Source organism: Lethenteron reissneri, chromosome 56, assembly GCF_015708825.2.
Source record: "Lethenteron reissneri isolate LAM-NWPU_2019-01 chromosome 56, ASM1570882v1, whole genome shotgun sequence".
NCBI lineage: Eukaryota > Metazoa > Chordata > Hyperoartia > Petromyzontiformes > Petromyzontidae > Lethenteron > Lethenteron reissneri.
Window position 1 is genome coordinate 2,584,849 of NC_083834.1, and position 131,475 is coordinate 2,716,323.

The window sequence follows — 131,475 nt, forward strand, 5'->3', positions numbered from 1 at the left end:
ACCCACGCTGTCTCTCCCTCTCCTCCTCCTCCTTGTGCTCAACCCACGCTGTCTCTCTCCCTCTCCTCCTCCTTGTGCTCAACCCACGCTGTCTCTCTCCTCTCCTCCTCCTTGTGCTCAACCCACGCCGTCTCTCTTCCTCTCCTCCTCCTTGTGCTCAACCCACGCTGTCTCTTCCTCCCTCTCCTCCTCCTTGTGCTCAACCCACGCTGTCTCTCGTCCTCTCCTCCTCCTTGTGCTCAACCCACGCTGTCTCCCTCTCCTCCTCCTTGTGCTCAACCCACGCCGTCTCTCTTCCTCTCCTCCTCCTTGTGCTCAACCCACGCTGTCTCTCGTCCTCTCCTCCTCCTTGTGCTCAACCCACGCTGTCTCCCTCTCCTCCTCCTTGTGCTCAACCCACGCCGTCTCTCTCCCTCTCCTCCTCCTCCTTGTGCTCAACCCACGCTGTCTCTCTCCCTCTCCTCCTCCTTGTGCTCAACCCACGTTGTCTCTCTCTCCTCCTCCTCCTTGTGCTCAACCCACGCTGTCTCTCTTCCTCTCCTCCTCCTTGTGCTCAACCCACGCTGTCTCTCCCTCTCCTCCTCCTTGTGCTCAACCCACGCTGTCTCTCTCTCCTCCTCCTCCTTGTGCTCAACCCACGCTGTCTCTCTCCCTCTCCTCCTCCTTGTGCTCAACCCACGCTCTCTCGAAGCTGCTGCGGGACGTGCTCCACGCCATGAAGGAGCTGCGCCTGAAGCTGGAGGCACCGGGGGATGGTGGCGCCCCCCACCTCCTCCTCTTTCCTGGAGTTGTGCTTCTCCTGCGCGCAGCCCCCCGGCCACAGCGACTCCGGCAAGCTACTCAAGCCCTGAGGCTGCAGGAACGTGCCCCTCATGAGTGCCCCAAACACGGCACTCTACACGTGCTGCGTAAAGGCGCTACATTCCCGGGACCTGGCCGACCTACCGGACACAAAATGGAGAGACCATTTCTCTCCCCTCATTGCGACCGCCCCTCAGTGGAAACACACGTACAAGTCTCCCCCGTAGCCAAACGCTGTGGTGGCCTCCAGTGGAGGTTGGCACACTGCACGTTGCAATCGGCCGTGTGGCTCAGCCGAATCTCGCCAGGGGTAACAGATTTGTGCATTTCCTGCGGTTACTCTTTGGTTCTTTCGGTAAAGTCTGCCCCACCGGTACTTACACTGCCAGCGGCTCAAACCAATGTTCCGCCTTTTAGGGGACATCTTCAGGAAACTGGTGGTACCCTTCTACAACAGCAGCTTCGTATATGGGGCGGTGCCTTACCTGGCTAACAAGCGCCATGACCTCGCCAACTTCGCCTATGCTCAGGCGAAGATGGCGGTGTACAGAACGAGAAAAAAGATGCTGGAGGGTGACACTGACGGCTGCTCTGAACTTCCAGTGTTCAGGGGCCTGCTCAAGGCGCGGCTCTGGCTGGAGCACGCCATGTTCCACACACATGTCGGTGATGTGTCTCTGTCTCTCTCTGTGTCTCTGTCTGTCTCTGCTCAAGGCGCGGCTCCGGCTGGAGCACGCCACGTGACACACACGTGTCGGTGATGTGTCTCTGTCTCTCTCTCTGTGTCTCTGTCTCTCTCTGTGTGTCTCTGTCTCTCTCTGTGTGTCTCTGTCTCTCTCTGCTCAAGGCGCGGCTCCGGCTGGAGCACGCCACGTGACACACACGTGTCGGTGATGTGTCTCTGTCTCTCTCTGTGTGTCTCTGTCTCTCTCTGCTCAAGGCGCGGCTCCGGCTGGAGCACGCCACGTGACACACACGTGCCGGTGATGTGCAGCGCGTCTTCTTCGAGCGCTGGGGAGCCGGACAAGCCCCTCTCTGCACCAGCGTGGACGGCACCCTCGTGGTGTTCACCTTCTGAAGCGCTCGCTCGTCACCGTGGCGTCCGCGATGACCACCACCACAACCACGTGACTTTTCTTTTGTGTTGTGCGCGGTGCTTTTAGCGACACAGCGCGTGGATTTGAAACGTTTATTTTTCATTTGTTTGGCTGGTGACTTTGTGTGTTTCATATCGAAATCGCCTCCAGTGCTTTTGCTGCTGGCGGCAATAAAAGTTGTTTAAAAAGTCAAAGTCTCTCCCTCTCCTCCTCCTCATATGAAGCGGTCACCATCGCTCACTGAGTGTCTGCTCCTCACTCACAACTCGCTGGATGTTACCCCGAGCTCACCCCCACGACTTCCCCACCCCCCCCCCCTTAATCTCCCCCCTCATAACCACCACCACCGCTCCTATTCCCTCTGCACATTCCCATTGCATGACTATTACTCATTTACCCCATTTATTTAATTCGTTCATCGTCATTTACTTTCAGAATAATAATTATTCTCACTCATTCACCCCCATTTATTGAATCCGTTTGTAGTGTTGTAAAGGACGGACTAATAACTTCCTTATGGCACACACAGTTTATTGTCTTAATTACACAGTCCCTAACACACAAGGGGTATACGGTCCCCTTACCCGTTAACCTGAGGAGGTACAACCTCCGACTCTGCACAGCTCACACTCACACTTCGCTCCTATTCTAGCGTCCTCCGGCTGGGACCTAGGGGAGGCACACTGACCCACCGCTGGCCCGGCGGGTCCCCGACCTCTGGTCGCTCAGGACCTTCGCCCTTACAAGGGCGGGAAGGCTGGGAACCAGGGCCCTATCCAGGACCTATCTCCCCTGACCACTGGTTACACTGAGCCCCAGCCCTGACAAGGGCTGGAAGGCTTGGTCCAGGGTCCTAGCTGTCTTCAGCCGACTTGGGTCTTCGTGTAGCAGAACTCCAAGAGCTCTCAACGCTCCGGCTTTAGTACCGGTTCGTGGCCGGGTTGACCAATCCCCGGCCACCTCGTGGACCCCTCCGATTGGTCCTTCCCAATCTGGCGTTTGGATCCTACCTCACCCCATTTGACCCTAACCGTTTGATTGAGCGGGAAAACCTTGTTTATTAACTGCTCTCTCACAGCTTGCGAACAGCGAGTAGTTATCACCACTACACGTTCATCGTCATTTACTTTCAGAATAATAATTATTCTCATGATATGACTATCACTCATTCACCCCCATTCATTCAATCCACTCATCATCATTTGCTGTCAGAATAGTAACACCATGTAACACAATTTTTGTTCATGGGTCGTGTTATTTCGTAATTGTTTATGCCTAAAAAGTATAGAAAATTGCTATCATTCCCCACAAACTTTGCTTTTGTGACCAGGACAGTGATATTTAGAATTTTACCAATTTTCAATGAGAAAACGGGCGAATTTGTGTCTTTTCGTTCACATAAAGTCAGAAAAAAACATACAGATCAAAATTAACATGTATTTATATTATTATTTTATTGTTATTCTTTTTTTGTCTATCTACGTGAATTAATAACAATAAAATAATAAAAGTGAAAATAAAGTGAATAAAAAGTAATAAAAATATCACGTTTCGATCGCAACACAAGCAATCGACGATTGAATTTTGATTTAAAGCTTTCGTGACTGCAGGGATTCATCTTCTTGGTTCTTTCGGTAAAGTCACGTAAAAGGGAGATAATAAAATCATAAAAATAAAACATCATTTGTATTTTATTATGTTTTATCTTTATTATTTTATTATTCTATTATTTCCCTTCTATGTGACTTTACCGAAAGAACCAAGAAGATTAATCGACGATTGCTTGTGTTGATTGCTTGTGTTGCGATCAAATATTTTTTAATCACTTTATTTTAATTTTTATTAATTATTATTTTATTGTTATTATTTTTCTTTTATCTACATGACTTTACCGAAAGAACCATAGAATATCATTCCTGCAGTCACGAAAGTTTTAAGTCAAAATTGACACTGAAGGTTTGGCATTTTTTGCGGCCCTGTCAGGATCACGAAGACTTGCCTCCTGAAGGACATCACATGCCTCAGCTCTGGGGCCTTGCATCCCAGGGGAATCATTCTCAACTCAGAGATGATTTTTCTGGAACGAGATAAATATTTTACTACGTCCTCATCCTTGATAAAGGTTACTACACTGGAGTCAAGAGCCAAATGTCTCACAGAGCTATACCTAATAAATGAACTGAACTAAACTGACAAGATGACCGACCTTCACAGCTGGAGGAGACAGAGGCAAGGCAAACACCATTGAGCCATTGAGCTCAAAGCCCTGCTCCACCACAGTGTTGACTAAAGCCTCACAACTCAAAAAGACAACAATGAATTTGTTCATGCGGGATGCTGATTTAACATTCTCAAATTAACTGATTACTAACGTAGCATATAATTACAATAACACACATTACAATTGATTACTCATCTACAACTCACATCGTAACAATTGCCTGATTACTAATCTATATATATAAAATCGCAAATCTGTCTGTCTGTCAGTCTGTCTGTCTGTCTGTGTGTGTGTCTGTTTGTCTGTGTGTCGCCGGACCATACGCAGTTTCATTGGACGAAATGTGAGGGATTTGCGAGACGCGATTGGTCCGTTTGGTTTTCCACGGCGGTTGCCCCTGGCAACGGTTAGCGACGCATTCGCTGCGGGGTGGACGCCATTTTTAATTCCCGTTAAAAATATGCGCACGCATTCACACGCGACTCTGAGGTAAATTCATCAAAGTTTCACGTCCTCTTCACTCACCCCCCACCCCAATGTGTGCAATTACTATTATAGGCAGTGGCGGCTCCTGCAAAATCTCTCAGGGGGGGCAAATATCTGGATGATTGATAAGGATAAGGTCCACCCATGCCATGGATAAATTAACAGCTTAAGCATGTAAAGGCAACTTCACTTCTTTAATATTAATGAAAAATAAAGTGACTCTTACAATACATCTTGTTTGTTTCTATACTCACTATTAAAACAAACCACTCAAGTTTATTTTATTAAAGATTCCACTAGGTAGCGATAAATTATATTGTTGGATGAAACGTGCTTACGTATGATGACGTAAGCACGTATGATGACGTAAGCACGTTAGGGCTCGCCCTCCCGGAAGCCATAGAGAATGCATGGGAGCGCCCCCGTTCGAAAAAAAACATCTTTGAATGTAAGTCTATGGGGCCACTCGGGGCGATTCTCAGCCGGAGTGAAATCGCCCAAAAAGAGGCGGTACTCCACAGAACGTGACATGACGCTGATTGGACTATATCGAGAGGCTGACAGTGACGGCTAGCGTGACTCTGTGGTTCAATGACATTGGTGGTGCGTCGCCCAATCGCCCTAATGAAGAAACCGCCCCTGATTATAGGGTCGCTAGATAATAAAATTATAGCGATTAGACAGTATTATTGTAGCGCGGGGGGGGGGGGGTAACGGCCCCATTACCCAGCCTCAGCCGGGTGGGCAATTTAGGCGAGGCCGGAGGCTCTGCACGGTACTAGGCCTCGACACCCCACCCATGTCAAGCGACGACTTTGTGGTATAAACTCGATATACCCGGCGTTGCCCGGGGGGAAAATACATTTAAAATCTTCTGAAAACTTTAAAACATTACATACCAATGAAAAAACAACTGAGTAATTACTTTTAAACCCGACGCGCCAAGAATCGATTCTTTAAATGTTGACTGTACAAATAGTCATTAAGCTGGGTGAGCGTACTGGCAGTCTATAATGTAGACTGTTGCCTGGTTATTAAGCTGGGTGGGTGTACTGGCAGTCTATAATGTAGACTGTAGCCTGCTTATTAAGTAAAGTGAGTCAATTTGTAACACGTAGGCTTTCGCGACCATTATTCATAAACAACGTTATTGGGTTTAGATCGCCTTATTTATTAATGTGTTGTAACCCTCCACCACAGTAACTGGTGTGGCGTATGAACATCGCCACTGGGGAGACAAAGGCGGCCGGGCGTGGTGGATCCAAGTCCCGGGTGAAGCCGGGTAGTACAGCTAGTCTATCTAGTATATAATTACAATAACCCCCCCCCTCCGCCTCAAATCGTTGCACCTGATGAGTTAAATGATGACGTCACCCTGCTGCTGCTCTATTTAAGACCGGGAGCAAGATCAGAGCCTCACCATTCTGGCGAATTGCCCGATGATGCTGGATGCAATAACCAGCGAAACGGCGAACTAAAAAAAAATTTGTAAATGTTGTGGTTTCACGCTTCAACACACCGGTGGGCTAAAGCACTGAACTATTTGTCTTTTGTCAACGTGACACTTTTTTGCTGATTGGCCGTGTCGGGTGGTGGAGGGTTACTACACATTTATAAATAACGCGATCTAACCAAAAAACGTTGATTAATAATAACATTCTCAAAACCAACAACTTTCCCAATTGGCAACATGAAGCTCTCCACGGGGACACTATGGTCTCGGCAACCACCTGCAGGCAATGACACCTGCTGAGGCCCACAAAGTCTGTGTTGGCCATACTTAAACAGGCGTGCCCAGACGGGCACGTAAACAAAACAAAATGAGGTTAAATAAATAAAAACAATATTGTAGTTTCTTGTTGTGGTTTTCCCACCTGATGATGATAGCTTGTGTTGCGATCGAAACGTCGTGATTTAATGTATTTTATATTTTGATTTTTATACCTACGTGACTTTACCGAAAGAACCAAAGAGTATGTATCCGTGCAGTCACGAAAACTTCAAATCTGGATTGAATATTGTAGCGAAGAATAGACAAGAAAAAAACCAAGATGTAGAAAGGTAATGAGGAAAGAAACGAGTTTGAAGAGAGAAAAACGAAGAATTATCTGAACTCACACTCGCAACCACGCTCAGTTCTTTCACTCCCAGCATGCACCAGCAGAGAGATAGAGAGACGCAAACTCCAAATATACAGCAGGTGTCAGGGTCTATGAGTCTCTGTGTATCTCTATGCGAGTCTTGAGACTCTGTGAGCCATTCCTGGCCCTTGAGTCTCAAGACTCAGTGAGCCATTCCTGACTCTTGAATCTCAAGAAATGGGTCACTGAGTCTTGAAACTCACGAGACAGGAATGGCTCACCGAGTCCTGAGGCTCAACAGCCAGCAAAGGCTCAGCCTCGGTGAGGTTTTATTGAGTCAATATTTGTTGATAATTAAAACCTCCATGCCTCTGCCCCGAGTTCGATTCCCGCTCACAACCAACACCAGTTAAGTTCGCGTGCATGTTCGTTGGACTTCTTTCGCACCCTACATAGCCAAAGGTGCTCATCAGAGGTACGATCATGCGAACCGGTCGTCCCCTAGGTCGACGCAGCCTCAAATGGGGACACCTGGTGTGTAGTAAACATCGCCACTGGGGGGGCGTGGTGCTGGCCACCCACCCCCTCGTGCTCGCTAACAGCACTTGTTCCAACAATCTGTTAAGGCTATACGGGTGGGGGTCTTTGTCTTTGTGTTCGTCCATTAAAGAAGGCAGGTAACGTCTCAGGCGGTAATCCGACGCCTCCTCGTGACCTCTTGGTAAACATTTCACTTGAGACTCAAATATCACACCTGGTGGCTTGACACACCTGGTGGCTTGACATCCCTCCCACTCATCGCAAAGACATCGGTAGAACCATCAATTTACTCACCTGCTCACACACCTACTCACCCACCCCCTCACCCAGCCATTCACTCATTCACTCACTCACTCACCCACCTACTCACCCACCTGCTCACCCACCTGCTCACCCACCCGCTCACCCACGAGCTCACCCGTCCCCTAACTCCAGGTAAGGCCCCACTGGGCTGCTATGTAGCTATTTTTAAGAAGCGACCTGGCCATCACAAATGATAGCTCAACGAAGTTGGCGTATCATCATCATCATCGTCGTATGGGAATTCATAGCAGCAGTCAAATACTCCAAATGCGTGATGTTGATTCTAAATGTGGAGGAGAAACCGGAGGACCCCAAGAAAAATCCACGCGACCACGGAGAGAGAGACACGCAGACTCCAAATATACAGTCGGGATCGAACCCACGACCTCCTGCGTATCAGGCGAGGTAGTTAACATCTCATAGCCACCGCGGCGCCACCCTATGGGCACGTGCGAGGCAGTGAAGGGTTTGGGTTACTGTTGGTGTCGAGTCCACACCTGAGAATCTCCTTCTCCTCTGTTGATGTTTACAGACGTATCACGATCCACTCACCCGCGAGCACTGCGGCTCCTCTCTGTCAGTGCGTTGCGTCTGATCGAACTCGCTCACCTACAAAGACAAAGATCCCCCCCCCACCCTCCCCACTGTATAGCCTTAACAGACTGTTTGTGCAAGTTCTGTCTGCGAGTAGCAACCACGAAGGCCGGCTCGGTGCACGAGGGGGCGGGTGGCCGCCTTTGTCTCCCCAGTGGCGATGTTTACACACCGCACCAGGAACTCATTTGAGGCTGAGTCGACTTAGCGGAGGCCCTGGACCGGTTCAGATAATCGTCACCGGTGTTGCCGTGAGCGGGAATCGAACCCGGGTCGCCAGGTTCGTAGTGCAGCATGCTAATCGCTGCACTACTGCTGACCACACTCACCCACTCACTCACCTACACACTCATTTACCCATCCTCTAAATTACTCGCCTACTCACTCACCTACTCACTCACCTACTCACTCGCCAACTCATTCACCAACCCACTTATTGACCTACTCACTCAGCAACTTACCTACTCTTTGACCCACCCACTCACCTTCTCACTCACCAACTCATTCACCTACTCATTTACCCACCCACTCAACTATTCACTCACCCACTCACCTCCTCACTCACTAACTCACCCACTCACCTACTCATTCTTATTCTACAACGACTCCAGTACTTATGAACAGTCGACTTACAAATGTTATAAGATACAAACAAACCTGTCCCCTTATGTTCAGTTGCAGCTGTTGTTATCTGTTACAAGTTGATTTGTGAAGAAAAGACGAGAACGACTGGGCAGACATCTCTTGGTAAGTTTTTTCAAGACAGTAGGGAGGACACACGAGCACCAAAGGGATCTAGCATTTACATCGACAAAACATGAAGAAATAGTGGCTTCTACATCTGCAGAACGTAAAGAACCAGTGGCATCTACATCTACATGAATAACCAGGGGCATCTACATCTGAAAAACGTGAAGAAACAGTGGAATCTACATCTGCAGAACGTGAAGAACCAGTGGCATCTACATCTGCAGAACATGAAGAACCGTTGGCATCTGCATCTGCAGAACATGAAGAACCAGTGGCATCTACATCTGCAGAACAAGATGAACCAGTGGCATCTACATCTCCAGAACATGAAGAACCAGTGGCATCTACATCTACAGAATATAAAGAACCAGTGCATCTACATCTGCAGAACGTGAAGAAATAGTGGCATCTACATCTGCACAATGTGAAAAAGCAGTGGCATCTACACCTAGAGAACATGAAGAGCCAGTGGTTTCAACGTCTGCAGAACGTAAAGAATTAGTGGCATTTATATCTGCAGAACGTGAAGAATCAGTGGCATCTACATCTGCAGAACGTGAAGAACCAGTGGCATCTACATCTGCAGAACGCGAAGAATCAGTGGCATCTACATCTGCAGAACGTGAAGAACCAGTGGCATCTACATCTGCAGAACATGAAGAACCAGTGGCATCTACATCTGCAGAACGTGAAGAACCAGTGGCATCTACATCTGCAGAACATGAAAAAAAGTGGCATCTACATATGCAGAACGTGACGAACCAGTGGCATCTACATCTACAGCACATGAATAAGCAGTGGCATCTACACCTGCAGAACGTGAAGAACCGTTGGCATCTGCATCTGCAGAACATGAAGAACCAGTGGCATCTACATCTGCAGAACAAGATGAACCAGTGGCATCTACATCTCCAGAACATGAAGAACCAGTGGCATCTACATCTACAGAATATAAAGAACCAGTGCATCTACATCTGCAGAACGTGAAGAAATAGTGGCATCTACATCTGCACAATGTGAAAAAGCAGTGGCATCTACACCTAGAGAACATGAAGAGCCAGTGGTTTCAACGTCTGCAGAACGTAAAGAATTAGTGGCATTTATATCTGCAGAACGTGAAGAATCAGTGGCATCTACATCTGCAGAACGTGAAGAACCAGTGGCATCTACATCTGCAGAACGTGAAGAACCAGTGGCATCTACATCTGCAGAACATGAAGAACCAGTGGCATCTACATCTGCAGAACGTGAAGAACCAGTGGCATCTACATCTGCAGAACATGAAAAAAGTGGCATCTACATCTTCAGAACGTGAAAAACCAGTAGCATATACATCTGCAGAACGTGAAGAACCAATGGCACCTACATCTACGGAAAGTGAAGAACCAGTGGCATTTTCATATACAGAACATACAGAACCAGTGGCATCTACATCTGCAGAACGTGAAAAACCAGTGGCATCTACAAAACATGAAGAACTAGTGACATCCCCATCTGCTGAAAGTGAAGAACCAGTGGCATCTACATCTGCAGAGCATGAAAAACAAATGGCATCTACATATGAAAAACGTGACGAACCAGTGACATCTACACCTACAACACATTAAGAACCAGTGTCTTCTACATCTGCAGAACATGAAGAACCAGTGGCATTTACATGCAGAACCAGTGATATCTACATCTACATGAAGAACCAGTGGCATCTACATGTAAAAAATATGAATAACTAGTGACTTTTACATCGGCAGAACGTGACGAACCAGTGGCATCTAAATCTACAAAACATGAAGAACCAGTGACATCTAGATCTACGGAACATGAAGAACCAGTGGCATCTAGATCTCCAGAACATGAATAACCAGTGGCATCTACATTTACAGTAGATTATGCGACTTTTAAAGCCATTCCCCGTGTCTAGTGTACACGCCGTACATCACGTTTGGAATCGACAGGAGCAAAATTGAACTTACGAACAAATCGGCTTACCAACACTAACTCTGGCACCTAACTCGTTCGTAAGTAGCGTAGTCCCTCTATATGTATAACACTGGTCAACACGCTTTTCCTGGCATAAGGTATTCCAATGGTTTAAAGGTAATTTTGGGGTGCTGATTCCAAATCTGGCATCAGTTTTTGTCTATCACATCAGGTTTTTGAGATATCAAATATTGCATTTTTTATAAAAACTGCAGAAGAAAAATATTAAGTAAATGTAGATATCTACATAAAATAATATTATAAACACACTAAATACAGCACCATATTTTAACACTAAAAAAGTCACTGACTCGCAACAACTTGCAATCATAAGAGTTAATTTCGGGTAAAATCAATGAAAATGGGGTATGCCAATAGCATACAAATTATGTGATAGAGCAAATCTGAGATCAGATTTGGAATCAGCACCCTGAAATTAGTCTAAACAGCTGCAAAAGTCCAGGCCAGATTTTTTTTTTTGTTGACCAGTGTAATCGGTGACCTTTCAGACCATAGTCCTTTCCTCCCGAAGAAGGCCAATCGTTAGACACGTGTTCCCTTATATATTTATTTATATTTTCCTTTGAAGAGGTCCCCGGCGTTGTTGCCTAATGGGTTCAAAGGAAAATTAACGACACGGCGGTTTTTTTTGTTGTTGCTTTATTCCGAATAAACACGCCTCTACTGATAACAATGCAGCAACAGGTGTGTGTAGGTGTGTGTAGGTGTGTGCTCGCGAACAGCACTTGCCCCAACAGCCTGGTAAGGCTATACAGAGAATATTTATTTGGGGTGGAGGGCGATTGTGCAATGGAGATAGGAGATGTTAGCTCCCTCGCCTGGTATGCATGAAGTCGTGGGTTCGATTCAAACCCTGATGCCTGCTACTGTATATTTGGAGTTTGCGTGTCTCTCTCTCACACTCATCGTCATCACGGTGGCTAGGAGATGTTAACTACCTCGCCTGGTGCACAGGAGGTCGTGGGTTCGATCCAGACCCCGATGCCTGCTGCTGTATATTCGGAGGTTTCGTGTCTCTCTCTCTCCTTGCGGTGGTCATGTGGATTTTTCTCCGGCTCCTCCGGTTTTCCCTCTATATTTATAATGAACGACGCGCGTTTAGACCACGTGGCTGCCGCTTTATATTCCCACAGGATGATGACGATGATGATAAGTCAACTTTCGTTCAGCTATCATTTGTGGCCAGGTCACGTCTGAAAAAATAGCTACGTAGCTTCGTAAGGCGTGGTAAAAAATAAAAAAAGTTTTGGTTTATGAATGGGTAGCGCTACGCTGCACTACGAACCCGCCGACACGATGTCGATTCCCGCTCACGGCCAACACCAGTGACGATTATCTGAACCAGTCCTGGGCCTCCTCTAGGTCGACTCAGCCTCAAATGAGTGCCTGGTGCGGTGTGTAGTCAACATCGCCACTAGGGAGACAAAGGCGGCCGGGCGTGATGCTGGCCACCCCACACCCTCATTTACCGTTCAGGCCTTCATAGATGTCCGCTAACAGCACTTGCCCCAACAGTCTGTTAAGTCTATACGTGCGATCTTTGTCTTTGTTTTTGGAGCGGTGGTGCAGTGATTAGCGTGCTGCCACTACGATCCCGATTCCCGCTCAGGGCCAACTTTCCGTGATCGCGAATATCTCAACTGGTCCTGGGTTTCTCCTAGGTCGACTCAGCCTCAAATGGGTAACCGCTGCGGTGTGTAGTAAACATCGTCACTGGGGAGACAAAGGTGGCCGAGCTTGGGGTCGACCGCCCACCCCCTCGCGTGCCGTGCCGGCCTTCACAGGTGCTACTCGCAGACAGCACTTGCCCCAAAAGTCTGCTAAGGCTATACGGGGGTGGGGTTATCTTTGTCTTTGTAATGCCAAGTAAGATTGCATCGTTGCACAATGTGTTCCGTTGTAACAACTGGACTCGTCCTGCTCTAGAGGAGCAAAGCGTTGGGGTCACCACTGCACACGTCACACGACCCCGATTGACATGATTGGCTACGTACAGAGGCGACAAAAGTTTAACACACAGTACATACGTACTCCACCATACACTGCTATACACTACATGCTACACTACTTTGCACTACTATACACTACACTACTATGCATTACACGACTATACACTACTATACACCACACTATACACGACAATATACTACACTACACTATACACTACACTATACATTACACTATACACTACACTATACACTCAACTATACACTATACTATACACTACTATACAATACTATACACTACACTCTACACTACTATACACTCTACACTACTATACACCACACTATACACTACACTCTACACTACTATACATCACACTATACACTACTATAGACTACTATACATTATACTAACAAAAACAACCGTCATTCGCCACTAAGTGGTGGTGACGTCACCACGACGCTTGTGCCAGGCTATGTGCACGTTGAGGCCACGTGAAGCGTCGAACGCCCGCTGGCAGGAGGTCACAGGGCAGACCCAGGTGCCACGGGTCGACTGACTGAGATGACTGGCTGATGCACCACCTGTGCCCCTACTGTGCCAACTTGTTGTGTTTTTATATTGATTTGAAGCTTTCGTGACTGCAGAAATCCATACTCTTTTGGTCTTTCGGTAAAGTCACGTAGCCACCCGGTACTCATCTCGTTATTGTGAGCATCGCTCCTCTGCACTCCCTTGTTGTTGGAGGGCGACTGCCTCCAACTGCCCGGTAGCGTCCTTCACGAGCCTCCTCCACAGAGGCCGATCTTGACACCACTGGTACAAGTCATCGGCAAGTCCACTCAGCTCCACGTCCTCCTGTACCACATAATCTCTTCTCCAGCCCGTGCTTCGCCCATTTAGCCCCCTCTATCTGGCAGGCAAGGCTATGTTGGCCTTGCCTGCCAAAGGAGCTCACCGATGGGACTTTGTCCAGATCTTTAGATGATTTGTGAGCTCCTCACACAATCCAGCCTGGTTAAACCCAAGATGGATCGTAGGCAGGCCAGCCTAAATGTTTCTAACAGGCAAAGATGTTCCATTAGGGGGGGTCCACGTGTCGCAAGCATAGAGAAGGGAGGGAATGACCGTGGCCGAGAAGACCTGAAGCTTCGTGTGTAGCAACAGACCAGGTAGCTTCCACACAGCGTTATGCAACCGATGAAAAAATAATGCCGCTCGACTGATTCGGAGTGAGACCTCTGCTGTCAAACCGGAACTAGTCATGAGCACACTGCCCAGGTATTGGAAACTTTTCACTCTCTCCGCAACTGCCCTATCACCGATTGCAAGTTATAAGGGTGGAGTGTCCGATGGTACAAAATACCCAGGCAAGTGCTTAGTTTTGGTGGGGCTGATGGTAAGGCCCCACATCTTAGTGTCAATCTCCAGGTTCTGCAGCAGTGCCTCCAACTCCTCCTCTGAGTGGGCAGCAAATACCAGATCATCGGCATATATAACATGGTTGAGCAATAGGGAGCCATCCTTGACCGCACCCGGGCATCGATCAGCCTCCCATTATATCTGTACCAAATGGAAATTCCCTCGGTACAGCTATTGAAGGCTTCACGAACTACGTGGTCAAAATAGATGTTAAATAATGTGGGAGCCAGAGGACATCCCTGTCGCACCCCAAGATGTACAGGGAATAGCTCTGACTCCCAGCCACATAGTTTTACCCGGGTCCGCTCACCATCATGAAGGTCCTTAATGATCGTGAGCAGAGGGTCAGGGACTCCGAAAGCACGAAGAACAACCCAGAGCCCAAGCCTACTGATGGTATCATAGGCCTTCACCAGGTCAATAAAGCAGAGATGTAGGTCTTGTTGGAATTTCCTACACCTCTGCTGTAGCAGACGGACACAAAATATGGCATCTGTGCAGGAGCTCCCTGTCCTGTAACTGCATTGGGGCTCCGCAAGCCTCTCCTCAGCGTGCCTAGCAAGGCGATGTTGAATAATCCTTGCCAAGGACGTTCCCGGCACACTGAGGATTGAGATGCCCCTGTACATGTTACAGTTTTTGCGGTCCACCTTCTTAAAGAGGAGGACAACTAGGGCATCCTTCCAATCCTGCGGAACCCGTCCAGTGGTCCAGACTGTTGTTATGATGTCATGTAGGGCAGTCTGTGCACAAATGCCACCCTCCATCTGCATTTCGCTTAGGAGATAATCTCTGGCCGGTGCCATTCCTGGTCTCAGACTCCGGATCGCCGTCAGTACTTACTCATCAGATAGCACCTCAGCCAGCCACTCACAGGGGGTGACTTCTTCTTCCAATATTTGAGGCACCGCAGCCTCAGCAGGGTTATCCCCACTTTGTCCCATGATGTTTTCCAGGCTGAGGGATTTCCCCTCCCCCAGGACCTCACAGAAATACTCAGCAAATCTGCAAACCTCTTCCTGGGGGTCGGAGATTGGATCACCGTTCTTTCTCCTAATGAAGGCAATAGGTGTTGCGCTGCAGGTTACTTATGTGGTGGAGTTAAAGAGTGATTTGTGATCACGGGCCATTGAGGCAGACTCCATCTCACGGCTCTCTGAACCTCCGAGCAAAGGCTGCGGTAAGCCTCCTCATTTTCTGACGTGGGATACTGTAGACGAGACTGGGCCTGTCGCTTTATCTTCACCAGCCTGAACACCCCCTGTGTCAGCCAGGATCTCTTGGGAGGTCTGAACCGTGTACCCAAAGCAGCCATTGCAGCTGCATGAACCACAGTCCTAAATCTCACGTAATTCCCCTCGACATCAGGAGGAGTGGGGGACGATGCCCACCCCAGCCGCAAGCGATGATTAAATTATAGCTTGCAACTTTCATCAGCTGGCTGAGACCATGCCACTATGGGTTTGAATGGGGTTCTGGGTGTACACCCACCACCGGAGTGGAAAAATGGCAGACGCATCTTACAGATGACAAGTCGATGGTCAGTGGGCAGATCAGCTCCACGGTAGGTCCTGGTATCAAGGACATGGGCCCGCATCTGCTGTTCCGTCACTAAGTAGTCCAGCAGATGTTCTTGCTTGGACCCGGTATGCATCCATGATGTTGTGTGGATTCGCCGATGCCGGTACAGCGTGTTGGTAATTACAAGCCCATGGGCTGGACACAAATCTAGCAGCCTCCTACCGTTGTTATTGAGCTGATCTGGCCCATGCCTTCCAATCACTCCAGACCACGTGCCAGCATCATGACCAACTCGGGCATTGAAGTCACCCAACAAGATGACTCTTTCCCGAAGGACCACTTTAGCTAACACCTGTGACAGGAGGTCATAGAAGGCATCTGACTCATAGGCCTTGCCTGCATCCTGCGGCAGCACTGGAGAGGTCAGCTGCAGGGGGGGGGGGGAAGAGAAGGGGGGGTGAGGCAGGGCAAAAGTAGCACCCAGGTGCTACTTCGGGGTCTAATGCGAGGTCAACTTTCTGCCCTGCCTCCTTCCCCCCCCCCACGTTCTCTCTCCCCCCTACTGCCGAGGCCTATATAACCTCGTGCCACAGCATCTCGCCTACTTCAGCAGTTTTCTCTTGCTGTGGTTGTCCCACCTAATGACGATTGCTTGTGTTGTGATCGAAACGTCGTTATCTATTATTTTCTTCCTACGTGACTTTACCGAAAGAACCTAAGAGTATAACAGTGTATAGTATAGGGCAGCGCGCTAACTGCTGCGCCACCGCTCCGCACTACCAACGCCACACTCTCACTCACACTCACTTAAGGCACTAGTCGAGGATCGAACACAGGCTTCGTTTGCTTTGACCCAACTAGCTTCGAGTCCCACTCTGCCGCCCTATTAGTAAACATATTAGTGGCGATGACGTTGGGGTGTGTATTTGTGTAAACATGCGGGGAGCGGTGGCGCAGTGGTTAGCGCACTGCGCTACGAACCCGCTCACACCCGTGTTCGATTCTTGTGAATATGTGAACCGGGTGTGGGCTTTCTCTGGGTCAACTCAGCCTCAAATCAGCACTAGAGATACAAAGGCGGTCGGGCGTGGTGCTGACCACCGGCCCTCCCCTAAACTCGTGTACCGTTCTACATATGTGGAACTCGCTAACACCTGCCCTAACAGTGTTATTAAAGACTATGAACTACCTACTATAGTATTTTTATTGTACCAGGTAAAGCCCCACTGAGCGATGTGGCTTTTTCAGAAGCGACCTGGCTATCACAAATGATAGCTCAACGAAGTGGGCTCATCAATAACGTGTAGAAATTTATAGCAGCAGCCAAATACTCTAAACACGTGATGTTGATTCTAAACTGGAGAAAAATCCACGCGACCACGGAGAGACATGATAACTCCAAATATACAGCAGAACCTCCTGTGATTATGATGATGAAAGAGAGAGATACGCAAACTCCAAATATACAGCAGGCGTCAGGGTTGGGATCGAACCAGCGCACCTCCTGTATACCAGGCGAGGGAGTTAACATCTCCTCGCCATCGTGGCGCCCTATAGGGGGGTGTTTGTCTCTGTGCGAGTCTTCATATTTATGTAGTGACATTGATTGAGTCACTGTAGCACGTACGCTGGGAGATTGGTCGACAATGGGATTCGGGGTAGCAGCCCGTTCTACCAGTTGGACCTGTGGGCCAAGCCTGGAGCCTTCTGGAGGATCCAGAAGGGTGCGTGTCCGAGGGCGGAGCCTGGCCACGTTGGGGAGAATAAAAGGCGCGCTCCGACTCCCAGTCGCGGCTGTTGACATCGGGAAAGGAACTTGGCATGCTGCTGTCGTCGTGGTCTTCGCCTCTTCAAGCTATGGTTCTGGAAGCATGTTGACCGTCCCGACGTGGTACTGAGTTATCCCCTATGGCTGTGAGAGCCGGAATAAACAAGAGGGATAACGCTTCCTACTCGTGTCTCTGAATTAGTACACTACATTTGGTGTCAGGAGTGTTAGCGAAAAATTTCCCTTTTGTCGGGTTGTTAGGAATCAGCTGCGTGCTGATTTGTTGAAGTTTTTCACGGCTTTGCCGTCCTCCGCCCTACCGGCCTCTACTCCTCTGGACCCAACACATCCACCTCATACATCTCCATTGCTGTCGGTTTCGAGTGCATACGCCATCGTCCTCCATAGAGATACGGGGTGCAAAGATGGTGGTTCGATGCATGATTGTTGGCCACGGGGGTCAGGGCAAATAACCGCATTGTTACTTCGTGTTATTGCAGCAGGAGCAGGATCATCCAGAGTAAGTGGATTTGTGCAGGGTGCTGAGGTGCGGGTGCTCATAGATACGGGAACATCCACCACCATTGTTTCGGAGTTTATTTACAGGACTTTGCCGTCGACAGTGGGTTGCCTTGGTCCTGTGAGTAGTCCTTGTGTTGCCGCTAATGGTGGGAGCTTAGGTATTGTGGGCCAAATTGTGGCATCGATACTGATTGGAGATATTGAATGCACGGGCCTGGTATTAGTTTCAAGTTCATTGGCGGTGCTGTGTTTATTGGGGACCGAGAATGTTTCTCCAGATTTGGATTGACCAGGGTTGTGTTGAGTTACTGTCGGGACTTCGGTTGAGATTTTGGAGTCCCCTACTGAGTTATGTATGGCTAACGCTGTGGTTCGGGCCCTGGTGCGTGAAACTGTTAGGGTTTCCCCGGGTGCACAGATGCTCGTACCCTTGAGGCTACGGAAGCGGCTCGACCAGGAAATCACTGAGGGTGGGGTTATTTTAACCCCTTTGACTAGAGCGGTTCGTGGTCTCACTTTGATAGGGGCCCAGGCGATAGTGAGGGGGGATCAGGAGCCCTTCCTGCAAGTATTAAATACTGGGCTGGGTACCGTGGTCATATAGGCAGGTACGGTGTTGGCGGCGTGTTGTGAAGAAACGAATGATGCAACCACTCGGGTCGTTGCTGCCGTTGAACAACAAGTGGTGTCGGATGACTCGTAGATGGATCCGTTGTGTGCGGGTAATCCGGATTTGTCGTGTGAGCAAAGGGGTAAGTTGCGGGCATTGCTTCAGGAATTCTCTGATGTATTTAGTAAGGGTAAATTCGATGTGGGCCACATGTCCCTGATGCGCCACCATTTGATACGGGTGGCGCCACTCCCTTTCGTTAGAACTCATTTCGGTTTAGTCCGAAGGAGAAGGACTACGTTTGTCAGGCGGTCGACGTGATGTTGGCCGCCAATATAATCTCCCCATCAACCAGTCCATGGGGTGCTCCCATTGTCCTGGTTATAAAAGAAAGACAGGAGTTTGCGATTTTGTGTGGATTTTCGGAAATTATTGTCGTGGTTTTGGCAGTTGCCCCTGGATGAAAGTTAAAAACCTAAAACCGTGTTCCGGACACCGCAAGGGCTGTTTCAATTTAACGTACTTCCGATGGGGCTTCACTCAGCTCCAGCCACATTCCAGCGACCCATGTATTACGTAATTGTCTTTGGTTGCACGTTCCGGGAACATCTACAGTGGTTGCGTGCAGTATTTGTTAAAATGCGGGCGGTTAATATGAAATTCAAGCTGCAAAAATGTTACCTCCTGCAGAAGTCAGTTCGGTACCTGGATCACTTTGTTAATACAATCACGTCCACTTCAAAAGGCCCCTACACAATACAGGCAGTAGGCGTCACGAGACATATATAATTAAAACAATTCAGCTCCCTTAATACCATGATTAAAAGTTAAAAAATTGGCAACAGGGAAAGCAAACAGATGGGTTTTGAGCCATATTAGTTAAACAAAGGTACAAACTTAGCGACAAAGATTAAGCAAACGTTATCTATTCTCACCCTCACTCCAATTAAAAACCAGACTACAGTCTGCACCAGGGGGTCATGAATCCTCATTTGTTAATTCAATACCGATGTTCTGGTTGCCTTTGGTGGTTCTCTACGCGACCTGATAAAAGGAAAATAATGATAATAATTATGGCAGTCAGGATCGTTCCTAAGCCAAAGCGAATTACCTAATCCCGGCACATCAGATAATAGTAATGACTCGAGAACGGGCAGCGCAGGCCCAGGATGCAGGCAGTGAAACAAAGGTTAATAGACCCTATGAAAACACGTAGTAATAATAATTCTAAACAAACCAAAAACTAATTTAAAAATTATTATTACGAATAGTATACAAGGGTCATCTAGAGGAGTTAAGGGCGAAATAAGTCAGTTATACCTAACCAAGATGTAACATACTCCATAGGAAGGGAGCCTCACAGCCGTCTTTGTCTTCCCGAAGCAACGGGACAGCGCAGCGGGCACACCAGAGCAGGGAAATTGCCCTCATAAAAGGTTTTATTGCAAGTTGGGAATCTGTGTCCACACACAAGCGAACCAAAAAAAATTAACCCGTAAAACAAAGTTTTTCACTATAAATCCTTTATATGCGTGTTCAATGGGCCACAACCCAGCCCACATTGGTCTTTGAAACGGGCGGCTAGAGTCCTCTCGTCCTCTGGCTTGAGATGGCTGCCACCTATGGGTCAGATGATTGCCTGCCACCATTAAGCAATTGGTAATTAAATATAATCTTTTTTTTTCCTAAAATGTTGAAAATTTTGGAGAGAAAAAATTCACGAAAATAAATTGTCACGCACAACGAGTCTGTGTGCAAAACGTTTCTTGTAGTTGGCCACCAGGTTTGCACACATCTCAGGAGGGATTTTGTCCCACTCCTCTTTGCAGATCTTCTCCAAGTCATTAAGGTTTCGAGGCTGACGTTTGGCAACTCGAACCTTCAGCTCCCTCCACAGATTTTCTATGGGATTAAGGTCTGAAGACTGGCTAGGCCACTCCAGGACCTTAATGTGCTTCTTCTTGAGCCACTCCTTTGTTGCCTTGGCCGTGTGTTTTGGGTCATTGTCATGCTGAAATATCCCTCCACGACCCATTTTCAATGCCCTGGCTGAGGGAAGGAGGTTCTCACCCAAGATTTGACGGTACATGGCCTCGTCCACCGTCCCTTTGATGCGGTGAAGTTGTCCTGTCCCCTTATCAGAAAAACACACCCAAAGCATAATGTTTCCACCTCCATGTTTGACGGTAGGGATGGTGTTCTTGGGATCATAGGCAGCATTCCTCCTCCTCCAAACACGGCGAGTTGAGTTGATGCCAAAGAGCTCCATTTTGGTCTCATCTGACCACAACACTTTCACCCAGTTGTCCTCCTTCACGGCGTAGTGTGTTATCAACTGTTTTCTTGGTGACTATGGTCCCAGCTGCCTTGAGATCATTGACAAGATCCTCCCGTGTAGTTCTGGGCTGATTCCTCACCGTTCTCATGATCATTGCAACTCCACGAGGTGAGATCTTGCATGGAGCCCCAGGCCGAGGGAGATTGACAGTTATTTTGTGTTTTTTTCCATTTGTGAATAATCGCACCAACTGTTGTCACCTTCTCACCAAGCTGCTTGGCGATGGTCTTGTAGCCCATTCCAGCCTTGTGTAGGTCTACAATCTTGTCCCTGACATCCTTGGAGAGCTCTTTGGTCTTGGCCATGGTGGAGAGTTTGTAATCTGAGTGATTGATTGCTTCTGTGAACAGGTGTCTTTTATACAGGTAACGAGCTGAGATTAGGAGCACACTCTTAAAGGGAGTGCTCCTAATCTCAGCTTGTTACCTGTGTAGGACTTGGGTTATAGCGCGCCACGCATTCTCTTCCACTGTTGCTATGCCAGCGAGCAGAGTACAGTGGGGTGTAGGTGAAGACACAGTTGTTGTTGTGGCATTAGGTGAGAGGGTCGTTAAGTGTTGAGACAGGTGTTCGGGGTAGCCGGGGGGACACAGGCCAGCGATTGGCTAAGAGGGTAATTGGCAGAGGTGGGACAAAGTCATTGTTATGCAAGTCCAAGTCGAGTCTGAAGTCATCATATTCATGACTCGAGTCTGACTCGAGTCCAAGTCACATGACTCGAGTCCACACCTCTGGTAATTGGTTATTAGCTGGCGTCGCTCTGGCGGCAATAACAAGGTCACGTGAGACCGGGGGCCAGGGGGCGAGTAATAAGGGGGTGGTTGAGATAATTAATGGTGATTAATTGGTGTGGGGATATAAGCCACAGCGCGACGGAGAGAGGGGCTTCTTGTCTTGGTCGGCGTCTTGGGTGGAGCTGCAGCGACGGTGCCCGGGGAATCGCAGAGCAGGTGGTGATGGTAGTAGAGCAGAGATAGAGTGGGTTAGCGGCGACAGATGGAGTAGAGTATAGAAAGACAGTGATAGCGAGAACGCAGTGTGCGAACAGGGGTAGCCATGCATCTGAAGGATGCAGTGTAGAATAGCAGGGGAGTCGACAGACCTGGAGAGATAGAGAGGGAGACGCGGAGTGACGCGGAGCGGAGTGAGGGCATGGAGAGACGCGGAGCGGTGGCGCTGCAGAGATAGACGAGGAGCGGTGGCGCGGCGGAGGTGGACTGTTGAGCGGAAAATAAAGAGAACATAAAGACAACCGAGTGCGAGTCCTACACCTGTATAAAAGACAACTGGGAGCCTAGACATCTTTCTAATTGAGAGGGGGTCAAATACTTATTTCCCTCATTAAAATGCAAATCAATTTATAACATTTTTGACATGCGTTTTTCTGGATTTTGTTGTTGTTATTCTGTCTCTCACTGTTCAAATACACCTACCATTAAAATTATAGACTGATGATTTCTTTGTCAGTGGGCAAACGTACAAAATCAGCAGGGGATCAAATACTTTTTTCCCTCACTGTAAGTGCTTTTATTGCCCTTCATATGAATATCGTTGCATGCCTGTTTTTAAGACTCTACCTGTTGCCGGATGTGCTCGTTATGCTGTGGAATTAATGATATGTGCGGTTGAAAAAGAAAAAAAACAGTGATGGTTAAATATGCTGCTCACTGAGAGAAATCTCCCCGATGGTACCGTGGATAATTCCGAGTATGCGAGTTCGCATATTAGAGTGTCATATTTTTGTTTAGAATTAAAATTGCTTAACACAGAAGTATTTTGAGTGTTTCTTTCCAAGTCCATGCATAACTCTTATTGATAAGAACTGTATCCTGCGTTGATATATGAATTTGGAGACCTAACATAACATAAACACACTAAGATAATCAATAAATGTTAATCAAAGATAATTGTTTCATCCCGATTGATACAACTCTGGATAACGAAGCTAAGCCTAATTATCATAACTGCCCACATTAACATAATCGCAAGCATTTTTCCAATCTTCATTTAATTTTTATTATTTTCATAAAAATTTTATAACCCGACATATACAACAGTTATCACCGAAGAGCCAGTGCGTGTGTTTTATGGGCGCCAGCCGTTGTAAGCAGGTGGAGGCGGGGGGAGCCGGTCACCGTTGTAGCGTCGGTAGATGCTCTGTCGCCCGTAGCGGAGGTGGCACGTGATAACACCATTGGTCTTGCGCACAAAGAATGGGAGCACCTCCAAGTGGAGGACGCCTCCTTACGGAAAATATGGCACTGCGTTGGTGCACCAAGCGATACAAAGGGTCCAGGGGGTATGTCCCCCATGGTACTCTGAGATGGGCTACTAATGCGCTGAGATACAGAGGTACAGCGGTACTGTATCGTTGTACCAACTGCTCTGTGGGGTAGGGTAACGAGAGCTGCCCATGTGCGGCTGATGCACCTAGGGGTGCAGAAAACATTATCGATGTTGAAGCGTGACTTCTTTTGGCCCGGGATGTCAGAAGACGTCCACAACGTGCTTAAAGGTTGAGTGGAATGTGCTCGCCGGAAGCCCCTGCCGAGGCTAGCCCGACCACCGTTGCAATCTATCAGGGTGTCCCGTGTAAATAAGTTCGTTGCCCCCGACATCGTTGGGCCATTTCCCACCACTTCGAAGGGAAATAAATTATTTATGGTCGGGGTCGAGTACCTGTCGCGGTGGCCGGTGGCCGGTGGCATGGCCCCTGCCGGATCAGTCGGTGGCATCCATTACGGACGCGTTCCTGCATGGTCACGTGTTGGATAAAGGGGTCCTGGAACGTCTCCTTACGGACCAAGGTCGAAATTTTTCTTCGAAATTGTTACAAGAGGTATGTGATTTGTTGGGTACAAAGAAAATTCGAACTTCGCCCTACCATCCCCAGACTGACGGAATGGTAGAGCGTTTACATAAAACTCTTACGTCCATGTTGTGCCAACAAGTCAATGAGGCATAGTCTGATTGGGACCTACACGTTCCGGGGGTTCTTGTGGACTATAGGATGGCCCCTTATGCCTCTACCGGGTTCTCCCCGGTTGTTTTATGTATGGAGAGAGTGTGACCCCCACCCATGGAAGCCCAGTTAAATATTGAACCGAGCAAGAAGAGAGCCACTGTGCCGGGACTTGTGAGCCTCACCCTTAAGTGGTTCACTGAAGCACAGGAGGCGTCTCGTGGCAATTCGGCCAAGCGGCAGGCTGAGAATGAAAAACTGGCTGGGCTTAAGGAGTCCGGAAACCCGTGTAAGCCTGAAGACAGGGCATGGCTGCATTGCCCCCAAGTGCCTCTAGGCACGTCTCCTAAATTACATAGACCATGGCAGGGCCCGGTGCAGGTAATTGAGGTGAGGAGGCCGCAGTGTGTGCAGATTTATGTTGGTCGCAGGCGTTGGTATGTGCACCTGTCACGACTTGAAGCCCTATTTACTACCTTATGAGGGCGTTTCATCTCCACAATCTGATGTCCGGGTGTTTGATGTGTCCAATGGAGCCGGACGTATGGTTATGGATGATGCGCCTCGGCGAAGCTCTGTTCCTCCATTTGCAGGATCCCAGGGCCTAACGCCCGTGGAACTGCCGGCGGCGCCACCCGCAGGCGGATCAGGGTGTACGGGACGACCTCCACCCACTTCTTCTCTTCCTCCATCTTCGTCCCGGGAAGGACCGTGCCCATTGGGCCATCCTCGGATTATCCCCAGGGTTCCCAGAGGACCCGTGCTGGGCCCATTTGAGGTGCGGGCGACATGTACCATTCCAAGACAGTTCGGTTCAGATGACCACCCCGAATCGTCGTTCGGTTGCTGTTATTTTGGGGGCTGGATTGTTGCCATGCATTGCGAATGTTGCGTGGATATTGTTGCTTCATCGTCCCACTGCACTGCATGATGTGTAAAGGTCAGCCAGCACGGCTGTTTTTTTCACGGGGGAGGGGGTGATGTAGTGACATTGAATGAGTCACTGTAGCGGCTGGCGCTGGGAGATTGGTCGACAATGGAATTAGGGGTAGCATCCCCTTCTACCAGTTGGACCCGTGGGCCAAGCCCGGAGGCTTCTGGGGGATCCAGAAGGGTGCGTGGCCGAGGGCGGAGCCCGGTCACGCTGGAGAGAATAAAAGGCGAGCTCCGACTCACAGTCGGGGCTGCTACCATCGGGAATGGAACTCGACATGCTGATGTCATCGTGATCTTCGCCTCTTCAAGCTGTGGGTCTGGATGCATGTTGGTTGTCTCTGAATTAGAACACTCCACCTGTATAGCCTTAACAGACTGTTGGAGCAAGTGCTGCGAGCGAGCACCTATGAAGGCCGGCATGGCACACGAGGGGATGGGTGGTCAGCACCATGTCTGACCGCCTTTATTTCCCCAGTGGTGATGTTAACACACCGCACCAGGTAACTATGGGAGGCCCAGGACCAGATTCGAACTCGGGTCGCCGGGTTCGTAGCACCAGCAACGTGCCACAGCCACTCACCCTCCCCATCACAGCCACTCACCCTCCCCATCACAGCCACTCACCCTCCCCATCACAAAAACTCACCCTCCCCACTACAGCCACTCACCCTCCCCACTACAGCCACTCACCCTCCCCATCACAACCACTCACCCTCCCCATCACAGACACTCACCCTCCCCATCACAGACACTCACCCTCCCCATCACACTCACCCTCCCCATCACATCCACTCACCCTCCCCATCACAGACACTCACCCTCCCCATCACAGACACTCACCCTCCCCATCACAGACACTCACCCTCCCCATCACAGACACTCACCCTCCCCATCACACTCACCCTCCCCATCACAGTCACTCACCCTCCCCATCACAGCCACTCACCCTCCCCATCACACTCAACCTCCCCATTACAGTCACTCACCCTCCCCATCACAGCAACTCACCATCCCCATCACAGCCACTCACCCTCCCCATCACAGTCACTCACCCTCCCCATCACACTCACCCTCCCAATCGCAGCCACTCACCCTCCCCATCACACTCACCCTCCCCATCACAGACACTCACCCTCCCCATCACAGACACTCACCCTCCCCATCACAGTCACTCACCCTCCCTATCACAGCCACTAACCCTCCCCACCACAGCCACTCACCCTCCCCACCACAGCCACTCACCCTCCCCATCACAGCCACTCACCCTCCCCACCAGAACCCCTCACCCTCCCCACCACAGCCACTCACCCTCCCCATCACACTCACCCTCCCCACCACAGACACTCACCCTCCCCATCACAGCCACTCACCCTCCCCATCACAGTCACTCACCCTCCCCATCACAGCCACTCACCCTCCCCATCACAGCCACTCACCCTCCCCATCACAGTCACTCACCCTCCCCATCACAGCCACTCACCCTCCCCATCACAGTCACTCACCCTCCCCACCACAGCCACTCACCCTCCCCATCACAACCACTCACCCTCTCCATCACAGCCACTCACCCTCCCCATCACAGTCACTCACCCTCCCCATCACAGCCACTCACCCTCCCCACCACAGACACTCACCCTCCCCGTCACACTCACCCTCCCCATCACAGACACTCACCCTCCCCATCACAACCACTCACCCTCCCCATCACAGCCACTCACCCTCCCCATCACAACCACTCACCCTCCCGATCACAGCCACTCACCCTCCCCATCACAGTCACTCACCCTCCCCATCACAGCCACTCACCCTCCCCATCACAGACACTCCCCCTCCCCATCACAGACACTCACCCTCCCCATCACAGACACTCACCCTCCCCATCACAGACACTCACCCTCCCCATCACAATCACTCACCCTACCCATCACAGACACTCACCCTCCCCATCACAGACACTCACCCTCCCCATCACAGACACTCACCCTCCCCCATCACAGACACTCACCCTCCCCATCACAACCACTCACCCTCCCCATCACAGTCACTCACCCTCCCCATCACACTCACCCTCCCCATCACAGACACTCACCCTCCCATCACAGCCACTCACCCTCCCCATCACAATCACTCACCCTACCCATCACAGCCACTCACCCTCCCCATCACAGTCACTCACCCTCCCCATCACACTCACCCTCCCCATCACAGCCACTCACCCTCCCCATCACAGCCACTCACCCTCCCCATCACACTCACCCTCCCCATCACAGCCACTCACCCTCCCCATCACAGCCACTCACCCTCCCCATCACAATCACTCACCCTACCCATCACAGTCACTCACCCTCCCCATCACAGTCACTCACCCTCCCCATCACAGACACTCACCCTCCCCATCACAGCCACTCACCCTCCCCATCACAGCCACTCACCCTCCCCATCACAGCCACTCACCCTCCCCATCACAACCACTCACCCTCCCCATCACAACCACTCACCCTCCCCATCACAGTCACTCACCTTCCCCATCACAACCACTCACCCTCCCCATCACAACCACTCACCCTCCCCATCACAACCACTCACCCTCCCCATCACAGACACTCACCCTCTCCACCACAGCCACTCACCCTCCCCATCACAGCCACTCACCCTCCCCATCACAGCCACTCACCCTCCCCATCACAGTCACTCACCGTCCCCATCACAGTCACTCACCCTCCCCATCACAGCCACTCACCCTCCCCATCACAGTCACTCACCGTCCCCATCACAGTCACTCACCCTCCCCATCACAACCACTCACCCTCCCCATCACAGTCACTCACCCTCCCCATCACAACCACTCACCCTCCCCATCACAGTCACTCACCGTCCCCATCACAGTCACTCACCCTCCCCATCACAGCCACTCACCCTCCCCATCACAACCACTCACCCTCCCCATCACAGCCACTCACCCTCCCCATCACAGACACTCACCCTCCCCATCACAGACACTCACCCTCCCCATCACAGTCACTCACCCTCCCCATCACAGACACTCACCCTCCCCATCACAGCCACTCACCCTCCCCATCACAGCCACTCACCCTCCCCATCACAGCCACTCACCCTCCCCATCACAACCACTCACCCTCCCCATCACAACCACTCACCCTCCCCATCACAGTCACTCACCTTCCCCATCACAACCACTCACCCTCCCCATCACAGCCACTCACCCTCCCCATCACAACCACTCACCCTCCCCATCACAGACACTCACCCTCTCCACCACAGCCACTCACCCTCCCCATCACAACCATTCACCCTCCCCATCACAGCCACTCACCCTCCCCATCACAACCACTCACCCTCCCCATCACAGCCACTCACCCTCCCCATCACAGTCACTCACCGTCCCCATCACAGTCACTCACCCTCCCCATCACAGTCACTCACCGTCCCCATCACAGTCACTCACCCTCCCCATCACAACCACTCACCCTCCCCATCACAGCCACTCACCCTCCCCATCACAGTCACTCACCCTCCCCATCACAGACACTCACCCTCCCCATCACAGTCACTCACCCTCCCCATCACAGTCACTCACCCTCCCCATCACAGCCACTCACCCTCCCCATCACAGTCACTCACCCTCCCCATCACAGTCACTCACCCTCCCCATCACAGTCACTCACCCTCCCCATCACAGTCACTCACCCTCCCCATCACAGCCACTCACCCTCCCCATCACAACCACTCACCCTCCCCATCACAGCCACTCACCCTCCCCATCACAACCACTCACCTTCCCCATCACAGACACTCACCCTCCCCATCACAGCCACTCACCCTCCCCATCACTGCCACTCACCCTCCCCATCACAACCACTCACCAACCCCTCCCACCCAAATCAATCCCACCCCCCTCCGCAACTGCTCAGGCACCCACTCCCCTCCCCACCACCACCACCACCCCCACCACACTCCCTCCACAACTTCACTCTTCTCTCCGACCTCACAGCGACACCCAACTCCCCACAACTCCCCCCCGCTCACCGCTCACTCACGCGGGGTGACGACGCTCCCGAGGTGACCAAGAGAGACAGAGAGAGACAAGGAGTAGCATTCCCCGGGGACCTCGTCCACGCGACGCCATGCTGACGACTCGATCTCCCGTACTCTTCATCTTCGCCGTGTTCCTGTCCCTGGGGATCTGCTACGTCTACTACAAGTCTCCGACTCTCCAATGCGGGTGAAGCGAGCGAGCGATCCAGCGAACTCCGCGACATTTCGCCTATCACCAATTCGCCAGTACTGCCCTTGGTCACGCAGAACGCTCCTGTCATTTGTTACGCTCTTATCTAGGACTCTCTTATCCAGAAAATGTCTGTCCTTCGCGATTAGCACTGTTGGCTTCGTGAGGTGCGAAATAAGTTCAACACGCATGCTTACAACTTCGCTCCCTCGCTTATAGTCGTAACCAGCGTGTACTCTCTGCCTCTCTCTCTCCCATACTCAGCTCGTGCACGACCTCTGTGGGAGTTGATTGTTGTTGAGATTATGACTCGGCATGTGATGCACATGAGTTTACACCACACACTTACTCACTTACTCGTCCACCCACCCACAAGCTCACCCACTCACTCACCCACTCACCCACCCACTCACTCACACAAGCACACACTCACTAACTCACCCACCCAGTCACCCACTCACACACTTACACAGTCACTCACTCCCTCACCAACCCACCCACCGACTCACTCACCCAATCACTCACCCGCTCACTCACACACCAACTCACTCACTCACCCACTCACACTCACACACCCACTCACTCACTCACCCACTCACACTCACACACCCGCTCACTCACCCACTCACTCACCCACTCACCCAATCACTCACCCACTCACACTCACCCACTCACACACCCACTCACTCACCGACTCACTCAATCACTCACCCACTCACGCCCCCACTCACTCAGCCACTCACCGATTCACTCAATCACTCAATCACTCACCCAATCACGCACCCACCCACTCACTCACCCACTCACTCAGCCACTCACTCACTCACACTCACCCACCCGCTCACACACCCGCTCACTCACCCACTCACTCACTCATTCACCCAATCACTCACCCACTCACACTCACCCAATCACACTCACTCACCCACTCACCCACTCACTCACCGACTCACTCAATCACTCACCCACTCAAGCACCCACTCACTCAGCCACTCACTCACCGACTCACTCAATCACTCACTCAATCACTCACCCACTCACACACCCACCCACTCACTCACCCACTCACCCACTCACTCAGCCACTCACTCACGCACTCACTCACTCAGCCACTCACTCACCCACTCACTCACCCATTCAGCCACTCACTCAGCCACTCAACTCACCCAGTCACTCAGCCACTCACTCACTCACCGACTCACCCACTCACGCACCCACTCACCCACCCACTCACGCAGCCACTCACTCATGCAGCCACTCACTCACTCACCCACTCACTCACTCACTCACCCACTCACGCAGCCACTCACTCACTCACCCACTCACCCACCCACTCACCCACTTACACACACTGACATCTCATGAGGAATTGGCGCGTGTGTGTTTGATCGTCTTAGATTAGCGGGAGCGGAAGTGTAGCGGTTAGCGACATGAATTCGATTCCTGCTAAACCGGTCCTGGGTCCAGGTCGACTCGGCCTAAAATGAGTACCTGGTGCGGTGTGTAAACTTCGCCACTTTGGAGACAAAATCGGCCCGGTGTGGTGCGGCCACTCACTCCCTTGTGTGCCAAAGGTGCTCGCGAACAGCACTTTCCCCAACAGTCTGTGAAGGCTATGCGGGGGACCTGTGTCTTTGTTAGTTAATAATTTTTTTTGAGCAAGCTGGCCAAGATTGGGCAATACTGAGCCCACTTTTAACCCAGTCTCAAGGTATATGTACGTGTCTGTATGAGTCTCTATGCATCTCTTTGAGTCTATATATCGAAGCGCATCTCTACATATCTCTACGAGTCTATGCATATCTATGGGTCTCTATGTATATCTGTGAGTCTGTATGAGTCTCTATACATCGCTATGTGTCTCTATGTGTCTCTATGTATCTCTATTGGTCTTTATATATCTTTATGTATCTCGATGAGTCTCGATGTATCTCTATGATGCTCTATGCATCTCTATGAGTCTCTATGTATTTCTATGTATTTATACTGGTAGAAACCTCCATGTTACACCAGCCCACAGGGGATTATTGTGTCCGTCCGTCCGTCGTGCAGGGAGGGGCTGGGTGGGGAGAGAGGGAGGGGCTGGATGGGGAGAGGAGGGTGGGGATGGGTGGGAGGTGGGAGGGGTGGGGCTGGGTGGGGAGGGGAGGGGCTGGTCACCCCGTGGTGCCCTTATAAAACTCAACGTTTAACCTGCTCACGCCGGCTTGTGCCCGCCCTCACAGTAGGCCATATTTGCGGAATACACCACGCCGCCGTTGACCCTGGCCATTGACCGAGCAACCCAACGTTCATACCAGCTCCCTCTGCAGGAATGTGTTAAGTGTGAATCGTCTTCTTGGGTCTTTCGGTAAAGTCACGTATTTAGGTTCAAATAAAATTACAAAAGACTGCCTCAGCAGCTGTCCCATCTTTTTTTTTTCTTCCTGATGATGAACGCTTGTGTTGCGAGCGAAACGTCGTAGTTTTTGTTATTTTTTTGTTATTTTCTTTGAATTCCTGCAGTCACGAAAGCTTTAAGTCAAGATTTAAGTGTGAATTGCTAACAGCACTTGCTCCTACAGTATGTTAAAGCTATACGGGGGGGTCTTTGTTAGTTAATTACGTTCTTGAGTCAGCTGGATTGGGCAATAACTAGCCCACGTTTAACCGAGTCTCCATGTATCTCCTATGTATCTCTATGAGTATCTATGCGTCTATGTTGTTGAGATTATGACTCGGCGTGTGATGAAAACGAGTCATGGGCTCATACTCTTTGGTTCTTTCGGTAAGGTCACGTAGGTATAACGTAAAATGAATCACGACGTTTCGATCGCAACACAAGCGGTCGTCCTCAGGCGGAAAAAAAATTAATCCAGCAGTGGAACATCTGAACCAGCGAGAGAGCAGTTACAACAAGGTTATATATAATAATAATAGGGGTTTTCCCCTTTTTTGGCAACAAAACTGAAACCTTTTTACAAGGAATCATACCTGCATTAACCACAATACTTGTGGTCAAAATGCAAAAAAACCACACTGATAATTTTTGCATTGTCCATGAAACTGATTGGTCCACACCAGAGACGGCTTTCTTTTGAGCCTCGTCTCAATTGGTGCTAGACCAGAGGACGCCAAAAGGCGCACAGCTCAAAGACAATGCACTATCAGAGTAACGAGGGCTCGGGGCTAAGCAAGTACATCATTAGACCTCCTTTGCCAGTACCAAAATATGATAATAAATATAATAATAGGGTTCTGTGACGTTGTTCTGCGTTGTACTTACGGCCCTGTTCTGGATGACGCACAGACCTCACACTGCCAGAGAGTGTTCTTTTTAAATCCTTTATGTTAAGTTCGCTTGCTTGCTTGCTTGCGTGCTTGCTTAGGACCGTGCAAATCTTTCGGTCGTTTTTAACCCACTTCCCGTGATCCAATCGAGCTGACATTTTGCACACAGACTCGTTGTGCGAGACAATTAATGTTTGTGAAAAAAAAATTCCACAATGTTACACTGTTTAGGGAAAACAAATTGAATATTTAATTACCAATTGATTAATACTGGCAGACAATCATCTGACCCATAGGTGGCAGCCATCTCAAGCCAGAAGACGAGAGGACTCTAGCCGCCACGCATATAAAGGATTTATAGTGAAAAACTTTGTTTTTACGGGTTATACTTATTTAACGGTCCATTTGTGGCATCGGCTATCCGCTGCTGCCGCTGCCATTGGCTGTGTGCAGTGGACGATGCGGTTTGGAGGTTGGAACTCGCGAGCAGCTTTCGTGGAAAATCAAACCACCCCCCCCCCCCGTGGGTTTTGATCTTCTGCGTTGGGGCGTCCACAACAAGGAGGCGCGTGCCCGCGAACTTCATCGGGGAGGGGTGGGTGGGTTAGGGGTGGGTGGGTGAACTCGCGTTGCCGAATCGAACTCGGGTCGCCGCGGGTTTCGGAGCGCCGCGCCAACCAACGCATCCACCGCTCCCATCCAATGCCAACGGGCGCCATTCGCCACCACGTGACGGTGACGTCACCGCGGAGCAGCCTCGCGGCCACGTGGAAGGCGTCGACGGCTCGCTGCCGGCAGGAGGTCACGGGGACAGAGCCAGGGTGCCCTGGGTTGACTCACCGAGATGGCTGGAAGACGCACCACCTGTGCCGCTCTCATCCCAAACACGCAGAACAAAGATTCCCCGTATAGCCTGAACAGACTGTTGGGGCAAGTGCTGTTCGCGAGCATCTATGAAGGCCGGCACAGCACACGAGGGGGTGGGTGGCCAACACCACGGCTGGCCGCCTTTGTCTCTCCAGTGACGATGTTTACACACCGCACCAGGTGCTCATTTGAGGCCGAGTCGACCTAGGAGAGGCCCGGGACGGGTTCAGATAATCGTCACTGATGTTGGCCGTGAGCGGGTATCGAACCCGGGTGGCCAGGTTCGTAGCGCAGCGCGCTAACCGCTACACTACCGCTCCTCACACACACGTACACACGCACAAAGACAAAGATCCCCCGTGTAGCCTTGACAGACTGTTGGGGAAAGTGCTGCTAGCGAGCGCCCCATGAAGGCCGGCACGGCACACGAGGGGGTGGGTGGCCAGCACCACGCCCGGCCGCCTTTGTCTCCCCAGTGGCGATATTTATACACCACACCGGGCACTCATTTAAGGCTGAGTAGACCTAGGTGAGGCCCAGAACCGTTTCAAATAATCGTCACCGGTGTTGGCCGTGAGCAGGGCCGGGTCTCGTAACGCAGTCGCGCCAACCGCTAGCCCACCGCTCCCTTTGCACACACTCGGACACAAAGACAAAGATCCCCCGTGTAGCCTTAGAAGACTGTTGGGGCAAGTGCCGTTAGCGACGGGGTCCAAAAGGGCGGCGTCGTCACGCTCTGGGTGGGATCGTTGATTGCGTAACGGTGTCGCGGTGAAGGGGTGGCCGGAGGTTGCTGACGGAGTAATCGAAGGAGGTTAACGGGGTGACCAGGGGCGGCTGACGAGGTGACAGGAGGTGGCTGATTGGGGTGACTGACAGGGTGACCGGAGTTCAGCTGACATGTTGACCGGGGGTGACTACTACTATTCTCACTAAAATAATTCCCACTAATACAATTCCCACTAATACATTTCCTAATCCTATTACGATTCTTACCACTACAATTCCTACCACTACAATTCCTACTACTACAATTCCTAATCCTATTACGATTCTTACCACTACAATTCGTACCACTACAATTCCTACCACTACAATTCCTACCACTACAATTCCTACCACTACAATTCCTAATCCTATTACGATTCTTACCACTACAATTCCTACCACTACAATTCCTACCACTACAATTCCTACCACTACAATTCCTAATCCTATTACGATTCTTACCACTACAATTCCTACCACTACAATTCCTACCACTACAATTCCTACCACTACAATTCCTAATCCTATTACGATTCTTACCACTACAATTCCTACCACTACAATTCCTACCACTACAATTCCTAATCCTATTACGATTCTTACCACTACAATTCCTACCACTACAATTCCTACTACTACAATTCCTACCACTACAATTCCTACTACTACAATTCCTAATCCTATTACGATTCTTACCACTACAATTCCTACTACTACAATTCCTAATCCTATTACGATTCTTACCACTACAATTCCTACTACTACAATTCCTAATCCTATTACGATTCTTACCACTACAATTCCTACCACTACAATTCCTACCACTACAATTCCTACCACTACAATTCCTAATCTTATTACGATTCTTACCACTACAATTCCTACTACTACAATTCCTAATCCTATTACCATTCTTACCACTACAATTCCTACCACTACAATTCATACCACTACAATTCCTACTACTACAATTCCTAATCCTATTACGATTCTTACCACTACAATTCCTACTACTACAATTCCTAATCCTATTACGATTCCTACCACTACAATTCCTACCACTACAACTCCTACCACTACAATTCCTACTACTACAATTCCTAATCCTATTACGATTCTTACCACTACAATTCCTACCACTACAATTCCTACCACTACAATTCCTAATCTTATTACGATTCTTACCACTACAATTCCTACTACTACAATTCCTAATCCTATTACGATTCCTACCACTATAATTCCTACCACTACAATTCCTACCACTACAATTCCTACTACTACAATTCCTAATTCTATTACGATTCCTACCACTACAATTCCTACCAGTCCAATTCCTACTACTACAATTCTTAATCCGACAACGATTCCGACTACTCCGGCTCGTACTACGCGTTAAACGGACTTTAGGTCAGTGGCCGCGACTCGAGTTATTACACCTCGTCTTGCGATAACCACTTCTTCTGAACTTTTCTCACGCTCGCGTGACGTCCTGTGACACCTCTAACTTCCGTTGTGGGGGGTGGGGGAGGAGAGGGAGAGGGGGAGAGGGGTGCCGAAAGGTAGTTCGGTGTTATAGCAGCGATAGAAGATAAATACAGAGTGAATGAATAGAGCGAGCGAGTCACTGGAGTGAATGAATGGAGCGAGCGGGTGATTGGAATGAATGAATGGAGCGAGCGAACGAGTGGCTGGAGTGAATGAGTGCAGCAAGTGACTGGAGTGAATTAATGGAGTGAGCGAGCCACTGGAGCGAATGAATGGAGCGAACGAGTGAATGGATGGAGTGAATGAATGGAATGAATGAATGGAGCGAGCGAGTCACTGAAGCGAATGAATGGAGCAAACGAGTGAATGGAGTGAATGAATGTAGCGAGCAAACGAGAAGCTGGAGTGATTTAATGCAGCAAGTGACTGGAGTGAATGAATGGAGCGAGCGAATGGAGTGAGTAAATGAATGAATGGAGCCAGTGGTGGACCATCAATCGGTGAATCGACAATAGTTGGGCAGTTGCTTCACTCCCGAAATCCTGACGGTGCCGGTCCAAGCGGTTCATGGGTGGCGCCGTTCCCCTCCCGGTTGGCTTAGAAAGAAGATTTTTTTTTTGTCAATTAAAAAAAAAAAAATTATTCATTCCCCAGCGTGTAAGGGCCTCGCTACTGAACTTCTCCGTTGCTCATTTTGTTCCAGAAGCGACCTTGGCTATCAACCAATGATTTCTCCAACGAAACTCGGCATGTTATCGTCGTCGTCATCGATGTGTTGAAATTAATAGCGGCAGCCAAATTGTTGCTCAACGCGTGGCGTTCATTCTACAGTAAATGTTGGAGGGGGGAGAATACCCCGGAGGAATCCGGAGAAAAATATACTCCAAAAAAACAGCAGCAAGCGTCATGGTTGAGATTGAACCCACGACCTCCTGTACACCAGGCGAGGCAGTTAACATCTCCTAGCCACCGTGATGACGATGATGATGAGAGAGAGAGAGACACGCTAACTCCAAATACACAGCAGCAGGCGTCAGGGTCGGGACCGAACCCACGACCTCCTGTATACCAGGCGAGGTAGTTAAAATCTCCTAGCCACCGTGATGATGATGACAGAGAGAGAGACACGCAAACTCCAAATATACAGCAGCAGGCGTCATGGTTGAGATCGAACCCACGAACTCCTGTATACCAGGCGAGGTAGTTAACATCTCATAGCCACCGTGATGATGATGAGAGAGAAAGAGACACGCAAACTCCAAATATACAGCAGCAGGCGTCATGGTTGAGATCGAGCCCACTACATCCTGTATACCAGGCGAGGTAGTTAACATCTCATAGCCACCGTGATGATGATGAGAGAGAGGGACACGCAAACTCCAAATATACAGCAGCAGGTGTCAGGGTCGGGACCGAACCCAAAACCTCCTGTATACCAGGCGAGGTAGTTAACATCTTATAGCCACCGTGATGATGATGAGAGAGAGAGAGACACGCAAACTCCAAATATACAGCAGCAGGCGTCAGGGTCGGGATCGAGCCCACTACATCCTGTGCACCAGGCGAGGTAGTTAACATCTCCCTCGGGAGCGTCTGTGCAAGAGGAGTGGAAGAGGCGATGTGGGGGGTGTGGGGTGGGGCAGCGTTGAGCCTCGCCCTGCCCCTTAGCTCCAGGTGTCCCATTCCCATCCGCCGCTTGTTTTGTGGTCGTGGTGTAACATTCCTCTCCTGTCGATAGCCCTGAAGCCCCTAAACCCTGACCGCCACGATGGCGACAGCGCGCAGTGCCATTGGGCCACACACTAGTTGTTGACTACACACACGAGTTCACTACACACACGAGTTCACTACACAAGAGTTGTTCACTACACACACGAGTTCACTACACACACGAGTTCACTACACAAGATTTGTTCACTACACACGAGTTGTTCACTACACACACGAGTTCACTACACACACGAGTTGTTCACTACACAAGAGTTGTTCACTACACACACGAGTTCACTACACACAAGATTTGTTGACTACACACACGAGTTCACTACACAAGATTTGTTCACTACACACACGAGTTCACTACACAAGAGTTGTTCACTACACACACGAGTTCACTACACAAGAGTTGTTGACTACACACACGAGTTCACTACACAAGAGTTGTTGACTACACACACGAGTTCACTACACACACGAGTTCACTACACAAGAGTTGTTCACTACACACACGAGTTCACTACACAAGAGTTGTTCACTACACACACGAGTTCACTACACAAGAGTTGTTCACTACACACACGAGTTCACTACACAAGAGTTGTTGACTACACACACGAGTTCACTACACAAGAGTTGTTGACTACACACACGAGTTCACTACACACACGAGTTCACTACACAAGAGTTGTTCACTACACACACGAGTTCACTACACAAGAGTTGTTCACTACACACACGAGTTCACTACACAAGAGTTGTTCACTACACACACGAGTTCACTACACAAGAGTTGTTGACTACACACACGAGTTCACTACACAAGAGTTGTTCACTACACACACAAGTTGTTCACTACACAAGAGTTGTTCACTACACACACGAGTTCACTACACAAGAGTTCAATCTTGATTTGAAGTTTTCGTGACTGCAGGAATCCATACTCTTTGGTTCTTTCGGTAAAGTCACGTAGATAGAAAGTAAAATGAATCACGACGTTTCGGGCGTAACACTAGCTCATCGGATTCCTCCAGTACTAATAAAGACTCTGACTTGGATTTTTTCTCATTCCCTCTATCCCCAATTCCAATCCGGGGTTCGCCCTCTCCGTTCCACCTAAACGAAGAACACAAGCGTCCGTCATCAGGTGAACGCTTGTGTTGCGCCCGAAACGTCGTGTTTCATTTTGTTTTATACCTACGTGACTTTACCGAGTGAACCAAAGAGTGCACAAGAGTTGTTCACTACACACACGAGTTCACTTACACAAGAGTTGTTCACTACACACACGAGTTCACTACACACACGAGTTCACTACACACACGAGTTCACTGCACACAAGAGTTGTTCACTACACACACGAGTTCACTGCACACACGAGTGTCATCACAGCCTCCGACACAAGAGTGGATTTCCACTCAGATTCGTGCGTCAAGTCAACGCGTGCGTTCGCCTGTCGAACTTCCTTCGCACCGTGCGCCGTGTCACTTCCGATCCCTTCCCCCGCGCCTCCATATCAGCAACGGCTGTCCACGTGCCGTGCGAAAGATGTACAACCACAACGTGCACTACAGCCAGCCCCAGCCAGCCCCAGCCAGCCCCAGCCAGCCCCAGCCAGCCCCAGCCAGCCCCAGCCAGCTAAGTGGAGGAATTCATTGAGTGATCGCATCACAGGCAAAGGTCAGCTGTGTCTGCGTGCTGAGACGAGGAAGTTGCAATGTCCCCACTCAGGATTTACCCGTCCGGGCGACTGCGGCGAGCGAGCACGCGTAGCCAGCACCGCTCCAAGCCGCCTTTGTCTCCCCCACCACCCCCCCCCCCCCCCAAGGCTGATAACGTTTCCACCACCGCACCGGGTGCTCATTTAAGGCTGAGTCGACCTACGGGGGGAAGGGGGTGGGGAAGGCCGGCATGGGACACGACAGGTGTGTTGTTGGCAGCATCACGCCCGGCCGCCTTTGTATCTCCCTAGGGGCAATGTTTGCACAGCGCACCAGGTACAGTGTTCATTTGAGGCTGAGTCGACCTAGGGGTGGGAGGGCCGGGGTGGGGGGGGGGGGAGACTCCAGGACCGGTTCAAATATTTACCACTGATGTTGGCTGTGAGCATTGCGGCGGAGGGAGCGGTGGGGGGGGGGGGGGTTTGATCAAACTTCACCGCGCTGATCAGGCAGTGAGTGTGAGTGAGATGCGGTCTGCAGGTGCGGTTCGGGTATACCTGCCGCCCTGGTCAATACCGCGCTGGGTGATGAATCTGGCGATGTGCTCCCAACAGTTGTGACCCCCCCTCCCCCCGATCCATCTCTTTATAACGAAGCGTGCTTTGCTTTGCTGCGTGTTTTTGTTTTTACAAATAAAGAATTAGTGTAACTCTTAAATAAACGCGTGTGGAATTATTCGAGCCTTCCCAGCGAGGAGGTGTGTCGCCCGAAACGACGGACGTGGTCGGATGGCAGCGAGGAGCCCAGCCAACGCGCTACCTAGAACCAGAACCCACGAGTGGCGGTAGGGGGTAGGGGGTGGGGATGTGGGGAGCGGTGGTGCAGCGGTTAGCGCTACGCTGCGCTACGAACCCGGCGACCAGAGTTCGATTCCCGCTCACGGCCACCAACGCCAAGTGACGATTATCTGAACCGGTCCTGGGCCTGCCCCCCCCCTAGATCGACTCAGCCTCAAATGAGTGCCTGGTGCGGTGTGTAATTATCGTCACTGGGGAGACATAGACGGCCGGGCGTGGTGTTGGCCACCCACTCCCTCGTGTGCCGTGCCGACCTTCATAGGTGCTTGCAAACAGCACTTGCCCCAACAGTCTGTGCAGGCTATACGGGGGAACTTTATCTTTGTGGGGGTGGGGGGTCGGGGTTTGTTTACAAATTGTGCCGCAGGTAGCCACAGGTGAGTCGAGGGGGCAGATCGCGGACAAAGAGATTCCCGAGATAGTCGGGCGCTGGGAGATCCACGAAGGCTCACAATGGGCACGTCTACATCACGGCGTCGATAAGGGTTTCTGGGGAAAAAAAATTCTTGTTTTTCTTGTTTTTCTTGTTTTTCTTCTTCTTGTTATGTTTGCTGTTCTTGTTGTTCTTGTTGTTCTTCTTGTTGTTGTTCTTCTTCTCGTTCTTCATATTATAGTTGTTCTTGTTTGTTTTACTTCTCCTTGTTATGTTTGCTGTTCTTGTTCTTCTTCTTCTGCTTCTTCTTGTTCTTGTTGTTGTTCTTCTTCTTGTTCTTCTTGTTATTGTGGTTCTTGTTTGTTATTCTTCTTGTTATGTTTGCTGTTTGTGTTCTTGTTGTTGTTGTCGTTGTTCTTCTTCTTGTTCGTTTTCTTCTTGTTCTTGTTCTTCTTCTCGTTCTTCTTATTATTGTTGTTCTTTTTTGTTATTCTTCTCCTTGCTATGTTTGCTGTTCTTGTTCTTGTTGTTGTTGTTCTTCTTCTTCTCGTTCTTCGTATTCTGTTTTTTCTTTTTTGTTATTCTTCTTGTTATGTTTGCTGTTCTTGTTCTTCTTATTATTGTTGTTCTTTTTTGTTATACTTCTCCTTGTTATGTTTGCTGTTCTTGTTCTTGTTCTTCTTCTGCTTCTTCTTGTTCTTCTTGTTGTTCTTCTTGTTATTGTTGTTCTTGTTTGTTATTCTTCTTGTTATGTTTGCTGTTCTTGTTCTTGTTGTTGTTGTCGTTGTTCTTCTTCTTGTTCTTGTTCTTCTTCTCGTTCTTCTTGTTATTGTTGTTCTTTTTTGTTATTCTTCTCCTTGTTGTGTTTGCTGTTCTTGTTGTTGTTGTTGTTGTTGTTCTTCTTGTTGTTCTTCTTCTTGTTGTTGTTGTCCTTCTTCTTTTCGTTCTTCTTATTCTGGTTGTTCTTGTTTGTTATTCTTCTTCTTGTTATGTTTGCTGTTCTTGTTCTTCTTGTTTTTGTTGTTGTTGTCGTTGTTCTTCTTGTTGTTGTTGTTCTTGTTGTTGTTGTTCTTCTTCTTCTAGTTCTTCTTATTATTGGGGTTCTTGTTTGTTATTCTTCTTGTTATGTTTGCTGTTTGTGTTCTTCTTGTTCTTCTTCTTGTTCGTTTTCTTGTTGTTCTTGTTTTTGTTGTTCTTCTTGTTCTTGTTGTTGTTGTTTTTCTTCTCGTTCTTATTATTGTTCTTCTTTTTGTTCTTCGTCTTCTTCGGTGAAGGGGGCTGACACGGCCGTTGTCGGTGCACGTTCTGCTCTCAATTCGTGGCGTTGTCCTCTTCACTTCGCTGTCTCGTGGTGTGTGCCGGTCTGTGGGGATCTTTCCATTCGGCAGAATTTGTGCGGCGGTGTCGTTGTGGGACACCGTTGACAGTCTTTTTCCTGCTGGTGGTGTCGCTCCCTCGGTGTCTAAGGAGGCACCAGGAGCTTTTAATGCCCTGAGTTGAGTGAAATCTGATGACTCCGTCGCTTCTGGCGACCACCTTTGTTTTCTGGATTCATTTAGGGTAGTGCCTCCTAACCTGTTACTGCAGCCTTGCACCCCTTTGAATCCATTATGGAACACGATTTTTGTTCCTGGGTAGTAAGTGTTATCTTCTAATTGCTTATGCCTCAAAAGTATAGAAAATGGCTATTATTCCCCACAAACTTTGCTTTTGTGACCAGGACTTCACGTGAAAGAATGACACAAACGCACACGTTTTCTCATAAAAAATAGGTACATTGCAAAACATCACTGTCCTGGTCACAAATGCAAAGTTTGTTGGTACTAATAGCCATTTTCTGTACTTTTGAAGCATAAGCAATTAGAAAATAACACTTACTCCCCAGAAACAAAAACACATTTGTATTTGTTACACAGTGTTCTCAATTATTAACAAACAATGTAATAATGCGTTTCAATGCATTACCTTCAAAACTAAAGTCTGGCCATGTCTCGCTACCCCCCCCCCCCCCCACAAAGGCCATCTGGCACCCCCAGAGACGGTGCGTGCACCCCAGGTTAAGAACTACTGATTTAGGGAGCCCAGAAGAGCATTCCCACATTCTGGCCTTCCTGACTGTTTATTTCGGGAGCAGGGACTCGCTTCGTTCGCTCCGGCATGTCAGTGCATCCCCGCCCGGTAACCCCCGAGGGATGTGTGAGTGGGACGCTTTGAGCAGAAGCTTGGTGAAACGTGCCCATAGTTTTCTGACTTTGGTGGGGATCCGGGAGACGATTTCTTAAGTTTTACCGTGGCGCAGAGGGTGTGGGGCGTGATCGTCGAGATTTAGAACCCCGATATTGCACTGAGACCAGTTCGGGAAGTAGCCCAGAACGCTTCTGGAAGCACACACACACACGGCGGTTCACCCGAACTGGCAAACGCGATGACAAAGCCACTGGGGTCGGGCTTTTGATTCGTTCCTCCGTCGTGCCGAATGAAAGGGGCCTTCCATTCTTTAGCCATAGGAGCAGGAGGTGACGGGTTTACCAGCTTGCTGCCCAGTCGACGAACTACCCTTCTCCGCAGGTTTCAATTCGGTCGCATAGCCCCAGGCCGTGTTGATGGCTGTTGGAGTCGCCGGTGGCATGCTTGGGGCTCCGCGCCGCGCTTGGAGGTTTGTAGACATTTCTCACAGAAGTACATCCTCGATTTCCCGATGACGATGAGGGCGACAAAGGTGGTGGTGGTGGTGGCTGTAGGTTAGTTGTTGTTTCTTTCAGGCTCGTTGTGGCAGGATCCTTAAGATGAGATTCCTTGCCGGTCCGTGTCTGCGATGGTTGGTGGCTGTGGCAGCTAAAGCAGAAATCCAGGAGTGGTGGGGTGGGGGGATTTTCACTTTTGAGGCTCTTCCGTTGTCTCCGTTGTCGTCGTCGGCTGGACTTGGAGCTTCTCGGAGCCAGGAGGATGTCGAGCCGTGTGGACTCCGAGCAAACATCCCACAAAGGTCGCACCTGGGCCTCGATAGCCCCCCCCTTCCTCCCTGCTCTACATTTAGACGACACAGAAGTAGCAACGCCCCCCCACCCACCTGACCCCACGCTGTGATAAGTTTGGCCCTGACAAAGGACCGCTTTGGCATTGCTGCAAATCCTGATTGGGGAGGGGCCTTTTCGGGCGTTTGATCGCCGGGGACGACGACATTAGTTTGTGACGAGCGCGTCACACACGGGAAAGTCGTCATCTTCTCCAGCAACGCTCTATAGACACGACTCCATAGACAATGCCCCATTGATAGCATTTCATTGATAGCGCTCCATTTATAACGCGCCATTGATAACGCGCCATAGGCCCCACCCCGTAGAGACAATTCCATTGATAACACTCCATCGGCCCCACCCCATAGACACCTTTCCATTGATAACGCTCCATTGATAACGCTAACGCTCTATAGGCCCCACCCCATAGACACCATTCCATTGATAATGCTCCATTGATAACGCTCCATTGATAACGCTCTATCCCTTAGACACCATTCCATTGATAACGCTCCATTGACAACGCTCTGAAGTTCTACACTCCATTCATAACGCTTCATCGACACCGCTCCATAGACAACGCTCCATAGGCACCGCTCCATCGTTAACGCTCCGTCGATAACGCTCCATTTAAAAACGCTCGGAATTTCAACGCTCCGTTGTAAGACATCTCGCTCAATGAGCCTCCACATTCCGCGTGCCCAATGGCGCCCCAGGCTGCTCGTCCAGCCGAACTGGGGGCCCAGCGGCTCGGAGGCGGGTGGGCGGTGAGCGTGTCGATGCACGCTCCAGCCCGAATCGCGCTTGTGAGGTTTGAGTGGATGATGATTTATGCCGTTTCGTGACGGGCTGTGTGTGTGGCTGTGTGTGTGGCTGTGTGTGTGTGTGGCTGTGTGTGTGTGGCTGTGTGTGTGTGTGTGGCTGTGTGTGTGTGTGGCTGTGTGTGTGTGTGGCTGTGTGTGTGTGTGGCTGTGTGTGTGGGTGTGTGTGTGTGTGGCTGTGTGTGTGTGTGTGTGTGGCTGTGTGTGTGTGGCTGTGTGTGTGTGGCTGTGTGTGTGTGGCTGTGTGTGTGTATGTGTGGCTGTGTCTGTGTGGCTGTGTGTGTGTGGCTGTGTGTGTGTGGCTGTGTGTGTGTGTGGCTGTGTGTGTGTGTGGCTGTGTGTGTGGGTGTGTGTGTGTGTGTGTGTGGCTGTGTGTGTGGCTGTGTGTGTGTGTGGCTGTGTGTGTGGGTGTGTGTGTGTGGCTGTGTGTGTGTGTGGCTGTGTGTGTGTGGCTGTGTGTGTGGGTGTGTGTGTGTGTGGCTGTGTGTGTGTGTGGCTGTGTGTGTGTGTGTGGCTGTGTGTGTGTGTGGCTGTGTGTGTGTGTGGCTGTGTGTGTGTGTGGCTGTGTGTGTGTGGCTGTGTGTGTGTGTGGCTGTGTGTGTGTGGCTGTGTGTGTGTGGCTGTGTGTGTGTGGCTGTGTGTGTGTGTGGCTGTGTGTGTGGCTGTGTGTGTGTGTGGCTGTGTGTGTGTGGCTGTGTGTGTGTGTGTGGCTGTGTGTGTGTGTGGCTGTGTGTGTGTGTGGCTGTGTGTGTGTGTGGCTGTGTGTGTGGGTGGACGCGGTGTTGGCCACCCACCCCCTCGTGTGCCGTTCTGGCCTTAGGTAGGTGCTTACTCGCTAACAGCACTTGCCTCAACAGTCTGTTAAGGCTACACGGGGGAACTTTGTCGTTGACTACGGTAGTGGTAGCGCTACGAACCCGGCCACCCGAGTTCGATTCCCACTCACGGCCAACACCGGTGACGATTATCTGAACCGGTCGTGGGCCTCCACCTAGGTCGACTCAGCCTCAAATGAGTACCTGGTGCCTCCCCACTGGGAAGACAAAGGCGGCCGAGCGTGACGCTGGCCACCCACTCCCTCGTGTGCCACAATGCCAGCCTTCATAGGTGCTACTCCCTAATGGCACTTGCCCCAACAGTCTGTTATAGGCTGCACGGGGGATCTTTGTCTTTGTGTGTAATGGTGAGGGAGTGGTAGTGTAGCGGTCAGCAGGCTGCTAAGCGGAGGTGAAGGTATGGGTGGATGGGTGGGTGGGGGCGGAGGGTTTGGCCGGAGGGGTGGGTGGAGGTGCATGTGGGGAGCGGTGGTGCAGCGGTTAGCGCTATGCTGCGCTACGAACCCCGGCGACCCGAGTTCGATTCCCGCTCACGGCCATCACCGGTGACGATTATCTGAACCGGTCATGGGCCTCCCTTAGGTCGACTCGGCCTCAAATGAGTACATCTGGTGCGGCGTTCAAATAATCGCTACTGGGGAGACAAAGGCGGCTGTGTGTGGTGTTGGCCACCCACTCACTCGTGTGGCGTGCCGGCCTTGATAGGTGCTCGCTAACAGCACTTGCCCCACCAGTGTGTCCAGGCTATACGGGGGATCTTTGTCTTTGTTTCGGGTGTGTGTGGAGAGCGGGGTTATTGCGGTCAGCTCGCTGCACTACGAACCCCGGCGACTCGGGTTCGATTCCCGCTCACGTCCAACACCGATTATCTGAACCGGTCATGGGCCTCCCTTAGTTCGACTCGGCCTCAAATGAGTACATCTGGTGCGGCGCTTAAACATCGCCACTGTGGGAGACAAAGGCGGCCGGGCGTGGCTGCTGGGCCACCCACCCCATCGTTGTGCCGTGCCGGCCTTCATAGGTGCTACTCGCAAACAGCACCTTGCTCCAACAGTTACAGGCTAAAACATTAAAATTAATCAAAGTCAAATAAAATAAAAATCACGACGTTTCGGAGGCAACACAAGCTTCCGTCTTCAGGTGGAACCGTCACAGCCACGACAGCTGTATCAAGTAAATGAGAGATTGCAGGAGCTACCACTCCGTTTATTTAATGGTTGGAGAAATATAAACGGAGTGGTATCTCTTGTAATCTCTCATTTACTTGATACAGCTGTCGTGGCTGTGACGGTTCCACCTGAAGACAGAAGCTTGTGTTGCCTCCGAAACGTCGTGATTTTTATTTTACTTTTATTAATTTTAATGTTTTACCTACGTGACTTTACCGAAAAAACTTAAGAATATGAATCATTGCAGTCACGAAAACTTCAAATCTAGAGTGACAGGCTATACAGGGGACGATGGGGGTTAAAAATGTTGTCTTGGGGGTGTCAGTAAAATGCACCTGCAAATAACTCTCAATGCAGCGACGATCATCCATCCAGGGCCCCACTCGGAACCGCGAACGGCCTGGACTCAAACCGGGAATTTTACACTTCCTATTGGGTTGCTTTAACATATTTTGCCATGCCCATTGAAAGGGTGAAAACCTAATCTTACTTGTTTTTTTCCACGCGGAAATGTTATCATCGCTCGCGCCTGTGATTTGCATCGCCGCCCCACCATCTTCCTCATAACACCGACATGGGGGAGGAGAGGGGTGATTGTCCAGATAGTCCACGCATGCTGCTGCTACGGCTGCTGCATTTGGCACGCAGTTCAAAGGGACGGCCTCCACAGAGCCGGAAGGATGCCCTGGTGGTCCCAACCTTTTAACTTGCGGGGGGGGGAGGGTATCTCCCCCCTCCTCCTCCTTCTCCTCCTCAGTGTGCCGGGTAATGCCCTGGCAGGAATGAGTCAACATCGCCTCGCCAGACACACCGAGGATTGTTATTGTGTTGTACGCACGTAGCCAACCATAATGATCAGAGGATGCGGTGACTGTGTGGGTGGGTGACTATGTGAGTGAGCATGTTCAAGTTCATGTTCATGTATTAGGTATAGCCCTGTGAGCCATTCGGCTCTTGAATCGGGTGCAACCGCAACAAACAAAAACATGAACAAGAAAACATCTTAAAGTGAATATGTGACTAAGTGCAAACAGAAAATCCAAGAAAAGACAGCAAAATATTGCAGAAAAAACACCGTACACCAACAACCACAAGACAACTAAGATTAAGGCCATCAGTCTTACTCCGTACTGCAACAAACAAACGTGGCCAAACCAGTAAACTTTTCGAAATCATCAAAATAAAGCAATGATACAGTGATCATAGGAACTGTGACGGAATTTTCACAATAAACGACAAACAACATGTACCACCAAACCCTGCAGCCATAGCTGGCAGCATGAGTCTCTCCACAACAGCAGGAGCATCAGTCGGAGTATTGCACCCAACAGTTCGTGCTCACTGATCATGATCACGTGGCACCGCGTGCAAACCACGTGGTGTGGCACGAGCACGCGGCACCGCGCGCACGTGGCACCTCGTGCAACCACGTGGTTTGCACGTGTAATGAGCAACTTCCACGATACGTCGTGTAAAGAGTACTTCTTTATTTCTCACACTGGGCACAACACAGGCCAATACTTATTCCTCCTCACAGTACAACACGAGGTATTAACGTCTATACTGGCTACACACTCGGCGTGGTCCCATCGCCCTCACTCGGCTACGCCGCTGGCTGGCGGCGTGGCGATGACGACGATGGAAGCCACGCAGGAGATCTTCCACGTGGCTGGACGACGGAGAGAGATGTCGGCGAGCAGCAACGCAGCCGGGACCCAAGACCTCACACACGAGCCCCGAGCCCCGGGTCCGCTCCTCCTTATATCCCCCCAGGCCCTCTCGTGGAACCTTCGAGCAGGTTCCCGAAGTTTCTCGGCGAACCCCAGATGCACCTCCTTCTCTGATTGGTTGTTACTTAACCGTGCCCGTACCTGTGATTCCCCTTCCAGGCCAGCAGGTGTCACACTGTCATTACACACGTGTAGTGATGACTTGACAGACTTCTCTTGAGGTGGCACTTTATTGAAGACACGTTCACTTGACATCAGGCAGAGATCCCCGACTGTAACAGCCCCGAGTGTCCCTCGCATCTTCCTTATATACCAACCCAGGTCACGCCCCCCTTCTCGATCCGTCTCGTTGACTGGACGCTCGCTCCACCGGCAAACTCTACCGTCCTCTTCCATCACCTGACCACGCTCCCTTCTCGAATAATCCCGTAACGACCAGTCCCTTCGCACTCACAACTGACTCCCCTGTCATTACCTCCCGTAGCCACCGGTCCCTTCACACTCACAACTGACTCCCCTGTCATTACCTCCCGTAGCCACCAGTCCCTTCACACTCACAACTGTTACCCCTGGCATTACCTCCTGTGGCTGCCAGTCCATTCGCACTCACAGCTGTTACCCCTGTCATTACCTCCCGTGGCTACTAGTGCATTTGGACTGCAGGCTGACTCCCGTGTCATTACCTCCCGTGGCCACTAGTCCATTCGCACTGCAGGCTGACTCCCCTGCCATTACCTCCCGTGGCTTCTAGTGCATTTAGACTGCAGGCTGACTCCCCTGCCATTACCTCTCGTGGCCACTAGTCCATTCACACTGCAGGCTGACTCCCCTGCCATTACCTCCCGTGGCTACTAGTGCATTTAGACTGCAGGCTGACTCCCCTGCCATTACCTCCCGTGGCCACTAGTCCATTAACACTGCAGGCTGACTCCCCTGCCATTACCTCCCGTGGCTACTAGTCCATTAACACTGCAGGCTGACTCCCCTGCCATTACCTCCCGTGGCCACTAGTCCATTAACACTGCAGGCTGACTCCCCTGCCATTACCTCCCGTGGCCACTAGTCCATTAACACTGCAGGCTGACTCCCCTGTCATTACCTCCCGTGGCCACTAGTCCCCTCACGCCGCATGCAGGCTCTTGTATCATACATATGTATGTTTAACTTCTTTCACAACGTACGTAGACAACCCTGCTAATATGGTGAGTGAGTGATTGGGTGAGTGAGTGATTGGGTGAGTGAGTGAGTGAGTGAAACCACTGTGGTTTCGACCAGGATGGTTTTGCACGCACAGCAATTCATCTGTTCGCATGTTACAGCAGAGGTGTAGGGCATTCCAAAAGGCCTTCCATCGTGGATTTGTTGACCTGGCGAAGGCCTATGATATCATCAATAGGCCAAAGTTCTGGGTTATTCTTCGTGTTTTTGGGGTCCAGACCGTCTGCTCACAACCTATAAACTAAACTTAGATATTATTCTAACCAGGTAAAGGCCACTGAGCTCTGTAACTCTTTTGCAAAAGCGACCTGGCTATGACAAATAAGAGCTCGACGAAATGGGATTATCGTGTGGCCATTTCTATCAGCCGCATACTTCAAACACGTGACGTTGATACTAAATGTAGAAGGATAAATCGGAGGACCCGGAGAAAATTTCACGCGACCAAGGGGAGAGAGACACGTACATTCTTAAATATACAGCAGCAGGCGTTAGGGTCGGGATCGAACCCACGACCTCATGTTTACCAGGCGAGGTAGTTAACATCTCCTAGCCACCGTGATGATGATGAGAGAGAGAGACACGCAAACTCCAAATATACAGCATCAGGCGTTAGGGTCGGGATCGAACCCACGACCTCCTGCAAGCCAGGCGAGGTCGTTAACATCTCCTAGTCACCGTGGTGATGATGATGAGAGAGAGAAACACGCAAACTCCAAATATACAGCAGCAGGCGTCAGGGTCGGGATCGAAACCCCTTCGTGTGCCACAGTTTGCCGGCCTTCATCGGGTGCTGCTGCTACTCACAGCACTTGCCCCAATACGTCTCTCAAAGCTACACCTGTGGCGGGGGGTCTTTATCTTTATGGGTGCGTGCGTGGAGGGTAGTAAAAATTCGATTTGCGAAATCTGTTTGTGTTCTGTTAAAATGTCAATCGCATCGCTGTGGGGTGGGGTGGGCGTCTGAACGCGTCGTCGTCTGCGCACAGGTAATTTGGTTAGGAAATCGAGTGGGTGGGTGGGTGAGTGGGTTGGTGGTGGGTGGGTTAGTGACTGCGTGAGCGCGTGAGAAAGTGAGTGAGTGGGTGGGTGGGTTGGTGAGTTAGTGGGTGGGTGAGTGAGTGAGTGGGTGGGTGGGTTGGTGAGTTGGTGGGGGGGTGAGTGAGTGAGTGGGTGGGTGGGTTGGTGGGTGGGTGGGGGGGTGGGTGAGTGGGTGGGTGAGTGGGTGGGTTAGAGGCTGGGTGAGCGCGTGAGAAAGTGAGTGAGTGGGTGGGTTGGTGAGTTGGTGGGTGGGTGAGTGAGTGAGTGGTTGGATTGGTGAGTTGGTGGGTGGGTGAGTGAGTGAGTGAGTGGGTGAATGGGTGGGTAGGTTGGTGGGTGGGTGGGGGGTGGGTTGGTGAGTGGGTGGGTGGGTGGGTGAGTGGGTGGGTGGGTGGGTTAGTGACTGGGTGAGCGCGTGAGAAAGTGAGTGAGTGGGTGGGTGGGTTGGTGAGTTGGTGGGTGAGTGAGTGAGTGGGTGAGTGGGTGGGTTGGTGAGTTAGTGGGTGGGTGAGTGAGTGAGTGGGTGAGTGGGTGGGTGGGTTGGTGGGTGGGTGGGGGGGTGGGTGAGTGGGTGGGTGAGTGGGTGGGTGAGTGGGTGGGTGGGTGGGTTAATGACTGGGTGAGCGCGTGAGAAAGTGAGTGAGTGGGTGGGTGGGTTGGTGAGTTGGTGGGTGGGTGGGTGGGTGAGTGAGTGAGTGAGTGGGTGAGTGCATGAGAAAGTGAGCAGGTGGGTGAGTGGGTTGGTGGGTTGGTGGGTGAGTGGGTGAGTGAGTGGATGAGAAAGTGAGTGGGTTGGTGGGTGGGTGAGTGAGTGGCTGGGTGAGTGCATGAGAAAGTGAGTAGGTGGGTGGGTGAGTGGGTTGGTTGGTTGGTGGGTGAGTGCGTGAGAAAGTGAGTGGATGGGTGAGTGGGTTGGTGAGTTGGTGGGTGGGTGGGTGAGTGAGTGGATGAGAAAGTGAGTGGGTGGGTGAGTGGGTTAGTGGGTTGGTGGGTGGGTGAGTGAATGGGTGAGTACATGAGAAAGTGTGCAGTGGGTGGGTGGGTAAGTGGGTTGGGGAGTTGGTGGTTGGGTGAGTGCGTGAGTAGGTGAGTGCGTGAGAAAGTGAGTGGATGAGTGGGTGAGTGGGTTGGTGGGTTGGTGGGTGGGTGAGTGAGTGGATGAGAAAGTGAGTGGGTGGGTGAGTGGGTTAGTGAGTTGGTGGGTGGGTTAGTGAATGGGTGAGTGCATGAGAAAGTGAGCAGGTGGGTGGGTGGGTAAATGGGTTGGGGAGTTGGTGGGTGAGTGAGTGAGTAGGTGAGTGCGTGAGAAAGTGAGTGGATGAGTGGGTGAGTGGGTTGGTGGGTTGGTGGGTTGGTGGGTGGGTGAGTGAGTGAGCGGATGAGAAAGTGAGTGGGTGGGTGAGTGGGTTGGTGAGTTTGTGGGTGGGTGAGTGAGTGAGTGGGTGAGTGCATGAGAAAGTGAGCAGGTGGGTGGGTGAGTGGGTTGGTTGGTTGGTTGGTTGTTGGGTGAGTGAGTGAGAAAGTGAGTGGATGGGTGAGTGGGTTGGTGGGTTGGTGAGTTGGTGGGTGGGTGAGTGAGTGGGTGAGTACATGAGAAAGTGAGCAGTGGGTGGGTGGGTAAGTGGGTTGGTGAGTGGGTGGGTGGGTGAGTGAGTGGGTGAGTGCGTGATAAAGTAAGTGGATGAGTGGGTGAGTTGGTTGGTGAGTTGGTGGTTGATTGGGCGATTGCCACTATGGAACAACACATTTTGCCTTTGGTTGTTGGAGTTGTTAGCGTCATTTAAGTCTGTCGGGGGAACTAACGACACTCAGGGGACTAACGGCGCTCTGGTTTGCTTTGTCATTGCAGAGCGCTTTCCAGCATGCCACGTGACGTCTTCCAGCACCACCAGGTTCGTCCACTAGCCCACCCCCAGCCACTTCCCACAAGTTTTGCGAGTGAATGAGTGAGCACGTGAGTGAAGCGTGTGAGTGCGCGAGTAAGTGGGTATGTGAGTGCGTGAGTGTGCGAGTGAGTGCGCGAGCGGGTGAGTGAGCGTGTGAGTATCCGAGTAAGTGGGTATGTGAGTGCGTGAGTGTGCGAGTGAGTGAGTGTGCGAGCGAGTGAGTATGCGAGCGAGCGACTGAGGGAGTGTGTGAATGTCCGAGCGAGTGAGTATGTGAGTGAGTGTGCGAGCGAGCGAGTGAGTGTGTGAGTGTGCGGGCGAGTGCGTGAGTGAGTGAGCACGTGAATGAGTGAGTGTGTGAATGTGCGAGTGAGTGTGTGAATGTGCGAGCTAGTGAGTGTGGGAGTGAGTGAGTGTGTGAATTTGCGAGTGAGTGTGTGAGTGAGTGTGCAAGGGAGCGAGTGAGCATGTGAGTGAGCGTGTGACCATGTGAGTGAGTGTGTGAGGCAGTAATTGAGTGAGTGAGCGAGTGAGTGTGTGAGTGAGTGGGGAGCTGTCGTGTAGCAGTTATCGCGCTGCGCTACGAACCCGGCGACTCGAGTTCGATTCCCGCTCACGGCCAACACCGGTGACGATTATCTGAACCGGTCCTGGACCTCCCCTCGGTCGACTCAGCCACAAATGGGTACCTGGTGCGGTGAATAACATCGGCACTTGGGGAGACAAAGGCCGCGGTGCGCGGTGTCGGCCACCCACCCCCTCGTGTGCCGTTCCGGCCTTCGAAAGTGCTCTCTTACAGCACTTGCCCCAACAGTCTGTTAAAGGCAATACGGGGGGGGGGTGTCTTTGTCTTTTTGTAATTTTTTTCGAGCGCCGAGTGAGCTCACGACAGCCTGCGCTTGGTCGACAGCTCGCAAAGCCACGCACGCCGAGTTTCCAGCTCATGGCAGAGTGAGTGCTAAAAAAAGTCGAGATGTCATCCCTGGGGGGGGGGGGGGGGTTTGGGGGGGGGGGGTTGGTGGGGGGTTTATTGCGGACGGGTGTGTTGCGTCGAACGAACAGCGCAGCAGAGCCTCGGCATGCCCCCCACCCCCTCCCCACCCCCTCCCCACCCTCAAGCCTCTGCAGGGTTTACGGGCGAAGTGGCGTCACCGTGAACGACTCCGATGCCATTCGACAACTCGGGTCGCGCGCACGAGAGCGCCTCGAAAGCGGATGGGGGAAACGTGGCGGGGGGGGGGGGTGAAAAGGTGTGGGGGAGGTGGTAGTGGTGGGGGGGGTGAGGTGGGTGGTAGTGGTGGGTGGGGGGGTGGTGGGGGGTGGTGTGGGTGGTAGTGGTAGGGGGGTGGGGGGGGTGGTGAAGGGGTGTGGGGGAGGTGGTAGTGGTGGGGGGGGTGAGGTGGGTGGTAGTGGTGGGTGGGGGGTGGTGTGGGTGGTAGTGGTAGGGGGGTGGGGTGGGGGGGGGGTCAAGGGGTGTGGGGGAGGTGGTGGGTGGGGGGGTCGTAGTGGTGGGGGTTGGGGGTGGTGGGGGGTGGTGTGGGTGGTAGTGGTGGGGGGGAGGGTTAGGGCGGGGGGTGGTGGGGGGGCGTGGTGGGGTGGTGTTGTGGGTGGTAGTGGTGGGAGGGTGGTGGTGGGGGGTGGTGTGGGTGGTAGTGGTGGGGGGGGAGGGTGGGGGGGAGGGTGGGGGTGGGGGGGTGAGGGTGGGGGGGTGGTAGTGGTAGGGGGGTGGGGTGGGGGGGTGGTGGTGGGGTGGTGGGGTGGTGGTGTGGGTGGTGGTGTGGGTGTTGTGTGGGTGGTGGTGGGGTGGTGGTGTGGGTGGTGGTGGAGGGTGGTGGTGGGGGGGTGGGGGTAAGAGTAGCGAACCGCGTCGCACACAGAATCATCGAGGGTTATCTCGCCAAACCCTCTGTCAAAGTGTCGTTCACCACCACCACGTGTGTGTGTGTGTTGGTGTGACCATCACCACCACCACGTGTGTGTGTGTTGGTGTCACCACCACCACCACGTGTGTGTGTGTTGGGGTGACCACCACCACCACGTGTGTGTGTGTTGGTGTGACCACCACCACCACGTGTGTGTGTGTTGGTGTGACCACCACCACCACCACGTGTGTGTGTGTGTTGGTGTGACCACCACCACCACCACGTGTGTGTGTGTGTTGGTGTGACCACCATCACCACCACCAGGTGTGTGTGTGTGTGTTGGTGTGACCACCACCACCACGTGTGTGTGTGTTGGGGTGACCATCACCACCACGTGTGTGTGTGTGTGTGTTGGTGTGACCACCACCACCACCACCACGTGTGTGTGTGTGTGTTGGTGTGACCACCACCACCACCACGTGTGTGTGTGTGTTGGTGTGACCACCACCACCACCACCACGTGTGTGTGTGTGTGTTGGTGTGACCACCACCACCACCACCACGTGTGTGTGTGTGTGTTGGTGTGACCACCATCACCACCACGTGTGTGTGTGTGTTGGGGCCTCCACGGGTGCCTCTGGCTGGGTGCGTCTCCGCGGTGGCTGTGGTCGAGAACTCCGATTTCGGACGACGCCCTCGACGCTCATCGACGTTCACAGTTGTCGTCTCGGACGCCAATTGTCACGTCGCTATTTTTGTTGTTTGCTCGCGATTGTTTAACTACAAAAAGTAAACTGCGGTGCAACTACCCTGATTCAATGCCACCCCTCCCACCCAATACCCCCTCTCCAAACAAAAACCCTATATATTTGCATGATGAAGACATGTTCCGGTATAATCTGGGATTTGTGTGTTCGTTGAACTTGTTTGCGCTGTAGCGCCCATTCAGAGGTGCATGGGAAGGACAACAAACTAAAGTTTAATGCAGTTTTAAGGAAATGGATTGACCCTGACTAGTTGATAATGGAGATGGAGGAGGCTTGGGCAGGAGGCCTCAATCCAGCAGTGGATTTAACCTGGCTGGTTGATGATGATGATGATGGAGGTGAAGGAGGCTTGGGCAGGAAGCCTCCATCCAGCAATGGATTTAACCTGGCTGGTTGATGATGATGGAGGTGAAGGAGGCTTGGGCAGGAGGCCTCAATCCAGCAGTGGATTGACCCTGGCTAGTTGATGACGACGACTGTGTAATCCCACGACCGCCGCACTCAGCAGCTGACCCCAGTGCCCCGTGTGTTTCTCCCCTCGCACGCAGCAGGAGAGGAGGCGAGGCGAGGCGACGGCGGTCGATGGTGAACCCCAGAGCACTGGGTGAGTCCACAGGGCAACAGACAAAGGTCCCCCGTGTAGCCTGCAACGGCCTCTGGGGCAAGTGCTGTTCGCGAGCACCTACGAAGGCCGGCAAGGCACACGAGGGGGTGGGGTGGCCAATACCGCGCCCGGCCGCCTTTGTCTTCCCGGTGGCGATGTTTTTACACACCGCACCAGGTACTCATTTCAGGCTGGGTCGACCTAAGGGAGGCCCAGTACCGGTTCAGATAATCGTTACCGGGATTGGCCGTGAGCGGGGATTGAACTCGGGTCGCCAGGTTCGTAGCAAAGAGCGCTAACCGCTACACTACCGCTCCCCACACACACGCACACACACATGCACACAGTCATACGCACACACACACACGCAGACACGCACACGCACACACACATGCACACACCACACACAGTCAAACGCACACACACACACGCAGACACGCAAACACACATAATGCACACACCACACACACAGTCACACGCACACACACACGCACACACACGCACACACATGCACACACACGCGCACACACACAGTCACACGCACACACACACACGCAGACACGCACACGCACACACACATGCACACACCACACACAGTCAAACGCACACACACACACGCAGACACGCAAACACACATAATGCACACACCACACAAACAGTCACACGCACACACACACGCACATACACATGCACACACACATGCACACACACACAGTCACCCGCACACACACACACGCAGTCACGCACACACACAGGCACACGCAAATACGCGCGCCAGCGACGTTTTACGCGAGCACTTTTAAAATTCCGAATTGAATTACTGCCGTCTCCCACACGCCCATCATGTGACCCCCTGTTTGTGTGTGAGAGACAGAGAGAGACAGGAGAGACACCCAGACCCAGGGCTCAAACTCCCAAGATTTCAGCTGTGCTTGTTCAGAGTCTCCGACATGGCCATTATGAACCGTGCATTAGAGAGAGAGAGACGCCCAGACCCAGGGCTCAAACCCACAAGATTTCAGCTGTGCTGGTTCAGAGTCTCTGACATGGCCATTATGAACCGTGTATTAGAGAGAGAGACACCCAGACCCAGGGCTCAAACCCCCAAGATTTCAGCTGTGTTTGTTCAGAGTCTCTGATATGGCCATTATGAACCGTGTATTAGAGAGAGAGACACCCAGACCCAGATCTCAAACCCCCAAGATTTCAGCTGTGCTTGTTCAGAGTCTCTGACATGGCCATTATGAACCGTGTATTAGAGAGAGAGACGCCCAGACCCAGGGCTCAAACCCCCAAGATTTCAGCTGTGCTGGTTCAGAGTCTCTGACATGGCCATTATGAACCGTGCATTAGAGAGAGAGACACCCAGACCCAGATCTCAAACCCCCAAGATCTCAGCTGTGCTTGTTCAGAGTCTCTGACATGGCCATTATGAACCGTGTATTAGAGAGAGAACCACCCAGACCCAGATCTCAAACCTCCCAAGATCTCAGCTGTGCTTGTTCAGAGTCTATCTGACATGGCCATTATGAACCATGTATTAGAGAGAGAGACGCCCAGACCCAGATCTCAAACCCCCCAAGATCTCAGCTGTGCTTGTTCAGAGTCTCTGACTTGGCCATTATGAACCGTGTATTAGAGAGAGAGACACCCAGACCCAGGGCTCAAACCGCAAAGATCTCAGCTGTATTTGTTCAGAGTCTCTGACTTGGCCATTATGAACCATGTTTTAGAGAGAGAGACGCCCAGACCCAGAGCTCAAACCCCCATTATTTCAACGATGCTGGCTTCATGTCTCCGACATGGCCATTTATGAATTCCGCTGAGCGGGAGAGACACACCCAGACCCTGGGACAAGACCCAGGACCCAGTTCGCCAACCCAGCTGAAGCAGCATTCCAAGCGGCTTAAATCTTCACCACCGCCGCAGCCGCCAACTCAGTCCACCCAGCAGTGTTCACGGATTCCATCACCACCAGTTCGTTTGCAATTGACTGGTCGCGTAGCCGCGGTGGGGTTAAACACGTGGGTAACTCTCACCATTTCCCCAATCCACGGTGGCTAGGAGATGTTAACTCCCTCGCCTGGTACACAGAATGGTCGTGGGTTCGAACCCGACCCTGACGCCTGCTGTTGTATATTTGGAGTTTGCGTGTCTCTCTCTCTCATCATCATCACGGTGGCTAGGAGATGTTAACTCCCTCGCCTGGTATACAGGAGGTCGTGGGTTCGATCCCGACCCTGACGCCTGCTGTATATTTGGCGTTTGCATGTCTCTCTCTCATCATCATCACGGTGGCTCGGAGATGTTAACTACCTCGCCTGGTATACAGGAGGTCGTGGGTTCGATCCCGACCCTGACGCCTGCTGCTGTATATTTGGAGTTTGCGTGTCTCTCTCTCGCATCATCATCACAGTGGCTAGGAGATGTTAACTACCTCGCCTGGTATACAGGAGGTCGTGGGTTCGATCCCGACCCTGACTCCTGCTGCTGCTGTATATTTGGAGTTTGCGTGTCTCTCTCTCTCATCATCATCACGGTGGCTAGGATATGTTAACTACCTCGCCTGGTATACAGGATATTCGTGGGTTCGATCCCGACCCTGATGCCTGCTGCTGTATATTTGGAGTTTGCGTGTCTCTCTCTCATCATCATCACGGTGGCTAGGAGATGTTAACTACCTCGCCTGGTATACAGGAGGTCGTGGGTTCGATCCCGACCCTGACTCCTGCTGCTGCTGTTTATTTGGAGTTTGCGTGTCTCTCTCTCTCATCATCATCACGGTGGCTAGGAGATGTTAACTACCTCGCCTGGTATACAGGATATTCGTGGGTTCGATCCCGACCCTGATGCCTGCTGCTGTATATTTGGAGTTTGTGTGTCTCTCTCTCATCATCATCACGGTGGCTAGGAGATGTTAACTACCTCGCTTGGTGTATAGGAGGTCCTGGGTTCGATCCCGACCCTGACGCCTGCTGCTGTATATTTTAAGTTTGCGTGTCTCTCTCTCTCTCTCAGTGGTCGCGTGGATTCTTCTCCGGAACCTCCGTTTTTTCCCCTCCTAATTTAGAATCGACGTCACGCGTTCAGAGTCTTTGGCTGTTGCTGCAAGTGACCGCACTGTGATGATGATGATGACGACACGCCCACGTGGTTGAAGCTATAATTTGCGATCTCCATGTCACTTTTGAAAAATAACCATTAGGGGCCGTCCATAAATGACGTCACACGATTTCGGACGATTTTTGAACCCCCCCCCCCCCCCGCTCGTCACACATCGTCACAAATATCTGACTCCCCCCCCCCCCCCGCTAGGTGCGTGACGTCATGTATGGGCGGCCCCTAACAGTGGGGGCTTCACCTCATATAATACAAAGTCTAGTTCGTAGGTAACCAAACAAAAAAATACTCATATTCTTGGTTCTTTCGGTAAAGTCACCGAAAGAACCAAGAATATGAATCCCTGCAGTCACGAAAGCTTTAAATCAAAATTTAAAACCTTCACAGTTTAGTTTATTTGTTGGTTTCAACTTGACCAGCCGTGGACGAGGTAGTCCAAGCAAAACCTCTCCACTCGTAGAAGCGAAGAGGCCCTATCCGCCAGCAAGTTGCCGTCGATCGAGCGAGCGAGCGATTACAATGGCTGGGCTTGCGCGTAGGAACATCTTTTGTTTTGGTTCGGTTTGCGTGGCGACGTGGGTGGGTGGGTGGGTCAGGTGGGCCCGGAGCGCCCGGGGGTGGGGGGGGTGGGGGTTCGTCTGTGACGTCAGAGGCTGCGGGGCGGTGCAGGATGCGCTAAGCTCGACTGTGTGGAATTCTTTCGGGGCGCGACCGGGAGATCAGGAAACTCGAGACGTGGGTTGGTGGGTGGGTGGGTGGGTGGGAGGGTGGGTGGGTGGGTTTGTGGGTCGGTGGATGGGTCGGTGGGTGGGTTGGTGGTGGGTGGGTGGGTTGGTGGTGGGTGGGTGGGTGGGAGGGTGGGTGGGTAGGTCGGTGGATGGGTCGGTGGGTGGGTTGGTGGTGGGTGGGTGGGTTGGTGGTGGGTGGGTGGGTGGGTTGGTGGGTGGGAGGGTGGGTGGGTGGGTGGATGGGTCGGTGGGTTGGTGGTGGGTGGGTGGGTCGGTGGGTGGGTGGGTGGGTGGGTTGGTGGTGGGTGGGTGGGTTGGTGGGTGGGTGGATGGGTCGGTGGGTGGGTTGGTGGTGGGTGGGTGGGTGGGTTGGTGGGTGGGTGGGTGGGTGGGTTGGTGGGTTGGTGATGGGTGGGTGGGTGGGTTGGTGGGTGGGTTGGTGGTGGGTGGGTGGGTTGGTGGGTGGGTGGGTTGGTGGGTGGGAGGGTGGGTGGGTGGGTGGATGGGTCGGTGGGTTGGTGGTGGGTGGGTGGGTTGGTGGGTGGGTGGGTGGGTTGGTGGTGGGTGGGTGGGTTGGTGGGTGGGTGGATGGGTCGGTGGGTGGGTTGGTGGTGGGTGGGTGGGTGGGTTGGTGGGTGGGAGGGTGGGTGGGTGGGTGGATGGGTCGGTGGGTTGGTGGTGGGTGGGTGGGTTGGTGGGTGGGTGGGTGGGTTGGTGGTGGGTGGGTGGGTTGGTGGGTGGGTGGATGGGTCGGTGGGTGGGTTGGTGGTGGGTGGGTGGGTGGGTGGGTTGGTGGGTGGGTGGGTGGGTGGGTTGGTGGGTTGGTGATGGGTGGGTGGGTTGGTGGGTGGGTTGGTGGTGGGTGGGTGGGTGGGTTGGTGGGTGGGTTGGTGGGTGGGTTGGTGATGGGTGCGTTTGTTCGTTGGTGGATGGATAGTGGGTGGGTTGGTGGGTGGGTTGGTGATGGGTGGTGGATGGGGGGGGGGGTGGATGGGTTAGGGGTGGGTGGTGAGAAGGGGGGATTGATGAGTTGGTGGGTGGGTTAGTGGTGGGTGGGATGGTGGGTGGGTGGGTGGGTTAGTGGTGGGTGGGTTGGTGGGTGGGTGGTGGATGGGGGGTGGGTAGGGGGGGTGGGTTGGTGGATGGGGGGTGGGTTAGGGGTCGGTGGGTGGGTTGATGGTGGGTGGGGGTGGGCGTGTTGGTGGGTGGGTGGTGAATGAGGGGTGGATGGTGTATGGGTTGGTAAGTGGGTGGTGGTTGGGTGGGTGGTGGGTGGGTTGGTCGTGGGCGTGTTGGTGGATGAGAGGTGGGTGGTGGATGGTGGGTGGGTGGTGGATGGTAGGTGGGTGGGTGGGTGGATGGTGGTAGGTGGGTTGTGGTTGAGTGGTAGGTGGGTTGTGGTTGATGGTTGCGTCAGTGGCTCTACGTTATTTTTAACGCCTCCTCCCCGAAGCCACCTGTAACTTTTACCATTTCATTGCCCCACGTAAAGGGCCCACAGAGTTGCAACGTCGCACTTTTACGAGATACTCTCTAGAGAGCTGTGTAGCCCTTCAACTGATGACTCAACAACGTGGCTCATTGCCGTGCGCATTTTTATAGCAGCCAAACACTCTTAAACGCGTGATGTTCATTCTGAATGTGCAAGTGGAACAAAAAGAACGGAGAACCCGGAAAACAAATCCACGCTATAACGGGGAAAGAGAAAGAGAGACACGCAAACTCCAAATATACAACAGCAGGCGTCGGGATCGAGCCCACGACCTCCTGTATACCAGGCGAGGTAGTTAACATCTCCTAGCCACCGTGATGATGATGAGAGAGAGACACGCAAACTCCAAATATACAGCAGCAGGCGTCAGGGTCGGGATCGAGCCCACGACCTCCTGTATACCAGGCGAGGTAGTTAACATCTCCTAGCCACCGTGATGATGATGAGAGAGAGACACGCAAACTCCAAATATACAACAGCGGGCGTCAGGGTCGGGATCGAGCCCACGACCTCCTGTATACCAGGCGAGGTAGTTAACATCTCCTAGCCACCGTGATGATGATGAGAGAGACACGCAAACTCCAAATATACAGCAGCAGGTGTCAGGGTCGGGATCAAACCCACGACCTCCTGTACACCAGGCGAGGTAGTTAACATCTCCTAGCCACCGTGATGATGATGAGAGAGACACGCAAACTCCAAATATACAGCAGCAGGCGTCATGGTCGGGATCGAGCACACGACCTCCTGTGTACCAGGCGAGGTAGTTAACATCTCCTAGCCACCGTGATGATGATGAGAGAGAGACACGCAAACTCCAAATATACAACAGCAGGCGTCGGGATCGGGATCGAGCCCACGACCTCCTGTAAACCAGGCGAGGTAGTTAACATCTCCTAGCCACCGTGATGATGATGAGAGAGAAAGAGAGACACGCAAACTCCAAATATACAGCAGCAGGCGTCAGGGTTGGGATCGCACCCACGACCTCCTGTATACCAGGTTTAGTTTAAGTCACACAATTCCGTCAGGAGGAGCGGATAGGTGAATCTTTGTTGTAACGATGCATCCTTTGTATAGATATCTCTGTGAGTATCGTTTTGTATCTAAATCAATAGAACTCAGTGTGAGTCTACGGCTATCTGTGAGTCTATGGGTCTCAGTGTGGATATGTGGGCCTCTATGTGAGTCTATGTGTCTCTATGTGAGTACACGGGTGTCTGTGAGTCTATAGGTCTCAGTTTTAATCTATGGGTCTCTGTGGGAGTCTATGGATCTCTGTGTAAATACATGGGTCTCTGTGGGAGTCTATGGGTGCGCTGTGCGAGAGAGTCTATGGGTCTCTATGCGAGTGAGTCTATGGGTGCGCTGTGCGAGAGAGTCTATGGTTCTCTGTGTGAGCGAGTCTACGGGTCTCTATGCGAGCGAGTCTATGGGTCTCTATGCGAGAGAGTTTACGGGTCTCTGTGTGAGTGAGTCTACGGGTCTCTGTGCGAGTGAGTCTACGGGTCTCTGTGTGAGTGAGTTTACGGGTCTCTGTGTGAGTGAGTTTACGGGTCTCTATGCGAGCAATTCTACGGGTCTCTGTGTGAGTGAGTCTGTGGGTCTCTGCGTGAGTGAGTCTACGGGTCTCTATGTGAGTGAGTCTACGTGTCTCTGTGCGAGTGAGTTTACGGGTCTCTGTGTGAGTGAGTCTATGGGTCTCTATGCGAGTGAGTCTATGGGTCTATGTGTGAGTGAGTCTATGGGTCTCTCTGTGAGTGAGTCTATGGGTCTCTGTGCGAGTGAGTTTACGGGTCTCTATGCGAGCGAGTCAATGGGTCTCTATGCGAGTGAGTCTATGGGTCTCTGTGTGAGTGAGTCTATGGGTCTCTGTGTGAGTGAGTCTATGGGTCTCTATGCGAGTGAGTCTACGGGTCTCTATGCGAGTGAGTCCGTGGGTCTCTGTGTGAGTGAGTCTATGGGTCTCTGTGTGAGTGAGTTTATGGGTCTCTGTGCGAGTGAGTCTATGGGTCTCTGTGCGAGTGAGTCTACGGGTCTCTATGCGAGTGAGTCTATGTGTCTCTGTGTGAGTGAGTCTATGGGTCTCTGTGTGAGTGAGTTTATGGGTCTCTGTGCGAGTGAGTCTATGGGTCTCTGTGCGAGTGAGTCTACGGGTCTCTATGCGAGTGAGTCTACGGGTCTCTGTATAAGTGAGTCTATGGGTCTCTGTGTGAGTGAGTCTACGGGTCTCTGTGCGAGTGAGTCTATGGGTCTCTGTGCGAGTGAGTCTATGGGTCTCTGTGCGAGTGAGTCTATGTGTCTCTGTGTGAGTGAGTTTATGGGTCTCTATGCGAGTGAGTGTACGGGTCTCTGTGTGAGTGAGTCTACGGGTATCTGTGCGAGTGAGTCTACGGGTCTCTGTGTGAGCGAGTCTACGGGTCTCTGTGCGAGTGAGTCTATGGGTCTCTGTGCGAGTGAGTCTATGGGTCTCTGTGTGAGTAAGTCTACGGGTCTCTATGTGAGCGAGTCTATGGGTCTCTGTGTGAGTGAGTCTATGGGTCTCTGTGTGAGTGAGTCTATGTGTCTCTGTGTGAGTGAGTTTATGGGTCTCTATGCGAGTGAGTGTACGGGTCTCTGTGTGAGTGAGTCTACGGGTCTCTGTGCGAGTGAGTCTACGGGTTTCTGTGCGAGTGAGTCTATGGGTCTCTGTGCGAGTGAGTCTATGGGTCTCTGTGCGAGTGAGTCTACGGGTCTCTGTGTGAGTGAGTCTACGGGTCTCTGTGCGAGTGAGTCTGTGGGTCTCTGTGCGAGTGAGTCTACGGGTCTCTGTGTGAGTGAGTCTACGGGTCTCTGTGTGAGTGAGTCTATGGGTCTCTGTGTGAGTGAGTCTATGGGTCTCTGTGTGAGTGAGTCTACGGGTCTCTGTGTGAGTGAGTCTATGGGTCTCTATGCGAGCGAGTCTACGGGTCTCTATGCGAGTGAGTCTATGGGTTTTTATGCGAGTGAGTCTATGGGTCTCTGTGCGAGTGAGTCTATGGGTCTCTGTGTGAGCGAGTCTATGAGTCTCTGTGTGAGTGAGTCTATGGGTCTCTGTGTGAGTGAGTCTACGGGTCTCTATGCGAGTGAGTCTACGGGTCTCTGTGTGAGTGAGTCTACGGGTCTCTGTGTGAGTGAGTCTACGGGTCTCTGTGTGAGTGAGTCTATGGGTCTCTATGCGAGTGAGTCTATGGGTCTCTGTGCGAGTGAATCTACGGATCTCCGTGTGAGTGAGTCTACGGGTCTCTGTGTGAGTGAGTCTACGGGTCTCTGTGTGAGTGAGTCTATGGGTCTCTGTGTGAGTGAGTCTATGGGTCTCTGTGTGAGTGAGTTTACGGGTCTCTGTGTGAGCGAGTCTATGGGTCTCTGTGTGAGTGAGTCTATGGGTCTCTGTGTGAGTGAGTCTACGGGTCTCTATGCGAGTGAGTCTACGGGTCTCTGTGTGAGTGAGTCTACGGGTCTCTGTGTGAGTGAGTCTACGGGTCTCTGTGTGAGTGAGTCTACGGGTCTCTATGCGAGTGAGTCTATGGGTCTCTGTGCGAGTGAATCTACGGATCTCCGTGTGAGTGAGTCTACGGGTCTCTGTGTGAGTGAGTCTACGGGTCTCTGTGTGAGTGAGTCTATGGGTCTCTGTGTGAGTGAGTCTATGGGTCTCTGTGTGAGTGAGTTTACGGGTCTCTGTGTGAGCGAGTCTATGGGTCTCTGTGTGAGTGAGTCTATGGGTCTCTGTGTGAGTGAGTCTATGGGTCTCTATGCGAGTGAGTCTACGGGTCTCTGTGCGAGTGAGTCTACGGGTCTCTATGTGAGTGAGTCTACGGGTCTCTATGCGAGTGAGTCTACGGGTCTCTATGCGAGTGAGTCTACGGGTCTCTGTGTGAGTGAGTCTACGGGTCTCTGTGCGAGTGAGTCTACGGGTCTCTATGCGAGTGAGTCTACGGGTCTCTATGCGAGTGAGTCTACGGGTCTCTATGCGAGTGAGTCTACGGGTCTTTATGCGAGTGAGTCTACGGGTCTCTATGCGAGTGAGTCTACGGGTCTCTATGCGAGTGAGTCTATGGGTCTCTGTGCGAGTGAGTCTATGGGTCTCTGTGTGAGTAAGTCTACGGGTCTCTATGTGAGCGAGTCTATGGGTCTCTGTGTGAGTGAGTCTATGGGTCTCTGTGTGAGTGAGTCTATGTGTCTCTGTGTGAGTGAGTTTATGGGTCTCTATGCGAGTGAGTGTACGGGTCTCTGTGTGAGTGAGTCTACGGGTCTCTGTGCGAGTGAGTCTACGGGTTTCTGTGCGAGTGAGTCTATGGGTCTCTGTGCGAGTGAGTCTATGGGTCTCTGTGCGAGTGAGTCTACGGGTCTCTGTGTGAGTGAGTCTACGGGTCTCTGTGCGAGTGAGTCTGTGGGTCTCTGTGCGAGTGAGTCTACGGGTCTCTGTGTGAGTGAGTCTACGGGTCTCTGTGTGAGTGAGTCTATGGGTCTCTGTGTGAGTGAGTCTATGGGTCTCTGTGTGAGTGAGTCTACGGGTCTCTGTGTGAGTGAGTCTATGGGTCTCTATGCGAGCGAGTCTACGGGTCTCTATGCGAGTGAGTCTATGGGTTTTTATGCGAGTGAGTCTATGGGTCTCTGTGCGAGTGAGTCTATGGGTCTCTGTGTGAGCGAGTCTATGAGTCTCTGTGTGAGTGAGTCTATGGGTCTCTGTGTGAGTGAGTCTACGGGTCTCTATGCGAGTGAGTCTACGGGTCTCTGTGTGAGTGAGTCTACGGGTCTCTGTGTGAGTGAGTCTACGGGTCTCTGTGTGAGTGAGTCTATGGGTCTCTATGCGAGTGAGTCTATGGGTCTCTGTGCGAGTGAATCTACGGATCTCCGTGTGAGTGAGTCTACGGGTCTCTGTGTGAGTGAGTCTACGGGTCTCTGTGTGAGTGAGTCTATGGTTCTCTGTGTGAGTGAGTCTATGGTCTCTGTGTGAGTGAGTTTACGGGTCTCTGTGTGAGCGAGTCTATGGGTCTCTGTGTGAGTGAGTCTATGGGTCTCTGTGTGAGTGAGTCTACGGGTCTCTATGCGAGTGAGTCTACGGGTCTCTGTGTGAGTGAGTCTACGGGTCTCTGTGTGAGTGAGTCTACGGGTCTCTGTGTGAGTGAGTCTACGGGTCTCTATGCGAGTGAGTCTATGGGTCTCTGTGCGAGTGAATCTACGGATCTCCGTGTGAGTGAGTCTACGGGTCTCTGTGTGAGTGAGTCTACGGGTCTCTGTGTGAGTGAGTCTATGGGTCTCTGTGTGAGTGAGTCTATGGGTCTCTGTGTGAGTGAGTTTACGGGTCTCTGTGTGAGCGAGTCTATGGGTCTCTGTGTGAGTGAGTCTATGGGTCTCTGTGTGAGTGAGTCTATGGGTCTCTATGCGAGTGAGTCTACGGGTCTCTGTGCGAGTGAGTCTACGGGTCTCTATGTGAGTGAGTCTACGGGTCTCTATGCGAGTGAGTCTACGGGTCTCTATGCGAGTGAGTCTACGGGTCTCTGTGTGAGTGAGTCTACGGGTCTCTGTGCGAGTGAGTCTACGGGTCTCTATGCGAGTGAGTCTACGGGTCTCTATGCGAGTGAGTCTACGGGTCTCTATGCGAGTGAGTCTACGGGTCTTTATGCGAGTGAGTCTACGGGTCTCTATGCGAGTGAGTCTACGGGTCTCTATGCGAGTGAGTCTACGGGTCTCTATGCGAGTGAGTCTACGGGTCTCTATGCGAGTGAGTCTACGGGTCTCTGTGCGAGTGAGTCTACGGGTCTCTGTGCGAGTGAGTCTACGGGTCTCTATGCGAGCGAGTCTACGGGTCTCTGTGTGAGTGAGTCTACGGGTCTCTATGTGAGTGAGTCTATGGGTCTCTGTGCGAGTGAGTCTATGGGTCTCTGTGCGAGTGAGTCTATGGCTCTCTGTGTGAGTGAGTCTATGGGTCTCTGTGCGAGTGAGTCTACAGGTCTCTATGCGAGTGAGTCTACGGGTCTCTGTATGAGTGAGTCTATGGGTCTCTATGTGAGTGAGTCTACGGGTCTCTATGTGAGTGAGTCTATGGGTCTCTGTGCGAGTGAGTCTACGGGTCTCTGTGCGAGTGAGTCTATGGGTCTCTGTGCGAGTGAGTCTACGGGTCTCTATGCGAATGAGTCTACGGGTCTCTGTATGAGTGAGTCTATGGGTCTCTATGTGAGTGAGTCTATGGGTCTCTATGTGAGTGAGTCTATGGGTCTCTGTGCGAGTGAGTCTACGGGTCTCTATGTGAGTGAGTCTATGGGTCTCTGTGCGAGTGAGTCTATGGCTCTCTGTGTGAGTGAGTCTACGGGTCTCTATGTGAGTGAGTCTACGGGTCTCTGTGTGAGTGAGTCTATGGGTCTCTATGTGAGTGAGTCTATGGGTCTCTGTGCGAGTGAGTCTACGGGTCTCTATGTGAGTGAGTCTATGGGTCTCTGTGCGAGTGAGTCTATGGCTCTCTGTGTGAGTGAGTCTACGGGTCTCTATGTGAGTGAGTCTACGGGTCTCTGTGCGAGTGAGTCTACGGGTCTCTGTGAAAGCAAGTTTATGGGTCTCTGTGTGAGTGAGTCTATGGGTCTCCGTGCGAGTGAGTCTACGGGTCTCTGTGCGAGCGAGTCTATAGATCTCTGTGTCAGCACGTCTACGGGTCTCTGTGTGAGTGAGTCTCCGGTTCTCTGTGCGAGTGAGTCTACGGGTCTCTGTGTGACTCTACGGATCGTTTCCTCTGCACACGCCGGACGCTGATGGCGAGTAACAGGCGTGACCTCACACGGAGAGTTGATTGATCATGACGTGACGAGCAGGAGCGGGAGTCGTGAATCCTCCCCTCCTCCCCTTCCTCCTCTTCCTCTGTATGTTCCATTTACGCATCAACACAAACATCATCGTCAACGCCACCACCACCAATCATCATCGAATTTTCCGGTCCATACGGCGTACAGTCATTTCAATACTCGCAAAATGTGCTTATAATGTGTCCATTCGTTGGTGTTTCTCCCTCGTCATTGGACTTTGTACGCTGAACGTGGAGATTTATAAGAGTCACGGGGTGATAAATAAGGTCTGAGTTCCAATGGTGTAAATGCTTCAGCCCGAGCTCTCATACTCTGATGGTGCATTGTCTTTGAGTTGTGCGCCTTTTGGCGTCATCTGGTCCAACACCATGTGAGACTAGGCTCTAAAGAAAGCTGTCTCGGGTGTGGACCAATCAACTTCAAGGACGGTGCATACATTATCAGAGTTATGTTTTTTGTTTGCATTATGACTGCAGGTATTGTGGTCTATGCAAACATGACTCCTTGTAAAAAAAGATGTCAGTTTTGTTGCCAGATAAAAGGGTAAAAAAACAATTATCAATTACACTGGTCAACAAAAAAAACACATTTTTTTTTCTGGCCTGGACTTTTGCAGCTGTTCTAGACTAATTTCAGGGTGCTGATATCCAAATCTGATCTCAGATTTGCTCTATCACATCTCATTTTTATGCTATCGACATACCCCATTTTCATTGATTTTACCCGACATTTACTGTCACTTATGATTGCAAGTTGTTGCGAGTCAGTGACTGCTTTAGTGTTAAAATATGGTGCTGTATTTTTAGGATAGTGTGTTTATAATATCATTTTATGTAGATATCCACATTTATTTTATATTTTTCTTTCGCAGGTTTTATTGAAAATGAAATATTTGATATCTCAAAAACCTGGTGTGATAGACAAAAACCGATGCCAGATTTGTAATCAGCACCCCGAAATTACCTTTAAACCATTGGAATACCTTATGCCAGAAAAAGTGTGTTGACCAGTGTTATCAAGGTCTGAGTTTGTTTGCAATAAGGTAAAGGCACTGATAAGGGGTTGCCATTGCTGTGGTGTCGGAAACCGGTTCGATTGGGAGCGGTCGTGTAGCGGTTAGAGCACTACACTGCGAACTCTGGCCACCCGAGTTCGATTCCCGCTCACGGCCAAAAACGGTGACGATTACATGAACCGGTACTGGGCCTCCCCAAGGTCGACTCGGCCTCAAATGAGTACCTGGTGTGGTGTGTAAACATCGTCACTGGGGGAGACAAAGGCGGCCGGGCGTGGTGCTGGCCACCCACCCCCTCGTGTCCCGTGCCGGCCTTCATAGGTGTTCGCTAACAGCACTTGCCCCAACAATCTGTTGCAGGCTATACGGGGTCTTTGTGTTTTGTTTTTATGTTGTCGGAAACCGGTTCGGTGGTTGTGGACACCCAGATGTTTTGGGGCCAAGCTCCAACTTCAAGAGCTGTCAACAAACACGGTGTGTCTGTGCGTGTGTGTCTGTGTGTGTCTGTGTGTGTGTCTGTGTGTGTGCGTGTGTGTCTGTGTGTATGTGTCTGTGCGTGTGTGTGTGTCTGTGTGTATGTGTCTGTGCGTGTGTGTGTGTCTGTGTGTGTGTCTGTGTGTGTGTCTGTGTGTGAGTGTGTGGTCGCGCGTCTCTGTGTGAGCCTATGGGTTTCTGGTCTGTGTGTAGGTCTATGGGTATCTATGTGGGTCTCCGTGTGGCTCTGTGTGGGTCTATGTGTGGGTCTATGGGTCTTTATGTGGGTCTCTATGTGTGTCTCTGTGTGCGTCTATGGGTCTCTATCTGGGCCTCTGTGTGGGTCTCTGTGGGTCTATGGGTCTCTATGTGGGTCTCTATCTGGGTGTCTGTGTGGGTCTCTGTGTGGGTCTCTGTGTGCGTCTATGGGTCTCTATGTGGGTCTCTGTGTGGGCTCTGTGTGGGTCTATGAGTCTCTATGTGAGTCTTTGTGTGGGTCTATGGGTTTCTATGTCGGTCTTTATCGGGGTCTCTGTGTGGGCTCTGTGTGGGTCTATGGTTCTCTGTGTGGGTCTCTATTGGGGTCTCTGTGTGGGCTCTGTGTGGGTCTATGGGTTTCTATGTCGGTCTCTGTGTGGGCTCTGTGTGGGTCTATGGGTCTCTATGTGGGTCTCTATGTGGGTCTCTGTGTGGATCTCTATGTGGGTCTCTGTGTTGGCTCTGTGTGGGTCTATGGGTCTCTATGTAGGTCTTTGTGTGGGTCTATGGGTCTCTATGTAGGTCTCTGTGTGAGACAATGGGTCTTTATGTGCGTCTCTGTCTGAGTCTATGGGTCTTTATGTGGTTCTCTGTGTGAGTGTATGGATCTCTATGTGGGTCTTTATGTGAGTCTATGAATCTCTATGTGGGTCGTTGTGTGGGTCTATGTATCGCTATGTGGGTCTCTGTCTGAGTCTATGGGTCTTTATGTGGGTCTCCGTGTGAGTCTATGGGTCTCTACGTGGGTCGCTGTGAGGGTCTATGGGTCTCTGTGTGAGTCTATGGGTCTCTATGTGGGTCTCTGCGTGAGTCTATTGGTCTCTATTTGGGTCGCTGTGGGGGTCTGTGGGTCTCTGTGTGAGTCTATGGGTCTCTATGTGGGTCTCTATGTGGGTCGCTGTGAGGGTCTGTGGGTCTCTGAGTCTATGGGTCTCTATGTGGGTCTCTGCGTGAGTCTATGCATCTCTATGCATCTCAGTGTGACTACGCGAGGGGCCGTTCGATCCTCTGCGTGTCATCTCTGCGAGTCTCTGCATTACTGCGCACGCCCGTGGCCCTCTGGCGCCCCGAGCCCGTAACCCACATGCAAGCCCCGGTGCTGCCGTACACACCTCGCGTGCCACGTGGGGGCAGCTGCCACTGGGTGGGGCGCCCCTTGGGCTGGACTGAAGCAGGAATCGCAGAATAAACAGCCACTCAATTTACGACCGAAATTGATTTCGCCACAAATCCGGCTGTCGGCTGATGAAGCTGGTTGTAATTATTGGCGAAACGTCGTACTCAGATTGTAAATGTTGTGGCGTGGCTCTCCAACACACCGGTTAGTGCTGGACTAGTATACTACACTATACACTACACTACTATACACTACACTATACACTAGTGCTGTACCAGTGACGAATTGGCCACGTTCTGTTTACGTGACAAACTGGCTGTGCTGGGCGGTGCCGGGTTTAACAACGCATATACACAATCTAACCCCAAAAATCTGTATTATGGATGATATTGGTTGCGAAAGCCTACTACGTGTTGAACCAAGCTGCTGCTGCAATCGCTTGGCAAAATGTCACCGCAACCTCGCCGCGGAATCGTAAAAGTCCGAGAGGGTTTTACTCCACCGACAGCACGTGCTCAGTGGGTGCAGAAGTCGTCAACTTAATTGGGCAAAGTTTTGTGGCTCACGTGACAACACTTACACGGGGCACTCTTCGATACACCATACCGTGTCAACCCACGTGGTTTACTCCGTATTCTAGCACAGGGGAAATTGAGTTTTCAGGTCCATACGGCGTCGAGACGTTTCAATACGGGCACATTTTTTTTATACTTGTTTGTGTTTCTCCCCTGTGATGGGACTTTGTCGGATGAACGTTGATACACGGTGTGACGAATCAGGTCTGAATTGGTCTGTAATAAGGTAGGGCACTGATAAGGTGTTAGCAGGTATGATATAGACGGAGACCCATCGAGACCCATAGAGACCAAAAGAGATACACAGAGACCCATAGAGATAGATGGAGACGCACAGATATACATAGAGACCAATAGCGATAAATAGATGCAACATACCTGTCAACCGAAACGATTTACCCTGTATTCATAATGTTTCATGCTTTGATACTGGCAAAAATGGATCCCATGATATAGCTGCTCACCCCGAGATATACATGCAACAATACACGTGCATTGTCTTTGTGCTGTTCGCTTTTTGCCATTCTCTGGTCTGCCACTGGTAGTGACACTAGGCCCTAAAGAAGGCTGCTGTCTCTGGTGTAGGCCAAACAGTTTCAAAGACAACGCCCATGTATAATCAGAGCCATGTTTGTTTGCATGGTCACCACAAGTACCGTGTGTGGTTAATGGAGTAACTTGATTCCTGGCAGAAGGTTTCTATTTGGTGTCTAAACATCAGAAATGGTAAAACACCGATTATAATTGTTCACGATTAGGCTGTGTTGGGGTGGTGGTAGTGGCCGCTTTATTGACAAAACTTTTATGTTTACGCAATATAACCTCTAAATCCCCCCCCCCCTGTATTATGGACAACATTGGTTGCGAAAGCCCTGCCACTACCACTACTACCACTACCACCACCGCACCAGGTACTCATTTGAGGCCGAGCTGATCGAGACGATGCCCAGGCCTGGATCTGATCATTGTCACTGGTGGTGGTGGTCGCGGGTGCGGTGGCGCAGCAGCTAGCGCACCGATTTCTATTCCCGCTCACGGCCACCAACCGCCGTGACGGTCACCTGTAGCGCTCATGGGTCTACCCCTAGGTCGACTCGGCCTCAAATGAGTACCCGGCTGCGGTGCGTGGACAACGCCGGTCTCGAAAGCCCTGCCACCCCTCCCCACCGCTGCCACCACGACCGTGCGTTGAACTGTCTCTCGCTTGTTTTTTTTCTTCCTGCACTCGCTTTCTCGCTCCTAGGGCTTCCACTGACCAAGTCCGACAAGTCGCGGCGTCCACCTCTCTTAGCGCGCGCAACGACACCGAGCCACCGGCGGTGCCCTTGGGCAAGTCGAGGTAATTGCGATTAGAGATGACAATTCCCACCCCCCACCCGCCCGCCCGCCAATGTAGCCTTCAACGGGCTGTTGGGGTCACGTGCTGTTCGGTAGCAAGTGAACTAAGAACGTAAACTGTCACATTGATATGAAAATTCTTTTGTCAAGACACTCTTCCTCCTCCAACCCAGCTTAAATATACGCTCCAAGCCTGGTGGTGTTTCATTCAGACGCTGTCTTTCCGACAGACCTGTTCTTCACCTGAGGACAGCTGCTTGCGTTGTGAGAATTTTTTTGTTTAGGTTTTATTTTTATTATTTTATTACTTCCCTTCTACGTGACTTTACCGAAAGAACCAAGAAGATGTCACATTGTTGTTTTGGCAAGCTGTAAGGGTCCACTGAGCCGCTATGTGCCTCTGTTTACATAGTTTAACCGAAGTGGTTCATTGTCGTCGTGTGGAAATTTACAGCAGCAAAATACTCTAAGTGAAATTACACAAAAAACTTGACTTAAAGCTTCCGTGACTGCAGGAATTCATATGCTTTAGGTCTTTCGGTAAAGTCACGTAGATAGGTTCAAAGAAAATAACAAATTAACAAAAAACTACGACGTTTTGATCGCAACACAAGCAGTCGTCATCAGGAAAAGGGGGGTTAGCTTCTAAAGACAACTGTTTATAAAGGTTTGAAATGACCGTAGCCCAAATGTCACCAGCCAATGTTAATGTAAGTGGTGGGCAGCGACTGCGGCGGTGATGGGTTTTCCACAAATCAAAGGGCTGCCAGGTAAACATTTGCATGCTAACTCAATAAAAATGTTTTTACCAGGTAATGCCCCACTTAGCTATGTAGCTCTTTTACAGGTAGGAACAACAGCTTCCACACTGCCCACCAGGGATTATTTGTCTGTCTGTCGTGCATAGCCACGCCCTCGATTTGTAATTCATAGAGTGCTTCGGGCGGGCTCAGCACCACGTGACGCACCGCCACACGCGGCTTGCGCCGTGTGACACGGATCGCACGAATGCGCCGTCCAATCAAGTTCCTACCAGCCCACTCCGAAGGAACGTGTTTCAGAAGCGACCTGACCATCACAATTGATAGCTCAACTAAGCGGCGGCTCATCATCATCATCGTGTGGAAATTTATAGCAGCACCCAAATACTCTGATATGCATGTCTATTCTAAATTTGGAGAGAAAACCCGGAGGACCCGGAGAAAAAGAACACGCGGCCACGGGGAGAGAGACACGCAAACTCCAAATATACAGCAGCAGGCGTCAGGGTCGGGATCGAACCCACAGCCTCCTGTATACCAGGCGAGGTAGTTAACATCTCCTAGCCACCGTGATGATGATGAGAGAGAGACACGCAAACTCCAAATATACAGCAGCAGGCGTCAGGGTCAGGATTGAACCCACAACCTCCTGTATACCCGGCGAGGTAGTTAACATCTCCTAGCCACCGTGTAGCCGTAACTATGAAGGCTGACATGGCACACGGGGGAGTGGGTGGCCAGCAACTACGCCCGGCCGCCTTTGTCTCCCGAGTGGCGATGTTTACACACCGCACCAGGTACTCATTTGAGACCGACTCGACCTAGGGAAGGCCCAGGACCGGTTCAGATCATTGTCACAGGTGGTGGTCGTGGGGAGCGGTGGCGCAGTGGTTAGCGCACTGCGCTATGAACCGGGTGACCTGAGTTCGATTCCTGCTCACGGCCAACACCGGCGACGATTATCTGTAGTGGTCATGGGCCTCCCCCTAGGTCGACTCGGCCTCAAATGAGTACCTGGTGTGGTGTGTAAACATCACCATTGGGGAGACAAAGGCGGCCGGACGTGATTTCTGGCCGCCCGCCCCCTCGTGTGCCACTGTGCCGGCCTTCATAGGTGCTGCACGCTAACAGCACTTGCCCCGGCAGCCCGTTGAGGCTACACAGGGGATCTTTGTCTTTCATTTTTTGGCGGTTGTCAGCGGGCGGGTGGAGTGAGCCCAGTGATTGATGCCGGATCTGTAACCGATTTCTGGTTGTGGCTTTGCTCTCCAACACACCGGTGTGCTATACTAGCGTAGTGGGTTGAAGGAGAGTAAAGACGGCTTGTAGAGGCAACACGTTTATTCAAATAACAACGGTAACAATTCCTAACACAAAGGGGTAGCGGCCCCAATACCCGATACCTAGAGAGGTATAGCCTCCGGACTAGTGTGTCCTATCGACTGGGCTACGTACTCTCGGCCCTCTGGCTAAGGGGCCTTAGGGGAGGCTATCCGACCCGACCCAGCCAAGGTCCTCGGGTCCAACCACTGGTCCACTCGATCCCGGCCCTTAGAAGGACATCGGATCTGCGGGTCCCAGGGTGCTAGCCTAAGCAGGTCTTTAGTCTTCAGCTTGACGATGACTGCTGGACCCATCTAGAGGTCCGGCTTTTATACCCGTTTCAGGGTGTCTCCGCCCCGAGCCATGCCTCCCTTCTAGAACTCTCTAGGGGGCTCTGGAATATCCCCCCAGGCCCTCTCTTGGGGTCTGGGGAGCCCTATTGGCCCAACGAGCCAACTCATCTCACACATTCGTTATACCACCCCCTATTGACACATGCCTGTTGCTACAGGTAAGGATGAATGGGAAATGTCCACAGTGCCAGAGGTCGCAAACGGGTTTTGATTCCTTACCCGTACCCGTACCCGGCCGCACCAGGGTCGCAAACGGGTACCCGTACCCGTACCTGGCCGGGTACGGGTAGCCGGGTATCGGGTAGGGTACGGGTATCGGGTACCCGATTGCGACCTCTGCACAGTGCCCAACTACGCTACTACACTAGTAAGGGATTGGCATGTTCTGTTTACGTGACAAATACAGGGTGCTTCAAAAATGTTTTAACACTTACATGGGACTATCGTTTTTAATGTAAAAAGAGCGGATAATACACTGTAACATGATAACAAATGTGTGTTAATAGCTTCAAAAAGTCAAAAAGTCTCCCACTTGTTCGCCATAGTTGTCAACACACACCTGCAATCTTTTCCAGGTGGTCTCCAGAGCCCCGGAGGCACATTTCTTGTGGTATTGCTGCAAATTTTCATAAGTGTTAACATTTTTTGAAGCGCCCTGTTTTAACGCGACCTAACCCAACAAACCTGGATTAAGGATGACATTTGGTCGCGAAAGCCTACCACGTGTTAAACCCATCTCCGTCGTTTCCTCTTTTCCCAGACCGAAGATGAAAGTCAAACTGAGCCCTCAGTGCCGGCAAACCTTGACGAGCATCGCCAACGACCCTCCGCCAAAGACGTGAGAACACATTGGTTCAACACCCGGACGGGGTGGGGTCGGGGGGGGGTTTGGGTTGTCGTTGTCGACTGAAGCTTTAGGCCAACTTTGGCGTGCTGGGCGCTCCGTGATCCCCGTGGGGACCGCAGGTTCCACGCCGGTGTCGGTGCGGTGGGACGTTAAGCGCTCAGCCACACTCACCGGGTGAGCGACGGGGGGAGCGCCACTCGGCCACGCTCACCAGGTGAGCGATGGGGGGAGCGCCACTCGGCCACGCTCACCGGGTGAGCGACGGGGGGAGGACCACTCGGATTGCTCACCGGGTGAGCAACGGGGGGACCGCTGCTCAGCCACGCTCACCGGGTGAGCGATGGGGGAAGCGCCACTCGGCCACGCTCACCAGGTGAGCGATGGGGGAAGCGCCACTCGGCCACGCTCACCGGGTGAGCGATGGGGGAAGCGCCACTCGGCCACGCTCACCGGGTGAGCAACGGGGGGAGCGCCACTCGGCCACGCTCACCGGGTGAGAGACGGGGGGAGCGCCACTCGGCCACGCTCACCGGGTGAGCGATGGGGGGAGGGCCGCTCGGCCACACTCACCGGGTGAGCGATGGGGGGAGCGCCACTCGGCCACGCTCACCGGGTGAGCGATGGGGGGAGCGCCACTCGGCCACGCTCACCGGGTGAGCGATGGGGGGAGCGCCACTCAGCCACGCTCACCGGGTGAGCGACGGGGGGAGCGCCGCTCGGCCACGCTCACCGGGTGAGCGATGGGGGGAGGGCCGCTCGGCCACGCTCACCGGGTGAGCGATGGGGGGAGGGCCACTCGGATTGCTCACCGGGTGAGCGATGGGGGGACCGTTGCTCGGCCACGCTCACCCGTGGCAGCAGCACTCGAAGGGTCACAGCAAGGTGACCGACTTTCGCTGAGTGACCGGTGGCTCGCCAGTCACAAGGCGGTCGCCGACGCCGCTGCCGGGTCAGGTGACCGGAAATTTGCGCGCGGCGATGGATCGCCGTTTTAAGACTCATTCAAGGCGGCGAAAAAGGCGCCCGTGGCTGTAGTGAAACGACGCGACAATGCGAGGTTGCACCGTGCAAATGCAGCAGCTCAACACAGCATACACGCTCTAAGGAGCAAACAACAGCCATGGAGATGGCAGCTGGTGCAGCGAACCAAGAATGAGGAACGAACGCTGTGGGAGTCACTGCGAAATATTCCATTGGAAAAGGATGACTATGCAGGAGAAGTCGAGTGTCAAGCGGCTGGGTTCCCGGTCAACCGAAAAATCAACATAACCAGCTCTCAGGCGACCGGGAAAAGCGCATGCCGTGAGGACGTTTAGCCAGAGCTGGTACGCCAGAAAGGCCTGGGCTCTGTGGATGTGCACAGCATAATGCACTTTTCTGTTTCACTTGACCTCGGCTAAAATTTGTCGAGTTGTGAGCTGATCTCGAAATGCTCTTTGGGCGTTTTGGCAGAGTCAAAGGGGTTTGTGTAGTGTGTGGATGTGAGGGGTCATGGGAACAACATTTGAGTGCTTCATTGTGCCGTTTCGTACGAGCGCCCCACCGTTGGTAGGCGAGACAGTGATCGTTTTCACTTTCACGGCGATGCCGATAACGCGACGGGGCTCTGTTTTGTATTTCGTTTGGACACCGTCTCTTCGGAGGTGACTCATAAACCAGCCCCACCTGCAGTGGCAATGTCGCGAGCCGCCGCTGGTCAACAGGTCACATGTCAACGGTTCAAGAGGTCAACATGTCAACAGGTCAACATGTCAACAGACCAACAGGGTAACATGTCAACATGTCAACATGCCAACAGATCAACATGTCAACATGGCAACAGCTCAACATGTCAACAGACCAACAGGTCAACATGTCAAAAGACCAACAGGTCAACATGTCAACGGGTCAAGAGGTCAACATGCCAACAGGTCAACATGTGAACATGCCAACAGGTCAACATGTCAATAGATCAACAGGTCAACATGTCAACGGGTCAAGAGGTCAACATGTCAACATGCCAACAGGTCAACATGTGAACATGCGAACAGGTTAACATGTCAATAGACCAACAGGTCAACAACAGTCTCCGTGGACGCGGGGAGGGGGTTGGTGGTGGTGACCCCGCTCTGTTTCTTGCCTTAGGTTCAACGAACAGTTGGTGGTGGAGAAGATTCTGAAGGTTCGTGATTGTCCCTGGCTCGAGAACCGCACCGAGATCGACGCCTTCCGGTAAGGCGTTTCACTCCCGGCACGCACGACAGCGGGGTGGGTGTGGGTTCTGGTCGCCCTCGCAATGTTTGGCTGCTGGCATTGTCCGGTCTGGCGCTAAAACATAAACTCAACTTTTTATTTCATTTTGACCAGGTGAGACCCAATTGAGCTACTCTGTAGCTCTTTTTCAGAAGCCACGTGGCCATCACAAATGATAGCTCAACCAAGTGGACTTATCATCACCATCATCACCGTGTGGAAATTTTATATCAGCCAAATACCCTAAATGAATGGGTGGAGGTTGAGTGGGTGGGTAGGTGATGGTTGGTTGGTGGTGGGTGGGTGTTTAGTTGGTGCGTGAGTGGGTGGGTGGTGGGTTGATGGTGGGAAGGTGGTGGGTGGGAAGTTGGTGGGTGGTGGTAGTTGGTCACTGGTGATGGGTGGGTGAGTGAGTGGGTGGTTTGTGGGTGGGTGGTTGGTGGGTGGGTGAGTGGGTGGGTGAGTGGGTGAGTGGGTGGGTGGTGGCTGCGTCAGTGGCTTTCCGGTTTTTTAAACCCCTACCTCTAGCTTATACTATTTTTAAGTTACCAAGTGTAAGATTGCCAACTGAGCTACATAGCTCTTTTTCAGAAGCGACCTGGCAATCGCAAATAATATCTCACCGAAGTGGGGTTATTATGATCATCATCGTGTAGAAATGTATTGCAGCCAAATACTCTAAACGCGTGATGTTGATTCTAAATGTCAAGGGCAATACCGGAGGGCCTGGAGAAGAATCTACGCAACCATGGGGGAGAGAGACACCGCAAACTGCAAATAAACAGCGGCAGGCATCACCGTCGGGTGTGAAATAACGACTCTTTGCATCCCAGGCGAGGGGGTTAACATCTCGCCACCATGGCATATACTGGTGGGATAAGGCCACAAAAAAAGCTGCTGTCTCTGGCACAGGCGAGTGAGTTTCAAAAACAAGGCATGTATTATCCGAGTATGTTTGTTCGCATGGTTTGCCACAATTACGTGTGGTTAATGCAGACTCGATGCCTTGCAATAGGTGTATCCAGAAATATATAAACATAGACATAACTTCAACCGGGAAGATGGATACAGATTGAGCAATCATTGGAAGGATGTTATTAACCAGGTAAAACCATAACTGCTTTTGGCCCGCCTTCATATCCGCATCTCCAGTTTCTTAACCCTCCCACTCTCAGCCCTGCCCAATTCCCCTCCCCACCCCGGCATTTTTTGCCGTACTTGTGTCCTCCCTACCCCTGCCCCACACTCCCTGTATCTCCTCTCTGGCTCATAACCCTCCCACTCCTAGCCCCGCCCAATTCCCCTCCCCACCCCGGCATTTTATGCCGTGCTTGAGTCTAACTTGTATCATCCACTCCCCCTACCCCACACCGCCACCCTCCCTGTCTCTCCTCCCTGGCTCGCCCCCCCCCCCCTCTTGCCTATGTAGGGGTGTCAGGGGAAGGATTCCCACCAATAGAGGGGTTAGTGGGAGGGGTGATCGAAGAGATATAAGGAGAGAACGGGCGGGAAGGAGGGGCCTTTGGCGGGAACGAGATTGGGACGGCTGGGGACAGGTGTGGATGGAAGGAAAGGAATAAAGGACGAGACCCCTGCAATCTGGTGTCGGCTCCTACTTTACATCTGGTGGCAGCGGTGGGATCTCATGGCTACAAAGAAAAATCCCCGCGGGAAAGAGCCAAGGGAGGAGGAAGCAGGGGCCGGGGATCCTTCCCATCCCGGGCAACAAGGGGGCCTGCTATCAGAAGCAGCAGCAGGGGGCCCGGATCGCCTGGAGGACCCCATGGAGGACCGCATGGCCCGCGTGGAGAGGGCACTCCAGGAGCTCCTACAGAGGCTCCCTATGGGGGGCCCGCCAGCACCGGGACCCCCACTCCCACGCGTACTACGGGAGGAGAGGCCACGGGACTCGGAGGCCGACCAGCCGGCCGGGCAAGAGCCGCAACCAACCTCGTCACGCCAGCCGCCGCCGGTCCCGCCAAAACCCCCAGGGCTAACCACCCAACACGGAGAGCAGGTGGCCGGACGGCCGCGTCGGCTGGGGCCCGTCGACAAGTTCGTGGCTGAGGAAGAAGACTGGGAGGAGTTTGTCCGCCGATTCGAGGCTGCCTTCCACGCTCTCGAGTGGACAGACGAAGAGGCACTACGAGCGCTGCCATCCGTTCTGGGTAAGGAAGCACTCGCCTCTTACACCTCCCTTCCCTCGCACAGCAAGACCACGCTACAGGCGGCCTACGAGGCTTTGGGGGAGATCTATTGCCCGGCGGAAGGAGCCTTTAAACGGTTCCAGGATCGCCAGCGAGGGGCTAAAGAATCCCCTTTAGCCTACAGGGGTGCACTGCTCGTGTTGGCGAGGAGAGCTTTCCCTCGCCTGGCTGAAGAAGCGCTCGAGGACCTCGTGGTCGAGCACCTCATCGCCTACGCTTGCCGCGCCGGCATTGTAATGCCCGTGGTGACGCCGGGGGAACGCACCTCGCTGTGGGCTGCCCGGACCATCCAAGCCCACGAGCAGGTCATGGGCCGGGCGCCACCCGTGGGCCCGGTGGCTGGCGCGGCGGGGGGGAACAGCCGAGCCGTTGCCGCGGCGCTACTGGGTCCAGCGACACCAACCGCCGAACCTGCACCGTCGCCACAGGCTGCCTGTGGAGCAGCTGGGGACGGACACCCGACGTCTGAGACGGAGCCATCGCTGCGGGAGGTGTACGCGGCGATCCGGGGACTGGCGGAGCAGAGGGACCAGGGGCGCGACCAACCGCCGCGTCGCTGGCAGCCGCCTCTACAACATCGCGCCGAGCCCCCCCGACGGAACGCCCCGTGGGTCTGCCACCATTGTGGTCGAGAGGGGCATGTGGCGAGGGGGTGCCGCACAGAGCCGGAGGCCGCCAACGTCACCTGGAACCCGCCGGGGCCGAACGCCGACAGGATCCAGGCGAGTGACGCCGTCCCGCCCGGCCTCTCGGTCGGGCCGAGCAATTATAATTCCGACGCCGCGAACTTACCGGGAGTCTCCTCGGGGTGGGCGCCGTCGGTGTCGTTCCCCGGTCCCCATTGTCCGGGTCGGGGGAAGGGGATCGCGCCGGGGACAGCGCCGGGGCCTGGGATTGCGTCGCGACCAGGGGTGGCGTCGCGACCCGGAGTGGCGTCGCGAACGGATGTGACGTTGCATCCGGGAGTGACGTCGCGGCCAGGAGTGGTGTCGCGGATCGCGCCGGGAGTTGCGCCGGGGCCGTGGACCACGTCGGGGATCGCGCCGGGGCCGGAGACCGCGTCGGGAGTCGCGCCTAGGCCGGGAGGGACGTCGCGGGCGGACGTGACGTCGCGGGCGGAGGTGACGTCGCGGGCGGACGTGACGTCACGGGCGGAGGTGACGTCGCGGGCGGACGTGACGTCGCGGGCGGAGGTGACGTCGCGGGCGGGCGTGGTTTCGCGGGCGGGCGTGACGTCGCGGGCGGGCGTGGGTTCGCGGGCGGGCGTGACGTCGCCGGCGGGCGTGGTTTCGCGGGCGGGCGTGACGTCGCGGGCGGGCGTGGGTTCGCGGGCGGGGCGTGACGTCGCCGGCGGGCGTGGTTTCGCGGGCGGGCGTGACGTCGCCGGCGGGCGTGGTTTCGCGGGCGGGCGTGACGTCGCCGGCGGGCGTGGTTTCGCGGGCGGACGTGACGTCGCCGGCGGGCGTGGTTTCGCGGGCGGGCGTGATGTCGCCGGCGGGCGTGATGTCACCAGTTGCCTGCGACGCCGGCGAGTTGCCAGGGGCAACGGCCCGGGGGCGGAGGCAGCCCACAAGATTGACAGTGCGCCCTGGAGCAGTTCTACGGGCCACCTCACCACCGCTTTGTGGCAGAGCGAGACGGAACCAGGGGGACCACGCCCCCGTGACAAAGGGAAGGGAGGGGAGAAGGGAGGGGCTCACGGGAAGGCCCACCCCCCAGTCCCCACTGCCCCCTACAATGGGGGGGGCCCCCCACACCACAAGGGGGGCCCACCCTACATCACCAAGGGGGGGCAAATTGCACCACATAGAGAGCACAGCCCTCAACCCAGGGGTAAGCCCACACTATGTAACAAGGGCGCGCTCACCCTGCTGCGACGCACTCCAAAGGGAGGAACCCCATCTTCAGTCCATTCACATCCATCCCCCATCATTTCACCATGCACCACAGGATAACGAGACGCCGCCTGGTCAGTGGCCGGACTCAGCCACACAATGGAGGAAGCTGGCAAGGCGGGTGGTAGCGGCCACGTCGGGAACCTCGGTCCTGGTCGGTGAAATCGCGGGAGTGTCGGCACGTATCTTGGTGGATACGGGGGCATCAGCCACGATCATCTCGAGCACCATGCACGAGATGCTGCCGGATAAAATCCGACCTTTAGTCCCTGTCAAGACAACGTTCATTGCAGCAAATGGAGGCAGCATGGGCTTCCTGGGCCAGGTTGAAGCCCCGATACAGATTGGGCAGCTCTCGGTAGCAGGACCCATCCTTGTCTCCGCAACGTTGCCCGTACTCTGCCTGTTGGGGACGGACTTTCTGAGGCGGATGCCAATTAAAATCGATCTGGCCAATGGGCGGGTGGAAGTCCAGGGAACGCATCTCCATTTCCTAAAGGCGGAGGGGGCCAGCCGGGGTGTACCCTACGTGCAGGCTCTGGTCAGTAAGTCTGTCTCCATTCCCCCGGCAGCCCAGATGCTGATTCCGCTGCAATATCGGTCTCCCCTCGTGACAGCCCGACCAGACTCACCCATCCTGGTGTCTCCGGCGTCAGCTGCCATGGATCGCCATGCGCTGGTGGGAGCCGAAACTATTGTACAGAGGAACCAGCATCTGTTCATTCAGGTGCTGAACACCTCCGATAGAACAGCGACGGTGCAGGAGGGAACAGTTCTGGCCCACGTTAGTCCCTTGTCACTAGGAGCCCCAGGGACAAAGCCCGAGCTTGTAGGCAGCATCAGCCAGTCCGAGGACAGAGGGGCCGAATCATGGATGGACCAGCTGGCGGGGCCTGAGCCGGGATTGCCGCCCGACCAGAAACAGCAGCTGCACTCGTTATTGCATGAGTTCTCGGACGTGTTCAGCCGGGGACCGTTCGACCTAGGGCGCACAAATCTGTCGCAGCACCACATTAACACGGGAGATGCCGCACCCCTGCGCCAAAACACATATAGAATGAGCCCAATGGAAAAAGGGCACATTCAACAAGCGGTGCAGGAGATGCTGCGGGCCGACATAATTTCTCCATCCTCGAGTCCCTGGGGGGCACCGGTGGTCCTAGTCAAGAAGTCAGACGGGTCACTGAGATTCTGTGTGGACTTCCGACGCCTCAATGCCGTCACGCTAGCCGACGCATATCCCCTACCACGTATTGACGACTCATTGGATGCACTGGCGGGAGCAAAATTTTTCAGTACGCTGGATTTATTGTCCGGGTTCTGGCAGGTCCCACTAGACGCGGACTCCCGGCCTAAAACAGCGTTCCGGACACCACAGGGCCTGTTCGAGTTCAACTGCCTGCCTATGGGCCTCCAGACTGCGCCGGCGACGTTCCAACGCATAATGGAGTTGGCCTTAGCAGGCCTCCAATGGGAAACGTGCCTCATCTACCTGGATGACGTCATTGTCTTCAGCCGATCATTCGAGGAACACATTGACCGATTACGTCAGGTATTCCTGCGGTTCCGGAACGCGAACTTGAAGCTCAAGCCGTCGAAGTGCCACCTTATGCAGTCGTCGGTACGCTACTTGGGCCACGTCGTCAGTGAGTCTGGAGTGGCTACAGACCCGGAAAAGACGGCCTGCGTGAGGGCCTGGGCTGTTCCCACAACGGTTCCAGAGGTACGCCGGTTTGTGGGTTTCGTTTCTTATTACCGCCGGTTCGTACCCAACTTCGCAACCATTGCCAAGCCCTTGCACGTGTTGACGGCGAAGAACCAGAGGTTTTATTGGGGCCCTCTGGAGGAAGAGGCATTCCAGCAGCTGCGCTCACGTCTAACAGATGCACCACCATTGGCCTTTCCGGATTTTGGCCTCCCCTTTATCCTGGACACGGACGCCAGCGATGTGGGCATCGGCAGTGTTTTGTCGCAAGTCCAGCAGGGTCGCGAGGTGGTTATCGCCTATGGTAGTCGCGTGCTTTCATCAGCGGAGCAGCGCTACTGCGTCACACGTAGGGAACTCCTGGCAGTCGTTCACTTCGTGCAGCAATTTCGACCCTACCTGTATGGTCGCAAATTTACGGTCCGCACTGACCACGCGGCCTTGCAGTATTCGCTCCGCATCGACCAGCCTTCGGGCCAGCTGGCCAGATGGATAGAGCGCCTGCAGGAGTACAGGTACCAAGTAGTGCATCGCAAAGGGACCAGACATGCCAACGCAGACGCATTGTCCCGACTGGCGCCCCAGGGCCCTTGTGCATGCACCACAGGCGGGGCACGCTGCAAGGAGGCGAGGCCGGAGGGGACAGTCATCGCTCCCATACGCACGGCGGAGGACGCACAGGGTGAGGTCCAGCTGACCGACCACGACCTGGGGCTGACCTTGGACGATTGGCGACAGCTACAGCTGGAGGAAGCCCCACTGCGAACGCTACGCGCCTCAACAGAGGCAGGGGGGGAGGAGTACATCGTATGGGAGGACCTCCTCATGCGATGGGACCCGACAGGGCGCCGACGATACCTGGTAGTTCCGGAGTCGCTGCGTCAACAATTGGTTATGGACGTACACGGCCGCCAGCTGCTGCACCTGGCGGGGTGGAAGACACTGTACACATTACAGAGTCGGTACTTTTGGCCAGGTATGACCGCTGACGTGCATCGATGGGTCGCTACCTGCGTCGAATGTGCGCGGCGAAAGCCGCCACCCCGGGTAAGCCGGGCGCCCCTACAGCCCATCACGGTGACCAGGGTCAACGAATTGGTTGCGTTGGACATCCTGGGACCACTGCCGGTCACGCCACGGGGAAATAAATACCTGTTGGTCAGAGTCGAGTACTGCACGAGGTGGCCGATGGCGTGGGCCCTCCCGGACCAAACGGCACAGACCATCGCCGATGCCTTCGTGGGAGGCTATGTCCTTGATAAGGGGGCACCGGAGCGGTTGCTCACGGATCAGGGCAGGAATTTCTCCTCACAGCTATTGAAGGACGTCTGCTCTATCCTGGGCACTAAAAAGGTCCGAACATCTCCGTATCATCCCCAGACCGATGGGATGGTAGAGCGGCTTAACCGCACCATAGCGGCCATGCTGTCCCAAGTGGTGGACGAAAACCATTCCGACTGGGACCTCCACATTCCATCTGTCTTAGCGGCGTACAGGGTGGCCCCACACGCGGCGACGGGGTTCTCGCCGTTTTTCCTGATGTACGGACGGGATCCCGTTCCGCCTATTGAGGTGCAGCTGACGGACATTCCCGCAAAAGCCGACGCATGGCCGAAGGCACTAAAGACCTCCCTCATTTATTTGAGAGAGGCCCGCCAAGCAGCCGAGGCCGCATCGGCCACGAGCCAAGAGAGTAATGTACGGATACGGGAGAGGACAGTGACAGCCAAGCCCTTCAAAGTCGGGGACCAGGCATGGCTACACTGTCCTCAGGTGCCGGTTGGCCTCTCACCAAAGCTGCACCGACCCTGGAAAGGGCCGGTCGAGGTCATTAAAGCACTCCGACCGCAGTGCGTCCAGGTCCAACTGGGTAAGCGACGATGGTTTGTACACCCCACCCGCCTTAAGCCATACATCTCTCCACCGTCATCTTCACCAACATCACCACCAACATCACTGCCAACATCATCATCATCCCTACCCAGGCCAAGGTCGCCGACCACCACGCGCCGACCGGCAGGGGGTTCGGTGCCCTGTGTTCCCTTGTCACCTACAGCACCCCATGTGAGGCCTGACGGAGCGGCGGCACGAGCGGGGGCCGGAGAGACAGCGGCGCCAGGCAAGGCGACACCGGCACCACCGAACCAGGGACCGCGACGAGAGGGCCTTCGAAGGAGGGGGCCGCCACGGTCATCTGCTGCCTGTAGATGTCCGGGCTGTTACGGGATGCTGGCTGGAGACCTGGGCAGGCCGCGCAATTGATTTCGTTGTGTTATGTTGCATTGTATGATTGTGGGGGGGGTAAGGGCTGTCGTCACTGTCAGTGGTGGGAGGCATGGGGAGATTTAAATGGTCCATGGGGGAGGCAGAACCGAGGACGGTTATTTTTTCTCCGGGGGGGGGGGGGGGGGGTGTAGGGGGGTCAGGGGAAGGATTCCCACCAATAGAGGGGTTAGTGGGAGGGGTGATCGAAGAGATATAAGGAGAGAACGGGCGGGAAGGAGGGGCCTTTGGCGGGAACGAGATTGGGACGGCTGGGGACAGGTGTGGATGGAAGGAAAGGAATAAAGGACGAGACCCCTGCAATCTGGTGTCGGCTCCTACTTTACACCTATATGGCCTCTTGTTGCAGCAGCCCCCTTTGCCCACTTCAGCAATTGTTTCTTGCTCTGATTGTCTCACCTGATGACGGACGCTTGTGTTGCGCCAGAAACGTCGTGATTTAATTTATTTTATTATATACCTACGTGACTTTACCGAAAGAACCAAAGAGTATCTATTTATCTTCTTGGTTCTTTCCGTTAAGTCACGTAGAAGGGAAATCATAAAATATAAAAATAAAACATAATAAAATAATTCTCACGACGTTTCGGCCACAACGCAAGCAGCCGTCCTCAGGTAAAGAACAGGTCTGTCGGGACAGACCTGTCGGAACAGACCTGTTCTTCACCTGAGGACGGCTGCTTGCGTTGTGGCCGAAACGTCGTGAGAATTATTTTATCATGTTTTATTTTTATTATTTTATTACTTCCCTTCTACGTGACTTTACCGAAAGAACCAAGAAGATGAATCCCTGCAGTCACGAAAGCTTTACATCGAAGAGTATCTATTTAGTGTTTGAACATCTTAACACCTCTCCTGGTTTATTGCCAGAAAAGCAGTAAATCCTATTCTTATGTTTTTTTATTCATCATTTTGATCCTGGCAAAAAATGTCCAATCGATGCAACTGCTCAACCCAAGCTGGTCAACGCATCATCATTATCGTCGCGCGGCGCTTTCAGATGCGCTTCTGCGGCCGTCTGGAACGCTCCTTCCTTACCGATATCAGGAAGCCACTGGGAGCTGTGCTGCACTTTGAAATCATCATCTAGATTGACAAACACATTTATTTAGAACTGCTTTTTGTTGTGTTTAGTTTGTTGTCCTTCCCCTCGCATCTCCAATAAGCACGGTTGGCTATGCACGGTGCAAAAATAGTTCAACATACTTACACGTACATACACTAACGACAACACTACTATACAGTACACTATGCATTGCTCCTCTGCGCTCCGTTGCTGGTAAAAGTCATCGGCAAGTCGACTCAGCTCCACATCCTCCTGTACCGCATCAGCCCCTCTCTATCCGGCTAAACAGAAGCTGCTTGGACATGTGGTGGCTGGGAATGTGAGCTACATAGCCCAGCCAACGCAGCTTTGCCTGCCAGAGGAGCTAACTGATAGGAATGTGTCCAGATCTTTCAAGGATATTAGAGCTCCTCACACAATCCAACCTGGTTAAACCCAGGATGGATCGTGGACAGGCCAGCCTAAATGTATATTACTGGCGTAGATGTTCCATTAGGGGGGTCAACGTTTTACAAGCATAGAGAAGGGAGAGCATAACTGTGGCCGAAAAGACCCAAAGCTTCGTGTGGAGCGACAGACCAGGTACTTTCCACACAGCGTTACGCAGCCAATGAAAAACTAATGCCACCCGACTGATCCGGAGTGAGACCTCTGCTGTCAAACCGTAACTGGTCATAAGCACACTGCCCAGGTATGTAAAGCTCTCCACTTGCTCCACAATTTTCTCCATCACCATAACATGTTTCGATTTAAAGCCTTCGTGACTGCAGGGATTCATCGTCTTGGTTCTTTCGCTAAAGTCACGTAGAAGGGAAATAATAAAATAATAAAAATAAAATACAATTCTCACGACGTTTCGGCCACAACGTGGCCGGCTGCTTGCGTTGTGACCGAAACGTCGTGAGAATTATTGTATTATGTTGTATTTTTATTGTTTTATTATTTCCCTTCTACGTGACTTTACCGAAAGAACCAAGAACACCATAACATGGTTGACCAATCGGGAGCCATCTCTCGACCGCACTCGGGCACTGATCAGCCTCCCATTGTATCGGTACCAGATGGAAATTCCTCCGGTACAGCCATGGAAAGCTTCTCGAACTACGTGGTCAAAGATGACGTTAAATCACGTAGGAGCCTGAGGACATCCATGTCGCACTCCAAGGTGAACAAGGAATGGCCCTGGGCAGCTGGCCACGTAGCTTTACCCGAGCCTGCCACCATCATGAAGGCCCTTAATGATTGTGAGCAGAGAGTCGGGGGACTCCCTCCGCGATTATTATCGTTGTATACAAGGGGAATGCGGACACCAAAGCTCCAGAGGGCTTGGTGGACTTCGTCACGAGACAATGCGACACTTTTTTCTTCTTGGTTCTTTCGGTAAAGTCACGTAGAAGGGAAGTAATAAAATAATAAAAACAAAACATAATAAAATAAAATAATATAAAATAATATAATAATATAATTTTTATTTTATTATGCTTCATTTTTATTATTTTATTACTTCCCTTCTACGTGATGACTTTACCGAAAGAACCAAGAAGATGAATTCCTGCAGTCACGAAAGCTTTAAATCGAAATTTAAGACCCACAGACTTGCATAGATTGAACACAATAGAAATGTCTCTAAAACTCAGACGCTGTCGCCTCGACAGACCTGTTCTTCACCTGAGGACGGCTGCTTGCGTTGTGGCCGAAACGTCGTGAGAATTATTTTATTATGTTTTATTTTTATTATTTTATTACTTCCCTTCTACGTGATGACTTTACCGAAAGAACCAAGAAGATGAATTCCTGCAGTCACGAAAGCTTTAAATCGAAATTTAAGACCCACAGACTTGCATAGATTGAACACAATAGAAATGTCTCTAAAACTCAGACGCTGTCGCCTCGACAGACCTGTTCTTCACCTGAGGACGGCTGCTTGCGTTGTGGCCGAAACGTCGTGAGAATTATTTTATTATGTTTTATTTTTATTATTTTATTACTTCCCTTCTACGTGATGACTTTACCGAAAGAACCAAGAAGATGAATCCCTGCAGTCACGAAAGCTTTAAATCGAAATTTAAAATGCGACACTGTGGAGCACCGGAAACGATGCTATTGAGGCAAATGGCTCATCCAGCCACTGTCGCATCTTCAAGGTCCTGGTTTCTGCCACAATTTGTGTTGGAATTTTGCTACGTCCAGTTGACGGGGGCCGTCCCATCCTTGGTTGACACGTTGGGCTACAGAGGATGCTTACAACTCTGTGTAATGTGACTGCTGACGGAGGCGATCTAGTAACGGGTTTTTTAGGGTGTTGTTTTGCGTGTTGTTGGTGTCTGTGAACACATATGGTACACACTGGGCGTGTGTTCCAGGAAAAATGGTGTGAATGTGTTATGTTCTATTGAGTGAAAAAATAAGAACATAAAAGCTACAAAAATAAAACGACTTGGTGACCGAAGCAAAGTGCCGAATAACAGAGGGTCTTTCTGCTTCTTTTGGTCGTAAAAAAGGAGAGAGGGGGGAAGGGTGGGAGGGAGAGATGGGAAGGCGGGAGGGAGGGAAGGGGGGAGGGAGGTAGGGAGAGAAGGGAGGGGAGAGAGGGGAGGGAGGGGAGGCAGAATCGGTGTCAGGTGATTCAATCCACCGCCATTCCGTTATTCAATCCGAGTTCTAATCTTAGACTCGGCCTCGTTCAGCAGACCTCGCGAGTGCCAGGGTGGCAGGGGAGATTTGTAGTCAAATGTTTTTAAAGTTTAAAACTAAATGCACTTTCTTCCAGTTTGTCCTGTCGCTGGTTGATCGGATGTGTAAAAAAAACAAATCCTCGGGATTGCTTTACGCGTGAGAGACACAATACGGGAAGGATGCGAATTCTCTGATGATGAATTTAGCTGATTTATTATATCCCCCACGGCGACTCCCGTCATGATTCTGTGCGTTGTTTACGACTGCCGAGGATTTGTGGAACTTGAACCCACGTCTTACAGGGAGGGCCCTAAACGATTAACATCTGCCAAATCACCAGCAGTGGCACAAGCAAAGCCTGACTGCTGATTAGTCAGTGAATCATAAAACCAGCCCGTGCCTATAAACATCTGGCAGATGACCAGCAGTGGCACAAGAAAAGGTTGACTGCTGATGAGTCAGTGAATAATTAAACCAGCCCGTGCCTATAAACATCTGGCAGATCACCAGCAGTGGCTCAAGCAAAGCCTGACTGCTGATGAGACGATGAATGTCGAAACCGGTGCTGAGTTTTGCTCCGTCTCCTCGGTTAGACGTTCACTCGGACCCATTCCATTCCTTGGCTGTTGTTTCGTTTTTTGTCCTGGAAATCGTGCGGCGCCACGGTGACGAAATGTTTACTACCTCGCCTGGTATGCGGGAGGTCGTGGTTCGATTCCAACCCTGACGCCTGCTGCTGTATATTTGGAGTTTGCGTGTCTCTCTCTCTCTCTCATCATCATCATCACGGTGGCTAGGAGATGTTAACTACCTCGCCTGGCTTACAGAAAGTCGTGGGTTCTTTCGCAACCCCGACGCCTGCTGCTGTATATTTGGAGTTTGCGTGTCTCTCTCTCATCATCATCACGGTGGCTAGGAGATGTTAACTACCTCGCCTGGCTTACAGAAAGTCGTGGGTTCTTTCGTAACCCCGACGCCTGCTGCTGTATATTTGGAGTTTGCGTGTCTCTTTCTTTCTATCCCCGCGGTCACGTGGATTTTGCTCCAATGTCCTCTGGTTTTATCCCTCCACATTTACAAACGTGCGTTTAGAGCAGCCTGCACCTTGCACCCCTGCAACCTTTAGAAAGGGCAGCTTACATCCCCAGGGAGTGCGTGCACACACGGGTTAAGAACCACCGGTGTGGAGAATTTGCCTGCTGCTAGAAATCTCCACACGTGATGATGATGATGATGTTAAGCCCACTTCTTTGGAGCTGTCATTTGTGATGTCCAGGTCGCTTCTGAAAAAAAGCTACGTAGCAGTTCAGTGGGACCTTATACCCGGTAAGATAACAAAAAATCGCTCCAAAAAATAGTTTCAAATAGTAAAAAAAATAGTTTTAAAATAGTACAAAAATAATAGTTTCAAAATAGTAAAAAAAAACTGTTTTAAAAAGTTGTTCAAATTGTTTCAAAAAACTGTTTTAAAATAGAAAAAATAAGATGTATCATAATAAAATTGTTTAAAAAAACAGTTTTAAAAAATTCCTTTCAAATAATAAAAAAATTAACCCGTAAAAACAAAGTTTTTCACTATAAATCCTTTATATGCGTGGCGGCTAGAGTCCTCTTGTCCTCTGGCTTGAGATGGCTGCCACTTATGAGTCAGATGATTGCCTGGCAGCATTAAGCAATTGGTAATTAAATATAAAAAAAAATTCCTAAAAAGTGTAAAATTTTGCACATTTTTTTCACGAAAATTAATTGTCACGCACAACGAGTCTGTGTGCAAAATGTCAGCTCGATTGGATCACGGGAAGTGGGTTAAAAAACGACCGAAAGATTTGCACGGTCGTAAGCAAGCAAGCAAGCACGCAAGCGAGCGAACTTAATATAAAGGATTTAAAAAAGAGTTTCAGATTTTTTTTTTTTTACATTATAAAAATTTAAAAAAATACAGCTTTAAATTTTTCTTTAAAAAAAGTTACAAAACAGAATTGTTTTTGTTATGTAACAAAATTGTAACACTAACTTTAAAAACGTTGTAAAAAAAATTGTTTAAAAATTGTACGAAAAAACTTGTTAGACAAATTGTGAAAAAAAATTAAAGAATAAGTTGACATTTTTGGAAAAAATAAGTAAAAAAACTTTACATTTTTTATGTTTATAAAATGAAAAAAAATTATTGTAAAGAAACACTGTTAAAAAAATGTTTACGTAAAAAATGATACTCTTTGGTTCTTTCGGTAAAGTTACGTAGGTAGAAATAAAAATCAAATAAAACAAATCACGACGTTTCAATCGCAACACAAGCAATCCTAATCAGTTGGGACAACCACAGCAAGTAAATGCTGAAGTCGGCGGGAGAGCTGCCGTGGCAAGAGGTTATATAGGTAAGACAGGGGGGAGGAGGCAAAGGGGGAAAGGGAGAGAGGGGGGTGTGAGGTAAGGGAAGGGGGGCCACGTGAGCGCTAGGGGGAGAAGACATGAGGCTGGGGGGGGGGGGGGGGGACGTAGGCGGGGCTAGCAGTAAACCGGCAGGTAATGATGGAAACAACAACAACAATGATTGTTCAATTTGTATCCATTCTCTCGGTTGAAGTTTTGTTTATGTTTATAGATCTAGATTGCTTCATGAACAAACCTTATGATAGTAGCCCGAAGGTTTGCAGAGTACCTTGGTCTCGGAAAAAACAATATCACGTGAGCCCACAGCGTTATAACAATGGTCAGCTACGGCAGAGGTATTGGTTCTGCCATGTTTCAGATCTGCCTTGTGTTCGTGAACACGGTCCGAGACATATGGCTTCGTTTCCCCAATGTAACTGCTACCGCAGGTACAACTCAGTTTGTAGACTCCCGGGTATTGCATGGCAGGAATGACCTCCTTCACAGATGGGATAAGATCACGGATTTTGTGTACTGTATTGAATCAGACCTGGATCTTGTGTTTGTGTAAGATTTTGGAAATCTTTTTGGTAACACCTGCTATGTATGGTAAAGTGATGGTTTTGATCAGCGTCTCAGGGGGTTGTTTCTCCATGATTAGAGAAACAGCTTGGCAAATAATGTGGTCCGAGTACCCATTCATCTTGAGGGCTTGGTATACGTGTTCCAGTGCTCTGGCTAGGTGGTGTTGGTCGGAGATGAAGTGGGCCCTATGGTGTAGTGTTTTGATGAGGGAATTCTTCTGTGCCGGATGGTGGTGGCAATCAGGTTTTAGATAGGAATCTGTGTGGGTGGCCTTCCTTTATACAGAATGTCCCAAAGAGCCGTTAGGCCTCTTCTTAATCAGAACATCCAGGAATGATAGCTTACCATCCTTCTCCATTTCCATGGTGAATTTGATGGATGGATGTATGGAATTGATGTAGTTGAGAAATTGGTTCAATGCTGACAGGCCATGTGGCCAAATGACAAAGGTGTCATCTACGTATTTCTTCCACAAGGAAGGACGTAGGGTGGATGTCTGGATGGCATCTGTTTCAAATTTCTCCATGAAAACATTCGCTATCACTGGTGATAAGGGGGAACCCATGGGGATACCTTCATTTCGTTTGTAGAAAGTACCATTCCAGGTGAAGTAAGTGTTTAAAAATAAACTAGGTTCGAAGCTTTCGTGACTGCAGGAATTTCTCTTGGGGTCTTTCGGTAAAGTCACGTAGAAAATAAAATCAAATAATAATAGAATACGAGGTTCGGTTGCAACACAAGCAACCATCATCAGGTAAGAATGAAAGATAAAACACAGAAGGGGAAACAACACAGGAAGACACGCATACAGAGAGAGACACACACAAAGACACACCAAGCGAGACACACACCAAGGAAACACAGACACGGAAACAACATAGGCAGACACTCGGTGTGTCTGTGTGTCTCTCTCTGCATGTTGTCTGCCTGTGTTGTTTCCGTGTCTGTGTTTTATCACTAATTCTTACCTGATGATGGTTGCTTGTGTTGCAACCGAAACGTCGTATTTTACTATTTGGTTTTGTGTAAAAATAGTAAAAAGAAACAGTAAAAAAAGTGTTTTTATGGTGAAAGAAATAGTAAAACAAACGTCAAAAAATGTGTAAAAAAATTGTTAACAAAAAACTCTTTTAAAAAATTGTAAAACAAAATTTCGAACAAACTGTTAAAACATTTAATAAAAAATACAGTTAAAAAATTTTAAAACAAAAATTTTGTTTCAAAAAAGTTTAAACAAAAATCCTCTTGACCTCCCGTGGAGCGGTGTCACGGCACTCGCCCGTGACCACTCCCTGGCGTGGAGTCGCCCTCTCGTGGCCGCGAGCTGCAGGTCGCGGAGCCTCCACGAGGACCCACAAACAAAGCACGCACCACGTGGCGCAGCTCACAACGATACCACCACTAGCATCTATCTCCAGGACTGGCTGAAGTGACTGTGTCTCTCTCTTTCGACTTAAAGCTTTCGTGACTGCAGGAATTCATCTTCTTGGTTCTTTCGGTAAAGTCACGTAGAAGGGAAGTAATACAATAATAAAAATCAAACATAATAAAATAATTCTCACTAGTGAGAATTATTTTATTATGTTTTAGTGAGAATTATTTTATTATGTTTTATTTTTATTATTTTATTACTTCCCTTCTACGTGACTTTACCGAAAGAACCAAGAAGATGTTTCTCCTTTTTTTTTACGATCAATGGAAACAAGAAGATGCTCGGTGTAGTCGGCACTTTGCTTCGTTCATCATTTCGTAATTTATTTTAATTGTTTTTTTAAAATGTTTTTTTTAATAACTTTGCTTTATCTTCTTGGTTCTTTCTTTCCCTTCTACGTGACTTTACCGAAAGAACCAAGAAGATGAATCCCTGCAGTCACGAAAGCTTTAAATCGAAATTTAAGACCCACAGACTTGCATAGATTGAACACAATAGAAATGTCTCTAAAACTCAGACGCTGTCGCCTCGACAGCCCTGTTCTTCACCTGAGGACGGCTGCTTGCGTTGTGGCCGAAACGTCGTGAGAATTATTTTATTATGTTTTATTTTTATTATTTATTACTTCCCTTCTCGCTCTCTCTCGTTCTGCACGCAGCCCTTCTCGCAGTCAAACGGCCTCTCTCTCCTTGTCTCTCCATCTCTCCGGCTGTCTCCATCTCTCTCTGTGTCTCTGTCTTTATCAATGTCTCTCTCTATCTCTCTCTCTGCATTGCTCTGTCTGTATGTTTCTCTCTGTTTCCATCTCTTTTTCTCCGTTTCTCTGCCTCTGAGTTTCTCTGTCAATTCATCTCTATATCTCTCTGTGCTTCGTTCTTTTTGTCTCTTGCTGTCTTTCTCTAAGTCTCTCCGTCTGCATCTCGCTCTACCTTCTGAAGCGCTCGCTCGTCACCATGGCGTGCGCGATGACACCACAACCACGGTGCTTTTAGCGCCACAGCGCGTCGATTTGTAGCGTTTATTTTCATTTGTTTGCTGGTGACTTTGTGTATTTCATACTGAAATCGCCTCCAGTGCATTTGCTGCTGTCGGTAATAAAAGTTGTTTAAAAAGTCAAAAGTCTCTCCGTTTCTTTCTCTGTCTCTCTCCGTCTCTGTCTTTCCCTCTCAATGTCTCTCTGTCTCTCTGTCGTTCTATGTTGCTCTCTCTCTAATGTCTCTCTCCGCCTCTCTCTTTGTCTCTGTCTGTCTCCACCTCTCTCTGATGTCTCTCTCTGATGTATCTCTCTAATGTCTCTCTCTCTCCGCTGCCTCTCTCCGTTGTCTCTCTCATGCCTCTCTGTTTCTCTACGTCTCCACCTCTCTCTGATGTCTCTGTCTACAATGTCTCTCTGTTTCTGTCTGTCTCTCTCTCTCTCCATGTCTCTCTCTGATGTATCGCTCTAATGGCTCTCTCTATCCCTCTCTCTCTCTCTCTACGTCTCCACCTCTCTCTGATGTGTCTCTCTCTGCATCTCCATCGCTGTGGCCTCAGGTTGACTCACGCGAACACAACGGGAGGAGCGAGCCAGGTGGTGATCACGCGAAGCAACTCGCCCATCAACACGAGCATCGTCTTCGACCAGAGCAGGAAGACGCTCGTGGTGGACGCCAAAGTCACGAATCTCTTCCTCAAGGTGCGACCCTGGGGGATGGTGGGGTGGGGGCAGGGCCGGATCAACGAATCAACACCCGGGGTTGGTGGCCGTCAGCGGGAATCGAACTCGGGTCGCCGGGTTCGTAGCACGCTAACCGCTGCACCACCGCTCCTCGTGAGACTACGGGGCAGGCAGGACAGTCGTCGAATATAAAGATCCATGTTTTGTTTTTCGGTTGAGCCACATCAGAATGTTTTATCTTGGAGAAATTCAATGAGCTTTGAAGCCCTTTTTCACAAACTAAAATTTTGTTTTGTTTATTGTGGCCAGGAGTAAGGCCCCACTGAGCTGCAACAATGCTCCTTTTCAGGAGCGACCTGGCTATCACAGTTGATAACTCAACGAAGTGGGCTTATCATCATCATCAGCATGTGGAAATTTATATCAGCCACATACAGTAAACGCACGTTTCTAAAATTGTGGAGGGAAAACCGGAGGATCCGGAGAAAAATCCACGCGACCACGGGGAGAGACACGCAAACTCAAAATGTACAGCAGGAATCAGGGTTGGGATCAATCCCACGACCTCCCGTACACCAGGCGAGGTAGGTAACATCTCGCCACTGATGTCCAGTAGCGATAGGTCAGAAAGTTACAACACCCAACAATACAAAAAACAGACCGGAGTGCCAAGTACAGCAAAGGTAAACAAATCATCTTAAACTAAATGAATAAACTAAAACTAGACTGTTTTTATGATAATTGTTTCTTTACCCTTCTATCTGGCAACACAACTGACACCTTTATACAAGGAGTCATGTTTGCATAGACCACAATACCTGCAGTCATAATGCAAACAAAAAACACAACTCTGATAATGTGCACTGTCCTTGAAATTGATTGGTCCACACCCGAGACAGCTTTCCTTAGAGCCTAGTCTCACATGTGTTAGACCAGATGACGCCATGTGAGACTAGGCTCTAAGGAAAGCTGTCTCGGGTGTGGACCAATCAACTTCAAGGACAGTGCACTTTATCAGAGTTGTGTTTTTGTTTGCATTATGACTGCAGGTATTGTGGTCTATGCAAACATGACTCCTTGTAAAAAGGTGTCAGTTTTTGTTGCCAGATAGAAGGGTAAAAAAACAATTATCACATTTTTACTGGCAAATGAGGTTCCAATGGTAGACTGTTTTTTTTTATTAAGTCTAAATTATTTTGTTGTTACCGGGTACAGGAAGGCCCAACTGAGCTTTTAGGTAGTAGCTTCTTTGCAGAAGCTGCCTGTCTGTCACGAATGTGCGTTCAACGGTCGTCGGGGAAGCGAGCTGGCCAATGGGTCTCCAACCGAAACCCCTCTCCCAGTGCCACCTCCACCCATGGCTACGTCAGCTACCAACCTACAGCATGGCTGATCACGATGATGATGATGACGACGAGTGATCACTGATGATGGTGGCTAATGATGATGGCTAATGATGATGACTGCTTCCGCTGATGATGGCTGATGATGATGGTGATGGCTGATGATGTGGTTGATTATAATGATGGCGGCTGATGATGATGGCTGATAATAATGGCTGCTGATGATGATGATAGCTGATGATGATGGTGATGTGGCCACAGGAGTTCCCCGAGCGGAGTGGGCGCTACCCTCGCTGCGCCGTCGTGGGGAACGGAGGGATCCTCGCCAACAGCTCCTGCGGCTCCCAGATCGACGCAGCCGACTTCGTGATCCGGTGAGAGGAAAGGGAGAGTGGGGAGGGAGGGAGGTAGAGAGCGAGGGAGAGTGAGAGAGAGAGAGGGAGTGGGCAGAGTTGAACTCTCGACGTGCGGGCAGGGTTGACTCTAGACGTGCGGGCAGGGTTGACTCTCGACGTGCGGGCAGGGTTGTGGCTCACCCCCTTCGCTCTCCACCAGATGCAACATCCCTCCCGTGGGGGGCAACTTCCAGGATGACGTGGGAAGCAAAACGGACATCGTCACCTCCAACCCGACCATCTTCATCAATCGGTGAGCGAGCGAGTGCGCATGGCCGCGTGCCGATGGTCGACTCAGCCTCAAGTGTGCAGAAAACGACGCCAACTGGGGAGACAAAGGCGGCCCAGGCTGTGACGCTGGCCCAACCCACCCAGCCAGTGTGCCGCGCCACCGGCTTTTATAATTGCTGCTCCTCTTCGCGAACAGCACTTACCCCAACACGGACGGATCTTTGTCGTTTGTGTTGCCTCGGTCGACTCAGCCTCAAGTGAGCACACCGGTGTACCGTGTGTGTACTAAACGTTGCCATTGGGGAGACAAAGGCGGCCCCGGGTGGGTTGAAGGCCCAACCAACCCGCCCGGTGTGCCCGCACCACCGGCCTTCACAATTGCTGACTCACTAACAGCACGTGCCTCCAACATCCCGTTCAAAGGCTACACACGGGGGTATCTTTGTCTTTCATGATAGTTTTTGTTTGGGCTATATCGCGTGAATATAAATGTTGTGTCTTTAAACCCGCCACCACCCGGCACAGCCAATTAGTCAGTTTTAGTGTCACGCGAACAGAACACGGCCAATTCGTCACAAGTACAGCCGCACCGGTGTGTTGGAGAGCAAATCCACGACATTTACAACTCTGAGTCAGACGTTTCGCAAGCAATTATAACCGGCTTCATCAAGCGGGATGGCCGGATTTGTGGAGACATCCTCCCTCCTCTTCCGTTCCTTCAAGAGAGGGCGAGATGTGACGACGTCCCTTGTGAGCTCCTCACATACGAGGTCGGGATTTGATTTGTGCTTTGTTAGCCACGGCCTCTGCCGTGAGCAGAGTCGTCCAATAGGAGGTAGGTGGGCGAACGAATCGGGGGCCGACAGCCATCGGCGACGGCCCCCGCCCCGCCTCCCGCCCCGCCCCCCGACCCGCACTACTATGTCTGTCGAACCCCGGCCACGCTCGCCGCCACCAACTCGGGGTGACGGTTATCTGAACTGTTTCTGGACTTCTCCCCTAGGTCGACTTGGCCTCAAATGAGTACCTGAGTGTGGTGTGTAGTAAACACAAAGGCGGCCCGGCCGTGGTGTTAGCCACCCATCCCCTTGTGTGCCGTGCCGGCCTTGATAGGTGCTAACAGCACTTGCCCCAAAAGTATGTTACGGCTATGCGGGGATCTTTGTGTGTAAACCCGTGTGTGTGTGTAACCCCGTGTGTGTGTGTAACCCCGTGTGTGTGTATGTAGATTCGAGTCCCTGATCGGGAGAAGGAAGGAGTTCATCAGGAAGATGTCTTCGTACGGCGCCAGCATCCTGCTCATCCCCGCCTTCTCTGTATCTGCGTACACGTCGCTTGCGTACAGGGTAACTACGGGCCCACTCACATCCACCGTGTCCACCAGTGTCCACCTGTGCACCACGTGTCCATTCTGGATCACACGTGGCAGCGATTCCTTACACCCCTGTCCCCCTCCCTCTCCCCACGCCCCCCCACGCCCCCCCCCCCCCCCAGGCCATATTTACCCTGGACGACTTTGAGTCCCAGCAGCGCGTGGCCTTCTTCAACCCCTCCTACATGAGGGCCATCTCTCGCTTCTGGAAGAAACGCGGCGTCAAGGAGTCGCACATCACCTCGGGCCTCATGATGGTAACAATGCGACACGGGAACCGTCTCCAGTGTCTCCCCGTGTCTCCAGTGTCTCCCAGTGTCTCGGCATGTCTCCCAGTGTCTACACCCGTGTCTCCCCGTGTCTCTCAGTGCCTCCCCGTGTCTCCCAGCGTCTATACCCTACCTCCCAGTGTCTCCCCGTATCTCCCAGTGTCTACACCTCTGCCTACTCGTGTCTCCCCGTGTCTGGCAGTGTCTCCCATTTCTCTCATTGTCTCCCAGTGTCTACACCTCTGCCTCCCTGTCTCCCGTGTCTCCCAGTCTCCCAGTGTCTCCCCGTGTCTACACCCCTGCCTCCCGTGTCTTCCTGCGTCTCCCCGCGTCTCCCTTTTTGTTTCATTAATTCAATTTACTGTATGCGTAAAAACTCGCCCCCACTGGAGAGGGCATCCCAATACGTCAAAGTATAAATTAAAAGAAGGTAGTCCTCCAACCTATGTGTTGCACACTCGAAATGAAGGACGTGGGCAGGTGCTCCAAATCGAGGGCTCACACATTAATTGTGATAATCTGTAAAATTCAACAGCACGTGTGTCATACAGAAATTCTCAACCCAGTCGCCATTAACCACGTGACTGGTGTACAGGTCGGGTTACTCAATAACCCTGCCAGCCACCTACAGGCCCAACTCAGTATCGCATGCTGGTGTCCACACGAGCATTGATGTACTTCACAGCACATAAGGGACCTTCACAAAACCACACTTTACTCCATTGCTGTACGAGGAAATAATTAAAAGAGTGGTCCATTCCTAATGTGCCACGTATAAAATCAAGACGCGTATCAAAATATCGACCAGGGACCAAGACGGGCAGGTGTGCTGGTAGCACAATCAGATAGCGGTTAATACTGAAGCACCAATCAAGAGATGAGACGAACTGGGTTTGAGTCAAGGTGCAGCTTCGGCCTGTGTCTCCCCGTGTCTCCCCATGTCTCCCTGTGTCTTTCCGTGTATCCTTGTGTCTTCCCGTGTCTCCCAACTTTCCCTTGCATCTTCCCTCCTAAGTAAGTCTAAGCATTTCTTTATGAGTCCACCACCATGGTAGCTAGGAGATGTCAACTACCTCGCCTGGTGTACAGGAGGACGTGGGTTTGATCCCAACCCTGACGCCTGCTGTATATTTGCAGTTTGCGTGTCTCTCTCTCTCATCATCATAACTGTGGCAAGGAGATGTTAACTACCTCGCCTGGTATACAGGAGGTCGTGGGTTCGATCCCGACCCTGACGCCTGCTGTATATTTGGAGTTTGCGTCTCTCTCTCTCTCATCATCATCATGGTGGCGAGGAGACGTTAACTACCTCGCCTGGTATGCAGGAGGTCGTTGCATGAAAGAAGAGCAAGATAGCAGCTCAGTGGTTTCTTACGCATTGGGATCCTCAGATGGAATGCACATTAAACATTCGTACTATAACCAGCTAAAAATGGTGTAATAGTTTAAATAGACTGCGCACACTTCTACCACATTCTCCCCGTGTTTCCCAAAACATCTCCCACTCGCCCCTACCCCCCTCCCCCCAGACGAGCGTGGCCATGGACCTGTGCGACGAGGTGCATGTCTATGGCTTCTGGCCGTTCGTGCACGACCTGCCCACCCCGGTGCAGGTGAAGGAGGATGAGAGAAGGAGGAAGCCGAAGAGGAGCAGGAAGAGGAAGAAGGGGGCGCAGGCCGCCGCGGCCCCCACGGCCGCCCCTGTCGACCCACCGCAGGGCCGCCAGTTGCACCACCACTACTACGACGACCAGCAGCCCAAGAAGGTGCACTCCATGCCCAGCGAGTTCGCGGAGCTGCTGAGGCTGCACAGCCGCGGGGTGCTCCGCCTGCACGTGAACGCGTGCGGGGGTCAGTGATGGTGCCACGGTGGTGGCGGCGGTTCCCTCCAGAACCCGCATCCCCCCACATAACCCACGTTCCCCTCCAGAACCCACGTTCCCCTCCAGAACCCACGTTCTCCCACCAGAACCCACGTTCCCCTCCAGAACCCACGTTCTCCCACCAGAACCCACGTTCTCCCACCAGAACCCACGTTCTCCCACCAGAACCCACGTTCCCCACCAGAACCCACGTTCTCCCACCAGAACCCACGTTCTTCCACCAGAACCCACGTTCTCCCTCCAGAACCCACGTTCCCCACGAGATCCCACGTTCTCCCACCAGAACCCACGTTCTCCCTCCAGAACCCACGTTCTCCCTCCAGAACCCACGTTCTCCCTCCAGAACCCACGTTCCCCTCCAGAACCCACGTTCTCCCACCAGAACCCACGTTCCCCTCCAGAACTCACGTTCCCTCTCCAGAACCCAGGTTCCCCCTCCAGAACCCACGTTCCCCCCGGTACCCAGGTTTTAGATGCTTCTAGATGTTACCTACACAACAAGGCATTGGGATGCTCTGTTGGGCCCTGTGTACGCATTTCATGCACGTTATCGCGGACCGTGCTTTACCTCCTGCATTATATATTATTTATTACCTCGGCATGTTTCAATAACGCGACGTTCTTCGGGAACCGACTACTGCCTCCCGCCGCGTTGTCGGGCAGCAGGACCGTCAAATGAATGACATTCGGTATTTATTTAGAAGGTGTTTGAATATCTTAGCACAACTCCCGTTTTATTGCCAGAGAGGGTAAACACCTTTTATAATTTTTCATGCTTTGATGCTGGCACAAAAGGTATCTCATGATTTAGCTGCTCACCGCGAACTATACATGCAACAATACACGTGCATTATCCTTGTGCTGTTCGCCTTTTGGCGTTCTCTGGTCTGACACTGGTAGTGAGACCAGGCCCGAAAGAAGGCTGCTGTCTCTGGTGTAGGCCAATCCATTTCAAAGACAACGTCCATTTTTTATCAGAGCCATGTTTGTTTGCATGTTCACCACAAGTAACGTGTTTGGTTAATGCGGTGCTTTACTCCTTGGTTCAAACACCAAACAGATACCTCCTGTTTTATTGGTAGAAAGGGTAAAGCCTATTCTGATTTTTCGTACGTAATATGCCGAACTTCTTTCCTACCACCGTACGTAGCCAACCGCGCTAATAGGAGGTGTAGGGGGGAGGGAAGGACAGCAAACTAAACACAACAACAATAATTTCTAAAGGAAGGAACGTTCCAGACGGCCACAGAAACGCGTCCGAAAGCGCCGCGCGGCGACGATCCGGTGAGTGCCGTCTTCGTTCGACGGCTTGGCCAGAAGCCATCGCCGCCGCCGCTTGCGAGGATGACGAGGGAGTTCACGTGACCGACGGTATGTAGTAGTATGTAGCTATTTGACGAGATTAGCGAGGTGACGCTGAAAAGGTACGCACGGACGGGTTCGTGAACACGTGCACGCACTCACGCGTACGCACCCGCAACAATAACCACAACAACCACCACAACAACAACCACAACAACGAAAACAACCACCACAACGACAACAACAACAACCACAGCAACCACGACAGCTGTGATCCAGGGTATTTAGTCTTTCTGTTTACAATCCCCTCAATGCCCTTTCTCGCATGTAAACTTTACGATCTCCAAAGCAGGTGTGCAACTTGCGCAGATACAGAAACTTAATTTATTACTTTCTTCGCGGTGTGTAAAGGGTGATTATGATTGTTTTTCGGTGTGATCACAGTTAGCTATGCTTCATGGTGGGAAAATATATGGCAATTCTGTAATATGTACGCTTCCACGGGAATCAACTTCCCCTGTACATAGACTCAGCACTGCTCCCCATAGAGTCAACACTTACCCATCGACTCAACACTACTCATAGACTCAACACTGCTACCCATAGAGTCAACACTTACTCATAGACTCAACACTGCTCCCCATAGAGTCAACACTTCCCGTCGACTCAACGCTACTCATAGACTCAGCACTGCTACCCATAGAGTCAACACTTACTCATAGACTCAACGCTACTCATAGACTTAGCACTGCTACCCATAGAGTCAACACTTACCCATAGACTCAACACTGCTACCCATAGAGTCAACACTTCCCGTCGACTCAACGCTACTCATAGACTCAACACTGCTACCCATAGAGTCAACACTACTCATAGACTCAACGCTACTCATAGACTCAGCACTGCTACCCATAGAGTCAACACTTCCCGTCGACTCAACGCTACTCATAGACTCAACACTGCTACCCATAGAGTCAACACTTACCGTCGACTCAACACTGCCCACAGACTCAACAACTCCCCTGTACATTTTATCAATCCACCTCCTTAACCTCCTTCCATTCCTCTCTTAAATCCTCACCTTTTCTCCATCGCCCATTCCCCTTCCTCGTCCTGTCGCCCCTCTGCATGGAATCTATAATCTCGAACACTCGGCCCTAAGAGTTAGTAGCTGTAGTTTACGTGCCTTAGCCTGGCTCTCCGAAGTCGCAGCTATTTCCATCGGACATCCTCTGCAGCCGAAGCGTGCCCTTCGCATTTTATGGGCCTGAGGTGTCTTAGCACTGAACCGTCGGTAATCGTCGCACGTGCCTTAGACTGGGCCCTCTGGGCTCTCGGGCATTAACTACGAACCCCAATAATCCCGAGCAAGCGGCCTTAGTCTCACGGAGCCATTTCCACGACGACGATAGCGATATTCCATTGGAACCTCATTTGCCAGTAAAAATATGATAATTGTTTTTTTACCCTTTTATCTGGTAACAAAACTGACACCTTTTTTTTACAAGGAGTCATGTTTGCATAGACCACAATACCTGCAGTCATAATGAAAAGAAAAACATAACTCTGATAATGTAATGCACTGTCCTTGAAGTTGATTGGTCCACACCCGAGACAGCTTTTCTTAGAGCCTAGTCTCACATGGTGTTGGACCAGATGACGCCAAAAGGCGCACAACTCAAAGACAATGCACCATCAGAGTATGAGAGATTGGGGTAAGCATTTACACCATTGGATACATTATCAGAGTTATGTTTTTTGTTTGCATTATGACTGCAGGTATTGTGGTCTATGCAAACATGACTCCTTGTAAAAAAAAGGTGTCAGTTTTGTTGCCAGATAGAAGGGTAAAAAAACAATTATGATAGTGATATTTATATTCTTAGGTTTTTTCGGTAAAGTCACGTAGGTAAAACATCAAAATTAATAAAAATTAAATTAAATAAGCCAGATCTGGCTGTGACGGTCCCACCTGATGACGGAGACTTGTGTTGCCTCCGAAACGTCGTGATCTTTATTTTATTTTTATTAATTTTGATGTTTTACCTACGTGACTTTACCGAAAAAACCTAAGAATATGAATCCTTGCAGTCACGAAAGCTTCAAATCTAGAAAGAGATAGTGATATTATTTATATTGCCACCACGGAACGCTTGGAATCATTCGCGGACAGAAATGACCGCGGGGCCTTGAAGAAAGAGGTGGAGGACCTTTTAAGAATGGTGGGGATTTTAAGAAAGGGGTGGGGACCGATGACAAATAAGGGCAGGACCTTTAAGGAAGATGTGTGACCTTTAAAAAAAGGAGAGGAAGATCTCACAAAGAATGGCCTGGCGGCATTACCTGTCATACGGTCTCAATTGGTCTTTAATAAACTAGTTCCCTAGTTTATTAAAGACCAATTGAGACCGTATTGGTCACCCCGTGCCCCTTATACATCTCAGAGTTCATCCTACAAAGTCCCATCACAAGAGAGAAACACAAACAAATGGACACAATTATTTTCTTGTTTCCGGTATTGAAACGGCTGTTCTCCGTATGGACCTGAAAAACTACCTTTCCCTGTACAACAACACGGGGTTAAACCGTACGGGTTGACGGGTATGCATTTGTCTGTACGCGATTTAGCCCCAAAAAAAAATACACCTCTATCATGGATAACATTTGCTCTCAGTCCATCAACGCCAAGGCACTTGCAGGGTTGGTCCCGTGACCCTCCTCCTCCTACTGGCAGCAAGCGTGGCGCGTTCGACGGCACTTCGCGTGGCCTCGGCGTGCACGTGGCCAGGCCTGGCACAGGTCACGTGGGCGGCGCGCGTCACCACCACGTGATGGCGAATGGCGGAGGCGTTTGGCGTTTTGGTCGATGAAAAAAAGTGTACGGGCAAAAATTTGCGAAGGGATTTTTTGAGTCGATGCGCATGAAGGCGCGTGGTATGTTGTTGTTTTTTGTTGCATAACCGGTTACCGCAATAGGTGGGGTGGGGGGGAACCGGGTTAAACCGGTTAGTCGCACGCAAAAAAAATGTTGAGAGCGATAAACAAACATAGGCACGCGCGCGTGTGTGTGTTTTAGCCGGCGAAACGTGCAATGAGAATTAGTTTTATTTTTAAAATATTCTAACGTGCGGACACACACATATATATAAATGCTGTATTAGCTGGTAAATGTATATAGGGGACAGTATAGAAGCAGAGGGGAAGACAGCAAATGAAGTCTCGGCGTAGACGCGGATCGAACGATCGGATGCAACTGGGGAGGAGTAAGAGACTCGATGCGGGTTTGTTGTTGTTACTTATCTCGGACGAACACGATCCATAGACTAACATTGCCCACAGACTAACATTGCCCATAGACTAACATTGCCCATAGACTAACATTGCCCACAGACTAACATTGCCCACAGACTAACATTGCCCATAGACTAACATTGCCCACAGACTAACATTGCCCATAGACTAACATTGCCCACAGACTAACATTGCCCACAGACTAACATTGCCCATAGATGTAAATTGCCCATAGATTAATATTGCCCATGAACTATTATTGCCCATAGACTAACATTGCTCACAGACTAGCATTGCCCATAGACTAACATTGCCGATAGATGTAAATTACCCACAGACTAACATTGCCCATGAACTATTATTGCCCATAGACTAACATTGCCCATAGACTAACATTGCCCATAGACTAACATTGCCCATAGACTAACATTGCCCATAGACTAACATTGCCCATAGACTAACATTGCCCATAGATGTAAATTGCCCATAGACTAACATTGCCCATAGACTAACATTGCTCATAGACTAACATTGCCCATAGACTAACATTGCCCATAGACTAACATTGCCCATAGACTAACATGGCCCACAGAATAACATTGCCCACAGACTAACATTGCCCATAGACTAACATTGCCCATAGATTTAAATTGCCCATAGACTAGCATTGCCCACAGACTAACATTGCCCATAGACTAACATTGCCCATAGATGTAAATTGCCCATATACTAACATTGCCCATAGACTAACATTGCCCATAGATGTAAATTGCCCATAGACTAACATTGTCCATTGACTTACATTGCCCATATACTAACATTGCCCATAGACTAACATTGCCCATAGATGTAAATTGCCCATAGACTAACATTGTCCATTGACTTACATTGCCCATAGACTAACATTGCCCATCGAGTGACATTGCCCACGGAGTAATCACGGACAGCTAAATGGAAGCAAGGCGCTCACCACTGACGGAAGGAAGGCACACATATCGTGAAGGCACACATATCGTGAAGGCACACATATCGTGAAGGCACACATATCGTGAAGGCACACATATCGTGAAGGCACACATATCGTGATAACACCGTGGAGATGTCAATAAGTAGTTGCATCTACTGTTATTGATTCGCATCGATTGTTATTGATTCGCATCGATTGTTATTGATCTAAGATTCCAATAGATTTGAGTTTAAATGTGTTATTTAAAAAAAACATTACAGACCCTTTGGCCATCCACTGCTGGATGAAGGCCTCCGCCCTCCCCACGCCGTGTGAGTCATGAGGCTTGGTTGACCACACTTCACCATGCTGGTCATCCAGCGTGGGGGAGCGGTAGTGTAGCTGTTCGCGCGCTGCGCCATACAAATCCGGCGACCCGAGTTCGATGTCAGCTCACGGCCAACACCGACGGCGATTACCTGAACTGGTCCTGGGGAGACAAAGGCGGTCGGGCAGGGTGCTGGCCCACCCACCCGCTCGCGTTCCGTGCCTGCCTTCGGAGGTGCTTGCTGACAGCACTTGGCCCCACAGTCTATTTCACTGGTCAACAACTCATCGGATTCCTCCTCCTGCAGTATAACTAAATATACTGGTCAAAAAAAAAATCATTTTTTTCTGGCCTGGACTTTTGCAGCTGTTTTAGACTAATTTCAGGGTGCTGATTCCAAATCTGATCTCAGATTTGCTCTATCACATCTCATTTCTATGCTATCGGCATACCTCATTTTCATTGATTTTACCCGAAATTAACTCTGTCACTTATGATTGCAAGCTGTTGCGAGTCAGTGACTGCTTTAGTGTTAAAATACGGTGCTGTATTTTTAGGATAGTGTGTTTATAATAGAATTTTATGCAGATATACACATTTATTTAATATTTTTCTTCTGCAGTTTTTATTGAAAATGCAACATTTGATATCTCAAAAACCTGATGTGATAGACATAAACCGATGCCAGATTTGGAATCGGCACCCCAAAATTACCTTAAACCCGTTGGAATACCTTATGCCAGAAAAAGTGTGTTGACCAGTTTCATGCTTCAAATTTGAGGCTACACCGGGGGTGTGGGGGGATCTTTGTCTTCGGAGGACCGGTTCGGATTACCACTTCGCCACTGAAGTCGGCCGTGAGTGTGAATCGACCTCCCGAGTCGCGCTCACCACTGCGCCACCGCTCCCCCGGCCAATGTGTAATAAAGGTCATTGAGGCGACTTCTGGAATCCGGTCTTTATTCGCTTTTCATTACAGCACTTCTTTCACGCTGCTGACAGACAGCGTGAGAGGGATAGAGAGAGAGACGTGTGTAGCCACGTGGCAACTTGGACCCCCGCTCTCACGTGGCCTCCTCCTCCGTTCGTTCCAGTTCTGACCACGTGTTGTTCGTCTCCACCCCTATTTAATACCCGGGTCACATGGTACGTTTCCACCAATCCTGGTTAGCCTCTATGGAATATTCCAGACTCCATCGTAGGCTCCCGGGACCACGCCCCTGACTCGTCTCCCCATTGGCTGTGGCCAAAGCCAGCAGAACCAATCCTCTACAAACACTGACAGAGCCAATCATCGTGACGAGTTGTAATCCGTCAACGACCCAGATATAACCTCACATTACAAATGCAAAGACCTCGAGGATTTTTTGTGACGCCACCCACCTCCATCGCCCAGTCACTCGAGGTCGCTCCACTGACAATGTGAATTGTTTTGTAGATTCATTGACTCGCGTTACTTCGCCGTGAGATGATAACGACGAGCGCTGTGTTTACGTTTGTGTGTGTGTTTGTACAATTGTGGGATCACTTATCCAGTGGGAAAATAAAGGGTGGTCGTTTTATCAACTTCCCCACTTCTCATTCATTCCGCACTTTGTTTAACCATTATATAGCATTCACTATTACCACCACCAACTACCAACAAGACAAAGATCCCCCGTTTAGCCAGCACCACGCCCGGCAGCCTTTGTCTCCCCAGTGGCGATGTTTATGACACACCGCACCAGGTGCTCATCTGAGGCTGAGTCGACCTGGGGGATGCCCAGGACCGGTTCAGATAATAATCGTCACTGGTGTTGGCCGTGAGCGGGAATCGAACTCGGGTTTGCCGGGTTCGTAGTGCAACGCGCTAACCCGCTACGTGGCCGTCCATAAATGACGTCACGCGATTTTGGACAATTTTTTACCCCCCTCCCTCGTCACACGGCGTCACAACAAGTCAGACCCCCCCCCTTCAAATATGACGTCACAAAGCTCTGCCCCACCCCCAAAACCATATTTCCACTTTGAAAATAAAACATGCTTCAAATCGCTTTAAACTGTCATTGTAGTGCGTATTCAATGTGGCGCCGCACTCTGATGTTGTAGGAGTGTTGTTATAACAATTAGTGTTGTTATAACAATTCTATATTTATTTAAAATTGCGCATTTTGATGTGACGTTACATTTCTCACCCCCCACCCCTCGTCACACATCGTCACAAATGTCTGACCCCACCCCCACAACCCCCCATGGGAGGGGGTAAGCTACCATTCCTGGATGTTATGTTTGAGAAGAGACCTGATGGCTCGTTGGGACACTCTGTCTACTGGAAAGCCACCCACACAGATTCCTATTGGAAACCTGATTCCCACCACCATCCGACACAGAAGAATTCCCTCATCAAAACACTTCACCATAGGGCCCACTGCATTTCTGACCAACACCACCTAACCAGTGAACTGGAACATGCACAACAGGCCCTCAAGATGAATGGGTACTCGGACCATATTATTCGCAAAGCTGTGTCTCCAACCAGGGAGAAACAACCCCCTGAGACGCCGATCAAAACCATCAAGATCCAGGTCCGATTCAGTACAGTACACAAAATCCATGATCTAATCCCATCAGTGAAGGATGTCATTCCTGACATGCAATATCCTGGAGTCTACAAACTAAGTTGCAGATTTTTCGATTTAAAGCTTTCGTGACTGCAGGGATTCATCTTCTTGGTTCTTTCGGTAAAGTCACGTAGAAGGGAAATAATAAAGTAATAAAAATTAAACATAATAAAATACAATTCTCACGACGTTTCGGCCCTGTTCTTCACCTGAGGACGGCTGCTTGCGTTGTGGCCAAAACGTCGTGAGAATTGTATTTTATTATATTTTATTTTTATTATTTTATTCTATCCCTTCTACGTGACTTTACCGACAGAACCAAGAAGATAAGTTGCACATGTGGGTGTTATATTGGGGAAACGAAACGACATATCTCGGACCGTGTTCGCGAGCACAAGTCAGATCTGAAACAGGGCAGAACTAATACCTCCGCCCTGGCTGACCATTGCTTTCACGCTGAGGGCTCTCATGATATTGTTTTTTTCCAAGACCAAGGTACTCTGCAAACCTTCGGGCTACTATAAAAGGTTTGTTCATGAAGCCATCCAGATATATAAACATAGATAAAACTTCAACCGAGAGGATGGATACAAATTGAGCAATCATTGGAAGGATGTTATTAACCAGGGAAAACCTTAACTATATTCTTAGGTTTTTTTCGGTAAAGTCACGTAGGTAAAAAATTAAAATTAATAAAAGTAAAATATATTTTTTCAATATTTTTTTATTATTATTTTTTTACTTTTATTTTATTCTTTACCTACGTGACTTTACCAAAAAAAATCTAAGAATATGAATCCTTGCAGTCACGAAAGCTTCAAATCTAATAAACCTTAGCTGCTTTATGGCGTTGCCTTCATATCCGCATCTCCAGTTTCTTCAGCCTCCCACTCCCAGCCCCGCTCACTTCTCCCCTCCCCCCGGCATTTTGTCGTGATCGTGCCTTGCCCGCCCTGTAATCCCTCGAGCTTGCAGCACTCCACTCCCCCTACCCTACACCAGAGGTCGCAAACGGGTTTTGATTCCTTACCCGTACCCATACCCGGCCGCACCAGGGTCGAAAATGGGTACCCGTACCCGTACCCGGCCAGGTACGGGTACCCGTTCCCTACCCGTACCCGTACCCTACCCGAAATGAGTGACTAACGGTTACTCTCCGGTGACTCACGGCCTACCCGTACCCGTACCCGGCCGCACCAGGGTCGCAAACGGCTACCCGTACCCGTACCCGGCCGGGTACGGGTAGCCGGGTATCGGGTAGGGTACGGGTATCGGGTACCCGGTTGCGACCTCTACCCTACACCCCCCTCTCTATCTTTCCTCCCTGGCTCCTCTGACCTATACAGCCTCTTGTCACAGCAGCCCTTTTGCCCACTTCAGCAATTGTTTCTCGCGTGGTTGTCCCACCTGATGACGGACGCTTGTGTTGCGCCCGAAACGTCGTGATTTAATTCAATTTATTTTATACCTACGTGACTTTAGCGAAAGAACCAGATCTCATTGTTTAACATTGAATCCGGTTCCTATTGTTCAACTTTCAATGCAGATGTCATTGTTTAACACCTTTATACAAGGCATCATGTTTGCAATAACCACAACACAAGCAGTCAAAATGCAAACAAAAAGAAACAACTCTGATAATGTCATCTGGTCCAACACCAATGGAGACTAGGCTCTAAGAAAAGCTGTTTCGGGTGTGGACCAATCAACTTCAAGGACAGTGCATATCATTATCATTATCAGAGTTGTTTATTTTTGTTTGCATTTTAACTGCTTGTGTTGTGGTTATTGCAAACATGATGCCTTGTATAAAGGTGTCAGTTTTTGTACCAGTTGAAAGGGTAAAAACCTATTACTATTTTTCGATTTAAAGCTTTCGTGACTGCAGGGATTCATCTTCTTGGTTCTTTCGGTAAAGTCACGTAGAATGGAAATAATAAAATAATAAAATTAAAACATAATAAAATAATAAAATAATAAAAATAAAACATAATAAAACAATTCTCACGACGTTTCGGCCACAACGCAAGCAGCCGTCCTCAGGTGAAAACCAGGTCCGTCGAGGCGACAGAGTCTGAATGAAACAGCACACGGGCTTAGAGCATATATATAAGCTGGGCGCATTGACAAAGGAATTTGCATATCAACAGGAATTTAGCATATTTATGGGAAATGCAGGAATGTAATTAGTACTGCATATGCATGTGCATTATGCAGGATTAACAGCATCAAAGGGAGCTGCAGTTACTGCTGCTGCAGCAGTTTCTGCTGCTGCTGCAGTTGCTGCTGCTGCTGCAGTTGCTGCTGCTGCTGCACTTGCTGCTGCTGCTGCACTTGCTGCTGCTGCTGCACTTGCTGCTGCTGCTGCACTTGCTGCTGCTGCTGCACTTGCTGCTGCTGCTGCAGTTGCTGCCTTATCCATTTTAATATAACACTATGTATTATTCTACCCACCCTAATGTGTATCATACTGCTATATGTTTACTGTACAATTACGACACCATACATTACTCTGCACACTGCACCATGCCAGTGAGTGGAACGCGGTCTGAAAGTCACCGTTAACGTGAACACAATCAGTTAAGATCCGAAATGGTTTATTACGTCCTTCCAATGATTGCTAAGCCAGAATCCATCTTCTCGGTTGAAATTGTCTCTGTGTTTGTATATGTGGATCGCCTCATGAACGAATCTCTCATGATAGCCAGATGGCTTGCAGAGAACCTCTGTCTTGGAGAAGTCAATGTCATGTGAGCCCACTGAATTGTAACAGTGATCTGCCACGGCTGAGGTGTTTGTCCTACCGTGTTTCAGGTCTGCCTTATGTTCACGGATGCGGTCCGAGACATGTCGTTTGGTTTCTCCAATGTAACTGCTACCACAGAGGCAACTTAGTTTGTAGACGCCAGGGTACTGTATGTCTGGAACCACATCTTTTACAGACGGGACCAGATCACGGATTTTATGTACTGTGTTGAATCGGACCTGGATCTTGTGTTTAATCAGGATTTTGGAGATCTTTTTTGTGACCCCAGCAATGTAGGGTAAGGTGATGGTCTTGAAAGGCTCCTCAACAGGATCCTTCTTGATGGTTGGAGTGATGGCTTTGCGGATTGTGTAGTCGGAGTAACCATTAGCCTTAAGAGCTTGGCGTACGTGTTTGAGTTCACTGGAAATGTGTTCATGGTCGGAGATGCATTGGGCTCTATGATATAGAGTCTTGATGAGGGAATTCTTCTGGGATGGATGGTGGTGGGAATCCGGTTTTAGATAAGCATCCGTGTGGGTGGCTTTCCTGTAGACAGAGTGGCTCATTGAACCATCAGGTCTCCTTTTGATTAGGACATCCAAAAAGGGTAGCTTGCCATCATTTTCGACTTCCATGGTGAATCTGATGGCTGGGTGTATGGAATTGATGTGGTCGAGAAATTGGTCTAGAGCAGGCCGGCCATGTGGCCAGATGACAAAAGTGTCGTCTACGTACCTCTTCCATAAGGTCGGGCGTAGAGTGGCAGTCTGGATGGCGTCCGTCTCAAATTTCTCCATGAAGATGTTGGCTACAACCGGAGATAGGGGGGAGCCCATTGGGGTGCCCTCAATTTGCTTGTAGAAGGTTCCATTCCAGGTGAAGTATGTATTGGTTAAGCAGTGTCTCACCAGGGGGGGTACCCCAGCATTCAGTCCTTGATGAACCAAGTCTTCAATGATTGCGATGGTGTCAGGCACAGGCACCTTGGTGAACAAGGAAACCACATCAAAACTGACAAGCAGGTCGTCTGGGGACAGGGCAATCCCCTTGATTGTCGATACCAGGTCAGTAGAGTTTAGTACTGCAGAGGTGGTTTTTCCAGTGAAAGGCCGTAGGATTTCGGACAAAAAACGAGCCAGTTTGTAAGTGGGGGAGTTGATAGTAGAGACAATGGGACGAAGAGGTGTATCTTCTTTATGTATCTTTGGCAAGCCGTACAATCTTGGTGGCCTGGCTGCAGAAGGTTTCAACGAGAACTGTTTGGTCTGATCAATTAATGCGGTTGAAGCAGAAATGATGTTGTTGGTTTTGGAGACGAGGCTGTTGGTGGGGTCTCTTTTTATTTTTGTATAGCTGCCATCGTTGAGTAGTTCTTGAATTTTGTTGTTGTATTCTATTTTGTCCATGATGACAGTGGCATTGCCTTTGTCGGCTGAGAGGATGACAATGTCATCCCTCTTTTTTAATTGAGCTAATTCAAAACGCTCATCTTTGCTGATGTTGCTAGCTGGCATCTTAGCGTTTTTGAGGGTTACAGAGATTTCAGATCTTGCTACGTCTGCAGCGATGTGACTCAAGCCCTTGAGAGCTACATCTACTCGAGCAATTATATCATTAACTGGTATGTGTCTAGGTGTGACTGCAAAGTTTAGTCCTTTAGCTAAAACGGATTTCAAACCTTCAGAAATAGGACTGTTACTGCGATTAATTACGACTTTGTTAACATCTAGCTTTTCAATGTGTGGGTCCGGTTTCTTGTTTGAGAGGCGGTTGAATTTGGAAATCAAGTTGTCCTTACATTTAGTCGACATAGCGGCAGCTGAAGAGGCAGTCATTTTTTCCACATGTTCCCAATCCGATGTGGACATTGTTACACTCAAAGATAAGTGTGATTTGTAGAGTGTCTTGTCTAACTGATCTAGTTCGGTGCGCGTAAGTCTGATTTTCTCTGAGATAAGAGCTAAACTAGTTCTAGACAGAATTCGTTTCGCATTAGAAGAAGTTACAGCAGCAGATGTTAGTGTAAATGCGTTTGGTATTACCTTAGAGTCGCGGCATCTCTTCAGAAAGGTGAGAGACTCGATTAGCTGAGCCTTCTTATCCCGGAGCTTGTTGAAGGATCTCAAAGTTATGTGGAAACCCTCCCCGTAGAGGCGGTTAAATTTCGATTTAAAGCTTTCGTGACTGCAGGGATTCATATTCTTGGTTCTTTCGGTAAAGTCACGTAGAAGGGAAGTAATAAAATAATAAAAATAAAACATAATAAAACAATTCTCACGACGTTTCGGCCACAACGCAAGCAGCCGTCCTCAGGTGAAAACCAGGTCCGTCGAGGCGACAGAGTCTGAATGAAACAGCACACGAGCTTGGAGCATATATATAAGCTGGGCGCATTGACAAAGGAATTTGCATATCAAAAGGAATTTAGCATATTTATGGGAAATGCAGGAATGTGATTAGTACTGCATATGCATGTGCATTATGCAGGATTAACAGCATCAAAGGGAGCTGCAGTTACTGCTGCTGCAGCAGTTGCTGCTGCTGCTGCAGTTTCTGCTGCTGCTGCAGTTGCTGCTGCTGCTGCAGTTGCTGCTGCTGCTGCAGTTGCTGCTGCTGCTGCACTTGCTGCTGCTGCTGCACTTGCTGCTGCTGCTGCAGTTACTGCCTTATCCATTTTAATATAACACTATGTATTATTCTACCCACCCTAATGTGTATCATACTGCTATATGTTTACTGTACAATTACGACACCATACATTACTCTGCACACTGCACCATGCCAGTGAGTGGAACGCGGTCTGAAAGTCACCGTAAACGTGAACACAATCAGTTAAGATCCGAAATGGTTTATTACGTCCTTCCAATGATTGCTAAGCCAGAATCCATCTTCTCGGTTGAAATTGTCTCTGTGTTTGTATATGTGGATCGCCTCATGAACGAATCTCTCATGATAGCCAGATGGCTTGCAGAGAACCTCTGTCTTGGAGAAGTCAATGTCATGTGAGCCCACTGAATTGTAACAGTGATCTGCCACGGCTGAGGTGTTTGTCCTACCGTGTTTCAGGTCTGCCTTATGTTCACGGATGCGGTCCGAGACATGTCGTTTGGTTTCTCCAATGTAACTGCTACCACAGAGGCAACTTAGTTTGTAGACGCCAGGGTACTGTATGTCTGGAACCACATCTTTTACAGACGGGACCAGATCACGGATTTTATGTACTGTGTTGAATCGGACCTGGATCTTGTGTTTAATCAGGATTTTGGAGATCTTTTTTGTGACCCCAGCAATGTAGGGTAAGGTGATGGTCTTGAAAGGCTCCTCAACAGGATCCTTCTTGATGGTTGGAGTGATGGCTTTGCGGATTGTGTAGTCGGAGTAACCATTAGCCTTAAGAGCTTGGCGTACGTGTTTGAGTTCACTGGAAATGTGTTCATGGTCGGAGATGCATTGGGCTCTATGATATAGAGTCTTGATGAGGGAATTCTTCTGGGATGGATGGTGGTGGGAATCCGGTTTTAGATAAGCATCCGTGTGGGTGGCTTTCCTGTAGACAGAGTGGCTCATTGAACCATCAGGTCTCCTTTTGATTAGGACATCCAAAAAGGGTAGCTTGCCATCATTTTCGACTTCCATGGTGAATCTGATGGCTGGGTGTATGGAATTGATGTGGTCGAGAAATTGGTCTAGAGCAGGCCGGCCATGTGGCCAGATGACAAAAGTGTCGTCTACGTACCTCTTCCATAAGGTCGGGCGTAGAGTGGCAGTCTGGATGGCGTCCGTCTCAAATTTCTCCATGAAGATGTTGGCTACAACCGGAGATAGGGGGGAGCCCATTGGGGTGCCCTCAATTTGCTTGTAGAAGGTTCCATTCCAGGTGAAGTATGTATTGGTTAAGCAGTGTCTCACCAGGGGGGGTACCCCAGCATTCAGTCCTTGATGAACCAAGTCTTCAATGATTGCGATGGTGTCAGGCACAGGCACCTTGGTGAACAAGGAAACCACATCAAAACTGACAAGCAGGTCGTCTGGGGACAGGGCAATCCCCTTGATTGTCGATACCAGGTCAGTAGAGTTTAGTACTGCAGAGGTGGTTTTTCCAGTGAAAGGCCGTAGGATTTCGGACAAAAAACGAGCCAGTTTGTAAGTGGGGGAGTTGATAGTAGAGACAATGGGACGAAGAGGTGTATCTTCTTTATGTATCTTTGGCAAGCCGTACAATCTTGGTGGCCTGGCTGCAGAAGGTTTCAACGAGAACTGTTTGGTCTAATCAATTAATGCGGTTGAAGCAGAAATGATGTTGTTGGTTTTGGAGACGAGGCTGTTGGTGGGGTCTCTTTTTATTTTTGTATAGCTGCCATCGTTGAGTAGTTCTTGAATTTTGTTGTTGTATTCTATTTTGTCCATGATGACAGTGGCATTGCCTTTGTCGGCTGAGAGGATGACAATGTCATCCCTCTTTTTTAATTGAGCTAATTCAAAACGCTCATCTTTGCTGATGTTGCTAGCTGGCATCTTAGCGTTTTTGAGGGTTACAGAGATTTCAGATCTTGCTACGTCTGCAGCGATGTGACTCAAGCCCTTGAGAGCTACATCTACTCGAGCAATTATATCATTAACTGGTATGTGTCTAGGTGTGACTGCAAAGTTTAGTCCTTTAGCTAAAACGGATTTCAAACCTTCAGAAATAGGACTGTTACTGCGATTAATTACGACTTTGTTAACATCTAGCTTTTCAATGTGTGGGTCCGGTTTCTTGTTTGAGAGGCGGTTGAATTTGGAAATCAAGTTGTCCTTACATTTAGTCGACATAGCGGCAGCTGAAGAGGCAGTCATTTTTTCCACATGTTCCCAATCCGATGTGGACATTGTTACACTCAAAGATAAGTGTGATTTGTAGAGTGTCTTGTCTAACTGATCTAGTTCGGTGCGCGTAAGTCTGATTTTCTCTGAGATAAGAGCTAAACTAGTTCTAGACAGAATTCGTTTCGCATTAGAAGAAGTTACAGCAGCAGATGTTAGTGTAAATGCGTTTGGTATTACCTTAGAGTCGCGGCATCTCTTCAGAAAGGTGAGAGACTCGATTAGCTGAGCCTTCTTATCCCGGAGCTTGTTGAAGGATCTCAAAGTTATGTGGAAACCCTCCCCGTAGAGGCGGTTAAATTTCGATTTAAAGCTTTCGTGACTGCAGGGATTCATATTCTTGGTTCTTTCGGTAAAGTCACGTAGAAGGGAAGTAATAAAATAATAAAAATAAAACATAATAAAACAATTCTCACGACGTTTCGGCCACAACGCAAGCAGCCGTCCTCAGGTGAAAACCAGGTCCGTCGAGGCGACAGAGTCTGAATGAAACAGCACACGAGCTTGGAGCATATATATAAGCTGGGCGCATTGACAAAGGAATTTGCATATCAAAAGGAATTTAGCATATTTATGGGAAATGCAGGAATGTGATTAGTACTGCATATGCATGTGCATTATGCAGGATTAACAGCATCAAAGGGAGCTGCAGTTACTGCTGCTGCAGCAGTTGCTGCTGCTGCTGCAGTTTCTGCTGCTGCTGCAGTTGCTGCTGCTGCTGCAGTTGCTGCTGCTGCTGCAGTTGCTGCTGCTGCTGCACTTGCTGCTGCTGCTGCACTTGCTGCTGCTGCTGCAGTTACTGCCTTATCCATTTTAATATAACACTATGTATTATTCTACCCACCCTAATGTGTATCATACTGCTATATGTTTACTGTACAATTACGACACCATACATTACTCTGCACACTGCACCATGCCAGTGAGTGGAACGCGGTCTGAAAGTCACCGTAAACGTGAACACAATCAGTTAAGATCCGAAATGGTTTATTACGTCCTTCCAATGATTGCTAAGCCAGAATCCATCTTCTCGGTTGAAATTGTCTCTGTGTTTGTATATATGGATCGCCTCATGAACGAATCTCTCATGATAGCCAGATGGCTTGCAGAGAACCTCTGTCTTGGAGAAGTCAATGTCATGTGAGCCCACTGAATTGTAACAGTGATCTGCCACGGCTGAGGTGTTTGTCCTACCGTGTTTCAGGTCTGCCTTATGTTCACGGATGCGGTCCGAGACATGTCGTTTGGTTTCTCCAATGTAACTGCTACCACAGAGGCAACTTAGTTTGTAGACGCCAGGGTACTGTATGTCTGGAACCACATCTTTTACAGACGGGACCAGACTTACGCGCACCGAACTAGATCAGTTAGACAAGACACTCTACAAATCACACTTATCTTTGAGTGTAACAATGTCCACATCGGATTGGGAACATGTGGAAAAAATGACTGCCTCTTCAGCTGCCGCTATGTCGACTAAATGTAAGGACAACTTGATTTCCAAATTCAACCGCCTCTCAAACAAGAAACCGGACCCACACATTGAAAAGCTAGATGTTAACAAAGTCGTAATTAATCGCAGTAACAGTCCTATTTCTGAAGGTTTGAAATCCGTTTTAGCTAAAGGACTAAACTTTGCAGTCACACCTAGACACATACCAGTTAATGATATAATTGCTCGAGTAGATGTAGCTCTCAAGGGCTTGAGTCACATCGCTGCAGACGTAGCAAGATCTGAAATCTCTGTAACCCTCAAAAACGCTAAGATGCCAGCTAGCAACATCAGCAAAGATGAGCGTTTTGAATTAGCTCAATTAAAAAAGAGGGATGACATTGTCATCCTCTCAGCCGACAAAGGCAATGCCACTGTCATCATGGACAAAATAGAATACAACAACAAAATTCAAGAACTACTCAACGATGGCAGCTATACAAAAATAAAAAGAGACCCCACCAACAGCCTCGTCTCCAAAACCAACAACATCATTTCTGCTTCAACCGCATTAATTGATCAGACCAAACAGTTCTCGTTGAAACCTTCTGCAGCCAGGCCACCAAGATTGTACGGCTTGCCAAAGATACATAAAGAAGATACACCTCTTCGTCCCATTGTCTCTACTATCAACTCCCCCACTTACAAACTGGCTCGTTTTTTGTCCGAAATCCTACGGCCTTTCACTGGAAAAACCACCTCTGCAGTACTAAACTCTACTGACCTGGTATCGACAATCAAGGGGATTGCCCTGTCCCCAGACGACCTGCTTGTCAGTTTTGATGTGGTTTCCTTGTTCACCAAGGTGCCTGTGCCTGACACCATCGCAATCATTGAAGACTTGGTTCATCAAGGACTGAATGCTGGGGTACCCCCCCTGGTGAGACACTGCTTAACCAATACATACTTCACCTGGAATGGAACCTTCTACAAGCAAATTGAGGGCACCCCAATGGGCTCCCCCCTATCTCCGGTTGTAGCCAACATCTTCATGGAGAAATTTGAGACGGACGCCATCCAGACTGCCACTCTACGCCCGACCTTATGGAAGAGGTACGTAGACGACACTTTTGTCATCTGGCCACATGGCCGGCCTGCTCTAGACCAATTTCTCGACCACATCAATTCCATACACCCAGCCATCAGATTCACCATGGAAGTCGAAAATGATGGCAAGCTACCCTTTTTGGATGTCCTAATCAAAAGGAGACCTGATGGTTCAATGAGCCACTCTGTCTACAGGAAAGCCACCCACACGGATGCTTATCTAAAACCGGATTCCCACCACCATCCATCCCAGAAGAATTCCCTCATCAAGACTCTATATCATAGAGCCCAATGCATCTCCGACCATGAACACATTTCCAGTGAACTCAAACACGTACGCCAAGCTCTTAAGGCTAATGGTTACTCCGACTACACAATCCGCAAAGCCATCACTCCAACCATCAAGAAGGATCCTGTTGAGGAGCCTTTCAAGACCATCACCTTACCCTACATTGCTGGGGTCACAAAAAAGATCTCCAAAATCCTGATTAAACACAAGATCCAGGTCCGATTCAACACAGTACATAAAATCCGTGATCTGGTCCCGTCTGTAAAAGATGTGGTTCCAGACATACAGTACCCTGGCGTCTACAAACTAAGTTGCCTCTGTGGTAGCAGTTACATTGGAGAAACCAAACGACATGTCTCGGACCGCATCCGTGAACATAAGGCAGACCTGAAACACGGTAGGACAAACACCTCAGCCGTGGCAGATCACTGTTACAATTCAGTGGGCTCACATGACATTGACTTCTCCAAGACAGAGGTTCTCTGCAAGCCATCTGGCTATCATGAGAGATTCGTTCATGAGGCGATCCACATATACAAACACAGAGACAATTTCAACCGAGAAGATGGATTCTGGCTTAGCAATCATTGGAAGGACGTAATAAACCATTTCGGATCTTAACTGATTGTGTTCACGTTTACGGTGACTTTCAGACCGCGTTCCACTCACTGGCATGGTGCAGTGTGCAGAGTAATGTATGGTGTCGTAATTGTACAGTAAACATATAGCAGTATGATACACATTAGGGTGGGTAGAATAATACATAGTGTTATATTAAAATGGATAAGGCAGTAACTGCAGCAGCAGCAGCAAGTGCAGCAGCAGCAGCAAGTGCAGCAGCAGCAACTGCAGCAGCAGCAGCAACTGCAGCAGCAGCAGCAACTGCAGCAGCAGCAGAAACTGCAGCAGCAGCAGCAACTGCTGCAGCAGCAGTAACTGCAGCTCCCTTTGATGCTGTTAATCCTGCATAATGCACATGCATATGCAGTACTAATCACATTCCTGCATTTCCCATAAATATGCTAAATTCCTTTTGATATGCAAATTCCTTTGTCAATGCGCCCAGCTTATATATATGCTCCAAGCTCGTGTGCTGTTTCATTCAGACTCTGTCGCCTCGACGGACCTGGTTTTCACCTGAGGACGGCTGCTTGCGTTGTGGCCGAAACGTCGTGAGAATTGTTTTATTATGTTTTATTTTTATTATTTTATTACTTCCCTTCTACGTGACTTTACCGAAAGAACCAAGAATATGAATCCCTGCAGTCACGAAAGCTTTAAATCGAAATTTAACCGCCTCTACGGGGAGGGTTTCCACATAACTTTGAGATCCTTCAACAAGCTCCGGGATAAGAAGGCTCAGCTAATCGAGTCTCTCACCTTTCTGAAGAGATGCCGCGACTCTAAGGTAATACCAAACGCATTTACACTAACATCTGCTGCTGTAACTTCTTCTAATGCGAAACGAATTCTGTCTAGAACTAGTTTAGCTCTTATCTCAGAGAAAATCAGACTTACGCGCACCGAACTAGATCAGTTAGACAAGACACTCTACAAATCACACTTATCTTTGAGTGTAACAATGTCCACATCGGATTGGGAACATGTGGAAAAAATGACTGCCTCTTCAGCTGCCGCTATGTCGACTAAATGTAAGGACAACTTGATTTCCAAATTCAACCGCCTCTCAAACAAGAAACCGGACCCACACATTGAAAAGCTAGATGTTAACAAAGTCGTAATTAATCGCAGTAACAGTCCTATTTCTGAAGGTTTGAAATCCGTTTTAGCTAAAGGACTAAACTTTGCAGTCACACCTAGACACATACCAGTTAATGATATAATTGCTCGAGTAGATGTAGCTCTCAAGGGCTTGAGTCACATCGCTGCAGACGTAGCAAGATCTGAAATCTCTGTAACCCTCAAAAACGCTAAGATGCCAGCTAGCAACATCAGCAAAGATGAGCGTTTTGAATTAGCTCAATTAAAAAAGAGGGATGACATTGTCATCCTCTCAGCCGACAAAGGCAATGCCACTGTCATCATGGACAAAATAGAATACAACAACAAAATTCAAGAACTACTCAACGATGGCAGCTATACAAAAATAAAAAGAGACCCCACCAACAGCCTCGTCTCCAAAACCAACAACATCATTTCTGCTTCAACCGCATTAATTGATCAGACCAAACAGTTCTCGTTGAAACCTTCTGCAGCCAGGCCACCAAGATTGTACGGCTTGCCAAAGATACATAAAGAAGATACACCTCTTCGTCCCATTGTCTCTACTATCAACTCCCCCACTTACAAACTGGCTCGTTTTTTGTCCGAAATCCTACGGCCTTTCACTGGAAAAACCACCTCTGCAGTACTAAACTCTACTGACCTGGTATCGACAATCAAGGGGATTGCCCTGTCCCCAGACGACCTGCTTGTCAGTTTTGATGTGGTTTCCTTGTTCACCAAGGTGCCTGTGCCTGACACCATCGCAATCATTGAAGACTTGGTTCATCAAGGACTGAATGCTGGGGTACCCCCCCTGGTGAGACACTGCTTAACCAATACATACTTCACCTGGAATGGAACCTTCTACAAGCAAATTGAGGGCACCCCAATGGGCTCCCCCCTATCTCCGGTTGTAGCCAACATCTTCATGGAGAAATTTGAGACGGACGCCATCCAGACTGCCACTCTACGCCCGACCTTATGGAAGAGGTACGTAGACGACACTTTTGTCATCTGGCCACATGGCCGGCCTGCTCTAGACCAATTTCTCGACCACATCAATTCCATACACCCAGCCATCAGATTCACCATGGAAGTCGAAAATGATGGCAAGCTACCCTTTTTGGATGTCCTAATCAAAAGGAGACCTGATGGTTCAATGAGCCACTCTGTCTACAGGAAAGCCACCCACACGGATGCTTATCTAAAACCGGATTCCCACCACCATCCATCCCAGAAGAATTCCCTCATCAAGACTCTATATCATAGAGCCCAATGCATCTCCGACCATGAACACATTTCCAGTGAACTCAAACACGTACGCCAAGCTCTTAAGGCTAATGGTTACTCCGACTACACAATCCGCAAAGCCATCACTCCAACCATCAAGAAGGATCCTGTTGAGGAGCCTTTCAAGACCATCACCTTACCCTACATTGCTGGGGTCACAAAAAAGATCTCCAAAATCCTGATTAAACACAAGATCCAGGTCCGATTCAACACAGTACATAAAATCCGTGATCTGGTCCCGTCTGTAAAAGATGTGGTTCCAGACATACAGTACCCTGGCGTCTACAAACTAAGTTGCCTCTGTGGTAGCAGTTACATTGGAGAAACCAAACGACATGTCTCGGACCGCATCCGTGAACATAAGGCAGACCTGAAACACGGTAGGACAAACACCTCAGCCGTGGCAGATCACTGTTACAATTCAGTGGGCTCACATGACATTGACTTCTCCAAGACAGAGGTTCTCTGCAAGCCATCTGGCTATCATGAGAGATTCGTTCATGAGGCGATCCACATATACAAACACAGAGACAATTTCAACCGAGAAGATGGATTCTGGCTTAGCAATCATTGGAAGGACGTAATAAACCATTTCGGATCTTAACTGATTGTGTTCACGTTTACGGTGACTTTCAGACCGCGTTCCACTCACTGGCATGGTGCAGTGTGCAGAGTAATGTATGGTGTCGTAATTGTACAGTAAACATATAGCAGTATGATACACATTAGGGTGGGTAGAATAATACATAGTGTTATATTAAAATGGATAAGGCAGTAACTGCAGCAGCAGCAGCAAGTGCAGCAGCAGCAGCAAGTGCAGCAGCAGCAGCAACTGCAGCAGCAGCAGCAACTGCAGCAGCAGCAGCAACTGCAGCAGCAGCAGAAACTGCAGCAGCAGCAGCAACTGCTGCAGCAGCAGTAACTGCAGCTCCCTTTGATGCTGTTAATCCTGCATAATGCACATGCATATGCAGTACTAATCACATTCCTGCATTTCCCATAAATATGCTAAATTCCTTTTGATATGCAAATTCCTTTGTCAATGCGCCCAGCTTATATATATGCTCCAAGCTCGTGTGCTGTTTCATTCAGACTCTGTCGCCTCGACGGACCTGGTTTTCACCTGAGGACGGCTGCTTGCGTTGTGGCCGAAACGTCGTGAGAATTGTTTTATTATGTTTTATTTTTATTATTTTATTACTTCCCTTCTACGTGACTTTACCGAAAGAACCAAGAATATGAATCCCTGCAGTCACGAAAGCTTTAAATCGAAATTTAACCGCCTCTACGGGGAGGGTTTCCACATAACTTTGAGATCCTTCAACAAGCTCCGGGATAAGAAGGCTCAGCTAATCGAGTCTCTCACCTTTCTGAAGAGATGCCGCGACTCTAAGGTAATACCAAACGCATTTACACTAACATCTGCTGCTGTAACTTCTTCTAATGCTGAAACGAATTCTGTCTAGAACTAGTTTAGCTCTTATCTCAGAGAAAATCAGACTTACGCGCACCGAACTAGATCAGTTAGACAAGACACTCTACAAATCACACTTATCTTTGAGTGTAACAATGTCCACATCGGATTGGGAACATGTGGAAAAAATGACTGCCTCTTCAGCTGCCGCTATGTCGACTAAATGTAAGGACAACTTGATTTCCAAATTCAACCGCCTCTCAAACAAGAAACCGGACCCACACATTGAAAAGCTAGATGTTAACAAAGTCGTAATTAATCGCAGTAACAGTCCTATTTCTGAAGGTTTGAAATCCGTTTTAGCTAAAGGACTAAACTTTGCAGTCACACCTAGACACATACCAGTTAATGATATAATTGCTCGAGTAGATGTAGCTCTCAAGGGCTTGAGTCACATCGCTGCAGACGTAGCAAGATCTGAAATCTCTGTAACCCTCAAAAACGCTAAGATGCCAGCTAGCAACATCAGCAAAGATGAGCGTTTTGAATTAGCTCAATTAAAAAAGAGGGATGACATTGTCATCCTCTCAGCCGACAAAGGCAATGCCACTGTCATCATGGACAAAATAGAATACAACAACAAAATTCAAGAACTACTCAACGATGGCAGCTATACAAAAATAAAAAAGAGACCCCACCAACAGCCTCGTCTCCAAAACCAACAACATCATTTCTGCTTCAACCGCATTAATTGATCAGACCAAACAGTTCTCGTTGAAACCTTCTGCAGCCAGGCCACCAAGATTGTACGGCTTGCCAAAGATACATAAAGAAGATACACCTCTTCGTCCCATTGTCTCTACTATCAACTCCCCCACTTACAAACTGGCTCGTTTTTTGTCCGAAATCCTACGGCCTTTCACTGGAAAAACCACCTCTGCAGTACTAAACTCTACTGACCTGGTATCGACAATCAAGGGGATTGCCCTGTCCCCAGACGACCTGCTTGTCAGTTTTGATGTGGTTTCCTTGTTCACCAAGGTGCCTGTGCCTGTGCCTGACACCATCGCAATCATTGAAGACTTGGTTCATCAAGGAATGAATGCTGGGGTACCCCCCCTGGTGAGACACTGCTTAACCAATACATACTTCACCTGGAATGGAACCTTCTACAAGCAAATTGAGGGCACCCCAATGGGCTCCCCCCTATCTCCGGTTGTAGCCAACATCTTCATGGAGAAATTTGAGACGGACGCCATCCAGACTGCCACTCTACGCCCGACCTTATGGAAGAGGTACGTAGACGACACTTTTGTCATCTGGCCACATGGCCGGCCTGCTCTAGACCAATTTCTCGACCACATCAATTCCATACACCCAGCCATCAGATTCACCATGGAAGTCGAAAATGATGGCAAGCTACCCTTTTTGGATGTCCTAATCAAAAGGAGACCTGATGGTTCAATGAGCCACTCTGTCTACAGGAAAGCCACCCACACGGATGCTTATCTAAAACCGGATTCCCACCACCATCCATCCCAGAAGAATTCCCTCATCAAGACTCTATATCATAGAGCCCAATGCATCTCCGACCATGAACACATTTCCAGTGAACTCAAACACGTACGCCAAGCTCTTAAGGCTAATGGTTACTCCGACTACACAATCCGCAAAGCCATCACTCCAACCATCAAGAAGGATCCTGTTGAGGAGCCTTTCAAGACCATCACCTTACCCTACATTGCTGGGGTCACAAAAAAGATCTCCAAAATCCTGATTAAACACAAGATCCAGGTCCGATTCAACACAGTACATAAAATCCGTGATCTGGTCCCGTCTGTAAAAGATGTGGTTCCAGACATACAGTACCCTGGCGTCTACAAACTAAGTTGCCTCTGTGGTAGCAGTTACATTGGAGAAACCAAACGACATGTCTCGGACCGCATCCGTGAACATAAGGCAGACCTGAAACACGGTAGGACAAACACCTCAGCCGTGGCAGATCACTGTTACAATTCAGTGGGCTCACATGACATTGACTTCTCCAAGACAGAGGTTCTCTGCAAGCCATCTGGCTATCATGAGAGATTCGTTCATGAGGCGATCCACATATACAAACACAGAGACAATTTCAACCGAGAAGATGGATTCTGGCTTAGCAATCATTGGAAGGACGTAATAAACCATTTCGGATCTTAACTGATTGTGTTCACGTTTACGGTGACTTTCAGACCGCGTTCCACTCACTGGCATGGTGCAGTGTGCAGAGTAATGTATGGTGTCGTAATTGTACAGTAAACATATAGCAGTATGATACACATTAGGGTGGGTAGAATAATACATAGTGTTATATTAAAATGGATAAGGCAGTAACTGCAGCAGCAGCAGCAAGTGCAGCAGCAGCAGCAAGTGCAGCAGCAGCAGCAACTGCAGCAGCAGCAGAAACTGCAGCAGCAGCAGAAACTGCAGCAGCAGCAGCAACTGCTGCAGCAGCAGTAACTGCAGCTCCCTTTGATGCTGTTAATCCTGCATAATGCACATGCATATGCAGGACTAATCACATTCCTGCATTTCCCATAAATATGCTAAATTCCTTTTGATATGCAAATTCCTTTGTCAATGCGCCCAGCTTATATATATGCTCCAAGCTCGTGTGCTGTTTCATTCAGACTCTGTCGCCTCGACGGACCTGGTTTTCACCTGAGGACGGCTGCTTGCGTTGTGGCCGAAACGTCGTGAGAATTGTTTTATTATGTTTTATTTTTATTATTTTATTACTTCCCTTCTACGTGACTTTACCGAAAGAACCAAGAAGATGGATCCCTGCAGTCACGAAAGCTTTAAATCGAAAAATAATAAAATAATATAATAAAATATGTCATTGTTTAACATTGAATGCAGATCTCCCTCCGACGCCCCGCCCCCCTGCCCTCGATGCCCCGCCCCCTCTCCCCGACGCCCCGCCCCCTGCCCCCGACGCCCCGCCCCCTCCACCGTTGCCCCGCTCCCTTCCCCAGCTGCCCCGCCCCCCTGCCCCCGACGCCACGCCCCCTCTCCCGCTGCCCCGCCCCCTCCCCCCGACGCCCCGCCCCCCTGTCCCCGACGCCCCGCCCCCTCCCCCGCTGCCCCGCCCCCTCCCCCCGACGCCCCGCCCCCTCTCCCCGCTGCCCCGCCCCCTCCCCCCAACGCCCCGCCCCCTTTCCCCGACGCCCCGCCCCCTTCCCCCGCTGCCCCGCCCCCTCTCCCCGACGCCCCGCCCCCCTGCCCCGCCCCCTTCCCCCGACGCCCCGCCCCTTCCCCCCGACGCCCCGCCCCCTCCCCCGCTGCCCCGCCCCCTCCCCCCGCTGCCCCGCCCCCTCCCCTCGCTGCCCCGCCCCCTCCCCCCGCTGTCCCGCCCCCTCCCCCCGCTAGCCAGCCAATCACAGCCCTCCGCCCCTCAGGCGACTGCATCGGCCCCGTCCGACCGCCGCCTCGGGCGAGGAGCCACCGCGATGGTGAGGCTCCGCAGAAAGTGGCTGGCGCTGGTGGTCTTCGTCGTCTTCGTCGTGGGCGTCATGATGGGCCTCGGGGCCGTGTCGCGACGGGCCGACGACGACGAGGACGGAGGCGGCGGTGGCGGTGGTGGCGGCGGCTCCTTGTGGGAGTTCATGCCTCGACCCCGAGCCGTTGTCGGAGGCGACCCCCTCGCCGCTCCCGCTCGGCCGGCTCCCGCGTCGCCTCAGCCGGCGGGGCCGCCGCGCAAGACCGAGGCTTCTGACGGCGACCAGGCCGCATCTACGGGACTCGTCAAGGGGGACGGCGCGAATGGCAGCAGCAACAACAACGACAACAACGACGACGGAGACGTGAACTACGACGTGCACATCTTCTACTACGCCTGGTTCGGCAACCCGCGCTTCGACGGCCGCTACGTGCACTGGAACCACGCGCTGCTGCGCCACTGGGACGCGAAGGTGGCGGCCGCTTGGCCCACGGGGTCCCACGAGCCGCCGGGAGACGTCGCCGCCTCCTTCTACCCCGAGCTGGGCCCCTACTCGTCCCGCGACCCCGCCGCCGTGCACGGGCACATGCGGCAGCTGCGACACGCCGCCGTCGGTGAGTCGCTCGCTCTTTCGTTCATTCGTTCCTTCATTCATTCGCTCATTCGTTGGCTCGTTCGTTCACTCATTCGTTGGCTCGTTCGCTCATCCATTGGCTCGTTCCCTCGTTCGTTCCTTCATTCATTCGTTGGCTCGTTTCTTAATTCGTTCTTTCGTTCGCTCATCCATTGGCTCGTTCCCTCATTCGTCCCCTCGTTCTCTCGCTCATTAATTCGTTTGCTCGTTCATTCACTCATTCGCTCGTTCATTCACTCATTCGCTCGTCCCTTCATTCGGTCGTTCCTTCATTCGCTCGTCCCTTCATTCGTTCCTTCATTCGCTCGTTACTTAATTCGCTCGTTCCTTCATTAGGCCTTTCATTCGCTTATTCGTTCGCTCATTCGTTGGCTCGTTCGCTCATCCATTCGCTCGTTCCTTCATTCGTTCGCTCGTTCCTTCATTCGCTCGTTCCTTCATTCGCTCGTTCCTTCATTCGTGCTTTCATTCACTCATTCGTTCGCTCATCCATTCGCTCGTTCCCTTATTCGTTCCCTCGTTCGCTCGCTCATTTATTTGCTCGTTCATTCGCTCGTTCCTTCATTCGCTCGTTCCTTCATTCGTTTTTTCATTCACTCATTTGTTGGCTCGTTCGCTCATCCATTGGCTCGTTCCCTCATTCGTTCCCTCGTTCGCTCGCTCATTAATTCGTTTGCTCGTTCATTCACTCATTCGCTCGTTCCTTCCTTCGCTCGTTCCTTCATTCGTTTTTTCATTCACTCATTTGTTGGCTCGTTCGCTCATCCATTGGCTCGTTCCCTCATTCGTTCCCTCGTTCGCTCGCTCATTAATTCGTTTGCTCGTTCATTCACTCATTCGCTCGTTCCTTCCTTCGCTCGTTCCTTCATTCGCTCGTTCCTTCATTCGTTCCTTTATTCGTTCTTTCATTCGCTTATTCGTTGGCTCGTTCGCTCATCCATTCGTTCGTTCCCTCATTCGTTCTCTCGCTCATTTGGTCGTTCGTTAATCCGTTCGCTCGTTCATTCGTTCGCTCATTCGTTCGCTCATTCCTTCGCTCGCACGAGTGGGGGGGGGGTCTGGCATGTCACCCGCACGGGTGTTTACGCGTTCGTTCACTCTTCATTCATCTGTATGGGTGTTCAGTGTCGATTGGCTACACTCAGTCATTCGCATGGGTGTTCGTTCATGTGTGTGCGCGCTCAGTCGTTCATTCAGTCTGGTTGGAGTGGGGGGGGGGTGTCACTCCCTTACTAAATCATTCACATTGGTGTTCATTCGCTCATTCAGTTGTATGGGTGTTGAGACGGGGATGCTGCCATTCGCGTAGTCAATCATTCTCCCGGGGGTTCATTCGTTCGCTCATTCGCATGAGTGTCAATTTGTTAACTCATTCATTTGTATGAGTATTTAGTCGTTCATTGGGGGGGGGGCGTATATGTCATTCGCTTTTGCATTCATTCGCATGGGAGTTTATCCGTTCACTGTTTTGTATGGGTGCTCAGTCAAGAGGCGATTCGCTCACTCATTCAATCATTTCGCATAGGTCTTCTTTCGTTCAATCAGTCGTTCAGTTGGTGCGTTCAGTCGAGGGCACATGGCTCATTCATTCAGTCCTTCATTGACTCGTGTGGCTTATTCGTGCAGCCTGGGGCAGGTGATTCATTCATTTGTATGTGTGTTGAGTCCTTCATTGACTCGTGTGGCTTATTCGTTCAGCCTGGGGCAGGTGATTCATTCGTTTGTATGGGTGTTGAGTCCTTCATTGACTCGTGTGGCTTATTCGTTCAGCATGGGGCAAGTGATTCATTCATTTCTATGGGTGTTGAGTCCTTCATTGACTCGCGTAGGCTCATTCATAGCCTCGTCCTGAGAGGTAACGGCGACTTGGGGAGACCTTCCATCTAGCAGTGGATCGACCGTGGTTGCCCATTATGTATATATGTAGAATTTCCATACCTGTCAACCCCTTATCAGTGCCCTACCTTATTACAGACCAATTCAGACGTTATTGGTCACCCTGTGCCTTTTATACATCTCAACGTTCATCCTATAAAGTCCCATCACATGGGAGAAACACAAACAAATGGACAAACATTATTTAGCCCGTATTGAAACGGCTGTACCCCCGTATGGACCAGAAAATTGAATTTCCCTGTACAAGAATACGGGGTAAGCCGTATGGGTTGACACGGTATGAATTTCTTCAGCACCATACATAACCAACCGTGCTTATTGGAGGAAAGACGGTGATGACACGAGTGTAAATTAATGTGAGTTGTATCGTTTGCACCGGTGGTCAGTCATTCGCTTGTGAAGAGTCTACAGTCATTGACTCGGTCATTGCACTGGACGGACGTTCAGTTTCGATTTAAAGCTTTCGTGACTGCAGGGATTCATCTTCTTGGTTCTTTCGGTAAAGTCACGTAGAAGGGAAATAATAAAATAATAAAAAAAACATCATAAAATACAATTCTCACGACGTTTCGGCCACAACGCAAGCGGCCGTCCTCAGGTGAAGAACAGGTCTGACGTTCAGTCGTTCAACTTGCCAATGAGCCTTCACGAGGTCTCCTCAGCCAGTACTTGTGGTGTGTAAACGTCAGCACTGGGGAGACAAAGGCGGCCGGGCGTCGTGTGGGCCACACCTTCCTCTAGTGAGGTGCACGTATGCCGGCCTTAACAGCACTTGCCCCAACAGCCTGTTAAGGCTACACGGGGGGAGGACCTTTGCCTGTTCGTGCGTGTGTGTGTGCGCGTGCCTGGTGTAGTGTAGCGGTCAGCGCGCTGCGCTACGAACCCGACGACCCGAGTTCGATTCCCGCTCACGGCCAACACAGGCGGCGATTATCTGAACAGGTCCTGGGCCTCTCCCCTAGGTCGACTCGGCCTTAAAATGAGCGCCTGGGTGCGGTGGGTAAAAACATTGCCAGCTGGGGAGAGACAAAGGCGGCCGGGCGTGGTGCTGGCTATACGGGGGATCTTTGTCTTGTTGGTAGTTGGTGGTGGTAATAGTGAATGCTATATAAATGGTTAAACAAAGTGCGGAATGAATGAGCAGTGGGGAAGTTGATAAAACGACCACCCTTTACTTAGCGCAGCGCTCGCCCCCGACGGTCCGCTAAAGTCTGCACGCC

At 50.6% G+C, this 131,475-nt stretch overlaps 2 protein-coding genes across 3 annotated transcripts in view; both read left to right on the plus strand.

The window, feature by feature from the left end:
- The first annotated feature begins 28,898 nt into the window (after positions 1–28,898).
- LOC133356968 (alpha-N-acetylneuraminide alpha-2,8-sialyltransferase-like) lies at positions 28,899–108,337 on the plus strand. Of its 2 annotated transcripts, none has more exons than XM_061574695.1 (12): positions 28,899–29,137; positions 51,822–51,864; positions 55,036–55,091; positions 71,929–72,024; positions 75,221–75,298; positions 77,432–77,518; positions 95,292–95,433; positions 97,020–97,132; positions 97,314–97,406; positions 98,613–98,730; positions 98,879–99,013; positions 100,555–108,337. In XM_061574695.1, the coding sequence occupies exons 1-12, from the start codon at positions 29,040–29,042 to the stop codon at positions 100,882–100,884; spliced, it is 1,389 nt and encodes a 462-aa protein (XP_061430679.1). In that variant the 5' UTR covers positions 28,899–29,039; the 3' UTR covers positions 100,885–108,337. The 2 variants fall into 2 exon arrangements, with proteins under 2 accessions (XP_061430679.1, XP_061430680.1); XM_061574696.1 differs by having other exon boundaries at positions 55,039–55,091.
- Positions 108,338–127,672: 19,335 nt separating this feature from the next.
- Positions 127,673–131,475, plus strand: part of LOC133356965 (glycoprotein endo-alpha-1,2-mannosidase-like protein) — an 18,407-nt gene continuing 14,604 nt past the window's right edge. Inside the window, exon 1 of the mRNA XM_061574690.1 lies at positions 127,673–128,339. Within this exon, the coding sequence (XP_061430674.1) occupies positions 127,736–128,339 (604 nt within the window). The 5' untranslated portion in view covers positions 127,673–127,735. The remainder of the gene's footprint in view (positions 128,340–131,475) is intronic.

Coding starts and splice junctions, on each gene's coding strand:
- LOC133356968 (XM_061574695.1), top strand. CDS start 29,040: ATGCTGACGACTCGATCTCCCGTACTCTTCATCTTCGCCGTGTTCCTG. Junction 72,025..75,220: donor GTGCCCTTGGGCAAGTCGAG/GTAATTGCGATT, acceptor CTCTTTTCCCAG/ACCGAAGATGAAAGTCAAAC. Junction 98,731..98,878: donor ACACGTCGCTTGCGTACAGG/GTAACTACGGGC, acceptor CCCCCCCCCCAG/GCCATATTTACCCTGGACGA.